Source organism: Taudactylus pleione, unplaced genomic scaffold (assembly GCF_031769625.1).
Source record: "Taudactylus pleione unplaced genomic scaffold, aTauple2 ptg000006l, whole genome shotgun sequence".
In the NCBI taxonomy this organism is placed as follows: domain Eukaryota; kingdom Metazoa; phylum Chordata; class Amphibia; order Anura; family Myobatrachidae; genus Taudactylus; species Taudactylus pleione.
In genome coordinates this window covers 14048654-14192832 of record NW_028284409.1, presented here as the reverse complement: position 1 = coordinate 14192832, position 144179 = coordinate 14048654, and the positions used below count along the sequence as shown (strand labels likewise).

At 44.8% G+C, this 144179-nt stretch overlaps 1 protein-coding gene across 1 annotated transcript; it reads left to right on the top strand.

Moving 5' to 3' along the window:
• The first annotated feature begins 79557 nt into the window (after positions 1 to 79557).
• SMIM28 (small integral membrane protein 28) lies at positions 79558 to 122256 on the top strand. Its single transcript, XM_088451734.1, has 2 exons — positions 79558 to 80085; positions 121096 to 122256. The coding sequence occupies exons 1-2, from the start codon at positions 79975 to 79977 to the stop codon at positions 121483 to 121485; spliced, it is 501 nt and encodes a 166-aa protein (XP_088307860.1). The 5' UTR covers positions 79558 to 79974; the 3' UTR covers positions 121486 to 122256.
• Positions 122257 to 144179: the final 21923 nt, after the last annotated feature.

Here is a 144179-nt window from a genome sequence, read left to right as displayed (position 1 = left end):
CAAAACAGATATAAATTCCCACACAGTGGGATATCTTTTCATGTGTTTAAGCTGCCATGGTTATTTATGTCATTTATGACCATGTTACTTAACATGCATAGTTTTAGTTGTTTCTTTACACACATTACAGAGTGCTCGTTTTTCTATGTTATAATTAGAGCTTGTTATCTTATGTTTTGGTCTATACTGGTCTATGTGAATGGCCAAATATTCTCTGTAAAGTGCTGCAAAATATGTGCGCGCGCCATATAAATAACTGGTAATAAATATAAATAATAAATATTTTGTCAAATGAAAACAAGTTTTTCCACCCACAGTCACAACTGTCATCATTAGTATCTGTACTTATACCTGCCCCATGCTGGGTGCAAAAGATGCATCAGAAACAAGCGTCCTTTTGTCCTACACTAAGAATAGCATGGGACTCTTTCTACATGCTCATGACACTCCCACAAAATGAGTCTCTTGTGTGTGTCCACAAGGTAACCGCCAAGGGTGATGCTCAGAAACACCTATTTCACAGACAGAGGGCCTGATTCAGAGCCGCTCGCAAAAAGCGAGCGCTTGCTCTGAATCAGGGCAGCTGCTTTTTTACAAAAAAAAAACCAGCCTCCTGGCTGCTCGCTAAGCTGTGGGTGACCACCCACAGCTTTAGCGGGCGGCCAGGTGATGGTCACGATGGTCGTGACCATCGGGCTTGCGATGAGACTCTAATAGAGCCGGAAGTTCACTACTGACATCACTGGGCTGCCCACAAATGGCAGGTGTTCCTTCAGGAACGCCTCCGATTGTCCAGTCACACCCCCACCCGCTTACAAAACGGGGCAAGCTGTCGATCAACATCGACAGCTGCCCCGTTTGTAGCGACCCCTGGAGCGAGTGAATTTCTCACTCGCTATGGGGTTAGCGCATGCGCATTGCGCACGCCACGTGTGCGCAATGCACAACCATCGACCGGCTTGCGAGCGGGTCTGAATCAGGCCCAGAGAGAGCTGGCTTTTGGTCCGATTCAGCAAGGAACACAGTTGCTAATACACATGCAATTGGCCGATTGTTTCGCACTGTGCATGTGTATGCATCGCAGTGTGTGTGCGTGAACCAGCCACTGCGATCGTAATTGCGATCTCAGTGGCGACGCAGACCCATCGCAGAGTGATTAACAGGACGTACAATTTGTAAGTGATGATGGAGGGGTGGTCAAGCGAACGCAGGCGTGCCAGTGTGTTTCAGCGGCGTTGCATGTACATGCATAAATTATCCACTGCGATACCATACGACACCTGAGGCCTCATAGTGTGTGCTGAAGTCAGCAATTCCTGATGTCACCGATTATTTTGCTATGTTGCTAAAGTATACTGATGTGAGTAAGGGGGAGTGGGCATCTTTATGTTAGGCTGCGATCTCAATGCGAATGCAATTATTTGCTTATCACCGCTGATATTAGCAACTGTGTTGCGTGCATATTAGCAGAATAGCGATCCTTTGTACGAAGCATCCGTCAAGGTGCATTTCTATGGTAAGGCGCATCTGCAGTTTGCTAAAAGTCATTACCTGCGACTGCTTATATCCTCATTATCCAATAAATCAAATAATTATAGTGCCAACTAATGTTCATTAAGGAATTTTAATACTTTGCTATTTCTTTTTAAAGAATATAGAACAATAAAAATAAAACTTAGTTTTACGACCCATTGATAAAGCAACAAGCAACAGTGATCTGACTGTTATAAGGCCCAGAGAGCCCGGCACATACCAGATAAGTGTATGTCAGGTCTCCTGATTAGGAAAAGCAGATGTATACTGTATGTTTGCTTCTTTATCCTGCATTTTCATCTCTGACTTAAGAAGGATCATCTCTTCCACAGACATTTGTTCAGTTTACTTAAACAAGATTTTGACAATCATTAAGATTCAGCCCTGGAGAGAAAGATCTTTGTATCCTGCATACATTTCACTATGAGATAAGGGAAAAGGCAGTATTCCTAGAGGGGTGTTCAAATGCCTGGTTTTAGAGGAAATCAGAAAACCCCAAACCTTGGCACAGATATATGCTTCACCCACTGCGCGTGAGCCGTGTGATTGGCCTCTGCAATCGGGAACAATGTGATGAATGCTGTCCGAGTATGAAACAAGCAACAGCGCACATCATTCTACAGTATGTGGCAGAAAGGTTTGCAGGTTATTGAGTCAGAGATGCACACACCTGCTGTCCTAGCCGTGTGCATTGATTTTGGCGGTGGGATCAGGACTTTTAAAGGGCAGGGCAAAGGGTAACGCAAAGTGTCTTATAGCCTTTCTGTAATATTTAAAACAACTTAGTAGTAATCTACAGAAATATTTGAAGCGCTGCAAATAATATTTTGTTTGTCAACCTCTATTCATGGGGATCATAGTTGACAATGTAATATTCTAGGTTGGACCTTTCAACATTACAGAACATTGAAAGTGATTCCTTCATAGCGGCACACTAGTTGTCGTAGCAGACGGGGGATGGTGTCCTTGGCAATGGTCACTATTCGTAGCCTTTTTCAGGACACAAGGACAAAGCTGACTGCTTACAGTAAATGGATTAACAAAGCATCCTTTATAATGGTAATGAGAGGCTCTTGCTTGCTTTGGGGGAAGGGACCTGATGCACTGTGTATGACTCTCGACCCACTGGGCATGCGCCAGAAATCCCATTGCAACCCTCCTACTGGGTATGCGCCCGCCAGAGATGCCATTTCTAACCCGTTGGAGATGGCTGACAGCCACAACAGCGCCGACCATACTCACATTGACGCAAGTTTGTGGTTTCAATTCACAGTCAGTTTGTAATATAGAGAGCTCTCTCTCAAACAGAGCCCACTAATGGTTCCTGCTCAGGAGAAATCACTATAGTGTCCAAGGCTGGAACAGGATCTATAGTGTCGCAAGTTTGCGGTGTAACGCTATTTTGCACTTTAAATGCACAGTCAGTTTGTAATACAGAGACCTCTCTCATACTGTACAGAGCCCATTCAGTTTCTGAAGTTATGAAATCACTATTGTGTCCAAGTCTGGGACAGCATAGAGAGTGGTGCAAAATTCATGTTTTAAATGCACAGTCAGTTTGTAATTTAGAGGCTTCCCTCTCAGACAGAGCCCACTACTGTAGCAGTTTCTGAAGTCATGAAATGACTATTGTGCACAAGTCTTGGACAGCGCAGAGTGGCACAAGGGTGAAAATTCAACAGCATACCCAACAGTACTGTGCATGCGCAGTGATGATCTTCCATACGCCATGGCATAGTGCTACATGGCGTATGGCTTGGAGCCACAGATCCCATTGTAACCCATCCACTGGGCATGCGCAAGAAATCCCATTGCAACCCCTCGGAGCTGACAGCCACCACAGCGCAGACACTGACGAAAGTTTTGCACTTTTTAAACACGCAATCAGTTTGTAATGTCTTACTTTTAAGCAGCCTTTTAAACAACACTACAGTATTACAGTACAACACTACTACAGTGGTTTCACTATAGTGTCCAGAGCTGACAGTGCCAAAAAAATATATTCTTTTCCAGGAATCGAACCCGGGACCATCATTCTTGTAAAGTGATCACCTAACCACTAGCCCACACGCCAGCTACACTATATTAAGAACCGCACAGAGTGGCCTCATCCTTGTGCACTCCTCCTGCTGCTGTTTTTAATTATAAAAAAAATTGACATAATTCATCCCATCTCAGCGAAAGCTATGCGTGCATCTCATTAATCTACAGTATCGGTTATACCGTGATAACAACTCGGGCAACTTCACTACTGTTCAGTTATGTACAATACTGTATGTGTACTGATTTGCATCCCGTTATAAGAGCTTATTGTATGTACAGTATGTCACATTTAAAATATTGGTTGTGCGAACATGCAAATGCTGTGAATGTGATATCCATCCAATTTAAGTTTAACAGTATGGCATTCAGTACAAATGACAACAGTGGAGCACTCGCCACCCAGTGGTTAAGTGCTGTATTACATGCCATCCTTAGTTGAAGAATACCACGGTACGCCACAAGTCCATGGCGCGACTCACAGGCCTGCACGCCACGAGCAACAAACTAGCTGGGCAGATCTGTACATCTGTGTAAAACTATAGCTAGCTAAGCACACCACTAAAATAGCTATTAAAAAAAACTGTAATAGGTTTCCGGCCTCTGTTGCCTTGTTAGTGTAGATATGTAGGCAGTACCCAGCGCTGGGGCTAAGTGCCGGCTCCCAGCACCGGAAGGGTGGTGGAGAGATGGAGAGCAGGTGGTGCAGGGGCAGTATGTCTGATCAGCAGTACATGTTTGTAGCTGCTCAATCACCTTCAGTAATATCCAGGGTTTTACTGGCCCACAGGGGTACAGGGGAAATCCCCGGTGGGCCCTACTGCCTGTGGGCCCACATTCCCTCCTCTAGGTTTCAGGTTCCAGACCTCAAATTATAGATTGTTACTCTATTAGATGGTCAGTTACCTGCTGGATCAGGACCACTGACCCTTCTATAGAAACTACACCAAGATTTGCCTAATGGTTAGCTAAGCATCTGTGATGGATAACCACACCTCCTCTGGTGGAAGATCACTCCCCTTAAGCATGGGCCCCTACCACTGCATTGCCCCTGGTGGGCCCTTCATTTCCCAGTCCGACACTGGTAATATCACTCAGATTCAAGAAAGGGAGGGGTTAGTCTATACGAGAAACAGCAAAAGGTATTCCCCAGCACTCGGAATGATATCAGCAATAAGATTTTAAAAACTACATGGGGCGGTACATCATACCGGCTACTAATTTCTTACTTGGATTTTTTCGGGACCAAAAATAGACAATTTTCTAGAAAAAGCTCAGAAATGCGCAAATTAATGCGAGCATCAACACCAGAAAAATATACACGTACCCTAATAGCCTCAAATATTGATAGTAGGTTGCTATAATTCACAAAAGCAAATAATGCTGCACAGAGAGTGGCAATAACAACATCACAACAATCTTCAACAAGCAGTCTAACTACACTGTCTATATCCGCCCCTACATCTCCAGCTAGGTGGAGTGTGCAGGCCCGCGGAGGAACTGAGGGGAGAGATGGGTAAGAGATCAGATGGAAAGACACAACCAAAATAAAATGAAAAGCATAATATTATTATTAGTAAATTACATTTTAAAAGTCAACTTGCTTATCTATCTATCTATCTATCTATCTATCTATCTATCTATCTATCTATCTATCTATCTATCTATCTGTAGAAAATGAAATACATTTGTGTTGACAAATGGAAAGTTCTTCTATTAAAAAGGTAAATGACAATGTTTTTTTTTGTTGTTTTTTTTTTAAATAACATCAATAAGTAAGGGCAGAAGTGTGGTTCTATTATGGACTTGATAGTATTTATGAATAGAAAAGCGATTGGGCCATCCCTGGTTTGTTACTGCTGGGGTGGAAGTGAAACACCGCTGACTACAAGTCGCTGGAGATGGAAGTTGTGGGGACTGCTGCCTCTGGCTCCGGGATTCATCTAAGTTGGCTGCCAATAACTTTGATGATGTAAGTGGGACATTATCACTTCCGACTGTTATTCCGGAATTCGGCGACATTCAAATTTGGACTTTTATTTATATTTGCTTGTATTTGTGTATCGTTTTATATATGTCTTAGGGTTCTTTTAACCCAGAAGTCAGATCTGAAATCGTTTCTGGTTCCTGGGATTCATGCCAATTGGATCCATTAGCTAATGAATATAAAAATGGGCAGTAGCTCCACTTACCTCCACCTCCTGAAGAAGTACAACAGGGACTGTATATTGGAGACACCTTTTCCGCTGGATACCTGTGTGGGCGTTCTAACATGTAGTAATACCTAGCTGGCCAGTGGTTTTCCGGCTGTTGATCTATCCTTAAGGATTTCAGATAAGGGGCAGGATGCATCAGAAATGCGGTCACCCTCGAATATGTAGCTTTCAGGGGTTTGACTGATTTTTCATATGCACCAAGCCCCAGAATGCAATACATTCCGAGGCTTGGATGCAGCGGGCAACGCCATCTTTTCGCTGCTTCCCCCCTGGGAGGGATCCAATGGGATCCCTCTGAGCACCATTCGCAGCATGCGTCCTTCTACGTACGCGCAGAAGGGCTGCAAGAGGGACTTCTGGGTTATAGACCAAGAAGTCAGTCACTTGCAAAGGAAAGCTCTAACTGCGAGAGCCGTCCTTTACATTATTCTCCATGCATATTGGCGTAATTAATGCCGACATGGACGCGAAGAGTGGCGGAATGCATCGCATGCATCCAGCCCCAGCTCTTCTTTTTTTGCATTAATATACGGGCAATTTTTTTGTGCATTTTATAAAATGAATATTTTCTTTATGGTGTTACACTATTGGCTATGGGCCTGATTCATATTAGCACACAAATGCCATTGCAGCTGCGCTTTCTCATGGAAAACAATTGCGAAAATATGCTAATGACTCACTTGCCGTCCAGGGTTAAAAGACGCCTACTGAAAGCATCTCACATCCGCTGCCCATGTACAAAACCAGAAAGATCAGACATAGATCAGGCGGCCATAAGCCTTCTGAGTAAGTCTAATCTGCCGCAGACACAGCGGGTCTTCAGACACGGAGAGGGCTCTCCTTCTGCGATCAAAGACGCAATGGCTAATTTATGCGTGCCTAGAAAACTGTGTTACCGCCCCCAGACACTGTCTACCTGTCACTCGCTTTGTGAGTGATTCTGCTTTATGTGAGTGATCGCAAAACAATTACTGTGCATGCGGAGTGCGGCTTTCACACATGCGCAATGGCTAACAATCGCTCAAACTGCGTAAATATCGACATTGCGTGCAGCTCTGAATCAGGCCTATATGTGAAGTGTATATAACCCATATTGAGGTTCATTCTACAAGTCCATGAGCCACACTTCCTCCCTTACTTTCAATCCGGATAGGGAGGAGGGGTAACGGACTTCTGCCCACATCAATTAGCGTCAATGTAAGTTCTCTAGGAGGTTGTGTGTACCAGAGCAATAAATTGAAAATATAGAGCATCTGCCCTTGTAGCTTTGCATGTTCGCACATAGCACAAGTACATAGTATTTGTCACATCCTGTTCATATGACATAGCCATTCTGCTCATGTGCCATGTTTTTTTTCAGAGGGAAGTGGTCTGAACATTGGCACACAGGTTCAGTCATGTATTAAAATGCCACAATATATAGACAATTTCCATGTTAAAACAAGTTATTTGACACAATAAAATACTGTGGTCTATTACAAAACACATATATACATCATTGCAGAATAGATGCCTAGATAAATAACATGTTGATGCTTCCCAACACTGAAATATGCATATCCTGTAAATGAAATAGTGGAAAATGCTGGATCGATTGAAATATTGCAATATGCACAGTTTCTCTAGAGCAGGACTTAATTATTAAACATGCCTGAGGGCTTACATTACACTGGGGCTATGGCATCTGATTTCCATTTAAGCTCTCTATACAAGGAATACACTGTACTGCCTCCTAAATAAATTGTTGGCGGATTTACAACTTGCCAATCTAAGCACTGGAACTGGTGAGGGGACAAGGCTATCAAGGGAAACCTGAGCAATCTTATTGAGAGCAAACAGACCATGTTACAGCTGAGACAGCTGCAATATTGTATTTGAAGTGACATCAGATTATTTTCTTGGCATGGGATGATATTTTGTAAAGTCAGATTCAGTGTATAAAGGTCAAAATCTATCCTTGTGTCTACTTTGGCGTGTATATTGTTAATGTGCTCATCATTTTGTCAGAAGTGGGCAACACAAGTTCCAGATTTTTTGGTTGGCCTTAAATCTTTTGAGCGGCACCACAATACTGTTCATGCAACGGCAGAGAGGCGTCAAATTTTGAGATCAGATAACCAGCAGGGAATAGTCTCATAGGGTAAAATCAGTGAGATAACTAACAGATACATCTTCAAAGGCGGTAAGAATATATCACCACCCTTTCATGCACATTTTAGGTCATTGAACCCTTTTTTACTACAAATTGACATTATCACTTTGAAGCTGGATACATACTTTGTGTCTGTTTCAGCTGTATCTACACAATAATTGTGGATTGCCACATATTCAAGTTTGGCTTACCTATATTCATAGGACCTTCATTGTGCTATTCTTATGTACTGACAGTTTATTATCCATCTATATATAAGTGTTTTAATGTTCGTTTGATTGGTGATTTCTTTGATGAGAAGAACACCTTATATTTATAGTTATTTATTTTATGTATTATTGTGCAATAAATACTCAGTTACTGAATTCTACATGGCCCTACACTCTTTTCCTTTCTATTTATGTACTAGGGGCCTGATTCAGAGCCGCTCGTAAGCAGCCGCTCGTTCGTTCCGACCGATGTTCGCCCAACTGCGCATGCGTACGGATTTTAATACGCATGCGCGAACCAGTCAGTGCAGCCGAAAATCGTTTGTTCACTATATAGCGAATGCCTGCTATTTTGCGTGACAGAAGGAGGCGTATGTGGGTGGTAACAGGGGAAGGTGCTTGAAAACGGGGGTGTGGAATTAGATCGCAGGCATGCATAAAGGTCAAAACGGGCGTTTTAAGGGAGTGCATAATTAATACAGCAGCGTCATTGACCACGTCACTTGTTTTTTTTCTACCCCGAACAGATCGCAAAATAGCGGTTGAAAAAACCAGCCACAAGAATAGCGAGCAGTTCATACGCTGTTCGATGTGCTCGATTAATCTAATAAATAGCGGACATGACGTAGGATGCGAGCGGCCAGGGGGCGTATTTTTCAAATTTACAACCGCAAGTTTTGCTCGCTCGTTCAGACTTAGAGGTGTGAACAGACCGCAATTAGCGAACGGTTCATTTGAATAGCCACCCCTTGTTTTAGAACGAATGACCGCAAATAGCGAGCGGCTCTGAATCAGGCCCTATGTTTCTATGCATGTTTTTAAGTACATGAAGAAGAAGTGGCTGTGGATACCTGCTTAAAACCTCTATGCAATCCTGTCTATACCTTCTAAAATCCTGCCTATACCTTCTAAAATTGTCGCTATTTAGCGTAATGAGTCGCACAGTAAAAAAATGCTTTCAGACTTTGAACGTGGTTCCAAAGCACAAAAAGTTATTATTCAATATAAAAACATATGGTTACATGGTTACACGCTGTGATCTATTGACAATTAGCGCAAATAAATCATACAGACCCAAGATAGAGTTGTTATATACGCACGCGCTCTGGGCCCAGATACCGGCATTAGCATTAGAAACCTCCGTCAACAGCACAGTAAGAAGACTCAAGACTGGGGTCAGAGAGCGCACATATATACTCTTACAGGGATAGGCAATACAATAAACAAGTTTGACATGATTCCATTGGTTCTTCTTAAAGGTGCTTCTGTTACAGGATAGTTCATAGGTCAATTCGAATGGACACAAACAGCTTCTAACAACCCTTTGTGTCCTTTTTCCCACTGCATGCTAATCTAAGCTGCTAACATTACAGAGTACATATTAGTGTTTATAACTCTCTATAGTCCATAGTTTGCAGATGCATGTTGCGATCTTCTCCCTGATGATACCGGAAATCTGTGGAGACACAGTGGATCAGTACAACACCAAACATGGTCAGCTTACCATGTACTAAACCTTAGATATCAAATAACCTTTATTACACAACATTAATAATTACTGCATAAACCTTGGATATTACACTTTAATGCTAGGGAACCTTTTAAGTAAGTGTGCAGTGTGTAGGTATTGGGGAATTGGGAAAAGACGCTAGTTAGCGCTGTGCGACTATGCAATTTGTGGAGTACACCATGGTACATGTTTTGCAGGGTTAATCATTTTATATGTTTTAGTGGCTGTCTGTATTTGCGTGGTGAGGACTTTTAACTTCTTTCTATTGCGTGGGAATCGCACGATGCTAAATAATAGCATCGCCGTATGTACTTATAATGGCGTGATTCTCTAAAATGGCGCTGGGCGACTAGTCGCAAAATGGCGTCTCATTGCCATTCGCAAAATGGCGTCGCCCCGATCTAATTTTACACTGAACCTGTCTCAGCCAATTATCCAGCTTCGACAGTCAACCCTTTGATAGCAAACAACATGCTATCATACTCTGATTTTAAAATTAATTTAGGCTTACATTATGACATATTATTTAATGTTATATTATGGGATGGCACAAGGTAGTTCTTAATCCATCAATAATGTGTCTCTAGGAGGGGGACATAAAATTACCCCTATACGCACACCGCGGATCTTGGGAGATCATGGGAAAAATGTGGGGTTGCACCAATCCTAGTAAGGAAGTCTTGAGGGGGAATAGGGACTTACATTATTGAAGATGGTTTAAAATAACATTTTAATAATACATTTTATGCATGTCTAAATCTTATACATTATACGATGGTACCTTCTAGTTCAGGGTTGTAATGCAGTTCTACATTTACCTCAGTATTCACATTGTTACTACTGACCACCATCATAATTCATTCTTCCGGTTTACCTTATCTTTACATTTTCCACATTTCAACATAGTAGGAACACACCTGACAAATAAGCCAATTACTATGATGACAACCAGTATGAGGATCAGCAGTTTACCTATGCTCACAATCATTTCCTGGACCCACTCTCCTAGACCTGAAAACCATTTCACTGTGTTCAACTATGAAACCCATTCCTCTACCTTCTCCTCAACTTCAGCCATTGAAGCATTATGGTTCTTTCGAATTTCCCATTTTAGCTGCAGAATTTCATCCATCTTCTGGTCTATCACCTCCTTGGGATCGCTGGTATCGTTTGTAATATAAGTGCAACATTTTACACCAAATTTGGTGGCCAAAGTCACGCAATACCTTCCAGTGACAGCTGTTAAATAATTTAACACTAGTCTGTGTTGCACCAATTCTTTCTTGTATGCTTGCAATTCCCTACCTGTGTACTTGAATGTGTCATCATACATCTCGGTGATATTATCTATTAATTTAGTGAGATCTTGGCTATATCTAAAATTTAGTGTACCCCAAGCGATCCTGGTGGGATCCAATGCTACTAAAACTTGAAAGCCAGTTGTCTCACTAATTAACTGTGTGGCTTTATGCACATCACCAGGTATCATATTTCTTTTGTCTCTGTGTTCATACTGTGTGTGAAAATATGGTGATGGTGTGTCTTTAGGAATACCAAGCATTTCACCATGTGTGAGGGTCATAACTTCAGGAACTACTCTTCCCAAGTAACACAAACCTTCGGAGCTTGGAGAGAGCCACTTATACGCTTTCCTTCCACATATAAAATATACATCTTCTCGGAGAACATAAGGAATAGTAAACATCATTATCGTCGTACAAATGTCCCTGGCAAGTAATCCTACTTCAGGTTCTCCCATTTGACTCATACAAGTTTTGGGTTGTAATATCTTGGCACAATACCCTTCTGGTACCCTACCAATCATTTCTTTGGTGGGACTCAGTGTATATTTATACCGGAAGTGTCTTCCACTCGACCTAATTGTGAGTAACAGTTCATAATTCATAGACTCACGATCAGCTCTTAGGGCCTGATTCAGAGCCGCTCGTAAGCGGCCGCTCGTTCGCTCCGAGCGATGTTTGCCCAACTGCGCATGCGTACAGATCGTAATACGCATGCGCGAACCAGTCAGTGCGGCCGAAAATCGTTTGTTCGCTAAATAGCGAATGCCTGCTATTTTGAGTGACAGAATGAGGCGTATGTGGGTGGTAACAGGGGAAGGTGCTTGAAAACGGGGAGTGGAGATCCGAACGCAGGCGTGCTTAAAGGTCAAAACGGGCGTTTTATGGGTGTGCATAATTAATACGGCAGCGTCACTGACCACGTCACTGGGTTATTTTATAGCCAGAACTGCTCGCAAGATTGTGGTAGCAAAAACCAACCACAAGAATAGCGAGCAGTTCATACGCTGGTCGATGTACTCGATTAATCTAATAAATAGTGGACATGACGTAGGATGCGAGCGGCCAGGGGGCGTATATTTTTAAAAAACGACCGCAAGTTTTGTTTGCTCGTTCAGACATAGAGACGTGAACAGACCGCAAAGAGCGAACAGTTCATTTGAATAGCCACCCCTATTTTCTGGACAAACGAACGCAAATAGCGTCCGGCTCTGAATCAGGCCCCTAGTGAGAAGGTCTTCGTCTGATTATTCCCAGTCACCTCCCAACTTCCTGGTTCATTGGAGTTGGTGATGTTTAAACATAAAAGTGATTTATCTACTTGATACTGGTGGAGTTTAAAATGGGGTGGTTTGGTCTTAAGAAATTTTCCATCTAGTGCATGTCCTCTGGGTGATTCTATAATTTAAGAGACATTTAATGGGAATGGCACTAATCCTACATTATGCTGTCCTTGGGGTACGTGAGAATACACCCAACAATCGGTTTGGTTTAAAATTTTGCCCACCATGGTGTGATAGTCCGCTAAAGGATGCAATTCTCATCAATTACGGACCCACAGAACTCACACATACAATAATCCTCAGATGATAGACCTTCACACTGTCTCCGAGTATCCAAAATAGCAGATCTCTTAACAATTACTGTACTAAGATTGGTCAAACACTCCCCTGATTGGCATAGCACTCCTCCTCTCGACTACACTCCATCAATACTGCCATTAGCTCCCTTCTCCTCTATCGGTCCCCCCGTCATAGAAACCAGAGATCCCCGAACAAACCAGGATGATGGAAACTCTGGATGAGAATACAAAAATTAACCAAGCAGACCAGTCCATTGCCGTAGCAAGGACCTGCAAATTTCTTTAGTTCAGATATCTCACTGCAACCTTTTAACCCTCCTGGAACAAGCTCGCGATCGACAGGTCCAAGTTATCAGCCTCGTCTCCGCCTTGTTTCTCCACCGGTTGGTTGACCTTCTTGCAGTGAGTAGAATGGACCCAGGTATCTCTCTCGGCCACCTTCAAAGATGTGGTACTCATCAGCAACACCTGATACGGACCTTCCCAATGATCAGTCAAACAACCTGAACACAAGAAATTTCTGATCATAACCATATTCTCCAGGTTCAATATCATGACAGTTTGTTTCAGGCATATCATGGGACAACAAAATCAGTTTCTGCTGTTGCTGTTTTAACTGTTAACTCATTGTTATAAGATACCTTACAGTTACCTTGTTGTTACCTTTCAAATCTTCCTGCGGACTTATAATCAAATGAGGTTGTCTACCAAACAGTATTTCAAAGGGGGACAGATTTAGAGGGGGTCTAGGAGTGGTCCTTATGCTTTGCAGGACCAACGGTAATGCTTCTGTCCATCCTAGTTCAATCTGTGCCATGATCTTACTTAATTTATTTTTAATAGTACCGTTCATCCTCTCCACCTTGGCACTGGATTGCGGTCTAGTAGGGGGTATGAAGTTGACTATTGATACCCATCAGTTTACACATATTTTGAAAAACATCACCTGTGAAATGAGTACCCCTATCACTCTCGATGATTTTAGGGATACCGTATCTGTACACAAACTCCTGAACAATTTTCTTGGCAGTAAACGCAACAGTATTAGTGGCAGCTGGGTATGCCTCAACCCAATTGGAAAACACATCAGTGCACACTAATACATACTTGAGATTTCTGCAGGGTGGTAATTGGATGAAATCAATTTGTATTACCAGGAAAGGTCCATCAGTCGGAGGAATGTGGGATGGTTCGGTAGGGATCGTTTTCCCAATGTTTTTCCTCAAGCAGGTCAGACAGGACATTGCTCTCTTTTCCGCTTGAGAAGTAAAACCCAGTGCACACCAGTATGCTCTCACCAATTTGCACATACCTTGCTTTCCCAGATGAGTCAGACCGTGCGCTGCCTCAGCCAGGCTTGGGTAGTATGCCTTGGGAGCCACTGGCTTACCTTGTCCATCTCTCCAGAGTCCAGAGGACTCTTGCCCACATCCCTTGGACCCCCAGACTGACTTTTCCTGGATAGAACACAAATTTTGCATCTCAAATAATTTCAGCATATCAATTGTTTGAAAAGTCATGATTTGTTCCGTTGGTACATTCATTTTTAACCCTGCTGCCCATTTTGCAGCTTCGTCTGCCCTGTTGTTGCCCAGTGACACCGGATCATCCTCACATGTATGGGATTTACATTTAATTGCTGCCACTGCCTTTGGCAATTGGATTGCTGTTAGTAGTCATTTTATATGTTTGGAATGTGCAGTTGGTGTGCCTGCTGCTGTCATAAATTTTCTCAGATGCCATAAGACACCGAAATCGTGTACTACCCCGTAGGCGTATCTAGAGTCAGTGTAGATATTAGCAGATTTACCTTCTGCTAATTCACACGCTCTCTTTAGTGCCACCAGTTCTGCCACTCCTATCAGAGGCGGATTTAGACCTCATGGGGCCCTAAGTAAGACACCGATTTGGGGCCCCCCTTCCTTAAACAATCCTGAACACTACTTACATTCCTGAGTTATTCCCCTTGCATTATTTGTAATTTTGCCTCCTTATATTCAACTTTTTAAAATATTAAACATTAGGGGTGCCGTGAAAAAAAATGCTGATGCTCTAGGGTGCTGTGATTCAAAAAAATATGGGAACTGCCCGGTAGGTAAAATCTGAATGCTTTCTGCATGGACAGAGGGCCCAATTCATAGATGGATGGAATGACAGAGCCGCACACAAGCAGCTGTGCAATTCTGTCCATCTCGTATGCAAATGCAGCAAATGGTGTCTGTGGGAAACAGACACCTCCTTGCTGCATCTGTGATCCCAGCGTTGCGACCGTGGTTGCAGCCTGGCATCACCATCGCAACCATCATGACCATTGGACTCGCAGATGTAAAACTGTGCATGTGCAGTCCTTTAACAATTGGAGATGTGCGCTAACCATCTCCCCATAGAAACCTATGGGGGATGGGGCTGCCAGCTGGAATGGAGGTATAGCAGCAGGTATTGGAGATATCTGCTGTGGTCCCTCTGTGATACATCTGGAGGAAACTTAATATTTGCAGTTAAAGGGGTTATGTCATCTTTTCAGTATTTAATAAACAGCAGTAAACTTAGTATACTTCTGTTTGTTACCCGATTCACTGCCAGGTGAAAGTGTAATGCCCATGCCCAGACTGACCACATGGCATGTGCAATACATGACAGTCCATCGCTGGCAGCTTTAGGCTGCCAGCAACAGCGTGGAGGACATAGCTGGACCTTGCCGGAGGGTTAAATAATGTTAAATACCAATAGCATATTTGCTAGTATCACTGCGATACTAAACAAAATATGTCACTGATAATATGGATTGTTGTTATATTGAGCCCTTATTACCTGTCTAGGCTCCACACTAAAAGGTAAATCCCTTTTGTTAGTATAATGCTGCCCATCCACTAGGCAATTTTGATAGGCGATTGCAAGATAACGACGTTGTTATCGTGCAATAACTTTCAAATCGTCCACAAATCGGGCAGTAAATGTTAAAATCAACCAGCAATGCACGTGCCCGCTGGTCGTTTTTAACATCTATCATCACCCGAACATGGCGGTCAACCTGACGACTGCCATCAGGTTGCCATGTTCGGGGATGATTGATCTGCATAGACTGAATGTCTGAATGTTCAGTGTATGCACTTCACCCCTTAGGGGGACGACGGCACGATTATGATGTCGTAATCGTGCCGTCGTCCCCGCATCAAGTAGTGGATGGGCAGCTTAAGGGTGGCAGTCATCAATCAATAAAAGCAGGGGATGAGAAGAGGATGGAAAGTAGAAGGGGTGTGATGGAGAGGAGATGAGGGGGCAGATCTGAGGTCAGTAACTCTCATATATACACAGACAGCAGTTTAGCAGAACCTTATCACTACCTTTCACAGAGATAAATGCCTTTGTGTAGCTTTCCCTGCTGCAGAGATATAAGTCAGAGCAGCGATATAGCTACACACTCCTATACAGCTACACATACGTGTGGGGAAGCAGGTCATATGCTAATAGTACTCCTCTTGTACATGGCAGAACAATAAATCCACCCTCCTCTCTCTTACTATATAACAGTGCACAGTCAGAAGTACATCAGCATACTTACAGTTTTACACAGCAAAGCCATAATCCTGGTGAGCACAGGAAAAGGGGAGGTGTGCAGTCACACAGGGCAGTAAGGCAGCGTGGCCTTGCACTATAGCAAACTAATAGGGAGCATGCCATGCCCCTAATCTAGCTGGGTCTGAAGGCAGCTCTCCCCCCCAGGAATTTGTTAAACAGCAGGACTATAAATAATGATTACACCCCCCCCCCACGATAAGCTCTCTTCAGATCATAAAAACTGAAAGGCACTGACAGCTGCCACCTCACCTTTTATTAAGCAGTTGAGCAGCGCGCACTGTGTGACCTCACTGCTTTCTTCCATCCTGTGTTGCCGGCTCCTCTCCTCTCTCCCCCTCTTCATGCGTGTCACGTGTACACAGTGCAGCGGAGGAGGAGATGGACACGTCACTGACTAGGCAGTGTGCTGGTGCTACTGTATCTAGCTCCCGGCAGTGGCAGCAAGCAAAAGGCCCTCTGATTTATTATACATCCCTGTCGACCCTGGGACCCGCTGGGCCCTAAGCGCACACCTGTGTTATATAGCGGTAAATCTGCCTGATTCCTATCAGTCGCTATTTAGCGCTGCAAGTCGCTTAAGAAAGAATTGCTTTCCAGTCCAAACGTGTGGTTCCAAAGCACAAAAAGTTATTTATGTAAAAGGGATAACACGGTGTAAGATTTAACAATTAGAGTAAAAACCAATGAAAATAGTACAGCCTGATACATACGCGTGCGCACTGGTCCCAGTATACAGTCATCAATCCAGAAGTCTGCGGTCGCAAGAAGATGTGTGTAGACTGAGGTCAGGACACAGCCTATATACCTTACAGGTTTCAGAGTTAACAAAGGGACAAATTGACAGGTTCTCATTGGTTCTTGCTTCTGGTCAATCTGATCATTGGTCAGTTCATACGGTGTCATCAGGGGTATGGCTCAATCTTCCAACAGTCACATTGTGTAGCTTCCTGCTGAAGAACTGGTTAAAACTGGCTACAACACTGCATACTAGTAATAACATTTTATTCAATAATTCCCTATCATCCATAACTAGCGGACGCATAATGCGACTTCTTTGCCGATAGAAACGGATGTCTGCAAATAAACAGGGATTTAGTATGATACCAAACATGACATGTCCACTGTATTCTGAACCTTAGATCTCCTTTAAGTACATCTCACATCATTGGATTGCACTGATGCAAAACAGTGTCCTAGTAATACGTCATCCGACCATAGACGACTATATTGTCAGATAATAATTGGACAGCGATCATAACCAATTATTTGACTTTGACAGTCCACCCTTTGATAGCAAACATAAAACTATCACATTCTATTCTTAACCTACTTAGTCAAGCATAATAAATTATTGTTCAATGTTCTAAACGATATGACACAATTCAGTCATTGAGCCATCAATAGTGCGCCTCAGGAAAGGGTAAAACAACCCTTATACACACTCAGTGGATCTATAGGGGACCATTGGTAGGATGTGGGACCTCATTGAACCTATAAAGGAAGTTTGGGGGGAGGAATTGAGACTACATTATCTAGGATGTTTATCGGAACATTTACAATATATTTTATTATACATGACCAAGCCTATTCACATGTTATTAGCTGATGGTACATTCAATTTCAGGATTGTAATGCAGTTCCTCATCAACCTTAGTACCTATACCACCACCACTCACCACCATTAGGATTTCATTTACATGGTTTATCTTGGTGGTACACTTTCCACACTTCAATACAGTAGGAACACATCTGATACATAAACCAATTACTAAGATGACAACAAGTATAAGAATAAGGAGCTTACCTACGCTAGCAATCATTTCCTTGGCCCACTGCCCTAGACCGGAGAACCATTTTACAGGGTTTAGCCTTGAGAACCATTCCTCTACCTTTACCTCAGTCTCGTAGAAGGAGGTATTATGGTCCTTCCGAAATTCCCATTTCAGTTATAGGATTTCATCCATTCTCCAGTCAATCACCTCTTTGGGGTCATTAATATTATTGGTGATGTACGTACAACACTTGACACCAAATTGGGTGGCCAAAGTCACACAATATCCACCAGTAATAGCTGTTAGGTAGTTTAACACTAGCCTATGTTGTACCAATTCCTTTTTATAAGGGCAGCACAGACGGTGTAATGGTTAGCGTTACTGCCTCACAGCAATGAGGTCATGGGTTCAATTCCCACCATGTCCCTAACTGTGTGGAGTTTGTATATTCTCCCTGTGCTTGCGTGGGTTTCCTCCGGGTACTCCGGTTTCCTCCCACACTCCACTCCTTGCGTGGGTTTCCTCCGGGTACTCCGGTTTCCTCCCACACTCCATAAATATACTGGTAGGTTAATTGGCTCCCCTCAAAATTGACCATAAGTGTGTATGTGTGTGAGCATGTGTTAGGGAATATAGATTGTAAGCTCCACTGGGGCAGGGACAGATGTGAATGGCCAAATATTCTCTCTGTAAAGCGCTGCGGAATATGTGTGCGCTATATAAATAACTGGTAGTAATAATAATAAGCCTGTAGCTCCTTACCCGTATACCTGAAAGTGTTATCATACATCTCGGTGATGTTGTCTATTAATTTAGCCAGGTCTTGGATGTATCTAAAATTTGAAGTTCCCCGAGTGATCCTGGTGGGATCTAATGCTACCAAAATTTGGAAGCCAGTTGTTTCACTAATCAACTGTGTGGCTATATGTTCTTAACCAGGGATCATATTTCTTTTGTCAAGATGTTCATATTGAGTGTGTATGTATGGGGGTGCAGCGGTTTTATGGATACCAATCATTTCATCATGTGTAAGGGTCATTACCTCTGGGACCAATTTACCTATAAAACATAAACCCTTGGAACTTGGAGATAACCAAGAATATGTCCTTCTTCCACAAACATAGTATACATTATCTGGGAGGACATATGGTATATTATGATCCTGCCCAATATCACATAAAGTTTTAACAAAACTACCTATGCCTATTGTCCTCATCTGTTCAAGACACATTTCAGCCTGAATAACATTTTTACAATAACCCATAGGAACTTTTCCAATAAATACCACATTTGGTTTGTTCCTATGTCCTCGTCTCTGGTGTTCACCACTAATGGTGTGATGAGCCATTGTCTGATCCAATAAGTCTGCTTCCCAATTCTCCAGTCTTTCTATGTATGATATGTTTAGACACAGCACAGACCGATCTATGGAGTATTGGTGGAGCTTTAAAATAGGTTACCTGGTGATGTTATACTTCCCGTCTATGGACCTCCCGCCCGTAATTCAAGGACCTCAGAGAAATTTAATGGGAATGGTACTAATCCTACATTATGTTGTCCCTGAGGCACGTGAGTGCACACCCAACATTCAGTCTGGTTTAAAACCTTACCCACTAAGGAATGGTGTTCCTCTAAAGGATGCCCACCCAAATACAGATTACTCTAGGACTGGTATCGTTGGATGCATTTCTCATCAACTAGGGATTCACAGTACTCACAGATACAATATTCCTCAGACAATAGCCCCTCACACTTTCTCTGAGTTCCATGGCTAACAGATCTCTTAATAATCCCTGAACTGAGTTTGATAATGTGTTGCCCTGATCATTCTATCGCTCTCTCCTCTGACTTCACTCTATCAACATCACTATCGGCCTCCCTCTCTATCATCTGTCCTCCGTCACAGAAATAGGAAATCCTGAAACAAATGAAAACGAGAAGAACCCTGGAAAAAGAAAATGAAACAAATCACCACTCCATTGCTGGGATAGTAGTCTGCACACGTCTCTGGCTCATGTGTTTTCACTGCAGTCTCTAGTTCTCCTGGAACAGGTCCACATTGTCTGTCTTGACTTTGCCTTGTACCTCCTTCCGATGGTTGACTTTTTGGCAGTGAGTGGAATGGACCCAGGTATCTCTTTCTGCTACTTTCAAGGATGTGGTACTTGTCATCAACACCTGATAAGGACCTTCCCACATGTCTGTCAAACAACCTGAGCGTTAGAAATTTCAGATCATAACATATTCTCCAGGTTCAACATCATGACAGTTTGTTTCTGGCATAGCAGGTAACAACATTTTCAGTTTCTTTTGCTGTTGTTTCAGCTGTCTACTCATTTTTATAAGATATTGCACAGTAACCTCATTATTACTCTTCAAATCATCCTGTGGACATAATCAAATGAGGTTGCCTCCCAACCGGGTCACGACGTTGGAGGGAGAAGACCGCTTCGGAAGGTGAGTATTTACTGACTTATTAAGCTAACTGAATATTTCCAATTGCTTAATTATACCCCTTTTACACCAGAGCAAAAACCTGGGTTTTTGCTGGGTATACCCGGGTCGCAGCTCAGTGTAAAAGGGTCCCTGAAAAATAACCTGGGTCAAGTGACCCAGCAATCCAACTTAGGTAGCTACCAGGGTTGGACCCAGGATGGACCCAGGCAGTGTAAACGGTGCAACCCGGTTATTTGACCTGGGTCATGCCTAAAATGAGCTGATTGGTGGTTGTGGAGCATTCGCCTCCCACTCTTTATGACCTCACAGGTTTAGCAGGGCAGACCTGAGTTCAGTGTGAATGGGGCTGACCTGGTCTGGATCTGCTGCTGTGATACACACCACTGATTAGAGTCAGTAAGGATGTTTGTCTAATCAAACAACTTCTATTTAATCTGAAATATATATTTTTTACTGCTATTTCTGACATTATATATTCTAAATACTACCTCTGATATTTACCTGCTAATAATTTGTACATACATGTATACATGATTATAATTAATGCCTACAGGAAAAGCCAGCAGGTGCAGGATTTTTGCTATTCTCGCACCTATTTGAATAGTGGGCCTAATTCAGCAAGGAACGCAAGGATGCAGATGCACGCACCCGGTCGCTGCGAGAATATGCTAATGAATGCATATGCACGGCAATCGTAGTAGAATAAGCAGACGCCCAGCACTACATAATACCACCCACTTCCCTTTACGTGCGTCCTCTATACCTGGCAAGGGGTTCGGTATGATTTGCCAAATCACGACAGCGGCTGCCCGGCAGGGGTGAAAATCCTAAATTGTCCAAGGTCAGTATTTCCTAACCCTATTCTACCCTCTAACCCTAACCCTCCCTTTGGGGTGCCTAACGCTAACCTCCCTTCAAGTGCCTAACCCTAATCCCCCATCTAAGTACCTAAACCTAACCCCCCCTTCCCCGCCGCCTAAACCCCCGGGGGGTGCCTAACCCTAAGCTTCCCTGGGGGTGCCTAACCCTAACCCCCCCTTCCCCTAGCCTAACCCTAACCTCCCAGGGGGGTGCCTAACCCTAAGTCCCCCGCGGGAGCCCTAAACCTAACCCTCCCCCCCCACGGCTGCCCGCGCCCGGCTTAACTTCGATCGGTAAGCCGGGTGTCAGGTTCCCGGTGTAGGTAAAATAACAGGCGTCAGGATTTCGACACCTGTCATTTAACCCTTGACGGAATTAGACAGTCGGGAAGCCGGCGGTCGGGATTCCATCCATCGGCTTCCCGACTGCTTCCCCTGGCAAGACAGCAGAAACATTGGTAACATCCAGAACCATCGAACCCATGTGCACAATAGTGGTTGACCTGACCCTCCTGCAGACATAGCGAGACTTCCTGTATGCAGTTAGACCTCAGGCTGCGTCCACTGCTGAAAGGGCTTAATTATGCATGCCCTTAAAACGCCGTCCAAATGCACGGCATGCCTGCATTTGCCCAACCACTCCCCCGCCACCACCCATAAACGGCACTTCCTGTTAGTCACTTGTCCCTGGGGCTGCGGACTCCCTGCGTACACATACTCCATTGCACTGGCTGGTTTGCGCACTGTGATGCATACGCATGTGCAGAGCAAAACAATCTACTGATTGTGTGTGTCTGCATCCATGCATTTCTGGCTAAATCAGACCCAGTGTCTTATGAATGTCTCCACTTTGCCTCCCTCCATCCCTCCCTTCCATCATAGTTGCATTTGTTATCAATCTTGTGCCACCCTCATCTTCTGTAATTCAGGTGCTGATAGAGCCAAAAGCATTCCAGGGTTTGCGGCAGCGAGATCCTGCCGCAAGGGTCTCGTCACAAGCCCGATGGTCGCGATGGTCTTGACCATTGCGACCATCATTTTGGCCGCTCGCTATAGCTGTGGGTGGTCACCTACAGCTATGCGAGTGGCCAAGAGGCCGCTCCAAAAAGTAGGAGGGACTGCCCTGATTCAGAGCGAGCACTCTGTCAGAGCGTCCGGCTCTGAATCAGGGCCTGAGTTTGCAATTTTTTACCTGTATTGCCTTATTTACTTCTGTTAATCATCACAAACTGTTGCTACAGATGCGTACTTAAAGAGCTTTTCGCTGTATGGTGCTCTACGTGATGACTTTAGAAATGTACTACATGTTTACTTACCTGTAATACAGCTTTCACACATGAGCTTTTCTGTATCAGTCACTGGTATTCCTGTAACCATCCCATCTAGGAGTTTCTGGACACTGTCATATCCAATGTTATAACCTGTCATAATCTGCTGTGCCAGAGTTCCATAGACTGTAGTTCAGATGTTATCATTGCATGGCACTGTTGTGTGTCAGGGACATATAATTAATGGCAATAGTTACCTGTAGATATCACAGTCCCTCTTTTGTTCCATACAATGCACTTTCCTTTTGCAAACTGGACTCTGTAGCCACTTATGGCTATGAAGTTTGTCTCCATATCTTATATATAAAGCATATCTTGAATATCTGTGACTTTAGTTATAGTCCCTATTTTCAAGTGGGTAGTGACTGTCCCAACTTTTGTAGTTATTAGTACTTAATTCCTGATTCCTTTGATTGTTATAGGATCACACGTGGCTAATGTAGTGAAGCACTCTCTTTAACAACTGAAATGTCAATATACCAGCTTTTTTCTCCACTGCACTTCTTGCTTTGTGTAGCATTCATATTTTTCAGTTTATATTCCGTTGCTTTGAGTCTTGGTTTGTGAAATGATAACACTTGCATTTGATTTTTTGGGGCTTGTTACTTTTAATGTGTAATGCAGTATTTACTGCTTTTAACTCAAATGGCACACGTTGGAACTGTAGCAGTTTTGTCCTAACAAATTCTGCAGGTAGCTTGGCTGTGTTAGCTTCTAACGCTACTACCAGAAAAACAAATTCAAGCATTAAGTTCTATAGCATTGCCAATGCAATCTCCTCTTCATCAACTTGGACTTCTACAGATGTTAACTGCTGGGATATGGACATCATTTTGTCAATGTAGTCACTCATACTTATGAATTCATTCAACTTGGTATTATACTGTATAATACATGCCTCTTATCTTCTTATCAGACCCCCATCCTCATATCCTGCCTGCAGGGCTATCCACTTGTATTTAGCCACAGTTTTCCCATGTAATGTACATTAGAATAAATGTGCTGTTTAACACTTAAGAATATTGGGCCTGATTCAGACCCGGTGGCAAGCGCTGATCACTCGCAAGCGGGTCGATGGTGGCCCAGAGCGCATGCGCACGACGGAGCGAAAGCACGCCCCCTTTGGTGGGCGGACCGGGGGGGTGGCTGCCCAGACGGAGGCATTCCCATGAGAACGCCTACCATCTGGGGGCGGCCCCACTGACATCACAAGTGATATCAGTGGGAGAGCTATCGGCTCTGTTAGAGCCGAAAGCTCTCTAGGGCTTGCGGCCATGAGACCCTACCACAAGGGTCTCATCGCAAGCCCAATGATCGTGATGGTCTTGACCATCGCGACCATCATCCTGGCCGCTCGCATTATGTGTGTGTGGCAACCCACAGCAATGCGTGCGGCCAGGAGGCCGCTCCATAAAAAAAAAATGCCCTGATTCAGAGCAAGCACTCTGTCAGAGCGTCCGGCTCTGAATCAGGACCATTGTTCCCAAGGTCTATTCTATATCAGCTGGACTTGGACTGTCACCTGGGTCAACTGTAACTTTCCACAACTTTTCACGCTTCAGATGCATTTCCATTGCAAATTTCCATCTAGTATACTCTTCTGAACCTTTTAGCTTACTGAACCCCATCATGGATGCAGCTCCCAAGTACATGCTGTGCACTGAAAACTGTTTTGCAGTCTCACTGATTTACTTTTAGCAATACCCCTTGCTGATATGCTGTGCTGACACTCTGTGTTACACTTGCTTTCTAGCATGCATTGTGTTTGTGCACCTGGGCCCATAACCTGTTGATATGTGTGTGCTATTTTGCAGTTTTATGCAGTAAGTGTAATACATCCATGTCCTACTGTGGTGCACATACTCAGTGACAAGATGGTGCCATGCATGCGCAGAAGACCAAACAGTGGCCATCTTGGTAAAGGAGATTGCTTCAACTAATGAGCATTCATGGAGGCAGCACATTAGCGCACTCCATATTTCAACATGAATAGCATATCCGTTGGTGGCATACTGGATGGTGAATATCACATCCTTCTGTGACATACTGGATGGTGAGTACCACATCCTTCTGTGGCATATTGATGGTGACTGCAATCAGAGAAGACTGTCACTTACATACTTAATAAGTGAAGAAAAAGCATAGAGGATCTTGATCTAGCCCAAACTAATACCATACAATGGAATCCCCAAAGTGGAATTAGAGGCAACACCACAAGTGACAGTCCAATATAGGCACAATTATTTAGAGAGCCCAAACAACATATGCAGCATTTCCGGGTTGCTCACATTCTAAAGTCTCAGTTGGGAGGTAATTTATGCAAACATTGTCTTTCTAAGAAAGATACGATGTGCCCATATACAGATTTGCCTTCCACCTCACCCTAAAGCTCTTTCATGGCAGAATGGAAGAATGCCAGACCATGAAGAACAAGATACAGTCATTAACTTCTTTTTAATAAAAGACACTGTTATTAAACATACAGCCCTAGCATTGCTCTGCCTAACCTCAGTTTCCTTAATTAAAATGATTCTATTTACAGGGTGGATTTCTGAGGAACAGCTTATGCCCTCCAATAATGCATATATATTTGATAGATGTTAAGTGAACTAGGTGAATTAGCAACAGTTTTTTTTATTTATGGTTATAAGTGATCAATTATACTACATTCTTGAGAGTGGTTCCCATAATTTATTTACTACTGTATAATGGAGCTGATCTGTATGTAGTTGGTTGCTTGAAATGGGGGCTACAAGTTAAACATATTAAGCTGCGTTAGCCTTATTTACACTTAGCAGAGCATTAGAGTCATCAGAAGAAATTTTTAAAGAGGAGTAGGTATGTTCAAGTACTATCTCCTGCTGCTGTATTGAAGCCAGGCAACTACCTTACCAAGATGGCTGCCACAACCCCTTAATGAGCATATGTGACCCCCTGCTTCGCACCATCTTGTATATGTGTCTTAGAGAGAGAGAGAGAGAGTGTCTCTGTACATATTCTTACAGACAAGTAGTACCCCAGATATTGCAGTTACCACTGTCTCTGGTGACATAACAGCTTACTCTGTATTACATTATGTTATCGCTGTTACCACTGACAACTGCTGTTATCCTGAATAAACCTCCAAATCTGCTTAAGGGTAAACTGTCTGGACTAACCTCCTTTTCACATTCCGCTAATGCCTACTGTTTTACACCAATAGGACATATCAACAGGTTATGGGCCCAGGCACCACAGGCACCAAAGAATTTGCAGCCAAAGACTACAGTAAGTCTTCCATTTAGATCAACCAGTGCCAGATTAAGGTCAACATGGGCCTGGAGCTGAAATTTATGAAGGGCCTATTGTGTGATGCTGCAAAGGGTGTGACCAGCATGGCAGGGGTGTGGCCTCTGATATGGGGGTGTGACCAGTGATGTGGGGGGGTGACCTGTGCCGAGCGGTGTGGCTAGTACCATGCAGGGCATAGCTAACTGCCTACCTTCAGTCATCTCAAGGTTGATGCTAGATCCTATGTGGTGAAAGGACTTCTGTGACGTATAAACCACGTGACCACTGCAGGAGGGGAGGACCGCTCATGTGTTACCATCCAAGTGGGCACAGAGGGGGAATAAATATTTGTGGTGAGCATAGCAGGCCACCATGCCCAAAGCATGGCGAGAGTAGCGAGCCCATGAGGGGACACTTTTGGTCCCCCGATAGCATCCCCGCCCCTCCCCCTTTCATGCTGGGTCACGTGGGTGAGACGTCACAGGTCCATTAGAGCTCTCTAGTCTAGAACTAACCATCATCTCAATCTTTCTGGTGCCGGTACTAATGATAACATTTATGGCTCTGAACAGAAAAACAGTGGGCGGAGGGGCTTCCTGCTTGCAGGCGCACAGATTTTTGCATTAGCCGAATGAAAACTACCTTTAGCATAAAGTGCAGTGTAGGCATTGAGGGCCTGATTCAGAGACGGATGCTCTTTTTGGAGCGGCCCCCTGGTCGCTCGCATAGCTGTGGGTGACCATCCACAGCTATAGTGAGCGGCCAGGTTGATGGTCGCGATGGTCAAGACCATCTCGACCATCGAGGCTTGTGACGAGACCCTTGTGGTAGGGTCTTGTGGCCGCAAGCCCCAGAGAGCTTTCGGCTCTAATAGAGCCGGAAGCTCTCCCACCGACATCACTGGTGATGTCAGTGGGGCCGCCCACAAACGGCAGGCGTTCGCTTGGGAACACCTCCATTTGTGAAGCCACCCCCCGGCCACACCTACCAAACGGGGCGAGCTGTCACTCACCATCGACAGCTCGCCCCCTTTGGTGCGAGACCCGGAGCGACGGAGCACCCGTCGCTAGCCGGGTCTCGCGCATGCGCACGACAGAGCAGGCTCCGTCGTGCGCATGACCAGTGGGCCAACATCGACCCGTTGCGAGCGTTCAGCGCTCGCGACCGGGTCTGAATCAGGCCCTAAGCTTGGTAAAGATTAAGGGCCTCATTTATCAATGAGTTTTATCTTTCACAAATAGTGATGATAATGGTGCTCCAGCCAATCAGCTCCCAACTGTCATCTGTTTAAAAAATTATAGTTGGGAACTGATTGGCTGGAGCACCATTTATCATATGCAACGAGATGATAAAACTTGTTGATAAATGAGTCCCTAAATTTGTATGCACCCTGACAAAAAATTTTAATCATGCACCTGCCCCTTCCTATCTCATACAAATGTTGCGCTCTTTGCCATTGTTTCCGACATCCAAAAATCATACATTCTCTCTATATCTAATATATACACATATATATTTATTTATAATATATACACATACATATGTTAATTATATATATTATATATACATAGATATGCATATATAGATACAAATACTGTAATACATAAATATGTACACAATTATCAGTATATATATATATATATATATATATATATATATACAGTATATATATTTCTTAAACTCTGTTGCCACAACCTGCCCTGCATACCATACATATATATATGATCTGAAAAAAACAGCCAGGCAGCAGGACTGACACCTCACCTCAGTTAGGAGGATCAGACACCCTACCGCTGCCGGGCCACCTTCAAAGAGCCGCTGTGTCTGCTGATCCTGTGGATGTGCTGCTGGACATGGCCGGGATACTTCTGGGGCGCGGTGGTGGCGGGCGGCATCTTAGGACGTCACACTCAGTGACGTCACGCGGCGCGGGGGTGGTGCCGAGTCACTGTGCATTAGCGGTGCAGGGAAGGCTAATTAAGCCTTCTACTGCGCCGCCGTCTATGCTGCCGACTTGTGATCTCACAGCAGCAAGGCAGGGGGAGGAGGGTGGTTGCGGCTGGGGTTGAGGGGACGTGGCCTTAGACTGGCAGGCTAATGAAGGAGGAATTTTTTTCCTGTCTGTGTAACGGCCCACACGGCAGATGCTGCTGTGGGCCTATTCTGGGTGTGGGCCTGGAGCTGTAGCTCCATCAGCCCCATTAGTAATCTGGCCCTGAGATCAGCATACAGCATGCACTGTGCAGCACCAACAGCAGCCAGCATGAACTTCATGAAGCTGAGAGCCTTTGAGAATTATGCCACATGGATGTTCGCTATGGAGATGCAGCTCAACCATGAGAAACTGTCGAAGACTACAATTAACCAAAGTGGCAAGCCTAACCCAAATGAAGTATATAGAGCCATGGTGACCATAGGTTCTAGTGTGGAGCACCATGTTTACTCCATAGTTCATTTGGAAGTGTCAGCATATGACATGCGGATAGCCTTGCAGACAGCATATGAAGACAGGTCTCATGAGGAGGATAAATTTGAGGCATACACTGTACAGTATCAAATTCAGTGAATGTCGAGATATTTATGACTATATTGATAAGATGATGTCTATATCTCAACAGTTAACATATGTAGGAATCCAAGTTGATGTTGAGGAGGTCGCAATGGCAATGCTACAGAACCTAATGTCTGAATTTGATTTTCAAGTAGTAACTTTAGAATTTAATACAACTAAGCTATCAACATAGATTGTGTGGAAAAAACTGTTGCAGTTCCAAAAACACATACTAGTTGAAGAATGTGCTGAGAATACTGCATTGCACACAAGAAATACCAAGCCCAAGAAGCCCAATTACAGGTGTTATGTATGTCACAAAGTTGGACAAAAGGGCTCAGAGTTTAAACTTAAACATTTGAATGCCATGCAGCAAAAGAAGAGTGACAGGAAAAACGAGTCAGCCCTAAGTGTCACAGAAAGTTGCAGAGACTGTTGTTACATAGACTTGTGAGCAACAAAGCACTTCAGATGTAACCAGCAGGGGTTGACTTCACTGACACACGTGTGTTCTTATAAAGATCAGAGGCACTGGAGACAAGGCCCTTACAGCCACAAAAGTTGGATAATCACAGTTTGCCTAAAGATAAGAGGTGAGACCATAGTCACTGATGTTCAAGATTTGTTATTCGTACCAGATATGGGGACAAACCTCATTGCCATAAGTGTCCTTGATCAATAAGATTTCAAGGTCAAGTTTGCAGAGGGCAATTGTGTTGTGCAGTATAAAAGAGGGATTGTAATAGCAACAGCAACCCGATGCCAACAAATATACATCCTATACACAGAAGAGTGGTGTGCTATGATGGCCTCTAATTCAAACCAAACTATGGAACTCTGGCACAGATGGCTCGGCTACCTGTAGTGTGATAATGTCCAGATGCTCCTTGAGGAGATGGTGACAGGATGACTATGAGTGAAACAGACAAACCCGACATGCAAAACTTACATGGGTAAGCAAGCCCGTTACCTCTTTCCAAAATCAGCAACCAGAGCTAAAGCATAACTAGCGCTAGTGCATCCAGTTGTGTCTGGCCCGATGGAAGTCAAATCCATAAGTGGTTACAGATACTTTCTGACATTCATTGATGACTTCACAAGAATGAGACACGTGTACTTTACCAAAACAGAGTGAAGTAATAGATAATTTATGTCACTGATACACTAAATTTCTTATCTCTTTACATCATATCTATGTATCTCATAAATACTTATCTGTATATCCATGCATCTAATATCTACCTCTCCCATATTTATTTATTTTGGTGTCTAATATCTATCTCATACAGATCTATTTTTCAATCTCTCTATTGTCCTCATATCTAGCTATCAGATATGTCATGTACTATATAATCACTGCTTGACTACATTCATATAATCTGAAACTATAACTCATAGGTTCCTTTCCTCATGGGCATTATGTGGCCTATTCATAATCTCTAATGGGCCCATTAGAAATTCAGAAATGCTAGTTTCTGCATGTTTTAATTAACAGGCCCATTCATTAATAGGGGCTGCCTAATAATCAGCGAACTCTGAAAACAAAAAGTGTGCTTGTGGGAACCAACACTATCTTCAGACAGTGTTGGTTCCCGAAACTCTGCTCCTTCCAATGGGTAGAAGGTCCAGGGTTGCGAAGAGAAATTCGATCCCTCTGTCGCCTCCGCACGGTGAGCGTGCGGCAGTGCACATGTGCGACCTCAGGTCATACATGTGCAGAAGGCCGGCACAGCACCAGTAAGCTACACAGCAACTTCAGTAGCAGTGTTAAGCTAGGTACACACTAGACGACTTGCAAACGATGTAATGTCGTCAATGATTTCCCTGAACTCCCGGGCAAATGATCTAGTGCATACACACTGTGCAATCTTACCAACGACCAAACGAAATATTGTGCTTAGTTATCGACTTCCAATCGTTAGACCGTTTATGATATCTAATTTGCTTTCCAAAACACCTGACGACCATCTTAAAGATTTTTGCAAAATTTAAATAATGAGCTGTACTATCTACAGGGCACATAAAGCAGGCACCATTTTAGCTCTGTACAGTTCTGCTCTGGTGAGGCTTGGTGCATACCTGCTGAACACTGTACATTGCTTTACTGCTCTGCTTTGTTTTGCCTGGCTTAACAAGAGTGTCTATTCTACACTCTCTTGCAATGGACCCTTTGAATTATGGTATCATACTGTATGCTTCGCAGTGGCGTAACTTCATCCCAGGTGCCCGGAGGCAAGATAAATGTTGGTGCCCCCCCCCAAAAAAAAATAAATAAATTAACCATCCCCCCCAGCACCTATGCCAGCCCCAGCTGCCGTCACTCCCCTATGCAGTTCCCCCAGTAGTGGTCCCCCTGTGCAGTGCCCTCTGTTGAGGTCCCCCTATGCAGTGCCCGCCTATGTAGTGACCCCCAGTATTGGTCCCCCTATGCAGTACCTCCAGTAGTTGTGCCCCTGGTAGTAAGCCCCCTGTAGTGCCCCAAGTTGTAAGCCCCTGTAGTGACCCCAGTAGTAATCCCCAGTAGTGCCCCCTGTAGTAATGCCCCCTGTAGTGCCAGTAATGCCCCCCAATAGTGCCCCCTGTAGTAATGCCCCCTGTAGAAAGCCCCAGTAATGCCCCCTGTAGTAAGCCCCAGTAGTGCCCCCAGTAATGCCCCCTGTAGTAAGCCCCAGTAGTGCCCCCTGTAGTAAGCCCCAGTAGTGCCCCCTGTTGTAAGCCCCAGTAATGCCCCCTGTAGTAAGCCCCAGTAGTGCCCCCTGTAGTAAGCCCCAGTAATGCCTCCTGTAGTAAGCCCCAGTAATGCCCCCTGTAGTGAGCGTGCGCACACACACAAAAAAAACCAATACTTACCTTGAACCCCGCTCCAGTGCTGCTGCCGTCCATCCTCGGCGCCCGCTCCTCGGAACTATGGTAGTGACATCATGATGTCACTCCCATAGTGCATTGCGGGACCCGACAGCCAAAGCTCAGGAGTGAGCTCCGGCTGCCATGGCGCCGGGGGTGGAAGCAAAGGAGCCGGGCGCCCGCTGGTAACACATTCAGCGGGCGCCCGGCATATGAAGGATGCAGCAGGGGGTGCAAATGACTCCATTGTCTCCGGTAGTTCCACCACTGATTTAACCAGTCCCTCTGCCCAATGCCAGTCTCTCCTACCACTGTGGCTCTCGGTAGCTGAGATTCTAGGCTGTAGCGATGTTATCAGGAGGAGCCGGGCGCCCGCTGGTAACACATTCAGCGGGCGCCCGGCATATAAAGGGTGCAGCAGGGTGTGCGAATGCACCCCCTGCACCTCCCGTAGTTACGCCAATGGAGGTGGAGCACCAATCAGCGGCGCTCCTTCTCCATGCAGTGCCCGGAACGGCCGGGGGACAATGGAGCCAGGTGCCCCCTTCACGGCTGGCGCCCGGCGGCAAATGACTCCATTGTCTCCGGGAGTTCCACCACTGATGCTTCGGCTGTGGTGTTAGCTCATAAGGAGAGGGCCCAGAACAAGAGAAGCCAGAGGTCATGCTGGACAAAGGAGTGGGTGCTGCAGATGGAGTCTTTCTCTCACATGCCACTTCTTATGGAGATTCGGGAGAACAATCCGGATCACCTTCCAGGACTTGCTGCGTCTGGTGACTTCCTACATTCGGAGGCAGAATATCAAGTTGCTAAGAGCCATTTCTGCTGAGGAGAGGCTGATTGCTACCCTGAGGTACCTGGCTACAAGAAGATCCCTTGCTGACCTGAAGTTTGGCTCCCTTATCTCCCCTCAAGCTTTGGGCCTCATCATCCAAGAGACCTGCAAAGCCATCATTACTGTCCTGAAGCAGCAGTACTTTAAGGTAAGAAAAGACAATACACTTTTATTTCTTGTGCAATAAATGCTTTTTTTTTTTATTTATTTTTATTAGAAACGTACAGAATATGCACCCTAAAACACGGCTGCATTTTTCCTTGTTTTAAAATGTCACGCAACATATATATATAAAAATGTATAAACATTTGCACATTTTATTGAAAGCTATGTGCATAAATATTCATAGAATAAAACTGTAAATTTTATAACAATAAATAGAACACAAAATATGGCCCTAGTAAAATATGGGCCTAATTTGCGTATCTAACAACACATAGAATGTCCATATATTATTATGTAAACAACATTATAACAAACTTATCAACAAGTTTTATCATTCGCAATAACTTTGATGCTCTATGCTATATGGTGCTTGTGGCGCTGATTTGAATACGTCAATAAATAAATGCCGTAAGTGCAAATTGCGGCCGCATCAATCTACCCTTACGACATGTGTTTATTGACCTAGTAAAGACAGCGGCAGCAGCACCATTGTCACAAGCTGTGGCAGCGACTTGTCTCCCACTGGCTCTGAGCTTCCACTCACTGGCAATGCACTGGATTCTGCTCCGTTTGTTGCTAGGCACTCTTTACACCACAGAGAGTAACATATGGTCCCAGATTCTGCTGATTGGCTCCCTCACCTATTTGTATCATCTGGACTTTTGCCGCCTCACCGGTACTAGCGTTACTCATGTTTCCGGTTGTGCCAGTCTCCTGTTGATCAGTTGAGTTCCAGAGTCTAGTTCTGCTGTGTTTACGTGCTGCCATTTGTTCCATCCAGGTGGCTTGGTCCGCATACCATCTGCTGAGTGCTGCTTGTGTCATACAGGCGGCATGGCGTGCATTTTCATCCTGGGATGCCTGCCAGCGACCGGCGGCTTGTGTCAACCCGGCGACATTAGCTACATCCCAGCGTCCAGGGTATGATATCCCGGCGACTTTGGTTGCACCTCAGCATCCAAAGTGCGCAATCCGGTGCACCATTGCCAGTGTCAACCTAGCGACATTGGCTATATCTCAGCGTCCAAAGTGCGCAATCCAGCGCTCTATTGCCAGTGTCAACCCAGCGACATTGGTCACACCTCAGCATCCTAAGTGCGCAACTGAGTGCACCACCACCGGTGTCAACCCAGCAACACTGGTCGCACCACCACATCGTGGGGCGCATTACACCAGAGACTTATCAGCCCTCCAGCCTGCTCCCACAGCCCAAAGGCTGCATCACACCCTTGGCCCTCAGGCCACAGCTAGTCAAGGCATTCCAGCCCTCAAGGCTGTACCTCACCCTTGGTCCTCAGGCCACAACTAGTCAAGGCATACCAGCCCTCAAGGCTGCTCCCACAACCCAAAGGCTGCATCACACCCTTGGCCCTTGGGCCACAACTAGCCACGAGATACCAGCCCTCAAGGCTGTTGCAGGACTAATTCCTTATTTTCATGCCAGAGCCATAACAATCATATATCATTGAGTAGCTATTGGGGTTTTGGGAGAGCGGGGACCCCTTTTTTGCGGGGGTCCCCACCTCTCTTGAGATCACCGGCTTCGGGTGTGAATGCTTTGGCCATGGAGACCCGGTAATAGTGTCTCCTGGCTGAGGCATTACACCCCGGTCGGTTTGGGTCCGGTGCTGGTTTTAAATACAGGTGCACCCCTACGCATTCCCCGCCCTCCCCTATATTTAAAACCAGCACTAGCTTTGCAGCCAGGTGCTGGTTCCTAAATTACGGTGGAACCCTACTCGTTTTGTTCCATGTAATTTTTGGAACCAGGACTGGCTGACCAGCTGAGGTTGGTTATGGCTTCTGGGGGGGGCTACATAGTTTTTTTATAAATAGAAACACTATACATTAAGTTCACATGCAGAAACATACACAAATCACAATGATTTGTGTATGTTTCTACCAAACTCGTATCTCCGGAGTGTTTAAAACTTCAATTTTTAAATGAGTTTGCTGTCATCTCACCCGAGATTGTAATCTCGATTCTTGGTAAATTTGCAAACAGCCTCTTTTTCATGAAAAGTACTTGCAAGTTTGCCCGATGGTGATAAGATTCGAGTTTGCGATCTCACCTGAGTTTTACAAGTTAATTAAAGAACTCTCTCCCAAACTCACCAGAGTTTGCCTTTAATAAATTTCGAGATGAAAAACATGCCTAAACTCACCCGAGATTGCAATCTTGATCAAACGAATCTTAGTAAATTTACCCCTAGGATGTCAAATTGGTCGGGTGGGCTCTTGTCTGCCTTTTGCAGAAATTGATCTGCAGGGGTGGTAATTTGTGGCTGGCTTTTGCTGGCTCATCGTTACTGTTTTTTGAGGGGTGGTGGTCCTGTTTGGGTAGAGCTTCACCCTCACTCACCATAATGCCGCTGAGGTCTTGAGTGACATCAATGTCCAGGGGATAAAGTTCGATTTGTGATTAATTTTTATGAATCTATAAAATCGACTGAAATCTATTTGAAATTGAACAGCAAAATCCCTTAGCAAATCCCTCATTTACTAATAATCGATTTTACATTCCATTTTCAAATCGAATTCGATTTTGGTTGATTTTAGGAAGGGATTTTGTGTTCACTTTATGAAATCCCTTCCATAATTGAACCTCAAATCCCCATTAAAATAAAATGCAAAATGGAACTCAACTTCCTCATTACTTCCTATTAGGCTAAATGTATCACATGCACACAGGGCCGGTTCTCCCGTTACGCATGGTACGCAGCTGCGTAAGGCGCCACATAGTGAAGGGCACCTCAGCTGCGTACCATGCGGGCCGCGGTGCAGACTGTGTCTCTGTGACACAGCTGCACCGCGTGTGTAGCGCTGACCGGATGGAGTTCGGTCAGCGCTACACAGCACAAACACACAGCCGCCGGTGCCGGCAACTGTGTGTTTGCTGTACGGGCTGATGAGAGTCAAACAGACTCTCATCGGCTGCAGCTGCTCCCACTGCCAGAGCCGGACATCTTCCGGCTCCCGCAGTGGGTAATGGGAGTAATGTCATGACGTGATGTCACTCCCATAATGCAAAGCGGCAGACGTAGGAGCTGGTATCGGCAGCTGGATCAGGAGCAGGAGCGGGTTTCAGGTAAGTGGTTTTTTTTTTTTTTTTCACTACGTCTGTACTGCGGGGGAAGGTGGAATACTACTGGGGGCACTACAAGGGGGGATTACTAGAGGGGGAATACTACTGGGGACACTACAGGGGGCAATACTACTGGGGGGCACTACAAGGGGGGATTACTAGGGGTGAATACTACTGGGGACACTACAGGGGGTAATACTACTGGGGGGCACTACAAGGGGGGATTACTAGGGGGGAAATACTACTGGGGACACTACAGGGGGTAATACTACTGGGGGGAACTACAAGGGGGGATTACTAGGGGGGGAATACTACAGGGGGTAATACTACTGGGGGCACTACAAGGGGGATTACTAGGGGGGAAATACCACAGGGGGTAATACTACTGGGGGGCACTACAAGGGGGATTACTAGGGGGGGAATGCTACTGGGGACACTACAGGGGGTAATACTACTGGGGGGCACTACAAGGGGGGATTACTAGGGGGGGAATACTACAGGGGGTAATACTACTGGGGGGCACTACAAGGGGGATTACTAGGGGGGGAATGCTACTGGGGACACTACAGGGGGTAATACTACTGGGGGGCACTACAAGGGGGGATTATTAGGGGGGGAATACTACAGGGGGTAATACTACTGGGGGGCACTACAAGGGGGATTACTAGGGGGGAATGCTACTGGGGACACTACAGGGGGTAATACTACTGGGGGGCACTACAAGGGGGGATTACTAGGGGGAGTACTACTGGGGACACTACAGGGGGTAATACTACTGGGGACACTACAGGGGGTAATACTACTGGGGGCACTACAGGGGGTAATACTACTAGGGACACTACAGGGGGTAATACTACTGGGGGTAATACTACCGGGAGCACTACAGGGGGTAATACTACTGGGGGCACTACAGGGGGTAATACTACTGGGGACACTACAGGGGGTAATACTACTGGGGGCACTACAGGGGGGGAATACTACTGGGGGCACTACAGGGGGGAATACTACTGGGGGCACTACAAGGGGGGATTACTACTGGGGGCACTACAAGGGGGGGATTACTACTGGGAGCACTACAAGGGGGTACTACTAATGGGGGCACTACAAGGGGGACTACTACTGGAAGCACTACAAGGGGAGATTACTACTGGGGGCACTACAGGGGGTAATACTACTGGGGGCACTACAGGGGGGAATACTACTGGGGCACTACAAGGGGGGGAGGAATACTACTGGGGGCACTACAAGGGGGGATTACTACTAGGGGCACTACAAGGGGGGGACCACTACTGGGGGCACTATATGAAGGGCACTGCATAGTGGGTATCACTACTGGGGGCACTGCATGGGGGGAGTACTACTGGGGTACTATATAAGGGGAATACTACTGGGGGCACAAGTGGCACTGCACAGGGGGGACCACTACCAGGGGCACTGTAAAAGGGGCACTGCATAGGGGGTACCACTACTGGGGGCACTGCATAGGGGGACTACTACTGGGGGCACTCTATAAAGGGAATACTACTGGGGGCACAAGGGGCACTGTACGGGGGGACCACTACCGGTGGCACTGTAAAAGGGGCACTGCATAGGGGGGCGCCAAAAAATATACTTGCTTACCAAAAAATTTGGCTAGGGCCGGCCCTGCATGCACACTACTTAACAGGGGAACAAATTGGAAACACTTGTGCACACTCTAGAAAACTGATTGGGAAAATGAAGAGAGTTGTCAGGTGTGTGCATAGTGCAGAGAGTGCTGTATCCAAATGTTTCTGCTTTTGTGAGTTTGGCAGCTGATAGGAGTAGGGGGAAGGCAGCAGAGGAGTGTGAAGGAGAGTGCTCCTGCACTTGCTGGGTCTAATCAGAAGGACACTGAGGGCCAACAATCTGACTCTGGTGCAGAGCCACAGCCAGGGAAAACTAAATCTGGCTATAATGTCAGAATGCCTTGGTGAATGTCATATTCAGAGCCGTAACTAGACTTTTTGGTGCCCTGTGCCAGAGAAAGCATTGACGCCCCCTTCCATTTTTTAAATAGGGCCATAAGATAGTGCACCTGAAAAAGGGCCATGGCCTCATGGGGAAGGGCCAGGGAAGAGATAGGGGATTACAGAAGAGGTAGCTACAAGTGAGAATGATAATAAACAGGAAAATTGACAGGCCCAAACAGCGCCCCCTGCCCTGCGGTGCCCTGTGCCATGGCACTGGTCGCACTACCCTAGTTGAGGATGATACAGCAAACCTCAAGTAGGTGCAAAACTATAATGTGACAGGAGGCTATAGATGCAGTGAATAGCACTGGGGCTTTTAAGCACACTAAAACCCAGTCCATCATGCGTTTTTGGGACATAAGAAAAGTTGTTAAAGAAAAGATGGCCCGGGAAAGGAGAACATCATGAGAAACTGGAGGTGGATCACCTGTGCGTGTCCACTTCAACGAATATGAGGATTACGTGAAAGCATTCATTCCTCGGGAAGTGGTGTCTGGAGCGAATGTGCATGACATAGATGCACCACCATGTCCTCCAGAGTCTTTGCTTAAACCAATATTAACATATGTACCATTTTTTTTTTTTTAAATTCAAAACATGTTGATTTTAACTTGCTCACTGCAAGTACACAGGCCCGTATTCAATTAGAGGCGAAGAGCCGTGATCGGCAAAAATGTATTGCCCATGCGCATTTTTCTCCTGTTTCTGAGGTGTCACCCTATTCTTTTCCTGGATGTTTTCGCCTTTGCGAAAACTACATAGGCAAAAGCAGGAGAAAAAATTTCTCCACCCAAAGGCAGGAGAAAAGATGTGCAAAATCCCTATTTTTGTGTAAAAATGTTGGGACATGGTTGATAACTCTATGGAAACCCCCTTATGACTAATTAGGCCGAATAATAAAAAAAAAATCTAAATACCCTCTAAATAAGGCATGTTATTTTTGGGGTGAAAATGTAAAAATGGTTTTCAAATGTTTTTTAAGTATTGGGTCATGTATTTTGTGGTGCTATATGGATGGGACAGGTGTTTTTAGGATTGCAAGAGGCTGCAGCAGCTGTTTTTTTTATAAAGATTTTAAAAATGCACTTTATTAACTCTAAAATATAATAGTACCCATTTAAATGTACCTACAATGTAACTCCAGCTTTTTTAAATCACAAAAGATATTGCTTAATTTCAAATTTACACACTAATGCAAAAGTGAATATAACAGCAGTTTCACTCAATGTAGGAACCCTAAAAAATTTAATTACAGCTATTAATAGACTTTTAAATTGATTACCAGGGTCACTTAGCCTTTTTTTGGGGTACAGACTAATTCGCCCCCCAAAAAATCAGTCCTTTCACTAGTTTCAATATTCGCAAGTTCGCATATTTTTGCCTGTTTTTTTATTTGAATAGGGCGAAAAGTGGGTGTGCGCAAAGTGATAGTACTCGAAAACAACGCATCAGCGAATGGTTTTCGACGGCCGTGACTGTTCGCCTAAAATTTGTTTGCCATTTGTTTATCTGTAATAAATGTCAACTTTGTTTACAGCACAGCTAAGAAGAAGGCCTTTTGCAGCACAATCCAGACCACTTGATTATGAATGTCCTGGTAATTATTTTTCAGCAATTAAGAAATAGCCTTCGGAGGGACAAAAATGTAAAATACACAATTAAATTAATTTGTAAATAATGTGTACTATACCACAGAGTAAAAACTAACCTAGTTAGGGAGTAGATAGTTACAATCCTTAGATGAAAAATGTGAAGACATTCAGTTGAGTTTTAATATTTTTATCCAAAAATCAAGTTGTTTTTTTTTAAAAGATAAAAAATTTATTGTCTTTTGCAATCAATCTACCAGAAGATGGTAGAGAATTTGAAAGAGAGGGCGAGGTACAATATTAATAAATAAAAAAAGATAATGGCATCTTGAAACATAGACATAATGAGTATAAAATAGTACACAACAGAGTATCAAAACATATAGGACACCACGATCCAAACATTTCTAAAAAAATGCAGTGCAAATAAAAATAAAACAGGTACCATGTACCATGTGGGCCAGTAGATAAGGGATATAATTTAAGGAAATGAGGAAAGAGGTGGTTGTTAGTATGGTAAACAAAGGTGTAAGCGAATAGAAATTAAATTTGTTAAAAATATAAGCACATTTTTAGTTATTAATATGATAAAAAAAAATCTGCTAATTTATCATCCACAACATAAAATAGGACTATCATCTGCATTGGCCTAGCTCACCACTATTGAGGTCCCAACAACACATGTGACAAGTGATGTGGAGCTGACACCAACACAATTTGCACATTTCCAGCTCCTGAACTGGATTCTGGTAAGGGACATCAAACCATATTTGTGAAAACAAAACAGTTATTATTTTTGCATTTATATTAACATCTCACAAACAGTAGTCATTGTTAATATACTAAGTTAAATGTTTTTTTTTTTTTTTAAATGAGGTTACTAAATTTTGTAATAAAAATGTAAAGTTAATATACCTGAATTTTTTGTATATAGATTTTGATATCTTACTATTGGAGGAGTGTCCCATGCCACATCCAGTGCCACATGATGATGAGGAAGAGACCTTCACCTTGCATTTGGAACACATATCACCAACACCTGAAGAATTCCCACAGAAACAGCCACAGACATCACCACCACTTGCAAGAAATAGGGATGAGGATATACTCCAAGCCATCCAATCCTTTGAGGAAACTCCTGTGGAGTTTTTACATCAACAAAGGTAACCAAAACACAAAAAAGAATAGACAAGTTAGGAGACTAACTTCAGTCTTAGCTTAAATTAATAGCAAGATATTGTGGCTGAGTACAGCTATATAAATCCAAAACCAAAACAACAATTGTAATTAGGCATTGCAAACAAATGCTATTAATCAGCTAACTGATGCAATCACAATAGGCATACAAATCTTTGCATGGTTACCTATACAAAAACAAACAGGGTCAACTTCGGCTAGCAGTATACCAACTGTAAGCACAACACCACCCACACCACCAAGACGTGGCCTCCAGACATGTGGTAGGCTAAGCAGCAGACCTGCAGATCAGCCACCCCCTGCACCATATTCTAAGAGGAAAAAATAATTGAAGTTGTTATTTATGTTTAGAGATTCGTGAAATGTTGTTTTCTTGCACTGCATTTGTATATTTCAACACTTATTATAAAAAAAATGGTTTAGTTTACTTTGTAGGCCATGTGGGCTTAAAATTTTTCAAATTAAAAAAAAATATCTTTATCCACAACTATTTTTCACATTTTCAAAAGAACAACAAAAAATATGTGCATGTTTGAAGGTGTACAGTTTGAAATACAGAACATGCTATTTTGATTCACTAACCATACATAACTAATGTTTGTGGTTTTATTTTAAATAACCATACAATTTTATAGAGGTTATTTTTGGCATATACAAAATTAGACAATTACAAATACTTAATTATTTACACTGATTTATACATGAACACCTAACTGAATAATATACATTTGTGGTATCAGGGCCGAAACTAGGATATCTGTCACCCGGGGCAAGGCAGTAATTTTGCGCCCCCTCCCTTCCCGTACCTGGATTTTGTCCTTGCTCCTCCATAAGGTAGTTCAGTAGTCAGACATCCCTGGTATAGTGAATTACATTATTCCACACACCATAATACCCATTACACGTTATGCCACACACTATAATTCCTATTACCAAAGTGCCACTTACATATTTGCCCCTGACACCATTTTATGCCCCACAGTATGGCTTCTAATTACTTTTAAAATACCTGCTCTTTGCCAGGGGTTGCATGCTCGTTGCCAGGGGTCTCATGCTTGTTGCCAGGGGTCTCATGCTCATTACCAGGGGCCTCATGCTATGTTTCATGCTCGTTGTCAGGGTTTTCATGCTCATTGTCAGGGGTTTCATGCTCTTTGCCAGGGTTTTCATGTTTGTTGTCAGGTGTTCCATGCTCATTGCCAGGGGTTTCATGCTCATTGTCAGGGGTTTCACGCTCGTTGCTAGGGGTTTTACGCTTGTTACCAGGGGTTTCTTGAGAGAAGATGGTAGGGAATGATGCTGGACACTGACTGATGACGTCAGAGTCTTCTCTGTGAAGGGGATTTAGACATTACCCTCCAGGCAGCACCATCATTCACGGCACTTCTGGGAATGCTATGTGCTATGCTCTGGCCTAACAGACACTAGAGGTCCAGTAGGACCTCTAGCATCTGTCTCCTCCTAGGCGGCGGCCATTTTTGGAGGGTCGTTTTTAGCAGATTCCATGCAGCCCCCAAGCCTCTGTGCCCCCAAGCCACCGGCACCCAATGCACGTGCACCTCTAGCCACCCCCTATTTGTGGCCCTGGTGGTATTGATTTTTACCAAAACAAATACAGCTGAAATAGTTGGCAATAAGTGTAGACCTAATTTGCTTTCCACTTTCTGTACTCACATAGTCAGTAGTTGGTAACAAAACCTCTGCCTGCTCTCTGTCTATTGCATAATCTTGGGGGAGTGGTTGATTTAATAGAAGATTATGCAATAGACAGCAGCAGAGCACAATATCGGACACTTTTGGTGGATGATATAATAATATGCCTCTTGATTTATCAATACACCTGAACCTTGTTTTTAATAGCGTTCTATCACGGATTGGTTGGCTATACTGTATGTGCCTCGTTATATTTATGCTCAGCAGGAGTTTCCAGATTTGACAATGGATTCGGAAACCAGGAATAACATCCATAGCCTAAATCACCTGTTGGGGAGAAAAAAATAAACAAAATTAGAACAATATAGTAATATGTAGTATTAGCTGATTAATTAACACATACAGGTAACTACCCAACAACCATCCCTTTGGCATTTGGTCCGCATCAAATTTTGCACAGAGGGATGAATTGCTAAGGATGTAGGCATCATGGCACGAACCAGGATAGCTAGCCACAACACTCATGATTCTTAGTTTTGCATCACAGACCATCTGCACATTCATGGAATATGTATGATGTCTGTTTGTATACACCTGTGCAGTATACATGGGTGGTCTTAGCCCAATGTGCATGCAATCTATAGCTTCTAGAACATTAGGCATGCCTGAGATACTATAGAAAGCGTCCTTAAATTTGTGCCAGTGTGACTCCTGGCTGGGAAAGCAGATGTAGGTATTGCAGAACGGGATCAATGCCTACATGACTTGGGCCAGGTGCCTGCTAAAGGTAGGCTGGGAAATACCTAACACTCTACCTGAAACTGACTGAAAGGAGCCAGTAGAAAAAAAAACGCAAAGCACACAGCAGCTTGTGCAGGCCTGATACGGCATGTGACTGTGCAGTGTCTGGCTCTAGTTGAGTCTTGATGAGGTCATACAGCATCATGATGTTGGAATTTGATAAGCGGAACATCTGTATGATCTCACCAGCAGACAAAGCATTGAGATTTATCCGACATTGAAAGAATCTAGGCCTGCGTAAGTTGCGGGTTACCTCTTGAAGCTGCTGATGTTGCTCTGATTGATGCTCATGGGTTCTCTCAGTCAGGTGGTGATTTTCATACCGCAGGTAGGTGCACAGCATAGCATAGCCTTGTGCAGCCATTATTCCTACAGCCAGACTGGTCCACATGATTTGGGGAACTTTTAAAGGCATTACAATCAATTTACAGCCAATAGAATTGTGTTTAGAAGCTCAAATCCACTGTCTCTCATTCTTCTATTCATTTAAAGTTCGATTTTGAGTTTGATTTTCTTTCAATTTGCAAATTGAATTTTAGTAAACGAAGGGATCCTATATTCATCTATGGGAAAACATTGATGCTTTGCAGAAATTCGATTTGAAATGAAATTCAGTTTTCTGTTTGATCTGACATTAGATTGGCCTTTAGTAAATCTCCAATATCAAAATCGAATGAAAATCGAACCTAAATTGAATGGCAAATCAAACAGAATTGCAGATCAAACCTTTGTAAATATACCCCCTGGTCAGGGGATGAAGTCTGTAAAATATGCAAGTTTTACATAAAAGTCATTGGTATTAACCAATTTTTTTTTATTCTAGTTCCCTACAACCATGAAAGAATGGAGCATTGCTGATGAATTTGAACGAAGGTGGAACATCGCTAACTGCGGGGGAGTGATAGATGGCAAGCATATTCGAATAACCCTACTTGCCAAGACTGGATCCTATTATTACAACTACAAAAGATTCTTCAGCATTGTTCTGATGGCTGTGGTGAATGCAAACTACGAATTTCAAATTGTGGATGTTGGCAAGAATAGCCATGCTTCGGATAGTGGGTCTTTCAAACAGACGGCTTTCTACAAGAAGCTCATCGCCAAATGCCATAACTCGCCGTCTGTGGAGGAAATGAAGCATGGCCTTAATTATGTATTTGTGGCTGATGAGGCCTTTGCGCTCTATGAAAACATTATGAAGCCATATGCGCAAAGGGGACTGGTAAAGGAGAAGTGCCGTTACAATTACAGGCTATCCAGGGCACGCCGGATTGTGGAGAACGTGTTTGGCATCATCAGGAATGGTTTCTGCATCTTCCACACAGCCGTCAGCCTGTGTGTGGACAAGATAGACAGGGTATTCTAGGCATGCGGTGTCCTGCATCATTTTCTAAGGCGGAAAACCATCCAGCAAAGGACAACAGGCACAGCTATGCCAAATGACCCGGAACAGCCAGAGGACTTGGATCAGTGGTTGTCTGTGCAAGCAACAGGGGTTTGTGAAATGGGCACCACACCACAAATAGGTAGGAATGAATTCCTGACCTATTTTAATGGAGTGAGGGCAGTGCCATGGCAGGAAGACTGTCTAAAATAAACTAGAGATGACAAATATAAACTTTATTATGGATTGTTATACATTTGGCATGGTGTGTTTGCACTGTGTGTCCACTTACCAAACGTTTCTCCAAAATCTTCGGCTTCTTCTCCCAGCTCACGATCGAAAGAACTCCGAGATGGGTACTGAGGGTCCGGGTCAAGGGTAAGGTGTAACAAGTCATAATACCAGAGACATGGATGGTATATGTCACCTGCCCCCGCTCCCGATGATTTGGATGCTTGACTCTTTTAGGAACACCATCCGTAGATTCTGCATATTTTACGGACCCAGTAAATGGAGGCTGCATTGAGGTGACTCTTGCTGTAATCCACTAATTATTGGAAGGCAGCATTCTTTTTTTGTTTGTTGAAGTACTCTCTCGCCTTGCCTCTCCACAGACACTCCTTCTCCCTGTAAAGGTCAATAAACCCTGTCCAGAATTCGCGGTCTTTGTCCATAACCATATCTACCAGAATTTTTTCTTTAAATATTGGTGTATACAGGAACTCATTGCAAAAAATTTTTTTTAAATCAATTAAACTCAGACTACAAATAACTGTCTGGCTGCCCCCAGTAAGGGGGTGGCCAGATTTTTGGACACTTGTTGTGGGCATGTAAACATAGTAAAAAAAATATATATATACTTTTTGCAAAAGTTTGTATATATTTTGACTGGTTTTAATGCTGTTTGTATATGTTTTAACTGTTTTTAATGTTGTTGGAGTTGTTTAATTTTTTTTTAATTTTTTTTTATTTAAATAAAGTTTTTTTTTTATAAAGTTTTAATATGAATATATTTTAAAGTGCTTTCTAATGTTTAAAAACAAAACAAGATTCTTTCACACAAAGGTCATTGTTTTTTTTTTTTTAAAAGTTCACAGTAAAAAAAAAAAGCATTATAAATAAAAGAGCAATGACCTGTGTGTGAATGAAACTTATTAGTAACATTACACCAGGTTCAATGGGGTGCAATATATACGTATACACATGTCTAGGTAACATTGTTGGTTCGCAGTTTTTAACCCAAAGTAGATTAGGGGTGCATGCGTGGACATAACATACCTGAGACGAGGTCTCTTTGATTGTGAATAGTCACACAAAGTTATAGGCCGGAAAGCTAGAAACTAACTGCAAAATTTAAAAAAAGAATAGGTGAATTACAAAAAAGGACATTATGGGGTGACCAAGGTATTCAGCAGGGTCATAGGTGATAAGATCGGTGGTCAGAGACATACAGTGCACCCGGAAAGTATTCACAGCGCTTCACTGTTTCCACATTTTGTTATGTTACAGCCTTATTCCAAAATGGAATAAATAATTTTTTGTCCTCAAAATTCTACACACAATAGCCCATAATGACAACGTGTAAAGTTTTTTTGAGATTTTTGCAAATTTAATTAAAAAAAAAACTAAGAAATCACATGTACATAAGTATTCACAGCCTTTGCCATGAGGCTCAAAATTGAGCTTAGGTGCATCCTGTTTCCACTGATCATCCTTGAGATGTTCCTACAGCTTAATTGGAGTCCACCTGTGGTAAATTCAGTTGATTGGACATGATTTTGAAAGGCATACACCTTTATATATACGGCCCCACACTTGACAGTGCATTTTAGAGCACAAACCAAACATGAAGTCCAAGGAATTGTCTGTAGACCTCCAAGACAGGATTGTCTCGAGGAACAAATCTGGTGAAAGGTATAGAAAAATATCTGCTGCTTTGAAGGTCCCAATGAGCACAGTGGCCTCCATCATCCGGAAATGGAAGAAGTTCAGAACCAGGACTCTTCCTAGAGTTGGACGGCCATCTAAACTGAGCGATCAGGGGAGAAGGGCCCTAGTCAGGGAGGTGACCAAGAACCCGCTGGTCACTCTGTCAGAGCTACAGCATTCCTCTGTGGAGAGAGGAGAACCTTCCAGAAGGACAACCATCTCTGTATCAATCCACCAATTAGGCCTGTATGGTAGAGTGGCCAGACAGAAGCCACTCCTTAGTAAATAGCACATGGCAGCCCGCCTGGAGTTTGCCAAAATGCACCTGAAGGATTCTCAGACCATGAGAAACAAAATTCTCTGGTTTGATGAGAAAAAGATTGAACTCTTTGGCATGAATGGCAGGTGTTCTGTTTGGCGGAAACAAGGCACCGCTCATCACCAGGCCAATACCATCCCTACAGTGAAGCATGGTGGTGGCAGCATCATGCTGTGGGGATGTTTTTCAGCAGCAGAAACTGGGAGACTAGTCAGGATAGAGGGAAAGATGAATGCAGCAATGTACAGAGACACCCTGGATGAAAACCTGCTCCAGAGCACTCTTGACCTCAGACTGGGGCGACGGTTCATCTTTCAGAAGGACAATGACCCTAAGCACACAGCCAAGATATCAAAGGAGTGGCTTCAGGACAACTCTGTGAATGTTCTTGAGTGGCCCAGCCAGAGCCCAGACTTGAATCCGATTGAACATCTCTGGAGAGATCTGAAAATGGCTGTGCACCGACTCTTCCCATCCAACCTGATGGAGCTTGAGAGGTGCTGCAAAGAGGAATGGGCGAAACTGCCCAAAGATAGGTGTGTCAAGCTTGCAGCATCATATTCAAGAAGACTTGAGGCCAGAGGAGTAGCGTGTAGCCAGGGTGCTCGGAGCATGTGCGTGCTACGGCGCCCCCCCTCAAGTGTTTCAGGGAGGAGGCGGGTCCATATGGTATTAATGTAAAGTAAAAATAAAGATATGGGGCAGCCCCCTGTAGTGGTGCCCATATGCAGTGCCCCCTGTGCCCCAGGAGAGGACCCCCTTATGCAGGCCTCCAGTAGTGATCCCCCTATGCAGTGCCCCTTATACAGTGCTCCAGTAGTGTTCCCTCCTGTGCAGTGCCCCTTGTGCCCCCAGTAGTAAGCCCCTTATATAGTGCCCCCAGTAGTGGTACCCTCTATGCAGTGCCCCCAGCAGTGGTACCCCCTATGCAGTGTCCCTTATATAGTGCCCCCCCAGCAGTCCCCCCCGATGCAGTGGCCCCAATAGTGGTACCCCTTATGCATTACCCATTAAATAGTGGCCCCAGTTGTAGTCCCCCCCTATGAAGTACCCCCAGTATTGCCCTTTATATAGAGCCCCCAGTAGTGGTCTCCCGATGCAGTGCCCCCAGTGGTAGTCCCCTCCCCCTATGTAGTGCCCCTAGTAGTAGTCCCCTCCCCCCTATGCAGTGCCCCTAGTAGTAGTTCCCTCCCCTTGTAGTGCCCCAGTAGTCAGCCAGGTCAGAATGACATATTCGTTGTTTATTAGTGCCTACACACGATCTGCGGCGAATCGTTAACGAGATTGACAGATCTTCCTGCATGTACAAAATATCTGAAGATGCATTAAACAACACTGCGGGAGCGCTCATAGTGCATACACATTTGACAATTTGAACGATTTGCTGTTCTGATGCATCGGAATTGGCCAAATTGTTAAAAATATCTCCTACTGTGTAAGGTTCTTTAGGGAATCGCGTGGTCAGCTGCTTTTCAGAGCAGCTGTCCTCACACCACAACAATAATGAGTTGCTCCAGTAATTAAGTATACACCGCCGTAACTCGCTGCGAGTTAAATATTTTTATCGGGAGCCACTCGTCCACCGATGAAGAATAGGCCCCTCTATCACCATTCATTCTCTATTTTGAAACTGAATTTTTGTGTCCCTCATGCATCATTTCATATTTTGATATATTAGATGCCTCACTTTTGTTCATTCCACTATTTTCTCCATATGTCTATTGTTTTACTCCTGAAGGGTATCAACACTATTATGTACCACTTCCTGAGAGAACCTATTTGCTTTATCTTTCTCTTATTGTACTAACATATTTGGCAGCAAGGTCTTTTGCATTTAATAATGCATATTTTAGTTACTGTTCCTGCACTCCACTTATCAATTGCCAACCTGTCAGAGATTCACATAAATGATGTCCCTCTTCTTTGACTAAAGGCAGCCTTTATAAAATCTGAAAACTTTGTTTAGGTGCAGTTCTGCTTTAGTGCTTTCTGTGCGTTAAAACCGATGGTCACTTGATCCCAAGTTTACTTCCTTGAGTTCCGTTCCCTGACTGATGCCTGATGCCTCACAGAATGTATCCAGAATGTTTCCTGCCTGATTCACCCATTGGCAGATTCTAGTCAACATCAGGCTTTAATTATCTTCTCACTTTCAACTGACATGTCCTCCAACTAAATATTAAAATAAAAGCATTTAAAATGTATTTTGTTAGAAGATAAATTGCTAACACTTTGCAAACAGATCAGTAATTTTTAGGTAAAATGTGATGATTTTTGGTTGAATGACAGATACAGTGCAGCATATATTTGTAAAACAATAATATGACTTTTTCTCTTACCAGGCAAATATGTTTTGCTACAATCTAGGACAATTACAAATGGAATATAAGCACTATTTTATGGATATATTAATGATTAAAGGGGGTCTACTTATCAAGACAAAAAAGCGTAAGTGTAAAGCTCCAATACTGCCAGAGTTGCACTGACGTCTGTGCCCCCAGACCTTGGGCCTGATTCAGAGATGGAGCGTGTGTGGTTTTGCCTTTAAAATAATTGCTGCTTTAAAAATACGGGAAGATGTGTGGAGTTGGCGAAGCGGCAGCAAGTCATACCCTATTACATAAGCCCCCATATCCGCATTCCCTGCTTTTATTGAGCATAACATATCTGCATTCCCTGCTGTTATTGTGCATAACATATCCGCATTCCCTGCTATTATTGCGCATAACATAACCGCATTCCCTGCTGTTATTGTGCATAACATATCCGCACACTGCTATTATTGTGCATAACATATCTGCATTCCCTGGTATTATTGCGCATAACATAAACGCATTCCCTGCTGTTATTGTGCATAACATATCCGCATTCCCTGCTATTATTGCGCATAACATAACATATCCGCATTCCCTGCTTTAATTGAGCATAACATATTCGCATTCCCTGCTATTATTGTGCATAACATAACCGCATTCCCTGCTGTTATTGTGCATAACATATCCGTATTCCCTGCTATTATTGCGCATAACATAACCGCATTCCCTGCTGTTATTGTGCATAACATATCCGCACACTGCTATTATTGCGCATAATATAACCGCATTCCCTGCTGTTATTGTGCATAACATATCCGCATTCCCTGCTATTATTGGGCATAACATAACCGCATTCCCTGCTGTTGTTGTGCATAACGTATCCGCATTCCCTGCTGTTATTGAGCATAACATATCCGCATTCCCTGCTATTATTGCGCATAACATATCCGCATTCCCTGCTACTATTGCGCATAACGTACCCGCATTCCCTGCTGTTATTGTGCATAACATATCTGCATTCCCTGCTATTATTGCGCATAGCATAACCGCATTCCCTGCTGTTATTGTGCATAACATATCCGCACACTGCTATTATTGCGCATAACATATCTGCATTCCCTGGTATTATTGCGCATAACATAAACGCATTCCCTGCTGTTATTGTGCATAACATATCCGCATTCCCTGCTATTATTGCGCATAACATAACATATCCGCATTCCCTGCTTTAATTGAGCATAACATATTCGCATTCCCTGCTATTATTGTGCATAACATAACCGCATTCCCTGCTGTTATTGTGCATAACATATCCGTATTCCCTGCTATTATTGCGCATAACATAACCGCATTCCCTGCTGTTATTGTGCATAACATATCCGCACACTGCTATTATTGCGCATAATATAACCGCATTCCCTGCTGTTATTGTGCATAACATATCCGCATTCCCTGCTATTATTGGGCATAACATAACCGCATTCCCTGCTGTTGTTGTGCATAACGTATCCGCATTCCCTGCTGTTATTGAGCATAACATATCCGCATTCCCTGCTATTATTGCGCATAACATATCCGCATTCCCTGCTACTATTGCGCATAACGTACCCGCATTCCCTGCTGTTATTGTGCATAACATATCTGCATTCCCTGCTATTATTGCGCATAGCATAACCGCATTCCCTGCTGTTATTGTGCATAACATATCCGCACACTGCTATTATTGCGCATAACATATCTGCATTCCCTGATATTATTGGGCATAACATAACCGCATTCCCTGCTGTTGTTGTGCATAACGTATCCGCATTCCCTGCTGTTATTGAGCATAACATATCCGCATTCCCTGCTATTATTGCGCATAACATATCCGCATTCCCTGCTACTATTGCGCATAACGTACCCGCATTCCCTGCTGTTATTGTGCATAACATATCTGCATTCCCTGCTATTATTGCGCATAGCATAACCGCATTCCCTGCTGTTATTGTGCATAACATATCCGCACACTGCTATCATTGCGCAAAACATATCCGCATTCCCTGCTATTATTGCGCATAACATAACATATCCGCATTCCCTGCTATTATTGCGCATAACATAACATCCGCATTCCCTGCTGTTATTGTGCATAACATATCCACATTCCCTGCTTTAATTGAGCATAACATATCCGCATTCCCTGCTATTATTGTGCATAACATAACTGCATTCCCTGCTACTATTGTGCATAACATAACCGCATTCCCTGCTATTATTGCGCATAACATATCCGCATTCCCTGCTATTATTGTGCATAACATAACCGCATTCCCTGCTACTATTGTGCATAACATAACCGCATTCCCTGCTATTATTGCGCATAACATATCCGCATTCCCTGCTATTATTGTGCATAACATAACTGCATTCCCTGCTACTATTGTGCATAACATATCCGCATTCCCTGCTATTATTGCGCATAACATAACATATCCGCATTCCCTGCTGTTATTGCGCATAACATATCCGCATTCCCTGCTATTATTGCGCATAACATATCCGCATTCCCTGCTACTATTGTGCATAACATAACCGCATTCCCTGCTGTTATTGTGCATAACATATCCGCATTCCCTGCTATTATTGCGCATAACATATCCACATTCCCTGCTATTATTGCGCATAACATAAACGCATACCCTGCTGTTATTGTGCTAACATATCTGCATTCCCTGCTATTATTGCGCATAACATAAACGCATACCCTGCTGTTATTGTGCATAACATATCCGCATTCCCTGCTATTATTGTGCATTACATATCCACATTCCCTGCTGTTATTGTGCATTACATATCCACATTTCCCTGCTTTAATTGAGCATAACATATCCGCATTCCCTGCTGTTATTGTGCATAACATATCCACATTCCCTGCTGATATTGTGCGTAACGTATCTGTACACTGCTGTTATTGTGCATAATATATCCACACCCTGCTGTTATTGTTGTCGAAGCCGGATAATTGGCTGAGACAGAATCTGTTCAAATTGAAATCTGCACGACGCCATTTTGCGAATGGCAACAAGACGCCCAACGTCATTTTAGCGAATCTCACACAATATCAGTACATACGGCGATGTTATTATTTAGCGCCGTACGATTCCCACGCAATAGAACAATGTTAAAAGCCCTCATTATATAAATAAATACCTAACTAAAACATATATGAACAATCCTGCAAAACACGTACCACAGTGTACTCCACAAACACGTAGACGCACAACCCTAACTAGCGTATTTTGTTACTCATTGCACACTTACATAGAAAGGTTCCCTAGCATTAAGGTTAATGTTCAAGGTTTTATTCATTATTAATTATGTAATAAAGCAACTGTATTTAAGATCTCAGGTTTAGTACATGATAAGCAGACCATGTTTGGTGCTATTCTAAACAAATGTTTATTTGCAGATCTCCGGTTCCATCAGCAGGGAGATCGCAACATGTGTCTACAAGTTATGGATCATAGAGAGGTAGGCATTGAAATGTATTCTGTGATGTAATGTTTATTAGCCAGTTTAGACTTGTTCTTCGGCGGGAAAACGGACACAAAGAGCTATTGGAGGCTGGACTATTACAATACGAACTGACCTATGAACTATATCGAAACAGAAGAACCAGGAAGAAGAACCAATGGGATTATGCCAACTTGTTCTATTGTATTGCCTATCTCTGTAAGGGTACATAAACAAGCGCTCTGAATCTGATAGTTAGTCGTCTTTCTTTGCTGTTGACGGAGGTTTCATAGTTGATGCCAGGAATCTGGATCCAGAGTGCATGCGTATGTATTCGACTGTACCTTGTGATTGCATAATTTGTTTGCACTAATTGTATTTAGATGACAGCATGTAACTATCTGCTTTTTGGTGAATAATATCTTTTTGTGCTTTGGAACCACAATCCAAGTCTGGAAAGCAATTATTTATTGTGTGACTTATAACGCTAAATAGCGACATTTAGGATGTATAGATCATTAGGTTTTCATAGTTGGGGGCTCGCAGAGTGAGATCATGCTGCCATTTTACACGGTAACACATGATTATCGATCTCTCAGCAAAGGGTGGAGGTGCCATACGCAGGAAAGAACGCATTGTGCCTTTGAAAACCTGCTACCACTTGATGCTGAGAGACCGCTATCTGTTATTGTGTGAGTTCAAGGCGCGCTGATTAGAATCCAGGGACAAGGAAGGAAAAAGTTTATTTTCCTTCATTAATAAAGGTTCGGGTTAAAAAAAAAAGGGGGAAGTCGCACAATAGTGTACGCATATTTCCTGTATTGCTGCCACGTGTTCAACGGTCATTGTATGTATAGCGTGATTGATTGTTAAGACCTCTGAATTATACTGCTATATTAAGGGAAATTGGTTTTATTTTCTGTACAGAAAAGGAGTGTATAATTGAAACGTGTGATTGCAGAGTAGAGGCTACTATCTGTTAAGTGAGTGGAGGTTACTGTCTGTTAAACCTCAGTATAAACTCGGTAGGTGCTCGATGGGGCAGCACAAACTACTGGGCCAGTGTACAAAGCAGGTACATTGTGGTTTAGGTTATCGAGAAACAAGGGTTTTTCTCAGTCCGAATACCCATTAATCGCAAAGTCCATTTATCAGTTAGGTTCCTTGGGCAGCGCGATCGGACCGCATTATGATTTAAATTGTGATTGTGAAGTGGGTGTCGTGGGAGTGAAACTGCTGGCAAGGTTAGGGGTTATTGGAACTTCTAGATGCTACCAGTGGGAGTATACTTAAAGTAGGAAGCTAGTGGTGAAGCTTGGGTTAAAATCAGCACAAGTAAAATAATTCACTAGGCGGTTACTTTACTCCTCGTGTATACACACGGATCATAACGTAGAGGTGAAGTGAGGTATAGCGGGAAGAAGCGAGCGGCTGAAGCTTGGTTTAATACGGCCGCAAGTAGAATAATTTACAATAGGTTGTTAGTCTGCTCCTCGTTGTGCAAGCCGACTGTAACGCCAGGCGGGTTAGCTGGGTATAATGGGAGGGAGTGAGTGAACGTTGCTCTCTGAAAATCGTTCACCAATCGAAATTCTGTAGAAATTGCTAAACGTTTTCCCAGATGGGTGCGAAGTCATCTCTAGTAATGGTCGATGATGCGCTGCAGATGGAAGGGCCGTTAGGGTCAGCCAGGTTCAGGCTTGGACTGGGCCGCCGGGGATTCGGGGAATTCCCCGGTGGGCCCCAGTGTAATATAGCCACGCCCTCTATAGCAGGAGGGCGGGGCTTTCTGCATGTCACCGGCGCCATCGTTTAGCTGCTTGCTGGGTAGTCATACAGCTGACTAACCCGGCGGCAGCTGCAAGTTGCTGGTGGTGGTGACGGGCGGCCGGCTCCTTTATCAGTAGCATCTCTCTTATTAGTAACACCACTGCTTCCAATTCCGGAATCAGTGGTGACGTCATGGGGGCGGGGCTTAGCGCATGTCACCGGCGCCGTTGTTTAGCTGCTTGCTGGGCAGTCAGGCTATGACTGACTTGGTGGCAGCTGCAGGCTGTGGGTGGTGGGTACGAGACGGCAGCTACTTTTAGCGGTAACACCACTGATTCCATTTCCGGAATCAGTGGTGATGTCACGGGGGCGGGGCTTAGCGCATATCACCGTTGACAGCTGCAGACGGCGGATGGCTCTGATCGTGCACCACTTGGAATCAGTGGTGATGTCATGGGAAGGGGGAGGGGAAACGGCTTAGCAAGGCTGCTGCAGGCAGGAGACAGTTCCCTTCTTGTTTGGTAGAAGCTCCACACTTTAAAACATTTTTGTAGAATTTATTATTCAGGTCCAACTTAAAAACTATTCATATTCAAACATACCACACTACCTAGTCAGTACACTCAGATTCATCTTAAACATTCCCACTAGGAACAAAACACATACTCCACCCCCAAGTCATATCGCCTAGCCTGCCATATGCGAACTTAACACATATCTCCACTGTGCATATGTAGTTAAAACATTCTTGCATCAATTCTGTCACACAGAACAGGTGACCAGCACTAACTACAATACGTCTGGAAGCTGGCACTCTCTCTGAAGCAATCATCATAAATATACACTAGACATTGTTCAGGCTTATGATTTGAAAACTATTACCAGTGGCTCACTATCAAAATCAAATTAGCACCATCGCTAAAATACCTCTTATACGGGATATGTTCAATATCCCAGCACATGGGATTCCAGCTGTCAGAATGCAGGCGCTGGAATCCTGACACCAGTCAGAATCCTGGTGTCGGCAACCCGACCGATGGAATCCCGAAAGTAAGTAGCGGGATAAGGGGTAGGGTTAGGCTTACGCACTAGGGGGGCGGGAGGTGTTAGGTTTAGGGTACAGGTGGGAGGGTTAGGTCTAGGGTGCGGAGAGGGTAGGTTAGGTTTAGGCACTGGGGGTTGGGTTAGGTTTAGGGTGTGGGGAGGCTAGGTTTAGGCACAGGGGGGGAGGATAAGGATATCTAGTGACAGGTGTTGGTATTCTTACCCTGTCAGGATGCCAGCTTCGGAATTTTGAATGCCGGCATCCCATACCCAACCCCCCTCATAGAAATGTTATGTACTCGACACAGCTCAAATTAACATTAACAAATAAAACGCCCAGCATAACCTAGAGCACAGGTTCTCAAACTCGGTCCTCAGGACCCCAAACAGTGCACGTTTTAGCAGGTCTCTTCACAGAATCACAGGTGAAATAATTAGCTCCACCTGTGCATCTTTTAAAATGTGTCAGTGAGTAATGAGTACACCTGTGCACCTGCTGGGTTACCTGCAAAACATGACCTGTGTGGGACGTAGAAAAGCCTCACTACAAGACAAATATATACCATCTGACGCTTTGTATTTATGCAACTGCAAAGATTTCCCTTTAGGCTTACTGTACATTACACACTACATATTGCAACCTGTTTGTTATCCCACTGTACTCCCTTCACATGATCGTCCACCATTTTCAGGCAGTGGCAGTGTTATGAAGATGTATTAGCATACCCTCCAACATGACCTGTTCCACAAGGTACAAAATGCTCTGCTCCTGGACTTCCCACCTAATTTATAATTGCAGCCACCTGTGTTGAAACACCTGTCTCTTTAATTGACTAGCTCAACACCGGTGTCTGCAATCATTAATTAGGTGGGAAGTTCAGGAGCAGAGCATTTTCTACCTAATGGAACGGGTCATGTTGGAGGGTAGGCCTTAGTGATCACACTGTCAATGCTTGCTGACACTGCAAGGACAAATAACCAAATAAGATGGCTGACATAATCAATCCAGGAAGTATAAATAAAAGACTTGGGACAGCATTTCTCAACCCTTGACAAATACCAAACCAGGCAGAAACGCGTTAGAACAGGACATATAATACTAGATATTAGGACCAATCACCCTCCCGACCCACACACTCCAGTTACAAAATGTCCACTGCTTACCAGGACAGGACGCGGCTACTAAGGAGAGCAGCACATAGATCCCTTGGTTGGAGAGTGCTGATGACAGCCTCATCCCTGTGTACAGAAAGACTCTGCCCGCCCACATCAGGATGTGGTAAGTACAATAGAAGAGAGCACCACACCACAGATGTGTCAATATTTACAGCTATCAGCTTATTGGCAACCTCAAAGACTTTGGACACTTGTACTGCGCCCCATATCTGGCATAGTGAAGAATAGCGAGCCACCCTCCCCTCCCTCCTTCCCACTTCTTCATTATAGCACATTAGTCCTGCGTCCATCACTCCCATTCACAAACTCCTATCCTCCCATTGTTATGTTTATTGTTACATGTTTGTCCAGCTGATGTGTATATGAATATACAAATCCAATACCCTCCTATCATATCTAAGGGATGTCCATCCCCTTATCTGATACATATTAGCCTTTAATACAACTTTAGTGTGACAAATGTTTATTCAATAAAATCATGAAGTTTTACATCTGCATCCATTGTGTTAATGACATATTTAAAGGTTTAGCGCTTGGGTATACCATACTGTACAGTACTAATTTTATAGGGAAGTTGGTTACCTCCTAACGTACAGCAGCTTCTGCCACAGGAGTGACTAGATTTTTACGCTTAAGCACAGAGGGCTTAATTCAGAGGTGGCCGTACGGTCTACGACCGCATGGCCGCCTCGATGTTTGTCCAGTGCGCATGCGCACGAGGGAGCCGGCTTCCTCGTGCGCATGCGTGAGACCCGCTACGACCGACAGCGCCGGTCGTAGCAGGTCTCTTTCCAAAGAGGGTGAGCTGTCGATGTTGATTGACAGCTCGCCCCGTTTGGAAGGCGGGCCGGGGGGGTGGCAGTCCAAACGGAGGCGTTCCCATGGGAACGCCTACCGTTTGGGGGAGGCCCCAATGACATCACTAGTGATGTCAGTGGAGAGCTTCCGGCTCTGACAGAGCCAGAAGCTCTCCGGGGTTTACGACAAGTGAGACCCTACCCGATGACCATCGCGACCATCACCCTAGCGGTCGTTAGAGCTGTGGGTGTAAACCCACAGCCTAACGACCGAAACAGAGGCGGGCGGTCAGGATGCAAGCGGCCGCCCAGTTTCTGAGCGACCGCTTGCATCCTCCGACCGCCTCTGAATGAGGCCCAGAATATCAATACCACCAGAAGCTGCACACTGTTGACTAATCCGTCTGGCTTGGGTTGCGGGTGGTGTACACAGGGCCTGATTCACTACGGATCGCAATTCTGCTTATATGCACACAACGCAGTTGCTAATATCAGCGGTGATATTTAAATGTTTGCATTCGCATTGCAATCACAGCCTGATGTAAGGACGCCCACTTCCTCTTACTCACATCTGCATACTTGGCCAATATAGAGAAACATTCGGTAACATCAGACAGTTAATGAAGCCCAGACCTTACTCAGGAATTGCTTACTTCAGAGCATGCTATGAGTCCTCAGACGGCCTGGCTAATTTACGCACGCACCTGTAACTCCGTTGAAACACACTGGCAAGCTTGTTCTCGCCTGACCACACCCCCGTCACCACCCACAAATGGCACTTCTTGTCACTCACTCTGCCATGGGTCTGCATATCCTCTGATCGCTGTCACGATCGCAGTGGCTAGTTCGCGCACTGTGATGCATACGCATTTGCAGTACGCAACAATTGACCGATTGCATGCGTATAAGCAACTGCGTTCCTTGCTGAATCAGGCCCACAGTACAGTTTGACAGAGTCTCAGTGTACTATACTATGTAAGCAGCAAGGAGGTGGATCCATGGAGCCTTAAGCCAACAATGTTAGTGTTGTTGTAATAAAGAGAGGGTGGACTCAGGAGGAAATGTTTAATTTTAAATTTATTCAGCTGATTATAGATAAAACTGTCAGTGGCAGTGTTATGAAGATGCATTACAGATCACACTGTCTATGCTTGCTAACACAAACTATTGAATTAAATTGCTGTTTTGATAATCCTTTGTATTATATTTGGGGACATACACTGTCAGTGTGTCTCCCCAAAATATAATGCAACATAGGATTAAATACAGTAGTAAATGTGAAACTGGCCTTATGTGAAATGTACAATTTTTTTCTTTACATACTATACTATGGCGCTAGTATAATGGCTGGCCACTCCTCTCTGGTCAGATGGCCACACCCTCTTTCAGCTATTGGCCACGCCCCTTAGTGGGCCTCTATGGTTCCATTCCCCTGGTGGGCCCTTCATGCCCCAGTCCGACACTGGCCAGGTATGTTATGTTTAAAAAGTATGGTGCGTATGCTACAGCGTATTACGACATATGGGTCAAAATGACCAAGAAATGTAGAACACATTTTCCTAAGATTGGTAGCTTTGATTCGGAGGTTCTGAACAATCTCAGAGACAGTATATGTTTAGTGAAATCTCTGAAGAAAAGGGTAAAGTTTAATGATTGCTTGAAGTTGTGGCAGAATGCGGGGGATATGTGGCTTGGCGGTGTGCACGCGATGCAAACTAGTGTCTCGTGCACGACGCAAGGTAGCGTTGCGAAAGGTAATGTCAGTAGTTCACATGCACCACCACCACCCTATGCAGATGGGGGTGAAGGTACAGTCGATGTAAAAACACATAAAAATGTAACAAGTAATTTGTACTCTCTTCTAAGTAACTATAAGCAACATGTTGATGATGTAGATGATGAACCTGTGATGTCTGCTCTCTCCCATGTTGCACAAATGTTAAATGTACCACCACAGCAAGCACAGGTAGCTGCCCCACTAGTACCAGAAATGGAGGTAGCCCCACCTGTACAGGAAGTATTAACCCCCACTTTAACAGTAGCGGAGATTACTAATACAATACGTAGTAGCAGTAGGATGAATCGTCAACTAGGTAATCAGGTCAAAGGTAGCATTATGGCAGGCATCCATCCCATCCGGACAATAACTGTTCCCAATGGGAATCCGGACGCGCATGGTGTAGTAGCCACAAGGGATGTAGCAATGCATTGTCCATGGACAAGAGCAGAACTACGTTCCATAATAACAGATTTTCCTGACCCTAGGAAAGAACTAGCAAAGTGCCAGAGATTTCTAAAGGATTTAGGTAATGCTCATGAGCCAACCAATATAGATTGGCGAGTGGTATTACGGGCATGTCTTCCACACAATACTGACGTGAAAAAGTTTATCACGGCCTGTGTATTGGATGGAGATAGTCCCACAACTGATGCAGGTAATCAGGACAATATAACCCACATTGTTACCCAATTGGCTTTATTTTTCCCATTAATTGTTAACTGGAGTAAAATCTTCACGAACAGAAGGAGAGTGAGTCTGCAGTAGATTATTTTACCAGAGCGCTGCAGACTATTACCCAATACACAGGTATAGAGGACATAAAAGACAACATCCATCACAGGGAAATGATAATCACAGCGCTTATGGATGGTCTTAAGGACACTCTAAAAGCCAGGGTTCAGACCTCACTTCCTGGGTGGAGGGGAGTTACAGTGGACACACTCAGGGAATCTACAATTGAACATGATAAAAACATCTTGAGGAAGAGAGAAATGCAGAGCGAGAAACTAATGGCTGTTAGTATCCAAGCCCTGGAAGGAATGCAAATAACACCGCAGCATTCTTACCACACTCAGCTACAATACACTTATCCCATAAATCCTCCTAACCCTTATCCCTATACACAATCACAATCTTTTCTCATTCCCCAACCCACACAACAACAACCTTTCACAACATGTCAACTACGAAGGTGTTATAGGTGTAACCAGGAGGGCCATATAACTAAGTTCTGTAAGGCTAAGAAATGGGAAACACCAAACCAGGTAACACCGAAATACCTACAGAAGGGGCACCCACAACATAAAGGACAATTCCCGCCATCCCCTGCTCACTTTGTAGCAGTGAATGCTTTGCTGGAAGAAGATAGTCAGATCTAGGGGTCAGGTCACACCTATGGTCTACAGTCAGTCAGGTTAATTGGGGTTAGAGAAGAACCTGTAATGTTAATTGATATAGCTGGTACTAAACATTCTTTTCTTGTAGACACAGGGGCGACCAGATCAGTGATAAAATCTCCATCTAATTTACAGGTGGCCAGCGAAACAGTACCAGCAATGGGTGTGTTGAATTTGTCAATAAACCTTTTAATACATTCCTGCCTATAAACCTCTAAGATTCACCTGCCTAGAACCTCTAAGACAAAACCTGCCTATACCTTCTGAAACCACAAGATGTCGCTAATTAGCGCTGTGTTTGATTATACCATTAATGAAATACTGAGACAGTTGAATAGCGGTCTAACGCGCTAAAGATTATTATTCAGGTAAAAGTACAGATGTTACAACGCTATGATCTAATAATGAGCGCAAATAAATTGTACAAACATTAGGTCATAAGGTACAGTTAAAATACATGAAACGGTTATTAAAGATCAAAATATAATGAGCAATATGAGACAGAGAGAAAGAGAGAGAAAAAGAGACACATCAAAATACAATGAGAGAGATATCAATGTCTGCTGGGAGCACATGTTCAAGATGGCTGGTGATGGTGTGTGTGTGTTTGTGTGTGAGGGGAGGGTTAGGAATGCTTCCTGCCCTATTGTCCAAACCGCATGGTCTACAAACAAACTCCATTATGAAGCTACCTCATTGAAATCTCCCATAATGCCATAGTTAATTAAATATGCAAGCTGGATATCATATGCCAACACATCAGGCAAACACTGCACCATTTAATATTCCAACATGTACAACACAAGCTGATTCCAATATACAACAATACCATCCTACAACAGACCTCATCCAGTACCCACTAGACCGTGGAGAGGGGGAAGGGCTGAAGCACATGCTCTTCCTTTGTTTGCAAGCCTCATGATCCCTAGGCAAACTCCAATTTGAAAACTCACATTAAGTTGTAACTCTGTAAATCATCCATCCATCAATGATCACAATTATAATAAAGACAATATACTTATCTGACCCATACAACACCATAACTGGGTAGAATTATAATTTCCTTTGTTCACCCCACATGGAAGTAGCCATCTCTAATAAACTGCAGACAATATACCTATCTGACCCACACGGCAATTGCTTATGACCATTCAAAGCTGTTATTAATTCAACTTCCATAATATATAACTGATACCACCCTATGATTACATTCATGAGTACACAACACATACCAAGCCTATCTCTCGCAAGCAGAGATATTGTTCAAGCACATGGCAAGGCCCTAACACAGAGCACATGGGAAGGCCCTAACACAGAACACATGGGAAGGCCCTAACACAGAACACATGGGATCTCAATCAACCAGCATCAATCATTTACAAATATTACAAAAACTCCATAATCAATCCCTTTCCTGCATGCTGATAACAGACTATTGTACCCTACAGTGTAGATGAAAAGTACAGATTAGATAACATATCATCCACTGTATGCTAACACAGACTCATGAATATCCTTAGAAAACTACAAACCACACACCATGCTAAGCTAATAACAGATTAACACCAAACATAGCTACAGACACCCAAATAGGCTAAGTATTGCACATTTTATACTTAGCTATAACCCAGAGGAACTGAGACCCATTTTTCCGTTGTCTTGTGAGGGAGCGAACCTCTCTCTTCTTTCCAAAATCTGCAAGTGTGTCTGCTGGCTGTGTGTTCTCAGGATGTGCATGCTATGTTCCCGCCCCCTTTTACCTGTGAGGTCATCAGAAAGGGAGTATCCTTTTGGTTACCTGAACTACTGTTCCCAGTTAGCTATCTCTGTTGATTAGACTGGAATAACCAGTCCTTTGGACAAAAATGTAAACAAGCCTACACCATGTTATTGTCTTTTGGTAAAGGTTAGAAATCTGTTACAGGGCATTTATTGGACAATTCCAAATGGATACAAAAGGTCTCCAACCTCCTTTTGTATCCCCCACATGCAAAACTTAAGCTGCTATGGCAAACAACATTTCAAATAGTTATTCTCTCTAACATTCATATTTCATAGCCGCATGTTCTGATCTTCATATTGATGTCACCGGAACGCTGTGGAAACAGAGTAGATCAGTACTTTTCCAAACACAGTCCAATTGTCATTTACTAAGCCATAGTTACAGAAAACATTCATTTCTTTATATACTGACATTGCGTTTAAAACAAGTAATAATTATCCTTTTTGCGTTACGGGACCATTGCTTTTAAATGTATGTATGCGGGGAAAACAGCACTGAATTGCGTTGTGCGTCTGAGGGTCGGTGGGGCACTCAGAGAGCAGCACTAAGCTGGAAGGGAATTTATGTGTGTGTGTGGCCATGCCAGTATGATTTTGGGAAGGATCACTAAAAAACTGACTGTGTTCTGTTTAACATTGTGTGTATGAGTTGCAGGGAATTTTGCAACTTTTCAAATATAAGTCTGTGTGTGATATTATACACATAAGTCCATGCATGATGGGCCACATGTACACACACATATATATATATATATATATATACACACACATATACACACACACAAGCACACATGTATTTTTCTGATGTTTTTAAACTGCAATTGCAAAATGTGTTTATACAGTGAATTTAATCCTCATACAGGAAGGAGGCTTCCAGCTGTGCTGTCGGAGCCTCCCTGTTTATTCTGCCTGTTTTGGGTTGAAGATGGGCTTTGTATAGGGTTCCAAATGCTAATAAGTTAGTGTTTGTGTTAAACACTGTCTGCCTGTGTTGGAGGAAGGCTGACTATGTACCTTTTTTTTGCAAAATAGTGCTGTGAGATTTTATTTCTAAGATGGAGTCTTGACGCCCTTTACAAGATAGCATTGCGCAGATTCCAATTGCAAACAGATTCTGTCTTCGCCAATTATCCGGTTTTGACAGGTGTACCGGGTAAAGTGCAACTTTATCCTTTAACTAAATCTGCAGAGGTTACTATTTGTCCATTGCATACCAGGCACGCCTTTCTCCTGGCAGCAGCGGCCCCTACTAACTTACTGGGAAGGGATTTGTTATGTAAAATGGGATGTGTCATTTATTGTACCCCTGATGGTATAATTCTAGATATCCCAGAGAGAGTTGCGCACATGGTAAGGGATATACTGGACACTTCCCAATGGTTAATGTTTCACTCTACTGTTTCAGATAAAAATCCATCTCAAGTAGAACAAATGTTATTTCAGATACCGGGGTCCCTCTGAACCAAAGATGGACAGGACACTGGATTGATGGCAAACGTAGCTCCCGTAATGGTAAATCTAAAAAGCGGTAGGCAAGCTCCAAAAATTCCTCAGTACCCGTTAAAACAGGAGGTAGAGATAGGGGTTTATCCCATAATTGAGCTTTTATTACAACAGAGAATTTTAGTCCATACAGCGAGTGTAACCAACAGTCCCATCTTTCCTGTGAAGAAGAGTGGTGGGAGAGGTTAGAGGCTGGTACAAGACCTTAGAGGGGTTAATAAGGTAGTAGCGAGCCAATTCCCCGTAGTCCCGAATCCAGCTGTCATTCTCATGCAGATCCCATCAAATGCAATCCATTTTACTGTCATTTACCTCTTTTCTGCTTTCTTCTCTGTACCTCTTCATCCTGACTGTAAGTACCTATTTGCATTTATATACAGGGGGGTACAATACACATGGACACGATTGCCCCAGGGCTTCATAGACAGCCCCAGTATCTTCTCCCAGACCTTACACGACTGTTTACAATCTTTTCAACTTGCCAATGGATTTGTTCTAATACAATATGTGGATGATTTATTGTTGTGTTCTGATTTGTTTATGTTATGTTTAAATGATACTAAACTTTTATTGCTTCATCTCTCGCAAACAGGGCACAAGGCTGCTAAGGACAAATTACAGCCATGCCAGTCCAGGGTTAAATACTTGGGACATTGCCTAACCCAGGGGTTATGACATCTGACCACTGACAGAATCCAGGTCATACAGACCATGACACTGCCGCAGAACCAACAGCAAATCCGTATCTTCTTGGGAATGTGTGGATACTGCAGAATGTGGATCCTGGGTTTTTCTATTTTGGCCTTGCCATTACAGGACTTAAGGTCTCATTCAGACCCGGTCGCAAGTGCTGATGCGCTCGCAACTAGGTCGATGATTAGCCCTGTGCACGCGCAGCAGCCGCACTGTGCGTGCGCAAGCCCTGGAGCGAGAGAGAAATTCTCTCACTCCAGAGCTCTCTACAAAAGGGGCGGCTGTCGATGTTGATCGACAGCTCACCCCGTTTTGTAGGCGGGCCTGGGGAGTGGTTTCCAAAATGGAGGCATTCCTTAAGGAACGCCTACCATTTTGTGGGCAGCCACACTGACATTATCAGTGATGTCAGTGGGGAGTTTCCTGCTTGATCAGAGCAGGAAGCTCCCTGGGGCTTGCGGTTGCCGAGACCCAACCATCGCGACCATCAACCTGGTCGGTCACTAAGCTGTGGGTGGTAACCCACAGCTTAGCTAGCGACCAGGAGGCCACACTAAAAAAATGGAAGCGGCCACCCTCATTCAGAGAGAGCAATCGCTTCTTGCGACCAGCTCTGAATGAGGGCTTTAGTCTCTTCCTCAAAGCCCGATCGTGTCGTACACACCAAGGAAACAGAGCAGGCTTTCCTTAACCTTAAGGATAGTCTGACAAGAGCACCTGCATTGGGAATACCTGATTATGAAAAACCTTTTGATTTGTACTGTACAGAAGCTAATGGTTGCGCAGCAGGTGTCCTCACACAAAAACATGGTGATGCCAGTAGGCCCGTAGCATACTATAGTGCACAATTGGACACTGTGGTAAGATCACTCCCAACGTGTTTAAGAAGTGTAGCAGCAACTGCTCTATTGGTCAGTAAGAGTGAGGATATAGTATTAGGCCATGATATGATTATTTATACACCACATGCTGTATCTGCTTTGCTAAATTCTGCTCAAACCAGACATGTCTCCTCAGCTAGGTTCACAAAATGGGAACTAGCCCTAATACCACCTGCAAACATCACCATTAAGTGGTGCAGTACGTTAAACCCAGCAACATATTTACCATATGTACCACAGGATGCACAAAGGGTGGAGAGAGGTGAGTCGCTGGTGGAAGGTGAGTTCTGCAGGTATATTGATGCACATGATTGTATGGAATATCTGAATCAGACCTTTACTGCAAGACCTGACATACGGGATACACCTTTACAAAATGTAGATGTGACATTTTACACGGATGGGAGTTGTCATAGACAGATTGACACTGGAGAGTTATGTACAGGTTATGCTGTGGTAATTGACGAAGACATCATAGAAGCTGAAGCTCTTGGTCCACCTCACTGGGCCCAAGTGGCGGAGCTGGTGGCACTAAGGAGAGCATGTGAATTAGCAAAAGGCAAATCTGCTAATATCTACACTGACTCTAGTACGCCTTTGGGGTAGTACATGATTTTGGTGCTCTATGGCGTCTGAGAAATTTAATGACAGTAGCAGGCACACTAGTCGCACATTCCAGACATATAAGAGAACTACTGAAAGCGATCCAATTCCCTAAGGCAGTGGCCGTAATTAAGTGTAAAGCCCATACATGTGAGGGTGATCCAGTGTCACTGGGCAATAACAGGGCAGACGAAGCTGCCAAATGGGCAGCAGGTTTAAAAGTGAACATGCCAATTAACCAAATGATGTTTCAAATGATTGATATGCAGAAATTAATTGAGATGCAAAATTTGAGGTCCAATGGGATGTGGGCAAGAGTCCTCTGGACTCTGGAAAGATGGAGAAGGTAAGCCAGTGGCTCCCAAGGCGTACTAAAAAAGCCTGGCTTAGGCAGCGCACGGTAAGACTCCCTTGGGAAAGTAAGGTATGTGCAAGTTGGTGAGAGCATACTGGTTTGTACTGGGTTTTTCTTCCCAAGTGGCAAAGAGAGCAATGTCCTGTTTGACCTGCTTGAGGAAAAACATTGGGAAAACAATCCCTACTGAGCCATCCCACATTCCTCCGACCGATGGACCTTTTCAGGTAATACAAATTGATTTCATCCAATTACCACCCTTCAGGAATCTCAAGTATGTATTACTGTGCACTGATGTGTTTTCTAATTGGGTTGAGGCATACCCAGCTGCCACTAATACTGCTGCATTTACTGCTAAGAAAATAGTTCAGGAGTTTGTGTGCAGATACGGTATCCCTAGAATTATTGAAAGTGATAGGGGTACTCATTTCACAGGTGATGTCTTCCAAAACATGTGTAAGTTGATGGGTATTAATAGTAGACTTCACAACCCCTACCGACCGCAAGCCAGCACCAAGGTGGAGAAGATGAACAGTACTATTAAAAATAAATTAAGTAAGATCATGGCATAAACTGGACTGGGGTGGCCAGAAGCACTACCACTTGTCCTTCATAGTATTAGGACAACTCCTAGATCCCCTCTCAATCTGTCCCCCTTTGAAATACTGTTTGGTAGACAACCTCATTTGATTATAAATCCGCAGGAAGATTTGAAAAGTAACAACGAGGTTACTGTAAGGTATTTATAACAATGAGTAAGCAGTTAAAGCAGCAACAGCAGAAACTGAAATTGCTGTCACATGATATGCCTGAAACAAACTGTCATGATGTTGAACCTGGAGAATTTATGATCAGGAATTTCTTGCGTTCATGTTGTTTGACAGATCGGTGGAAAGGTCCGTGTCAGGTGTTGCTGACAAGTACAACTTCCTTGAAAGTGGCAGAGAGAGATACCTGGGTCCATTCCACTCACTGTAAGAAGGTCAACCAAATGGTGGAGAGACAAGGCGGACTCGAGGCAGATAACGTAGACCTGTCAATTGTGAGTCTGCTCCGAGAAGGTTAAAGGTTACAGTTAGATAGATACCTGAGCTAAAGAAATTTGTAGATCATTGTTTTCAGCAATGGAGTGGTCTGCTGTGGGTATCTTTGTGTTTTCTCCCAGAGTTCTCATTATCCTGGGTTGTTTCAGGATCTCTGGTTTCTGTAACGGAGGACAGAGGACAGAGAGGGGAACTGATGGTGATACCAATGGAGTGGAGTTGGGAGAAGGAGCAAATACAGTCACAAGGGTGGTATCTGACCAAAGCCAGTACAGTAATTTTTAAGAGATCTGCTATGTTGGAAACTCGGAGACAGTGTGAAGGTCTATCGTCTGAGGATGATTGTATTTGTGAGTTTTGTGGGTCCTTAGTTGATGAGAAGTGCATCCAACAGTGCCAACCTGAGTATAACCAGTATTGGGTTGGGTATCCTTTAGAGGATTATCATACTATGGTGGGCAAAGTTTTAAACCAGACTGACTGTTGGATGTGTTCTCATGTGCCTCAGGGACAGCATAATGTAGGGTTAGTGCCGTTGCCATTAAATGTCTCTGAGGTCTTAGAACTGCAACAAGGGAAGATGCTGGATGGAAAATTTCTTAACACTAAACCACCTCATTTTAAACTCCACCAGTACCAAGTAGATAAATCACTTTTATGTTTGAACATCACCATCTTCAATAAACCAGAAAGTTGGGAGGTGATGGGGAATAACCAGATGATGACCTTCTCACTAAGAGCTGATTATGAGCCTATAAATGTTTAACTATTACGCACAATTAGGTTAAATGGGAGACACTTGCGGTATCGGTATACACTAAGTGACATCAAAGAAATGGTTGGCAGGGTACCAGAAGGGTACTGTGCCAAGGTTATACAACCAGAAACGTGTATTAGCCAGATGGGAGAACCTGAGATAGGATCATTTGTTAGGGAAATGTGTTGGATGATCATGAGGCATTCTATTCCTTATATTCTCCCCGATGATGTATACTTTATATGTGGAAGGAAAGCGTACAAGTGGTTCTCTCTGAGTTCCGAAGGTGTGTGTTATCTAGGAAGAGTACTCTCAGAGGTTATGACCCTTACACATGGTGAAATGCTTGGTATTCATAAAAACACACCATCACCATAACTTCACACACAGTATGTACATAGAGACAAAAGAAATATGATACCTGGTGATGTACATAAAGCCACACAGTTAATTAGTGAAACCACTGGATCCACCAGGATCGCTCGGGGTACACTAAATTTCAGATAAATCCAAGATCTTGCTAAATTAAAAGATAATATCACCGAGATGTATGATGACATGTTTAGGTACACAGGTAAGGAGTTACAGGCCTACAAGAAAGAACTGGTACAACACAGATTAGTGTTAAATTATTTAACAGCTGTCACTGGAGGGTACTGTGTGACCTTAGCCACCCAATTTGGTGTAAAGTGTTGCACGTACGTCACAAATAACACTAGTGACCCCAAGGAGGTAATGGACCGGAAAATGGACGAAATTCTGCAGCTAAAATGGGAAATTATGTCATGTACGTCAGGATATCACTCAATTACAAGATGTCCAAGAAGATCAAGACAACAGAGTATGGAGAAACAACATTAGAATTTGGGGAATCCCTGAAGAGGTTGAGTCCACCCATCTTGAACTCTATCTCAAAAACTCTTTACACAGCTCTCCCCGGGGAACCCTGAAGATCATCTTCTTCTTGACCAGGCTCACCGTGCATTACGTCCTTGCTCACAAGCCCAATTTCAACCTAGGGATGTAATTCTCAGGATGCACTATTTCACTGCCAAAGAAGCCATCATGAAAGAAGTCTGTAAGCTTCCTACAATAACCTATGACAATTCTTCCTTGCAAGTTTTCTAAGACCTCTCTTCGATTACCCTGGCTAAACGCAGAGACTTCAAACCTGTCACCACTATGCTTCATCAAAAAGATATCAAATACCGCTGGGGCTTTCCATTTAGTTTAATGGTCTGGCACCAAAGCAAACTGCTCACAGCTAAATCATTTCCTGAAGCTCAATCCCTGCTCTCTACTCTGGGCATCACTTCCGATGGAACCGTAGATATGGTCTTACCTCTGCTACCACAGAGGTCCTCCACAGTGGACCCACGTCAACCCCCACACTCTGTATGGATAACCGTCCCCGCTTCATCCTCGCCACCAACTACACCCTTTGGGACTTGATTCTCTTCATCAGGTTTATTTACTGTTTCTCTAACCTTTTGTATTGGACCTATAGTGGTCTTACTCCCTCTACGGAGGGACTATTTTTGTTTTGTTTTTCTCTTTTCTCTTTCCTTTTTTAAGGTGGAAAGAGAGACAAGAAATATAAGGATCATTTTGTCACAATTTAATCTGATAGATTAGTTTGATTCTTAGTTTATATTATTGTTCAAACAGCCCCCCTGAAGTGTCTTTTGACTCTTTCCCGGCCTTTTTCTTTTTTTTGTATATATATATATATATATATTTCCTGATCTTTTTCTAGTTGGTTTTTTTTTCCTTATTTCTATGGTACTATATGAATAACCAATTATATATATCAAAATGTTTTTATTTCCTCTGTTGTATTACTATTCTGGTGATTATGTTACTGTATATTTTTATTCATTTTTTGTTATTTTATTTAATCATTACTTTATATGTCTCTTTTTGAATTTTATGTACCTTCTTTTTTTATTTATTTTTTATTATTTATCTTCCCCCTTCACACATTTGTTCCGCATGTATCACATTTTATTTTCAGCACTCAATATGTTCTCTCTCAGGCCTTTCAAGGGGGGCCCTTCTATATCCCACACACTCATGTTGCGCTTCTCTGTTGCTTGGCCACACCCCCTAGGGCTTATAGCCCTCTCGCTGACCTATGTGCTTTATTGTCACACAGTATCCCCTCCCATTGTCAGCAATATTGGTCCCGGCCTACCTTGCCGAGAGACCACTTACCTTGCCCTCCCCCCTTAGTTTTTTCCTTGTCCCCATCCCTCTCTCCCACTGACCATGCAATACTCTCTTATGCACTCCATTCCCGTTCTCTCCCATTTTGCTAACGCCCTCTCATTACACTTTTTACTTTTTTTTTTTCTCTCTTTTCTTCTTTCTCTTTTTATTTTCCTCCCTATATTTTTATTAGCTTTTACTTTTTGGTTTGTTACCCATGGGTCTCCACATTTTATCATTTAATGTGAAGGGGCTTAATAGCCCCCAGAAATGGGGAAAGCTTTTTGCTTCTCTTAAACTACATCAAGGTGACTTGGTTTTCCTGCAGGAAACTCATTTTCTGCACAGCTCCCACCCAGAACTCCGTTCCAGGACCTACCCCGACACATACCACGCTTGTGATCATGCTTCTAAAAAACGTGGGGTCGCGATCCTATTTGCGCGTCACCTCACCTTTGAACTCTCTGATTCATTTGCAGATAGGGAAGGCCGCTTTCTTATCCTGGTGGGTAAGCTCAACAATAGACTGTGTACCCTAGTAAATGTTTATGCCCCTAACCAAGGTCAACATATGTTTTTCCCCAAATTAGACTCTGTTATCTCTAGGTTTCGTCAGGGTTAACTTATTGTTGCTGGCGATTTCAACACGGTTCTGGACAATGCCTTAGACCGTTCTGCTCCTACAACTGCTTCTTCTCCTCCGGACTGTCGACATTCGCGATCCCTCCATGGTCTCATGAGATCTCAGCTTCTTTACGATTCCTGGAGAAACAAGGAACCATCCACCCATGAGTATACGTTCTATTCCCACCCACACAATTCATATTCCCATATTGATATGATCCTGCTCAGCCACGATTTTACCTTACATCTTCATTCAGCCCAGGTTCACCCTTTTATTTGGTCTGACCACGCTCCCATTTCTATTGATATTTCCGGTTTACTACCCCGTCCTCGTCCCACGACCAGGCGTTTTAATGACTCTATACTCCATAACCCAGATATAGTCTCTTATATTAAATCTCATATTAAAGATTATTTTGCCCTCAATGATCACCCGGATATTTCTAGAACTACTCTTTGGACGGCACATAAAGCAGTGCTATGAGGACACCTGATCAACATAGCTTCCAGGGGAAAAAAAGAATCCCTTATTCGAATCAATGAATTCTCTTTTCAACTACACACCCTAGAATCTATGCACAAATCCGCCCCCACTCCTGCAAATTTAACTGCCCTCCAGGAGACCAGGTCCAAACTTGATCTCCTTCTCTCTGAACAGGTGGCCAAACGCCTTCGATGGCTTCGCCAGACCTTTTATGAGAAGGGAGATAAAGCAGAAAAAATTCTTGCGGCTCGTCTTCGTACGGCTAGAACCCACAAAAATATAATTTCTATACGTAACTCCCACGGTCAGTTGATTCACGACCCAGTAAATATTCAAACTGCTTTCCAATCCTACTACTCAAATCTCTACAACCTCGCGGCCCCCTCAGGTACAACACCAACCATCTCTACTTCCCAGTTAATCTCTGACTTTCTTGCTATATCCCAATTACCATGCTTGTCCACTAGTGCTCTTGAGCATCTTAATGCTAAGATATCATCTGATGAGATTGGACAAGCTATACGTTCCCAAAAATCCGGCAAATCCCCCAGCCCAGACGGCTTCACGGCAGCATATTATAAGAACTTCTTGGATCTGCTTGCCCCCCACCTGCACACCCTCTTTAATGATGCTCTCCGAGGTACCGATTTCCCTACTGAAATGCTAGAAGCCAGAATAATTGTGATCCCCAAGGAGGGCAAAGACCCGCTTAATTGCGCCAGCTATAGACCCCTCTCCCTCCTTAATCTAGACCTAAAGATATACGTTATGATTCTGGCAAATCGATTGAGCACCCTCCTTCCCTCCCTGATCCATTACGACCAGGTCGGGTTTGTCCCTGGTCGTCAAGCTAGGGATAACACTAGACGTGCCATTGACCTTATCCATATAACGAACTCCAGTAGACCCCCTACTATTATGCTTTCTCTCGATGTCGAAAAGGCATTTGATAGGATCTCCTGGGGTTTCATGAGGGCCGCTCTTGAGGCATTTGGCTTCACGGGCGATTTTCTCACGGGAGTATTAGCTTTGTATTCTGCTCCCTCTGCTATGGTTCTTATCAATGGTACCCCCTCTAATTCATTTTCCATTACCAATGGTACCCAGCAGGGCTGCCCCCTATCCCCCCGTATTTTTGCCATTGTGATAGAACCGCTTGCCTCTCAGATCAGATCCCATCCGGATATATGGGGGGTGCAGGTGGGGCGCACTCATTCCAAGATTTCTCTCTTTGTGGACAATATCCTGCTTTCCCTAACCCAGCCGCTGATCTCCCTTCCTAACCTTTTCACTGTTCTGCGATCCTATAGTGCTATTTCTAATTATAAACTTAATTATTCAAAATCATGCTACATCACGTACCCCCTCCAATCACTGAGGCTCTTCAGACCGCCTTCAAGTTTAAATGGCAATCCAAACGGATCCGATATTTGGGGATTTACCTCACTTCCCGTTATGATCTTCTCTATCATGAGAACTTCCCACCTCTTTTTTCCAAAATGCAAGCTGACCTAAACTCTTGGGATCGTCTCATTATTTCTTGGATGGGCAGGATCATATCGATTAAAATGAATATCATACCCAAATGGCTTTATCTGTTCCAAACACTTCCTGTTGCTGTACCAGCCACCCTTCTCCGAGATATTCAGAGGGCTTTGGTCCACTTTATCTGGAACCACAGGCCCCCCGTATTTCGGCCAATGTCTTGAAGAGACCGGTTGATGCTGGTGGCAGAGGCCTCCAAGATATAAAACTTTATTACCTAGCCTCCCATTTCTCGCAAATTGTCACCTCTTTTTCACCTCCGGGGTCCATTTCCTGGCTAGACCTAGAAGCTGCCCACGTTGACCTCCCTGACTTAACCTCCATATGGTGCCTGTCCCCTGAACAATGCCCTGTCACCTTTAAGCAACTCCCTGCCCTTAAATTTAATATTTCCCTTTGGGATCGACATTCTCTCAAACTGAATCTCACCTCGCCAATTTCCCCCCTAACTCCCATTTGGTTCAGTCCCTTATTTCCCCCTGGCTCCTCCACCTAAAAAGCACACTCATGGTCTAAAGTGGGGCTTAGGTTCCCTGTAGATTTCTCCACTCAGGGCCAATGGTTGTCCCTATCAGAACTTCAACTACAATGCCCATCCCAAATACTGAACCCCTTTGAATTTTTTCAAATTAGTCATTTTTGCGCTCTTTACCTTCTACATCAGTACTTAGGGAACTTACGCCTTTGAACACCTTTGTAAATATCGTCCCCTAACCAAAGGCTTGATTTCGCAACTTTATTCTATCTTCCTCGATGTAACCCTCCCCCCTACAAGATCTTATGAGACTGAATTGGAGAGAGATCTAGGCCCTCCTCCGGAGGAAGAAACATGGGAAGAAGTCCGACTCGGTATCGCTAAATGCTCCATTTCCACTAAAATTAAAGAAACCTCATATAAAATCTACTATCGATGGTACTATACTCCTATGCGACTCCATAAGATGTTTCCCTCCTCGTCACCTGAATGTTGGTGAGGTTGTGGCCATAGAGGCACTATGCTACATATCTGGTGGACATGTCCAAATATTAGCCCCTTCTGGGATTTAGTTCATGGCCTTTTGAACTCTCTCTTGGAATCCCCAGTAACAAAGGACCCTTGGGTATTTTTGTTATGTTGCTCACCCCCAAATCTTCATACATTTTCAAAGAAATTACTTATGCATATCCTATTGGCGGCCAAGTCCCTGATAGCCTTTAATTGGAAGAATACTTCCCCACTGTCTCTTCCTGCGCTTAAACAACAGATTTGGCATATAGCTGCTCTGGAGGAGATAACCTATTACCTCCACGATAGAGGACACATATTTACCCAAGTATGGGCTCCCTGGCTTTCTGCTGAACATAGACCTTGGCTTCCATCTGTTTCTGAGGGATGAGCACTTGCGGAGACCCATGGGTGGTAGCTGCGGACTCCTTTGCCTCACTCTTTTTTTTTTCTTTCCATCTTTCCATCGCTATTACATATTTACCTTTTATTTCTCTCAGTTTAACCTGATATTTTTTATTCCATTTATTCATGTGGTCATTTTCCCCTTCCCTTTCCCTCCCCAACTCCTTAATTTCCCTCCACTTATCCCCCCCATGACTTCTATGTTGCGATCAATGTTTCTTATCCAAGTGCTTATTTATATTAATAATTTGGTTATCAATTTATATCCGATGTCACTATTCACAGATTGTATTATATCTTGTTTTTTTTTTCTTTTTCTCTAATTGATTTTATTTTTGATTGTGCAGAGATATTTGATATTTGTATTGTTTTTTGTTCTGCTGTCAATGACATGGTTTTGATGTTTATTTTTCTGTTATGACTGACCATTCAAAATAAAGAATTTGAAAAGAACCACCTTGCGCCATCCCATAATATAACATTAAATAATATGTCATAGTGTAAGCCTAAATTATTTTTAAAATCAGAGTGTAATAGCGTATTGTTTGTTATCAAAGGGTGGACTGTCGAAGCCGTATAATTGGCTGAGACAGAATCTGCTAAAATTAAAATCTGCACGACGCCATTTTGCGAATGGCAACAAGATGCCATTTTGCGAATGGCCACCCAACGCTATTTTAGCGAATCTCACACAATATCAGTACGTACGGCAATGTTATTATTTAGCATCATGCGATTCCCATGCAATAGAACAATGTTAAAAGTCCTCATTATATAAATACATACATTTACTAAAACATATAATATGAACACTCCTGCAAAACACATACCATGGTGTACTCCACAAACACGTAGACTCACAATGCTAACTAGTGTCTTTTCTTAATATCCTTCCACTTACACATTGCACACTTACATAGAAAGGTTCCCTAGCATTAAGGTTAATATTCAAGGTTTTATTCATTATTAATTATGTAATAAAGCAACTGTATTTAAGATCTCAGGTTTAGTACATGATAAGCAGACCGTGTTTGGTGCTATTCTAAACCACTGTTTAGTTGCAGATCTCTGGTTCCATCGGCAGGGAGATCGCAACATGTGTCTACAAGTTATGGATCATACAGAGTTAGGCATTGAAATGTATTCTGTGATCTAATGTTTATTAGCCAGTTTAGACTTGTTCTTCGGCGGGAAAACGGACACAAAGAGCTGTTGGAGGCTGGACTATTACAATACGAACTGACCTATGAACTATATCATAACAGAAGAACCAGAAAGAAGAACCAATGGGTTTATTGCCTATCTCTGTAAGGGTACATAAACAAGCGCTCTGAATCTGAAAGTTAGTCATCTTTCTTTGCTGTTGACGGAGGTTTCATAGTTGATGCCGGGAATCTGGATCCAGAGCGCATGCGTATGTATTCGACTGTACCTTGTGATTGCATAATTTGTTTGCGCTAATTCTATTTAGATCACAGCATGTAACTATCTGCTTTTTGGTGAATAATATATTTTTGTGCTTTGGAACCACAATCCAAGTCTGGAAAGCAATTATTTATTGTGCGACTTATAACGCTAAATAGCGACATTTAGGGTGTATAGATCATTAGGTTTTCATATTGTGCAAAACATATCAGCATTCCCTGCTGTGTTCTCCTTCACTTGTTTCTGTTGGTTAATAAACCATCCTGGTTAAGTTACCTTCTTGTCAGGGTCTTTAGAGAGGAGGGGGCCGCTGTGCATCCCCCATCATGGGCCCTCTCCTCTCACCTAGGCGGCCGGCCATCGCAAAATCAGTAGACTCTGGGCACTAGAGTGTGCCCAGAAGCTACTGCGTATGCGCAGATCGCCAGGGAAATGGTGCGGCCGCCATTTTCCCAGCTATTTCCTCACAGCGCATGCGCAAGACGCCAGCATTTTTCTGACGGATCTCTTGCCCCTAGCATGGGACTGGTGTAAGTGCTGATACTGATCATGACAGCTACAGCGACTGAAATAAAGTCAATGGGCGGCACAGGTTTACACATGCAGATACACGAACCCCTGAAATAACCCTACGGATTCTCACATTAGCATAAGGTAGTAAATCAGGCTTTGTCGGCTGCCTGCAAATACAACCACTTTGCGTGCAAATGAGAATCAGCCCCTATATGGGTATATCAAATACTAACTTTAATCCTGCATATCCATGCTGTTACTGTGCATAACAAATCTTTATTCTCTGTTGTGCTCACCCTGCACTTGTTCCTGTTAACTAATAAGCCAACTTCCTGGTTAAGTTACTTTCTTGTGGACTGGCTCCATTGCACATCCACTGTCACTTATCAATACAAATAATAACTATATGTTTTGCAGTGTTTAGGACTTTTGCCTATTTATCAAACTCCCTCTGTTTGTCCAGGTTATTGCCGGCTATCACAACTGATGGCTTTCAGAGGGGCATTCTGCATTTCTAATGAACAGCTGTGACACAAGTACTTGGCTGTCCTCCAAAGCTAATGCTATCTCAGGACGACGAAAGCCAGGTGTGCCCATTGGAAAAAAAACATTAAGATACGTGGAATCTGGACATGGAAGCCAGTTCTAATGAGCGGGGGAACCAATAAGCTGGCTCATACATGCCCTACCTGACACCTAACTATCCTGACTACTGTTACCAGAGCCGGCCAGTGTCTCCGAGAGTTGAGCATCAATCAGCTCACTGGTGACGTTTTCTTATTTATTATTTATTTATTACCAGTTATTTATATAGCATACACATATTCCGCAGCGCTTTGCAGAGCATATATGGCCACTCACATCAGTCCCTGCCCCAGTGGAGCTTACAATCTATGGCCCTGATTCAGAGCCGGACGCTCTGACAGAGCGCTCGCTCTGAATCAGGGCTGATCTTTTTTTTTTTTTTTTGAACGGCCTCCTGGCCGCTCGCATAGCTGTGGGTGACCAGCCACAGCTATAGCGAGAGACCAGGAAGATGGTCGCGATGGTCAAGAACATCGCGACCATCGGGCTTGCGACGAGACCCTTGTGGTAGGGTCTCATTGCCGCAAGCCCCAGAGAGATTTCGGCTCTAACAGAGCCGGAATCTCTCCACTGACATCACTTGTGATGTCAGTGGGCCCGTCCCTAAACGGTAGGCATTCACATGAGAACACCTCCGTTTGGGCAGCAACCCCCCTGGCCCTGGCCCGCCCACCAAAGGAGGCGTGCTGTCACTCAACATCGACAGCACGCCCCCTTTGGTGCGAGACCCGGATCTCGCGCATGCGCACGACGGAGCTGGCTCCGTCGTGCGCATGCGCTCTGGGCCACCATCAACAGCGCTTGCGACCGGGTCTGAATCAGGCCCTATATTCCCTACCACATGTACACGCACACACATACAAACTAGGGTTAATTTTTGTTAGGAGCCAATTAACCTATTAGTATATTTTTGGAGTGTGGGAGGAAACCAGAGTACCCGGAGGAAACCCAATTAAGCACAGGGAGACAGTGGCGGAACTCCCGGAAACGGAGTCATTTGCCGCCGGGTGCCAGTCCTGAAGGGGGCACCTGGCTCCATTGTCATCCGGGCCGGCCACTGCTGAGGAGGAGCTGCATGGAGAAGGAGCGCCGCTGATCGGCGCTCCACCTCCAGTGGCGTAACTACGGAGGATGCAAGGGGTGCGGTCGCATCCCCTGCACCTTCCATTTGTCGGGCGCCTGCTGAGTGTGTTAACAGCGGGTGCCCGCTCCTTCTTTCCCCCTTGCGCCAGCGGCAGCCGGAGCTCACTACTGAGCTCCGGGTCCCGCAGTGCACTATGGGAGTGACGTCATGACATCACTCCCATAGTTCCGTTTTTTTATTATACTAGGGGTACTACAGGGGGCTTAATACTGGGAGCATTACTGGGTGTGCGCGCGCAGGGGGCACAATACTAGGGGTACTACAGGTGGCTTTATACTGGGGGCATTACTGGGGGCATTACAGGGGGCACAATACTGGGGGCACTACAGGGGGCTTAATACTGGGGGCACAATACTGGGGGCACTACAGGGGGCTTAATACTGGGGGTAGTACAGGGGGCTTCCTACTGGGGGCACTACAGGGGGCTTAATACTGGGGTCTTTACAGGGGGCTTCCTACTGGGGGCACTACAGGGAGCTTAATACTGTGGACATTACAGGGGGCTTACTAATAAGTGCACAGAGGGCTTAATACTGGGGGCACTACAGCGGGCTTACTACAGGGGGCAATACAGGGGACTTACTACTGGGGGCACTACAGGGGGCTTACTACTGGGGGCACTACAGGGGGCTTACTACTGGGGGCACTACAGGGGCCTTACTACTGGGGGCATCATATGGAGGCACTACAGCGGCTTTACTACTGGGGGCACTACAGGGGTCTTACTATTGGGTGCACTACAGGGGCCTTACTATTGGGAGCACTACTGGGGACTTACTACTGGGGGCACTGCATATGGGGACCACTACTTGAGGTACTGCATAGGGGAAACACTACTGGAGGCACTGCATAGGGGGACCATTACTGGGGGGTAGTACATAGGCAGGCACTGCATAGGGAGACTTCTACTGAGGGCACTGCATAGGGGGACCGCTACTGGGGGCATTGTATAAAAGGGACTGCATAGGGGGGCGGCGGAAGCTGGGGGGGGTAAATCTTAATTTGTGGGGGAACCAAAATTTATCTTGTCTCCGGGCACCTGGGATGAAGTTGCGCCACTGCAGGGAGAGTATACAGACTCAGCACAGTTAGGGCCATGGTGGGAATCAAACCCACGACCTCAGTGCTGTGAGGCAGTAATGCTAACCATTACACGTCTGTGCTGCCCCTTGATACATTTTTTTTCTTGATAAATTATTGAAAACATGTTTTTATATCAATAGGAAATCTTCTTTTTAGAGGGGTCATGATCAATAGATGAGACCCCAATATATTTATCTAGTCAAGTCCTGATTGTTGGAAAATCCCCAAATACTGGTGTTACCATGGCAAGATTGTACACCTTTGACATAATTTTATTCCTGAATCTTACTGTAGGTAGATGAGAGAGTACTAACAGAGGCTGTAGGGGCCTAAAGAACATAGGACCTAATGAGTTTCCTGCATGCCTGCCTGGAAACTCAGAGGAGGGGAGAGGTCAGACCAGCAACTGTGAAGGAGGCTGAACGCTGTCTTGATGTCTCAGGAGTGACTAAATAGTGAGGAGGGAAGGTGAGAGCCCTTGTGCTCCTGATCAATGGACATCAAGTGAACATTTCTGTGTCAGTCTCTTTTGTTATTGTGTTATCTTATGTTACATACATCTGTACTGGAAGTAGAGCAAACTCATGATCATGTTTGGCAATGCTTTCCAAACAGTAAGGGGAATAGCATTTATTAGCATGTATGCTGCACTCTGTGTATTTCTTCTTCTGTACACAAATAAATGAGGGGGAAATGTAGGTCTGGCATTGTGTACAATAGACAAAAGAATATGGCAGCAGAAAGTAATGAGTTAAAGCCTTGTCTTTAGGGGATACTGTTTTCACTACTAGTGCATGACTCTGGTTTTTGAAGTAATCATATCTTCCAAACAGCAAGAACCTCTTATAGACTAAAAGCTTTCCACAGATTTATCATTAACATCTAAATGCTAATGGTTCTAAATAATTCAGAATGTCACTTAGCCCATGTCCTTGCTGCCTCTGACCTTTATTGCTTTTCCCTGCGTAACATTACACTGTTTACATCTGTGCTTCACACACTAGAACTTCACAGAAAGAGAGAATTTTATAGTTTTCTATCACATAGGGGTGAATTTAAAGGTTCTTTTTACTCCAGAATCTAAATTTAGAAGGTTATTTGTTCAGAATCAGACCATGTGCTGGTAAAGTCTCCTTTAATAATCCTAATGCAGCGAACTATCCAATCACAATCCTGCCCTTCCCTGATACCTGATGCCAGCTTTCTGGTAATGTAGGCCACCGTAACAAATCCAGAGAGATTGAGTTGGGCTGATAGTGAAGCCTAGCTGTGTTATTTTTCCACTGTTGTTAATAACACTGAAAGAACTTATACCAATGATCATTAGCTCCCAGGCCTCCAGCTGTGTCAGGGCAGACAAAGAGAGGGATTGTGGGAAAGTCAGAACCTTGTGGATTGGAATTTAGGTATCAGCAGCAGTACTGGAAAGAATGCGGTGGCTCTTGGACAGCAGCTGGAGTAAATTTGGACATGCAGGAAGGAGCACCTATGAGTGGATGACTAGTGAACCTGGACTACCGCTTGTGGAAACAAAGTTGCAGGTAGGTACTCAACCGCACCCTGTGGCTAGTGTGTAACGCAATACCTAGATAACCTATCTCCATATCTTATAGGCAGTTATCTAGGATCAGATTCCATGAAATTTGCTTAGTATTCTCATAGATACATAATGATTGTGCATTTTATATGTATTTGCAATAATTATTGAGCTGTATACAATCTCTTCTTATTGCAATAAATGTAAAACTCTTTATTACATAGCATATGTTACATTAATATTTGATTTTTATACTGTGATATCGTTTTTTATTGTATTATTTCATGTTTTCAGTAAAGCATGATTTATTGCACAACTTTAATCTATAATAAAGGTAGCAATGAATGGGGTTTCAAATGTGCAGCATATTATTGTGAATGTGTGTGCTGCAACAGATACAGTACATGAGAAAACAGTGACGTAGTGTAACTTTATCACAGGACCTGTATGTAAAATGTTCAAAATAATTATCAATATTAATATATTCAAAACTATAATTATATATTCAAAACTATTCCGTTTGCTACATTTGTCAAAAAGTATTTTATGTTTTCATTTACTTTAAGATACAGTATGCAAGGATATATCTTTATTTTTCACTTATATAGGCTATGCTAATCCCCAAATACTTTATACAATTTCATTGTGATATTAGTAATAAATGTAATTAACATTTAAAACAGGAAAATAGCAGAATCAGCCAGTCGTTCGTATCTCTATTTATTTCCAAAACATTGATAATTTATACAATGGCCAATAACTGTGAATGCTACATTTTGAACTTTACAATGAATTCTTATAAATATTCCTAAGTAGAAAGCTCTGTGTTTGCGTCTTAAGGTGGCAGACACACACAGGAATCTAAGCACAGCAAGCCGATATATTGTATGAGAATGGAATATTAATATTTTACATGGTTGGACAGAATCATAGTATTGAAGAAAAAATCATAGCATTTTAACGGCTGATAAATTGCTTTTAAAAAGACATTTAACCTTTCTACACTTCACAGTTTTGTAGAACTAGAGAGACCGAGATGAATGACATGCTTTTGGATATGGTTTCAATTAATTAGAAGACAGAGCTGGCTTGATGTTTTGAGTAAACAATACAATCTATTGAATGATTAAGTAAGTTATAGAAAAATGCCCAAAAGTCTGTTTACTAACATGGGTGCTATCATTCATGTCTGTGGAAATGTCCCTAAAGCAGACAAACTGCATTGTACAATCCATTTTAATTAGCATATTGCAAATAGTTCCAGTTTATATTCCAATTCTTGCTGCATTTTAAATGAATATTTATTTCAAGAAAAGGATTTGAGATACAAAAACATGAAAGCAGAACTATGTACGTTCCATATGTAATGCCTGAGTTTGTACAGTACTTGAACTGTACTGTTGCTTGAAAATATTGCATCAAATTTGTTTCCAATGATAGGTAGTATGTTTAAGTAATATATCAAACAATAAATACACAATACTATCTGTTGTGAAACAAAAATAAATGTAGTACATATATAGCACTTAATAGTAACATAAAACAAATAACACATGCACTTGTATACTAAAAATCATAATGAAAAGGCTTAGTATTGTCTTTCCTGAGGTCATAAGCCCTACACGTTACCCAGTGTAATAAATAATAGTCTGTCCATGTCCTAAATTCCTACTGCTTTAATAATAAGAAATGTCATGTTTGTGTTTTAGTACAACACAATGGCCTATAAGATTTATTATCAGCATGTCATGAATAAACTATAGTCCTTTTTCTGCCTTTTAAGAAGTACAGTAATGAATTGACTTGCACAGCACTCTGGAATGTTTTAAGTATTTTATAAATATGGGTTAGAATGTGTAGAAAACCAGTTTACAATAACATTATCTGGTTAATGTTACTGTAGATGGTAAATGTGTATGAAATAGGCAAAATTATACAGGCTGTTAAAAGACAAGTTATAACGTATGACTTGATTGTGCTGCTTATTTATTTTCATCTGTCAGATGTTCTCTGTGTACCTATAATGACAATCAGTATGTTAGGTCGTGTCTATAAAAATGAAAATTTAAAAACTAATCAATTTGGAAGTCTGCAAGGTACAATGCTCAGACGAATGTAGGCAAAGGCGTGATTCAGTGGTGCAAGGAGATGCGGGCACGTCTTTATGCCAATGCTGCAACTGAATCTGAGCATATTGAGACAGCCAATGACAGCGGGGCTATTTCATGTCATTGCGTATTTAGATGCACCATCAGTGCAATTTTGTCCTCTGACCATGGTGTACGGTGTCACTCCAACTGTGCCTTTAGACACAGTCACTGTCAGTGACACGACTGCACCTGTCTAGCCACCCCCAAGTAACCTACCAGGAACGCTCACTGAAAACCCCAGCTCTTGCTTTCAAAATCGTTCTGCATCTCCCAGTATGCACCTCTGATTTAGGCCCAATGTGTCAGAAAATAGCTCCAATTGGACTATACAGTAGAAGCAGTATAACATCTGTCAATACTGCAATTTAAAACATGATGGCACTATATTATGAATGAATAAAGCACCTTTAAACTGAAACTGATTCTAACCCTTAGGTGTCACCTATTTATTAAAAACTGTCATACTAATGCCTATTTATCAACTTGAGAAAAGCATGAACTATTAACTTTGGCAAAACTGGTGCGGCGATCACTGTAGGTGATCACTGCTGACAATAGCATATAAACTGTATACACTATTAGATATATGCTACATTAAAACTCCTTTTAAATAATCCTAGTGCCGCCGATTCAGTTTACACACACACACACATATATATATATATATAATGCTATTTTTCAGTAGGAACAAGCAGCAACTCGGTTTCAGTACCTTCATTAACTATGACGTAATGTTCTGTGCCAAAATGTATATTCCATTAGATAACTTTTATTTTAGTCTCTTTTGAGTGCCTTCTCTTCAAAATACTGTATATATGTATATAATGTATATATAATATATTTATATACATATATATATATATATATATATATATAATTGCTTTCCTATAGCTCCACCCCCAGTAGCTCCACCCCACTGTTCCTGAACATATTTTTCCTGAAATATATATACTGTATATATATTTCAGGAAAAATAGGTTCAGGAACAGTGGGGTGGAGCTACTGGGGGTGGAGCTATAGGAAAGCAATTATATATATATATATATATATGTATATAAATATATTATATATACATTAGTTATATATAGTGTTTAGAAGAGAAGGCAATCAAAAGAGACTAAAATAAAAGTTATCTAATGGGATATACATTTTGGCAAAGAACATTACGTCATAGTTAACGAAGGTCCAGAGTTCCTGCTTGTTCCTACTGAAAAATAGCATTATATATATATATATATATATATATATATATATATATATTTACAGTCAGGTCCATAAATATTGGGACATTGACAGAATTTTCATATTTTGTCCTATATTCACCACCACAATGGCTTTGAAATTAAACAAACAAGATGTGATTTAACTGCACACTTTCAGATTTAATTTGAGGGTAATTACATCCAAATCAGGTGAATGGTGTAGGAATTACAACGGTTTCTATATGTGCCTCCCACTTTTTAAGGGGCCAAAAGTAATGGGACAAACTAAACAATCCTAAATCTAACTTTCACTTTTTAATACTTTGTTGCAAATCCTTTGCAGGCAATTACAGCCTGAAGTCTGGACGCATAGACATCATCCCTGGTGATGCTCTGCTAGGCCTCTACTGCAAATGTCTTCAGTTCCTGCTTGTTCTTCGGGCATTTTCCCTTCAGTTTCGTCTTCATCAAGTGAAATGCATGCTCAATCGGATTCAGGTCAGGGGATTGACTTGGCCATTGGATAACATTCCACTTTTTAGCCTTAAAAAACTCTTTGGTTGCTTTTGCAGTATGCTTCGGGTCATTGTCCATCTGCACTGTGAAGCGCTGTCCAATGAGTTCTGAAGCATTTGACTGAATATGAGCATATAATAAAGCCCGAAACACTTCAGAATTCATTCTGCTGCTTTTGTCAGCAGTCACATCATCAATAAATACAATGGAACCAGTTCCATTGGCAGCCATACATGTCCACGCCATGACACTACCACCACCATGCTTCACTGATGAGGTGGTATGTTTTGGATCATGAGCAGTTCCTTTCCTTCTCTTCTCTTCCCATCACTCTGGTACAAGTTGATCTTTGTCTCATCTGTCAATAGGATGTTGTTCCAGAACTGTAATGGCTTTTTTAGATGTTGTTTGGCAAACTCTAATCTGGTCTTCCTGTTTTTGTGGCTCACCAATGGTTTGCATCTTGTGGTGAACCCTCTATATTCACTCTTGTGAAGTCTTCTCTTGATTGTTGACTTTGACACATATACATCTACCTCCTGGAGAGTGTTCTTGATTTGGCCAACTGTTGTGAAGGGGTTTTTCTTCACCAGGGAAATAATTCTTTTGTCATCCACCACAGTTGTTTTCCGTGGTCTTCCGGGTCTTTTGGTGTTGCTGAGCTCTCCGGTGCGTTCTTTCTTTTTAAGAATGTTCCAAACAGTTGATTTGGCCACACCTAATGTTTTTGCAATCTCTCTGATGGGTTTGTTTTCATTTTTCAACCTAATGATGGATTGCTTCACTGATAGTGACAGCTCTTTGGATCTCATATTGAGAGTTGACAGCAACTGATTCCAAATGCAAATGTCACACCTAGAATCAACTCCAGACCTTTTACCTGCTTAATTGATAATGAAATAACGAGGGAATAGCCCACACCTGTCCATGAAATAGCTTTTGAGTTGATAGTCCCATTACTTTTGGCCCTTTAAAAAGTGGGAGGCACATATTGAAACCATTGTAATTCCTACACCGTTCACCCGATTTGGATGTAATTACCCTCAAATTAAATCTGAAAGTCTGCAGTTAAAGCACATCTTGTTTGTTTCATTTCAAAACCATTGTGGTGGTGAATAGAGGCCAAAATCTGAAAATTCTGTCAATGTCCCAATATTTATGGACCTGACTGTATATATATATATGTGTGTGTGTAAACTGAATCGGTGGCACTAGGAGTCTTTAAATGGAGTTATAACATTCACCTGATTTGGATGTAATTACCCTCAAATTAAATCTGAAAGTCTGCAGTTAAAGCACATCTTGTTGGTTTCATTTCAAAGCCATTGTCGTGGTGAATAGAGGCCAAAATATGAAAATTCTGTCAATGTCCCAATATTTATGCACCTGACTGTATATATATATATATATATATATATATATATATATGGAAAAAAACAAATGCTCTGACTGACTCACCCCAAACCCCTTGACCTACAAACATGAAATTCGGGGAGTATGGGCCTGATTCAGAGTTGGGAATAGAGAGAGAGATAGCACTTAACTGTGAACCTGGGCAAACCATGTTGCAATGTAAGGGGTGTAAATACATACATTTTTTTGCATGTAGTGTAAATACTGGCTGCTTTTGTATGTAGCTCACAAATACTGCACAGCTTTATTATTACACTGCACTTTAGATGTCAGTTTGGACACCTCACTCCTAAATCTAAATCTCTCTGCACATTTTAAATCTGCCCCACCTGCAGTGCAGCATGTTTTCACCAAGATGATCAGTTGAGAGAGATATCTCACTATGGGGTCTATGTACTAAGCAGCATAGGCGAAACTAGACATTTGGTAATGGGTGGTCCCAGTTCCAACCCATTACCAAAACTTATGCTACCTTGGAAGTTTGGAACTGTGAGCCTAATTCAGACCCGCTCGCGACCATCTTCCTGGCTGCTCGCTATAGCTGTAGATGGTCACCCACAGCTATACGAGCGGCCAGGAGGCTGCTCTACAAATGAAGAAGGACGGCCCTGATTCAGAGCGAGCGCTCTGTCAGAGCGACGGCTCTGAATTAGGGCCTGTGTCTGGGGGTGTGTCTGACTGCGATGGAGCATGTCCTCATGAGGGGAAATTACAAAGAGGCTGAAGGCACAGCAGTGGAGATAGGGACACTGAGAGGGAGTTACAGGGAGGGTGAGGATTGGCACACAGAGAAAGTTACGAGGAGGTTGAGGGTAGGGACACTGGGGGAGTTACAGGGAGTGTGAGGGCAGGGACACTGAGGGGGAACTACAGGGAGAGTGAGGGTAGAGAGAGAGCTAGATCCCCTTCCGTAGAGTGACTCTGACGTCATCAGTTACTGACCAACATCATTCCCTACCATCCTCGAGAGCATAGAGGGGGAACATATTCTTATGGCGAGCACTTCTGCCCTCACTCACGTAACTTCCAGGTATGGCTACTGAAGGGGAAATATACCTTACCGTGAGAATATAGGGACACTGAGGGGGAGTTACAGGGAGGCTGAGGATAGGGACACTGGTGAAGTTACAGGGAGGGTGAGGATAGGGACACTGTGGTGAAATTACAGGGAGGTTGAGGATAGGGACACTGTGGGGGAGTTACAGGGAGGGTGAGGATAGGGACACTGTGGGGGAGTTACAGGGAGGGTGAGGATAGGGACTGTGGGGGAGTTACAGGGAGGGTGAGGATAGGGACACTGTGGGGGAGTTACAGGGAGGGTGAGGATGGGGACACTGGGGGGGAGTTACAGGGAGGGTGAGGATAGGGACACTGAGGGGGAGTTACAGGGAGGGTGAGGATAGGGACACTGAGGGGGAGTTACAGGGAGGGTGAGGATAGGGACACTGTGGGGGAGTTACAGGGAGGGTGATGATGGGAACACTGAGGGGGAGTTACAGGGAGGGTGAGGATAGGGACACTGAGGGGGAGTTACAGGGAGGGTGAGGATAGGGACACTGAGGGGGAGTTACAGGGAGGGCAGGGACACTGTGGGGGAGTTACAGGGAGGGTGAGGATAGGGACACTGAGGGGGAGTTACAGGGAGGGTGAGGATGGGGACACTGAGGGGGAGTTACAGGGAGGGTGAGGATGGGGACACAAGGGGAGTTACAGGGAGGGTGAGGATAGGGACACTGAGGGGGAGTTACAGGGAGGGTGAGGATAGGGACACTGAGGGGGAGTTACAGGGAGGGTGAGGATAGGGACACTGAGGGGGAGTTACAGGGAGGGTGAGGATAGGGACACTGTGGGGGAGTTACAGGGAGGGTGATGATGGGGACACTGAGGGGGAGTTACAGGGAGGGTGAGGATAGGGACACTGAGGGGGAGTTACAGGGAGGGTGAGGATAGGGACACTGAGGGGGAGTTACAGGGAGGGCAGGGACACTGTGGGGGAGTTACAGGGAGGGTGAGGATGGGGACACTGAGGGGGAGTTACAGGGAGGGTGAGGATGGGGACACTGAGGGGGAGTTACAGGGAGGGTGAGGATGGGGACACTGTGGGGGAGTTACAGGGAGGGTGAGGATAGGGACACTGAGGGGGAGTTACAGGGAGGGTGAGGATAGGGACACTGAGGGGGAGTTACAGGGAGAGTGAGGATAGGGACACTGAGGGGGTGTTACAGGGAGGGTGAGGATAGGGACACTGAGGGGGAGTTACAGGAAGGGTGAAGGCGGAGACACTGAGTACCCCCAATTCAAATTACGTCACACAGCAGTGCCCCTTCGTCACATTACACCACACAGTAGTGTCATGTCACTTATTCACATTCTGTCACACAGTAGTAATGCTTATACACATTATACCACGCAGTAGTAGTGCCCCTTAAGTAATTGCACTAAACTTTTATTTAGAATTGCTCAATCGTGCGAACATTAGTTAAGGTGACCAATAAATGAATTTAAATGCCCCCAGATAGCCAGCCCCACTTGCTATATGGACTGATAACCAGCCCAGACACTGCTCCAGTTGCTGGCTTAGCAAAATGCCCTGTAATAAACAACACAGTGGCTGGACACAGATGGAAGCTCTGGCCAAATACTGGACCGCTAGCACAGTGAACTGAAGTATTCCCATTAACAAACACATTATAAAGGCAGCCCATTCTCATCACTGTTTTCCACCAGCAACTCTTACTGCCGGCAGCTACACCATTCCTTTTATACTGGAGGAGTGATCTGCTCTGCCCTCCAGTCTGACGCCACTCAGCACTGTGATGTGGCCAGTAACTTGCACTACTTGCAAAAACATTTTGATATATCTTTAGGCACTAAGGGGGGAGATTAGGTTTACGCATCGGGGAGGGAGGGTTACAGTTAGGAGTAGGGAGAGGGGAAGGCAGGGCTGGTGCTCCCATTAGGCAGCTGCCTAGAGTGCCTGCCCCTGGAGGGCGTCCCAGAGTCCCGCTGTCCAGGCTTTGCTAACCCTACTGCCAGCAGCGCTAGTGCATGCACCAGGGCTCTGTCAGGGCGCATCTGAGGGAGACAAGTGAGGGGACGCTGCTCCGAACTTTATTGAGAGATTTTATTTGGCACCAGCATCTCCTGCATCCCCACTGACAGCACCCGGATTCCTCAGTCTCCACTCTAGCTCATGCAGTACATAGAAACCCCCCACTGACGGAAGATTTTCCACTGACATCAGCAGAAGGGGCGGGACCTATACGACAAGCCCCACCCCCATATCACCAGCTTATAGCTGCATCACATTGCGAGGGGGCCTAATGATGAAGGTGGCCCATTAGCAAGCTGCAACATCTGCTGCACAGTAAAGTATGTTTGTGTACTGCGTAAATATTGGAAGTGTGTATGTATGTGTCACTGTGTGTATACAGTGCATGATTTAGCGTGTATGTATGTGTTATTGTGTGTATATGTTACTGTGTGTATAAAGTGTATGAGTTAGTGTACTGTGTGTATCTATGTGTTAGTGTGTGGATATATATATATAATATATATATACACAGGGAGACCCCTGTACCCACCCGTTTCAAGACCCATGTATATACAATGTATATCCTGATGAAAAGACCGTGTGGGTCTTGAAGCATAAATTTATGGAATAAAATTTGTTAGCTATTTTTTTGGAAGTCCGCTGAGTGCCGCCTGATCCCTGGAGTACAGGGGTCTCCCTGTGTATACTTTATTGATGGATGGCACCCCGGCATTAAATACGATATTGCGAGTGCCCCTCTACATGTATTGATATATATATATATATATATATATATATATACAGTGCATAGCAATACATCAACACCAAAAAACTTAAAATCTAACATATAAATAACATAGACAATTAAATTTTTTAATTCCTTTAAGCCTGATTACCAATTCATAGAAAACTGTCCAAAAAGGACAATACTAGCAAAAAATAGAATCGCTTTTAAAGTGCCAATCCCCAACACTATGGTTCACATCTGAACAGTGAGATCACGTAATAAACCGTATACAAGATCTCACAAAAAAATTGAAAGTTGGTTCATTTCATTCAGCCCCTTCGGGGAAACGGTGTCCAGATGGTGTATCCACCATGCTTCCTTTTTTAGCAATACAAGACCACGATCACCTCCCCTAATAAGTGGTGGTATCCAGTCTATGATCATGCAGCGAAGTGTAGATATCTGGTTAGGGGAGGTGATCATGGTCTTGTATTGCTATGCACTTTGAGACTCTTTTAGACATTTGCCCGCTCTATAGGCTAATGGTTTTGGTGGTCAGATCACTATAAGATCTCTGTGTGAGATTTCTTCCTCTTATGATGCGGCTGTGGAATGCAAGCCAGCACTGAGTTGCTAGGCATTGCGTTCCAGCAATTCTAAGTCACCGGATGTGACGCGTGATCCGGTACTCCCGGCGGCTGAGCTCTATGAGAGGAGCGGGATACAGCGGGCGCTTGGACCTTTGGTGTATTTGGATGTCACGAGGTAATACCGCTGAGACTTGTTCTGATTACAGCTATTGCGGTTGAGTGTGTTTAGTAACGGGGGTGACTTTTGATCGTTATTTGATGACGAGAATGTCACTTCCTGTTGCATTGTATGTGTTAGGTATAAAAGAGCGGGCAGGTGCCTGTTATGGGTTGCATCTACATTATGGCTGATCTTGTGGTGGCAGATTGTGGGTTTTGAGAAAAGCCCTTGTATGGGCTGAAACGTCGACCTGGGACAACTGTCTTATTGTTATTGCACGTATGGAAGAATAAACATTGAATACTTTTAACCATTTAAAAATCAAGCCTGGTGAGTGCACTCTGATTTATATATATTAGAGATGAGCGGTTCGGATTCTGTGGAATCCGAACCGCTCCGAACATAGGGGATCCGAGTCCACCCGAACGCTGTTCGGGTGTTCACCGCCTGACTCGGATCCCCGTTCGGGGCCGAACGGTGGCCGCCTGATGTCGGATTCTCACGCAGAAGGACGCCAGAGGGACTTCTGGGTGTTAAAGCCGAAAGTCCCTCTGTCCGGAGCCATCGCAAAGGACAGCTCTTATCGGGAGAGCTGTCCTTTGCGATATTCTTGATACATACTGCGTAATGAACCACAGTATGTACCTAAGACAGGCGGGATGTACCGCATCGATAATGTGATGCTTAGTGCATCCCACACTTTGTCTGTGTCCCTCTTTCACAAGTGCCATATGCATGGGACACACGTAACCTGCTTATATGTTTAACCTCTTTTGGGGGGGATCAGGGGAGGTAGGGTGAAGTTTTGCCTAGTGCGCCTAGAAACCTTGCACCGACCCTGGGGAAAGGGTTAGGATACCTACCGACAGGCATAGGTATCCTAACCCTGTCAGGCTGCCAGCGTCTGGATTCCAGCACCGGTATCTCGTACCCAACACATATATCCACATAACTATATATACAGGGCCGGTTCTAGACCTTGTTGAGCTAAGGGCAAAAGATTCCTTTGCTGGCGCCCCCCTTCCCCCCCCCCCCAAAAAAAAGGTCACAGAAAAAAAAAGGAGGGTGTACTTCTGCACGCACCTACGCTGTGCGCGATCTGGAAAAGGTTGTGTGGCTTCGTGACACGCCCTTATTCATCTCTCAAAGGGGCATATCCAGCAGAAAGTGAATGTGCTGCTGCAGTGTTCCGCTGTTCCATCCTCTCCCGCAGCCACACCCAGAGTGCCATGCCCAACGACGTCATGACCGACACCACTGGCATTCTGGGAGACTGGAAGGATTTGGTAACAGCAGCACAATTTGTGAATATGGCGCTGCCAGAGTTTGTACGTTATGCCACAGAGTCCATTCACGTAGTGCTCCTTATGCATATTATGTCACACTGTAGCAGTGCCCCATATAACACACTATGCCAGGCAGTAATGCCCTTTACACATTATGCCAGGCAGTAATTATCTTTACACATTATGCGCCACACTGTAATGCCCTTTACACATTATACACCACACTGTTATGCCATTTACACATTATGCGCCACACTAATGCCCTTTACACATTATGCGCCACACTAATGCCCTTTACACATTATGCGCCACACTAATGCCCTTTACACATTATGCGCCATACTGTTATGCCTGTTACACATTATATCACACTGTAATGTTACACATAATACCACACTGTAATGTTACACATAATACCACACTAATGCCCTTTACACATTATGCGCCACACTGTTATGCCATTTACACATTATGCACCACACTGTTATGCCATTTACACATTTAGCGCCACACAAATGCCCTTTACACATTATGCGCCACACTAATGCCCTTTACACATTATGCGCCATACTGTTATGCCTGTTACACATAATATCACACTGTAATGTTACACATAATACCACACTGTAATGTTACACATAATACCACACTGTAATGTTACACATAATACCACACTAATGCCCTTTACATATTCCACATCTTGTAATGCCCCTCCGCCCTTAGTGTCTCACCTAACCCCCTCCAGTGAATCTTCTTCTCTCCCCCCCCCTCTTCCCCCCCTCCGGTGAATCTTCTCCTCTCTCCCCCTTTCCAGTGACTCACCTGCAGCTGTACTTCCAGGTTCAGGCTGCTCCTCCATGTCCCGGGTCTTCTTCCCTCTTCAGCTCCCAGAATGCCTTGCGTGAGACACGGGAGGCAATGGGTGGGAGCGTGAGTGGCCATCATGATGCCAGCGCCGTTGCGGTGGTCTCAGATGGCTGGCAAGTGTGGGCGGCGCCGTGCGCCATCTATTTAGACGACACGCTGGCGGGGAAACTGCTCCGCTCCTCACTGTACATGATCATGCGCGGCCCGACGTCATGACGTCACCTCCGCTCTCTGATCCGATTGGTACCATAGCAGGGGAGGCGGAGCTGGGGAGCAAGAAGCAGATCATCCCAGTCAGGCGCGGGCCCGGGCAATGTAGTAGAAGTAACGTGTTCCTGACCGGGCGGAATTGATTACATTAAAAAACATGGCGGATTAGCGGTGGAAGCTAATGGGTAGTCCGGTGCACCCCTGGACCTCCCCTTAGTTTCGCCTATGCTAAGCAGTGATAAGAGACAGAGTGAAAAGTGATAAGTCTGTGATAAGGTGCCAGCCAATCAGCTCCCAACTGTCATTTTTCAAACACAGCCTGTGAGATGGCAGTTGGTTGCTTATTGGCTGCGACTTATCAATTTTCACTCTGGGCCTGATTCAGAGCCGCTCGTAAGCGGCCGCTCGTTCGCTCTGAGCGATGTTCGCATAACTGCGTATGCGTATGGGTCGTAATGCGCATGCGCAAACCAGTCATTGCGGTCGGAAATCGTTTGCTCGCAAAACAGCAAGGGGTTGCTAATTTGATTGACAGAATGTACCGTTTGTGGGTGGTAACAGGGGAAGGTGCTTGAAAACGGGGGAGTGGAGATCCAAACGCAGGCGTGCCAAACGGTCAAAAGGGTGTTTAATGGGAGTGCATAATTAGTAAAGGAGCGTCATCGACCACGTCACTTGGTTGTCTTTTAGCCTTTTTGCTTGCAGTGATAGCATTAAGAAAAACCTACCACAAGCACTGCGAGCAGTTCAGATGCCTTTCGATGTACCCGATTAATCTAATAAATACCGGAGATGACGTGTGTTGCGAACGGCGGCTTCTTTACAAAATAGCGAGCGCATTTTTTGTTCGCTCGCTCAGACATAGAGGCGTCAACAAACCGTAAAGAGCGAGCGCTCAATTTAAATAGCCAGCCCCTTTTTTGGAACGACCGTCCGCAAATAGCGTCCGGCTCTGAATCAGGCCCTCTGTCTCTTATCACTGCTTAGTACATAGACCTCTAAACTCTGAATCAGGCCCTATATTCCTTCCATGACGTAAGCACCCGTTAAGAGGGATTTTTCAAAATTCCACCCCTTAAGGGGGTGAAAGGTGGTAAAATGTTCCCTCTCAACCAGGGGCGTCTGAACAATTTTATGTTGGGGGGCAATAAAATCATTCCAACGCCCCCCCCCCTCCTCTGCTCCCCTCTCTTCCCTCCATCCAACTTACTGTTGCTGGGCCACCCCGGCCCCTAATGGGTGGACGATGCAACGCGACCAGCAGCTACAGCTGAGCTGTGTCCGCCTCGTGATGCAGTCCCGCGCACCCTCTGGTGTCATGGCCGTCCAGGAGTCCCAGCAGCCCACAATGAGACTCCGCCTATCGCTGACACTCCTCTCTGATTGAATGGAGGCTGCTGCTGCTCCTGCCCTGAGTGTGGGAGCTCAGGGCTGTGGGCGTTGGATGCTGCAGACAGTGCTGAGTGCACAGGACCAGGAGGAACAGCTGTCAGAGCCCCAGTCCTCTGCTGCCAGCAGCACACAGCCATCCTTCAGAAAGTTCAAGAGAAATCTTTCACCAATATCGTTCATACAGCACATGGTCCCGTGTGTATGCACCTTAAGGTCTACCCGGGGATACACAGTGTTACCCAGTTTGAAGACTGGACCCTGAAGAACACCTGCAGCCTTCATTTTTTTACATTGTCCTCTAACCTGGATAACTATGCAAATTAGGAGGAAATGATAGTGCTGGCAAGCTTATTCTCATACCGTTTGGAATGGGATATATCAGGAGCAGACTGACTTACAGAATAGAAATCAGTATAGCTTCTAAAATCAATTGAGTTTCAGAAATCACTGCAGAACAGATTCAGCTGTGGACGGATTTGCTTTTGCAGCTGCTAACATGTTAGCAGCTGCGATAGCTGTAATATGGTAATGCAGCAGGAGGTATCACGCCGCCTATATGTATTACTGATCTGAGCTGCATCCAAGGATGCAGCTTCTGCTCATCTGTGATCCCCACGGCCGGGTGGGTGACCATAGGGTCACGCAAGCCAGCCACCGCAGATGAGTAAAAGAGGCCAGGAATCTCCATTAGCCAACGGAGATCCTGGCTTCTCCACTCCCCCCCCAATGGCGGCTATACGCCTCCGTTTTGGGAAATGCCCAGAAACCTTCACCAAGAAACGGAAGCACACTGTCAATCACATAAATACTGGGGTTTTGGTTCATGGATTGATCAATGCATTGAAGCCTGCAGCCCACATCATGGGACCCATTTCTTTACATGTCTTGCACTATCAGTCATACTTGTGAAAACCTGGTAACTGCTATTATGGTGTTACTATCACTACTGTTATTTACAGCTTTCTTTATTTGGTTCAATTTTAATGAACATTTTTGTGATCACAGCTCTCTCATGCACCCCTGTGTAAGCTCATTTATTTTAACTTGCATCAGCTGCTTTCTTGGTAGTATGATAGCAGCTATGTTTGGTGACTGTCTTGCCTTTCAAAGCCATAAGTTAGTTGGCAGGTGGGCGTTAAATCAGTTAAAATGTCTTCAGTTTAAACTCTGTGATAGCAGTTGCCAGGTTTTGAAAAGTATGACAGATAGTGTAGGACCTGCAGAGAAATGGGGTCCCATGATGCGGGCTGCAGGCTTAAATGCATTGATTAATCCATGACTCAAACCCATTATTTATGTATTATGGTGATTGATTTTATGATGGTGAGTGCTACGTTTTGTGTTTCTATTTATTAAAGCAATGTGGTCAAAAGCCACTTTGCACCCCATGCCAGGGAGTGGTGATTGCACCCCATATATAGGAGTGGCGAGTGCAGTAGGTTTATGACTACAGGGCTATCACTCAGAGAGCTGTGGCCTGATGGCGCAGCACGCAGCCAAATCTGACGGTGACCGCCTGCTCTCGTTCGCTGCCATATTTACTAACTGTACAGTGCTAATGGTATTTTCTCCCACTTTTCCAGAAAGCCAGTGCCGGGCGTGATGGCGTAATGCCATGTGAAGTCATCAGGCATGGCATTCAGGGAGCAGCTGTGCGAGAAAGGACAGAGGAGCAGCAACAGCACATTTCTCGGCGTTGGGCGTGGCGTGTGGTAGAACAGGTGTCTGTTCAGCCTCAAACACCTGTGTGCTTCATCTTGCAGCCTACATGCCTGAGCCCCTGCCCCTCCTCAGGAGAAATCTAGAAGATGCACAGTCGCAGGTCCCGACCAGCAGCAGCATGGGGTAAAACACCCGCGTAGCATGCTCTGCCTGTCTGACTGAGCCCATCTCATCTGAGGACTGGAGAACTTAAAACCTGGGGGTATATTTACTAAAGTATAGGTTTTTAGTAGTGACGATGTTGCCCATAGCAACAAATCAGATTCCACTTAACATTTATCAAGCACCCTCTAGAAGGTGATAGTTAGAAACCAATTTGTTGCTATTAGTGTGAGTACACCAGTCAGACTGTCTAACAGTGACAGTATAATGTTTAGTTAAATGTTTTCGTGATAAAGTATATATAGCAGTGATTCATAGACTGCCAGTGGCTGCTCAGAAACGCCCTGACCCACCCCTATAAAAAACACAAGGTATTAATTTGACATTTGAAAACTGTATATATATATATATATATATATATAATCACAATGTTTCTCCTATGTGAGGTATAGCAACCTTGTGAGGTATATATATATATATATATATATATATATACAATCACAATGCTTCTCCTATGTGAGGTATAGCAACCCCCAGGGAAAAAACAAAACACAGGAGGCACTCCCTTAGAAAATAGAAAAAATATATATATACTTATATCATATTGAAAAAACAGTACAGCAACATGTCAACGTTTCAAGGTCCGCAGACCTTTTCGTCAGGACTGTACAACTGGTATGCATTATTTAGGAAGGCACCCCGTCTCTCGCAGTCTCTTCTGAGTGCCGAACTTTTGCAGTATATATATATATATATATATATATATATATATATATATATATATTAATATATATATATATACAGTCAGGTCCATAAATATTGGGACATTGACAGAATTTTCATATTTTGGCCTCTATTCACCACCACAATGGCTTTGAAATGAAACAAACAAGATGTGATTTAACTGCAGACTTTCAGATTTCATTTGAGGGTAATTACATCCAAATCAGGTGAACGGTGTAGGAATTACAACAGTTTCTATATGTGCCTCCCACTTTTTAAAGGGCCAAAAGTAATGGGACAAACTAAACAATCCTAAATCTAACTTTCACTTTTTAATACTTTGTTGCAAATCCTTTGCAGACAATTACAGCCTGAAGTCTGAAACGCATAGACATCACCAGACACTGGATTTCATCCCTGGTGATGCTCTGCTAGGCCTCTACTGCAAATGTCTTCAGTTCCTGCTTGTTCTTGGGGCATTTTCCCTTCAGTTTTGTCTTCATCAAGTGAAATGCATGCTCAATCGGATTCAGGTCAGGGGATTGACTTGGCCATTGCATAACATTCCACTTTTTAGCCTTACAAAACTCTTTGGTTGCTTTTGCATTATGCTTCGGGTCATTGTCCATCTGCACTGTGAAGCGCTGTCCAATGAGTTCTGAAGCATTTGACTGAATATGAGCATATAATATTGCCCGAAACACTTCAGAATTCATTCTGCTGCTTTTGTCAGCAGTCACATCATCAATAAATACAAGGGAACCAGTTCCATTGGCAGACATACATGCCCACGCCATGACACAACCACCACCATGCTTCACTGATGAGGTGGTATGTTTTGGATCATGAGCAGTTCCTTTCCTTCTCTTCCCATCACTCTGGTACAAGTTGATCTTTGTCTCATCTGTCAATAGGATGTTGTTCCAGAACTGTAATGGCTTTTTTAGATGTTGTTTGGCAAACTCTAATCTGGTCTTCCTGTTTTTGTGGCTCACCAATGGTTTGCATCTTGTGGTGAACCATCTATATTCACTCTTGTGAAGTCTTCTCTTGATTGTTGACTTTGAAAAATATAGATCTACCTCCTGGAGAGTGTTCTTGATTTGGCCAACTGTTGTGAAGGGGTTTTTCTTCACAGTTGTTTTCCGTGGTCTTCCGGGTCTTTTGGTGTTGCTGAGCTCTCCGGTGCGTTCTTTCTTTTTAAGAATGTTCCAAACAGTTGATTTGGCCACACCTAATGTTTTTGCTATCTCTCTGATGGGTTTGTTTTGATTTTTCAGCCTAATGATGGCTTGGTTCACTGATAGTGACAGCTCTTTGGATCTCATATTGAGAGTTGACAGCAACTGATTCCAAATGCAAATGTCACACCTAGAATCAACTCCAGACCTTTTACCTGCTTAATTGATAATGAAATAACGAGGGAATAGCCCACACCTGTCCATAAAATAGCTTTTGAGTTGATAGTCCCATTACTTTTGGCCGCTTAAAAAGTGGGAGGCACATATAAAAACCATTGTAATTCCTACACCGTTCACCTGATTTGGATGTAATTACCCTCAAATTAAATCTGAAAGTCTGCAGTTAAAGCACATCTTGTTTGTTTCATTTCAAAACCATTGTGGTGGTGAATAGAGGCCAAAATCTGAAAATTCTGTCAATGTCCCAATATTTATGGACCTGACTGCATATATATATATATATATATATATATATATATATATATGATGTAGTCAAAATACAGACGGGAAGCTGTCTGACGAATTCCCGACGTCTAAATCCCATTTTGGGACTATAGATAGGCATCTAAATCCTGACACCTACCTTTAGCCCGATGACGGAATCCCGACAGACGGCTTCCCGAATGAAGGTAAGCCGGCTACTGTTAGCCCTTAGTCGCGGGGAGGGGAGGGTTAGGTTTAGGCACCCCAGGGGGACTTAGGGTTATGCATCCCCCAGGGAGGGTTAGATTTAGGCCAGGGCCGGATTAAGGGGGGCAACAAGTGCGGTCGTCCCTGGACCACCACACATGGAGGAGTCCACACACAGGGTCGGTGTGACCCTGCCGAGAACAGGTGTTCAGTGGCACCTGTTCCCAGATTGAGGCTCACTGTTGCGGTTCTGTGTTACTGTATGCAGCAGCACAGTCAGTGCTGCTGCATACAGCACAGAGCGGCTCCCAAGGCCTCTCATCAGCGTCACGTGACACATTATGTCCGTGACGCTGATGAGGGGACTAAGGAGCAGATCTGCCAAGAGTTCACGCCGGAACTCAGGTGAGTATGCAGCGGCAGAGCAATAGGCTCCATGTGGTTTGGGGATGGGGGGGCGGTAGGGTCTGGTGGGTGGTTAGGGGGAAGGGGGGGAAGTAGGCTCTGTGTGACTAAGGGGTGTGTGTGGCTATGTAGGCTCCGTGTGGCTAGGTGGAAGGGTTGGGGGTTGGTTTGTAGGCTCCGTGTGGCTTGAAGAGGGCCCAACACAATTTGGTTGCTCCCACAAGTTGTAATCCATACTTGCTCGTTGTCAGGGAGACTCCCTGAAATAGCAGTAATCTCCCTATCTCCCTGAAGAGTCTAGCAATCTCCCTGATCGCACCTTACCCCCATTATGAAGCTTTTATATTAAAAAAACATAGATATATACATTCAAATGGGATCATTACTATCATTTCCCTGCATTGGTTATAAGGCACAATGATCCCTATGGCTACATGCATTTTCTGAAAAGTACATTTGTATTTTCATCAACAAATAGATCTTACTAACTGCTTTGGGGCTTGTTTACATTTGGATGTAAGTCAATTTTATGTCACGTCTCTCTGATGTAGCAGTACAAGTACACTGTTAAGTGCATTCATAGGGGGTTGTCATTAATTAGGGTGCACACTTGGCTACATCTCCACTTAAATATCATTCACTAGGCTGTTTAGCCTTGGCTGTAGTTATCAGACTCCTAAGTGCAGAATCACAAGTGCAAAATAGATTTTAGGGAAAATGTCAGCGTTAGACCGGCATTAAACCGAAGGAAAACAAAAGGAGAACATTTCATCAAACACAACTAAACTGCTAGCAATACTGCATACGGACACCTATGGAGCATCAAGTGTGAGTTCACTACCTCTTCACAACAAATATCTGCTGCCTGCATAACCAGGACATGCAACACTGAACTCCTTGTCTACTCCTTGCAAAGACATTATCTCACTTGCTACTATTTGTGCTGCATCTTTTTTCACTAAAAACTAAATTCTTATTTGTACCAATGCATAGTAACCTCTAAATCTTGCGTACTGTATACGGTCTGATTTACCATTGCTTTTTGCCTAGCCTCACAACTTTGAACTTCTTTTTTTTATTACTCATTTTCAAAACCCATTAAATCACATATATTCCCCTTAATAAAAAACCCTGAACTTTTGTCATCAAGCATATACATTCACCAACTGTGTTCTTTCACCAGCATTTTGGAAAAACCTTCAACATTGTCGTTCTCATACATACACTATTCTTACCTCATCCACACCGTGACCATGTTTTCTTCAAATTCTCACTTTATTCAGTGCCTACCTAATCCTTTATTCTGCACCCTGTTCCCACCTCTATCCTTCCCCCCCTAATCTCCACTTCTTCCTCCCCTTCTCTCCCCTCCTCTGTCTATATGCCTCCCCTCTGCTTCCCTCCTTCTATTCTCCTGTTACTCCTTTCTTTCTTTTCTCCCCCACAATGGTCCTACTACCCACCCTCCTCTCCCTATCACTTAATCACACCTTCATCTACATCACACTAATCTCCCTCCCTTTCCTATAAATGCATCCCACCTCTCTTGCCTATTGATCACTTCCTTTCACTCTTGCCTCCAAGATCTCGCCCATCCTGCTCCCTTCCTCTGGAACTCTCTACCTCTCCCTATCAGACTCTCCACCTCTCTACAAATCCTCAAATGGGCTCTCAAGACTCACTACTTCAAAGCATTCCAGCTGTCATCCTAACTTGCAGCTCACATGCTTCTTCCTGACTGTCTACCCTATCTGTGTCACCCCTGTCTCCCCCCCCCCCCCCCTATAGAATGTAAGCTCTCATGAGCAGGGCCCTCTTCACTTATGTGCTTTTCCTTCCCTCACTCATACGATCATCTACTCAAAACTCTCCACAGGGGCACTTAACACTTGGTAGCTGACGCCCTGCTGCTTTTTTGAGTGTTATGATCTCTGCAGCAATGTTTATAAGCTATGTTCTTATTCTGTATCGTCTTGTACTGTAAGTCGCTGTTTTACGAGTTTGCTCATTTGTGACGCCATATAAATAAAGGATAATAATAATAGGTGTTGCTTTCACAATCTCCCTGAAATGCTTTAAGTAGGCAAGTATGCCTTAATCCGGCCCTGGGTTAGGCTGTGGAGAGGGGGGGTTAAGGTTAGGCACCACATGGGAGAGGTTAGAGTTAGGCACTCCCCCAGGAGGGTTAGGTTTTTGGGGAGGGGAGGGGGGGGGTTAGGTTTAGGCATCCATGGGGGAACTTAGGACTAAGCACCACCCCGGGAGTTTTAGGGTTAGTCACCACCAAGGGAGGGTTAGGGTTAAGGGGGAGGAAGGGTAGGGTTAGCTGACTTACCTGCCCTGTCAGGATTCTTCTTGTTTGGGCTTCCGGCACTGGTATTTCATACCCATATAAACTACTAGACTAGATATATCTATTCTATATAGGAGAGATAGATAAATAGATAGATAGATAGATATGATTTTTAGACCAGCTGTGTCAGTGGTGTTTATTACTGTTGAGGGTCTCTGAGTACCCTCCATCTCATCCAGCCTTTCTAGAAATATATAGAGAAAGATAGAGATATAGATAGATATATAGATATATCTATATTTAAATATATATATATTTATTTATATGGGTTGGGTACAGCATGCCTGCGCTCAGGATGTTGGCGGTTAGAATCCCGATGCCGGCATCTCGACAAGGTTAGGATTAGGATACCGACACTTGTCGGCAGAGCCGTAACTAGACTTTTTCGTGCCCTGTGCCAGAAAGAGCATTGACGCCCCACTCCCCATTTTTCAAACAGGGACATAAGACACGCACCCGAAAAAGGGTCATGGCCTCATGGGGAAGGGCCAGGGAAGAGATAGAGGAGGCCAGGAGATGCTGGGGATAAAAGAAAAGAAAGCTACAAGTGAGAATGATAGTAAACGGAAAATTGACAGGCCTGAACAGCGCCCCCTGCCCTGCGGTGTCCTGTGCCATAGCACAGGTCGCACAACCCTAGTTACGGCCCTGCTTGTCAGTCAGTATCCTAACCCTCCCCCTCTCCCTAGCCCTCCCTTCCTGAAGCCTAAACCTAACCTCTTCCCTAGTGCTTACACCTAACCTTCCCCTCTGTAGAATTTGTCAATAAACCTTTTAATACATTCCTGCCTATAAACCTCTAAGATTTACCTGCTTAGAACCTCTAAGACAAAACCTGCCTATAAACCTCTAAGATAAAACCTGCTTATACCTTCTAAAACCACAAGATGTCGCTAATTAGCGCTGTGTTTGATTATACCATTAATTAAATACTGAGACAGTTGAATAGCGGTCTAACGCGCTAAAGATTATTATTCAGGTAAAAGTACAGATGTTACAACGCTATGATCTAATAATGAGCGCAAATAAATTGTACAAACATTAGGTCATAAGGTACAGTTAAAATACATGAAACGGTTATTAAAGATCAAAATACAATGAGCAATATGAGACAGAGAGACAGAGAGAGAGAGAGAAAGAGAGAGAAAAAGAGACACATCAAAATACAATGAGAGAGATAGCAATGTCTGCTGGGAGCACATGTTCAAGATGGCTGGTGATGGTGTGTGTGTGTGTGTTTGTGTTTGTGTGTGAGGGGGGGGTTTAGGAATGCTTCCTGCCCTATTGTCCAAACCGCATGGTCTACAAACAAACTCCATAATGAAGCTACCTCATTGAAATCTCCCATAATGCCATAGTTAATTAAATATGCAAGCAGGATATCCTATGCCAACACATCAGGCAAACACTGCACCATTTAATATTCCAACATGTACAACACAAGCTGATTCCAATATACAACAATACCATCCTACAACAGACCTCATCCAGTACCCACTAGACCGTGGGGAGGGGGAAGGGCCGAAGCACATGCTCTTCCTTTGTTTATAAGCCTCATGATCCCTAGGCAAACTCCAATTTGAAAACTCACATTAAGTTGTAACTCTGTAAATCATCCATCCATCAATGATCACAATTATAATAAAGACAATATACCTATCTGACCCATACAACACCATAACTGGGTAGAATTATAATTTCCTTTGTTCACCCCACATGGAAGTAGCCATCTCTAATAAACTGCAGACAATATACCTATCTGACCCACACGGCAATTACTTATGACCATTCAAAGCTGTTATTAATTCAACTTCCATAATATATAACTGATACCACCATATGATTACATTCATGAGTACACAACACATACCAAGCCTATCTCTCCCAAGCAGAGATATTGTTCAAGCACATGGGAAGGCCCTAACACAGAGCACATGGGAAGGCCCTAACACAGAACACATGGGAAGGCCCTAACACAGAGCACATGGGAAGGCCCTAACACAGAGCACATGGGAAGGCCCTAACACAGAGCACATGGGAAGGCCCTAACACAGAGCACATGGGAAGGCCCTAACACAGAACACATGGGAAGGCCCTAACACAGAACACATGGGATCTCAATCAACCAGCATCAATCATTTACAAATATTACAAAAACTCCATAATCAATCCCTTTCCTGCATGCTGATAACAGACTATTGTACCCTACAGTGTAGATGAAAAGTACAGATTAGATAACATATCATCCACTGTATGCTAACACAGACTCATGAATATCCTTAGAAAACTACAAACCACACACCATGCTAAGCTAATAACAGATTAACACCAAACATAGCTACAGACACCCAAATAGGCTAAATATTGCACATTTTATACTTAGCTATAACCCAGAGGAACTGAGACCCATTTTTCCGTTGTCTTGTGAGGGAGCGAACCTCTCTCTTCCAAAGATCTGCAAGTGTGTCTGCTGGCTGTGTGTTCTCAGGATGTGCATGCTATGTTCCCGCCCCCTTTTACCTGTGAGGTCATCAGAAAGGGAGTATCCTTTTGGTTACCTGAACTACTGCTAATTAAATCCTAGTCCCAGTTAGCTATCTCTATTGATTAGACTGGAATAACCAGTCCTTTGGACAAAAATGTAAACAAGCCTACACCATGTCATTGTCTTTGGTAAGGGTTATTAATCTGTTACAGGGCATTTATTGGACAATTCCAAATGGATACAAAAGGTCTCCAACCTCCCTTTGCATCCCCCACATGCAAAACTTAAGCTGCTATGGCAAACAACATTTCAAATAGTTATTCTTTCTAACATTCATATTTCATAGACGCATGTTCTGATCTTCATATTGATGTCACCGGAACGCTGTGGAAACAGAGTAGATCAGAACTTTTCCAAACACAGTCCAATTGTCATTTACTAAGCCATAGTTACAGAAAACATTCATTTCTTTATATACTGACATTGCGTTTAAACCAAGTAATAATTATCCTTTTTGCGTTACGGGACCATTGCTTTTAAATGTATGTATGCGGGGAAAACAGCACTGAATTGCGTTGTGCGTCTGAGGGTCGGTGGGGCACTCAGCGAGCAGCACTAAGCTGGAAGGGCATCTATGTGTGTGTGTGTGGCCAGGCCAGTATGATTTTGGGAAGCATCACTAAAAAACTGACTGTGTTCTGTTTAACATTGTGTGTATGAGTTCCAGGGAATTTTGCTACTTTTCAAATATAAGTCTGTGTGTAATATTATACACATAAGTCCATGCATGATGGCCCACATGTACACACACATATGTATATATATATATATATATATATATATACACACACATATACACACACACAAGCACACATGTATTTTTCTGATATTTTTAAACTGCAATTGCAAAATGTGTTTATACAGTGAATTTAATCCTCATACAGGAAGGAGGCTTCCAGCTGTGCTATCGGAGCCTCCCTGTTTATTCTGCCTGTTTTGGGTTGAAGATGGGCTTTGTATAGGGTTCCAAATGCTAATAAGTTAGTGTTTGTGTTAAACACTGTCTGCCTGTGTTTGAGGAAGGCTGACTATGTACCTTTGTTTTACAGTATAGTGCTGTGAGATTTTATTTCTAAGATGGAGTCTTGACGCCCTTTACAAGATAGCATTGCACAGATTCCAATTGCAAACAGATTCTGTCTTCGCCAATTATCCAGTTTTGACACCTCCCCGCTACCTAAACCTCCCCCTCCCTTCCCCTAACCCCACTACTTAGCGTCGGGATTGCGACGGTCGGGATGCCGGCACCGGTATTCTGACAGGTGTCGCGATTCCGGCACCAGCCTTCTAAGAGCCGCAATCCCGACTGTCGAGATTGTGCCCGGAACCCATTTGTATCTATAGATATATATATATATATATATATCTGGTGTATAACATGTTTTGAACCTTTACTGTATAGGTGGTTAAATACAATAGTAAAAAGTAATAATAAAAAAGTGAAGCCACACTTCATTTATATAGTGGTGGATAGGGTTGCGCCTGGCAGGGCTGCCATCAGGGGGGGACTGCCGGGTCTGGAGTCCTGGGCCCGGGCAGGGAGGGGGCCCGCCCGCTCAGGGACGGACCTACCAGTAATATAGCTGGTGCCCCTTGAGAATAAGGGGCCAGTTGGTATCCAGCGCTTAGAGCAGGGATGGGGAACCTCAGGCCCAAGGGCCGTATAAGGCCCCTGGAATCATTTGGTCTGGCCCTCTGAGCTTTTTTCTGCTAGCCTCATCTGGCTAGCAGGGTGCCTAGAATGCCACACTGCAGCCAGAATCTATGCAGCAGAGCCATCTGGGATACTTTAGACAGTCACACCTCTGCCCTTACAGCTCCCCGGAGCATCCTCAGGATGCCCCAGGCATTGCTGTAATCACCGGTGATTATGGCCCCGCCCCATGGGACATCACGCAGAGGTGGAATGGCCTGCACCGGGCCCGCGAATAATGTTATATATCTCAAAATGGCCCTCTGCAGAGAAAAGGTTCCCCACCCCTGGCTTAGAGGATTAATATCACTGCGGAATCGATCCGCACTGCAGCGCTGGGCACTGGGCAGCCATCACACTGACAGTGACTGTGTACTAGCTGCCTTGCTTCCTGTTCGCTAGCCGCTGGTCCCTCCCCCAGACCAGCCACCTGACAAAGAGAAGAGAGCACAGAGCAGCCAGCCGGGTCAGCCCACACATGCTGAGCAGCTGCAGCTCACTCCTGTCTACAGCAGCGTGGACTCCTCCCCAGGCAGCAGTGAGGACCCCAAAGCAGCGCACTTTTACAGAGGTAGATATGGAGAGGGGCAGGGGGCACCACTGACAGACATAAGGGGAGGGGTGTTACTGGCATATATGTGGTGGGTGGTACTGACAGAAGGGGGTGTTACTGACATGTGTGAGTGTTGGGGGGTGGCACTGACAGAAGGGGGATGTTACTGACATGGTAGTGTTGGGGGGTGGCACTGACGGACAGAAGGGAGGTGTTACTGACGTTTGAGTGTGGGGGGTGGCACTGACAGACAGAAGTGAATGTGGAAGGATTGCTAAGAAAGAGAGGGGGGATGTATGGGGTGTCACTGAGGCAGGGAGGAATGTGAGGGGATCGCTGAGAGAGAGGTAAATGGGGGGGCACTGAGGGAGTGAAATGTGGGGGATTACATCTGCCTGGTACAATAATGTTGTTTTTTTTTTGAGAAGGTAAATGTCTGTAGTCTGAAGGAGTTGGTGAGGGAGACACTGCAGGGCTAGAGTTGCAGAAACAGAAGGGGGGGTGGGGTAGCGGCCCTGCCTATTTTGTCAGTCCTGGGCCCCATGATTTCTCGTGGCAGCCCTGGTGCCCGGGGCATATTAAGAAAGGAGGGGGCCGTGTGCATTCCCCATCTGGGGCCCCCTCCTCTCTCCCCGGCAACCGGCAGTGAACTGAACGCAGCAGTAGACTCTGAGCACTAGTCTGTGCATGCGCAGGTCATAAGGAAAATGGTGCGTCCTCCATTTTCCTGGCAATTTCCCCACTGAGTATGCACAAAAAGCTGGGAAAATAGCTGCAGCTGCCTTTTTTCAGGCATTTTGTGCAGGGCTGCGACACCCGACGCGGGACTTCGTAAAGGTAAGTATTAGATAATATGAGTGCAGGGTGTGTGCGGTGTGGGCCCCCCCTGGACCCAGGGGCACATGTGCACCCATTATAGATACGCCCCCTGGGTTGTGCTTCTGTTTGTCCACACATTTTGTGGTTGGCAGCCACTGTCACTGGTTGTGCCTCTCACTTTGATCATAAATAATTTGATTTGGTCCTGGACTATCATTGTGTAATGAAGGAGCACACAGCCATATACTTTGTTTTTTCCCTAGGGGGAAAGCGGGGGTGTGGCGCGGTAGGGAGGGGTAGAGGGGGGGTGCCAAAGGAAACTTTCACCCTGAGCTCCACAAAGTCTAGAACCGGCCCTGCCAATGGTGGACAGTATTGCTGAGACTGTCTGTGCATCAAGTTATTGATAAATTAATTAGAAATTTTCTTTCCCATTCATTCATCATTAAATTGTCAGTAATATTTTCTATTACTGCTTTCATAGTAACATTTAGCCCATAGTGTTTGTACAGCAAATGGGGTAGATGTACTAAGCCTTGGAGAGAGATAAAGTAGATGGAGATAAGGCGGCTGATTCAGACCCGGACGGTATCTGCAGTACGTTCGCAATTGCCGATGGTTGCTAATCTGCACATGCGCAAACTACACTGAGTGATCACAGATCCCTCGCTCGCCAAGCAAAACCAGCCCAGCAGAGTGAGTGACAGGAGAGGCCGTTTGTGGGTGGTGACAGGGGCAGTCCAGTAAAAACGTGGGGTTGGAGATGCGAACGCAGGCGTGCCCGAGTGGTTCAACGCCGTTTTAGAGGCATGCATAAGTAACAGGCAGCATCATAGTACACGTCACCAGCCATTTTTTTCCTCGCAATGCTTGTGGTAAAAAAAGCTACCACAAGTTCACATCCGATAGTGGTCGATGTACCAATGTTTTCATAAATTTCCAGGAGATGACGTGGGGCAGTGGGCGTCTCTGCATACGCTCACACCATGACCACAATAGAAATAGTAATATAATAGAATGTTACTAGTGCTGCATGTTCTTCTCAGTATCACAAATTAAATGATTAGCACCCAACTGTGAATCTTTTAATGTGTCAGCCAGTAATAAATATACCTGTGCACCAACTAGGAGATGTGGAAAACATGCACAGTTAGGGGTGCACTGCTATAGACCATCAATAGGGTTAATTATTAATACTGTATAATAATAGACTACCCAGTACATAAGTAGACCAATAGGTACATATATGTCCAGGGCAGTGCTAGGCTCTTCTGCTGTTACCACAGACTCTCAGACATGCACCAATGCTCTGCAAAAAAAATATTCTGCTCAGACAGGATGGACCTATTGCCGTATCTAATGGCATACTGTCAGGGCCAGATTTCCCGCTAGGCATCCTAGGCGCTCGCCTAGGGCCCATCGGGACCCAAGGGGCCTGTGGACGGGCCCCCACCCGGCCATTTACAACTTCACAGCGCTCCCAGAGGAGCACTGCACGAGTACCGTGGTCCCGCCTCCAAATCCAAGAGAGTCCCGCGCGGCTGAGAAAGACTGTTGTATGCGGCCCGGCTGTCAGCCTGCGCGCGGCACACTGTGACTGCAGAGCAGACTCAAGTAAATAACTCACCAGCGGGGACCCGCCGCCCTGTCCCACTCCCTCCCATTCCCAGGCAGCTGATCCTTCATCCAGGCCAGCTAGCCCCGCCGCTACCCACCCCAGCAGCATTTAGAAGCAGTATCCCATCAGCAGCAAACAGTAGCAGTGCTGCAGGTAGGAGAGAGAGAGCTCAATATGTATACTGTTTAAGTGTATATATAAACACACACATATATCCCATTACTTTTGGCCCCTTAAAAAGTGGGAGGCACATATAGAACCCGTTGTAATTCCTACACCGTTCACCTGATTTGGATGTAATTACCCTCAAATTAAATCTGAAAGTCTGCAGGTAAAGCACATCTTGTTAGTTTCATTTCAAAGCCATTGTGGTGGTGAATAGAGGGCAAAATATGAAAATTCTGTCAATGTCCCAATATTTATGCACCTGACTGTATATACATACATACATACACACACACAGGAAATGGATCATTCCCATAATTTAGATAAATTCACACACATATGGGACCTTGGCCCTCATTCAGAGCCACTCGCTATTTGCGGTCATTCGTTCTAAAACAAGGGGTGGCTATTCAAATGAACCGTTCGCTCTTTGCGGTCTGTTCACTCCTCTAGGTCTGAACGAGCGAACAAAACTTGCGGTCGTTTTTTTAAAAAATACGCCCCGTGGCCGCTCGCATCCTACGTCATGTCCGCTATTTATTAGATTAATCGAGTACATCGACCAGGGTATGAACTGCTCGCTATTCTTGGGGTTGGTTTTTGTTACCACAATTTTGCGAGCAGTTCTGGCTATAAAATAACCCAGTGACGTGGTCAATGACGCTGCTGTTTTAATTATGCACACCCATAAAACGCCCGTTTTGACCTTTAAGCACGCCTGCGTTCGGATCTCCACTCCCCGTTTTCGAAGCACCTTCCCCTGTTACCACCCACATACGCCTACTCCTGTCACTCAAATTATCAGGCATTCGCTATTTTGCGAGCACATGAATCTCGACCGCACTGACTGGTTCGCTCATGCGTATAACGATCCGTACGCATGCGCAGTTGGGCAAACATCGCTCGGAACGAACGAGCGGCCGCTTACGAGCGGCTCTGAATCAGGGCCCTTATTCAGAGTCAATGCGCTCGTAAACGATTCGATGGTAAGGCCTGCGCAGCGGCCGCACTGAGCGTGCGCAAGCCCCGGAGCGATAGATAAACTCTGTCGCTCCGGAGCTCGCTACCATATGGGTGGCTGTCGATGGCCGGGGGGGGTGGTTTCCAAAACGGAGGCGTTCCTTAAGGAACGCCTACCGTTTTGTGGGTGGCCGCACTGACATCATCAGTGATGTCAGTGGGGAGCTTCCTGCTCCATCAGAGCAGGAAGCTCCCTGGGGCTTACGTAAGCCCCGATGGTCGCGATGGTGATCACCATCGCGACCATCAACCTGGTCGGTCGTTAAGCTGTGGGTGGTAACCCATAGTTTATCGATTGACAAGGAGGCGGCTGTTCAGGATGCAAGCAGCCGCCCTGATTCTGTGCGACCGCTTGCATCAAACGACTGCCTCTGAATGAGGTCCACAGTGCTACGGATTGTTTGAGGGAGGGGGCCCCAAACTTAGATCTTGCCTAGGGCCCCATGAGGTCTAAATCCGGCTCTGCAGACTGTGATCGCCGGTCTTGTATATGCTGGAATTATGCAACACAATATACTTTGTATGATGCATGTTAAAACTGGATAAGTGCTAATTATCCCCTCTTCATGGGCTAGTCCACTCGCTCTAAAATCAAGCATTTGGAAACCCCCCTCTAGAAATCCTGCGTTTGCCGCTGCCAAGGGGAGTCTGCATACACAAAGTGAACGCTCGTACAGATACGATGGGCGTGCTTATGCAAGTGATCGCTCCCCGCCGCGTCACTTTCAAATATTTGCATACGCATCGTGCGAAACAGTAGAAAACAAGACCTATTGACCGTCATCAATACATGGTAAGTGATAGACAGATATTGTTAAAGGTATCTATTCTCCACACTAATGTGGAACCCCCAGCTGTTGTCCCTTTTCCACTTAAATACTGTATATTACCCCTTATTGCAAGGTCTTGTAACTCAGTTTCCTCCATGTCAGAATCCTTGCACGTGCTGTGAAGCAGCGATGGCACTGCTAGCACATTCCTGGTTACGGCCTTCGTCTGAATGAGGAACCTATGCTGTAGCTTCTAATGTCAGCATATCCACTTGGGTTCGGGTGTGTTGTATTTGTGTTGCTTTGCAGCTGTGTTTTCTTATGAGTTACATGCATTGAGATCAGTTGAGTGAACAATGGGCCTGATTCAGACCCACTCGCGAGCGGCTGTCCGCTCGCAAGTGGGTCGATGGTCTGCACTGAGCATGCGCACGACGGAGGGAGCTCCGTCGTGCGCATGCGCCAGACACGACGAGCGAAGGACTTTCCTTCGCTCGTTGTGTCCGATCAAAGGGGGCGTGCTGTCAATGTTGATTGACAGCACGCCCCCTTTGGTGGGCGTGCCGGGGGCGTGCCTCCCTGACGGGGGCGTTCCCACGGGAACGCCTCCCGTCAGAAGCCGGCCCACTGACATCACTAGTGATGTCAGTGGGAGTGATTTTGGCTCTGATAGAGCCAAAATCACTCCGGAGCTTGCGGTTGAAAACCTCAACCGCAGGCTCCGGCTCGCAATTTCGATGGTCGCGATGGTCACGACCATCGCGGCCATCAAAATGCACGCACGTATAGCCTGTGGGTGGTGACCCACAGCTATACGAGCGTCCAGGAGGACGCTCCATGAAAATGGAGCCCGGCCCTCATTCAGAGCGTGCGCTCTGCTCAGAGCGTACGGCTCTGAATGAGGGCCAATGTGTCAAACACATTTGCATGTTGTTTAACTGCTATTTGAACTTGCATTTTTAAGCACATTTCAAATGACAGCGGGTGCACAACCTTAAAGGCAGATCACGTTTATATCAAGCAAGATAAATATAACTTTAGATTTTAGATTAAATATAAATTTAGATGCCAGTTGCCCCACAAAACTTGCTGCAGAGACAGCTACTTCATTATTGGTGGAATGGAGGAAAGTGGGAAGCAACGAACCAACTGTTCTATTCACTAAGCCTTGGAGAGATATAAAATGGAGAAAGATAAGTCCCAGCCAATCAGCTCCTAACTGTCAGTTTACAGGTTGTGTTTGAAAAATGACAGTTACAAGCTGATTGGCTGGGACCTGCCTTTCTCCATTTTATCTCTCTCCAAGGCTTAGTGAATAGACCCCTGAGAGAAAGATCAGTTTCCTCAAAACCAAAATAGGGCTAAGCATCGAAGATCGATCTTCATGCCCTATGCATTGCGATTTTGGGATCCTGGGGGCATGATGTATCAATGGAATCAATGTACCATGATGCTGGCAGCAATGACCTCTTACCTGTTACATGGTGTCTTCATGGTTACTGTCCTCAACTCTTAAACTGTGCATGTGCACAAATAGTATCGATCCTGAAGAAGATAGATATTATTTACCTGATTATTCTTTGTATTAACGCACCCGTATGTGAAAAAAATTCATACAATCAACTTTTTATTGGAAAACTGAATAGGAAAGATTGTTATTTTCTTTCAGATTAAAGACTCAATAGGTCAGTGGTTCCCTGCTGTAATTGTGCGTGCGGGCCGATGTGCTTCAATGTTACCGATGTATACACAGGACTGCAGGTATTACAGATATGAGAAGGCAGCAGTGGGCGTTTCTATGCTGGCTGAGCTGTGACAGGCAATAGCATATTTCTGCAGGTTAATTGCGTGCTGAATCAGGCCCTTTACTAATATTTATGTAGCACCAGCATATTCTGTTGCAATTCACAATTGGGAACACAACAATAAAATGAGGCAGGGTATTAACAGATAGGGCTCTATTTACTACAATCCGCATTGGTAATGCAGATTGTAGTGTGATATTACCAACTGAATTCGCATTGCGAATTCAGGCAATATCACAGGGATTTACTACAAATCCCATGCAGGGATAGAGCTTGCGAGAAAGCTCTGTCCCTGCGAATCCCCTCCACACACTAGTCACGGTATTTTCGCTAAAAATTCTGTGACCAGTGCCCCGCGCATGTGCCGACCGACTGTCGCTGCTACCCCCCTGGCGCTAAGCCCCACCCCCATCATTAAGCCCTTCCCCGCAATCACGGACCCCCCCCGCGACCCCCCTCCCCCTCAATTACACTTGCCTGCCTGATCCGGGCTCCGGTGATGTCTTCCATGTCCTCCGGTCAGTTGATATCCCATACTGCACTTGGACCCGATCACCCGAAGACAAGGCCGCAGTGCAGCATGGGAGACCAGCTGACTGGAGGGAGGACTCCAGGTACCCGGAGCCCCGACCACCGGTCCCTGGAGTCATGTAAGTACATAATTTTTTTGTATTTTTTTTTTACAGTGAATCAGCGTGTGGTCTGTTTAGTCCACACAGCTGATTACTGGGGCCGACGCCCGGCTCTGCTCTCCCCGTTAGAGCAGGGTAGGAGTCCGGTACCGGGGAAGACCCTGGATAACGCCACCTCCAGGTGGCGTTATTATCACAGGGCTTTCCCCGGTATTTTTTTACAATTTATTTTTAGTAACTCTGGTCGGATCACATTTCCCATTACAATTATGGGAAATGCGATCTGCTTACTAAAAATAAGTGATACTTAGGGGTTGGAGTAGAATTTTACGAATTCTACTCCAATTGCCCTTTAGTAACTGTAGGTGAAACTAAAATAATGTGAAAAGGGTGTGAAAACACCCTTTTTCACTTTATTTTAGTAAAAATAATGTTAATAAATAGAGCCCATAGGGCTCTATTTACTACAATCCGCATATTGAATGCGGATTGTAGTGTGATATTACCGAGTGAATTCGCATTGCGAATTCCGGCAATATCACAGGGATTTACTATAAATCCCTTGCAGGGACAGAGCTTGCGATAAAGCTCTGTCCCTGCGGATCCCATCCGCACTCTAGTCGCGCTATTTTCGGAAAAAATACCGCGACTAAGAGCCCGCGCATGCGCCGACCCACCGTCGCTACTACCCCCCCACCGACGCTAAGCCCCGCCCCCGGCGCTAAGCCCCGCCCCCCGCGATCGCGGACCCCGCGACCCCCCCCCCCGTGACCCCCCCCCCTTCATTACACTTACCTGCACCTCCTGGCCTCCGGTGATCTTCTCCGGGCTTCCCGATCAGGTGATCTCCCATACTGCACTGGGACCCGATCACCTGATGACCGGGCCCCAGTGCACTGTGGGAGACCAGCTGACCGGAGAGGAGCCATCACCGGAGGCCCGATCACCGGTCCCTGGATTCAGGTAAGGAAAAAAAAATTTTCTTTTTTTTTCTTTTTTTTTTACAGTAATCAGCTTGCGGTCTACTTAGACCACATAGCTGATTACTGGTACCGGCTCCCGCCTCTGCTCTCCCCGTTAGAGCAGAGTGGGAGCCCGGTAACCGGGGGAGACCCTGGATAACGCCACCTCCAGGTGGCGTTATTATCACAGGGCTTCCCCCGGTATTTTTTTACAATTTATTTTTAGTAACTTGCACACAGATCACATTTCCCATTACAATTATGGGAAATGCGATCTGCTTTACTAAAAATGAGTGATAATGGGGGTTGGAGTAGAATTTTACTAATTCTACTCCAATTGCCCTGTAATAACTACAGGTGAAACTAAAATAATGTGAAAAGGGTGTGAAAACACCCTTTTTCACTTTATTTTAGTAAAAATAATGTTAATAAATAGAGCCCATAGAGAGGTAAGACTATATTGCTTAAAAGCTTACAATCTATAGGATAACAGTAGTTTAATACATGAGTACAAGTGCCACATATTGCATGTTGGTCCAGCAATATAGGTTGGTCCATGCTGGTATATGGTCAGAGGTTTGTTTGACCATGAAAAGAGAACACATGTAAATTTTGTGTGAACTTTGATTACGGGTGTTCATTGGTTAGAATAGTTTTGGGAGGTAAGGAATTTTACAAGTTTGCTGCTGAGGTTCCATTTTCAGTCCCAGTAGCACACAGATATACAAGTGTCACATATGAAATTACTCAGCACAGTGTCCTGGTGCATCCTAGTCACATCACATTGCAAACTAGATGCATTTTTGGCGATAAAAGATGTCCAACGCTAGCAGAGAACCTGGTGGCTCATTCACGCCAGGCATTTTGCGCTGCATTGCGTTTTGAAGCTAGATGAGTAAGGACACATCTGGAAAGGGCAGAGGTGTTGAGTTGGGAGATATTTTGTGACAAGTGAAAAGATGTACAGTATGTTTGTGTAGTCTTGTCTGTGGCCCCCTATTATCCACTAAGCTTGATCTTCCAGGGCTTGTAGACCAATAGAGGAAAGACCTATAGTCAGAGCCAGTGCTACCGTTAGGCAGCTGCCTAACGTGCCAGCCACTGAGGGGTGCCGCTGAGTCCACAAAAAAAATGATTTCTCTTCCAGTCCCAGTTTGGATTACTGATGGCAAAGGCTGATGCAGGAACTCCCCCAGCCCCCAGCACTGCACTCTCACTTGTTAGTGCAGTAGAGTCAGCAGCAGTTGTGGCTGCCCCTTCCCTCTCCTCCAGTCCTTACCTCTGGGTGCCAGCCTGTCATTCACATAAGAAGCTCTGACCCCCCCCCCCCTGCCAGATAACACGAGGAGCTGCTACTGCTGAATGGAGCCTAGTCAAATATGTTATGCCTTTTTGGTGAGCAGAAAGGATTATTGGGTGGGTTAGTGAGTGTGTTAATGAGTACAGACAGGCTTAGTGCGTTCGTGGGGTGGTTTTATTGCTTACAGGGTTAGTGTGTGTGTGTTGGGGGGCTTAATGAGAGCTTGCAGTGTGAATGTGTGTCTGGTGTTTAATGAGTGCTGGCAGAGTGAGTGTGTGGGGGGGGGTTTAATGAGTGCTGACAGGGTTAGTGTGTTTTTGTTAATGAGTGCTGAAAGGGTTAGTGTGTGTGTGGGTTGGTTAATGGGTACTGACATATATTGGGGTAGAGATGTGTGGCTTAAATATGTATTGGGGCACGGATGTCTGGAATATTGTATTGGGGGCATAGCTGTGTGGCATATAAAAAATGTGTGGCACGTGTGTGGCATATGTATTGGAGGCACTGTGTGGCATAATTCATGGCTATGTGGCATACAATAAATTTGGACCACAGCTATGTGGCATATGTATTGAGGACACAAATGCGTGGCATATTATATATTGGGGCACAAATGTGTTGCATGTTTTATATATTAGAGGCATTGATGTGTAGCATAATTATGAAATGGGAATATAGCTGTGTTGCATATAATGCATTTGTGACACTGATGTGTGGCATAATATGCATTGGGGACACTATTATGAGGTACATTATGATTATAGGGCTATGCTGTGTAGCATATTAGTTGCAACATTTCTATATAGTTTATGAATTGGGGTCACTAATGTGTGGCATAGTATGAATTGGAGGGAGCAGAGGCAGTGGGTGAAATGTTGCCTAGGGTGCCCAGAAACATGGCACCGGCCCTGCCTGTAGTGTGGGGTTTCCCTATCACCATTTCACCAACCCTAGGCTGTTGGCACCAGGACTTTCTCCCCCCCCCCCCACACACACACCTCCTAAGTTTAACCCTTGTGTCAATAGCACCAATGCTATTCTCCACCCCACCCCCCTTGGTAGATTGGGGTGGGGTTAATAACCTGTGAATAATTGATCCGGTACATTTTATCCATGGTGTACTACAGGTTCCAGCATGTCTGGCTGTCTGTATAATGAAATCCATAGTGCAGCAGAAATAAATATATATATATATATATATATAATATATATATTATATAAAATAAAAAACCTGCATATGAAGCTATGTTTTATTGTATACATATTACTGTATATGTTGCAAAAGTATTAAATCCTTAAAGTAAACAGATTATATTTGTCTGTATCAAAGTTTGTTCCAGACACTATTTTTATTGTAGTCTTAAAGTAAATTGTCAAACTCAGAATTCATTATTTGTCTACAGATTTGTTAAACAAAATACCCTGAAAAACTTTTACATAGCCTACCGAGTGTTATCAGAGATAAGATGACTTTTACCACAAATTCTGTATTATTTGTTATCTTTTACCAGAATTTCCTTATACAGTAGATCTTCACTCATAACTCTCAAAAAAGTAAAGACACACAAGACCTCAGTGGAAGGGAATGCCTAAATGGGCAGAGAAGCAGGGGCCTGCCATCCCATATGGGGCCGGGTGATTTTGAGTTATGAGCTTAAGGGCCTGATTCAGAGACGGACGCTCTGAACGAGCCTCGCTCTGAATCAGGGCATTTTTATTGTTTGTTTGTTCGGCCTCCTGGCCACTCGCATAGCTGTGGGTGACCACCCACAGCTATTGCAAATGGCCAGGTTGATGTTCTCGAAGGTCAAGACCATCGCGATCATCGGGCTTGCGACGGGACCCTTGTGGTAAGCCCCAGAGAGCTTCTGGCTCTAATAGAGCTTGAAGCTCTCCCACTGACATCACTGGTGATGTCAGTGGGGCCGCCCCCAAATGGCAGGCGTTCCTTCAGGAACGCCTCCGTTTGGCCAGTCACCACCCCTGCTCGCCTACCAAAAGGGGCGAGCTGTCGATCACCATCGACAGCTCGCCCCCTTTGTTGCGACACCTGGAGCGACGGTGCACCCGTCGCTAGCCGGGTCTCGCGCATGCGCACGACGGAGCCGGCTCCATCGTGTGCATGCCCAGTGGCAAAAATCGACCCGGTTGCGAGCGCTCAGCGCTTGCGACCGGGTCTGAATCAGGCCCTATGCTCCCATCTGGGATATTTTTCATTATTTTGTTTTTTTGGAATAGAAAGGTTTTTTTACTTTAAGCTGTGACAGATCTTTCAATGTTTGTGCAAGAACTGTTCTGGGCCTTAAAAAAACACATATTAACATAATTTCACTAACGTGTTTGCTCCTAAATAGAGATATTTAAAATCTGGCATGTTTGCAGCTACAATGTAAAGCTATTGAGGTCACCTTTATTCACCTATTTAAGGAAATTAATCTGCAGAGTGTAATAATAGACCACATTAGATTGATCCATTATCTGTACTTTCTAAGGACAACATTGTGGGCTTTGTACAAGGTTGTCAAAAGTTCTCAAATCTGACACTGATCCCTCTTCCTCTTCTAATGCATGAGCTAATGAATGTGCTTCATTTTTCTATACAAATATGCATACACTATGCACTGGTATACAGTCAGGTGCATAAATATTGGGACATTGACAGAATTTTCATATTTTGGCCTCTATTCACCACCACAATGGCTTTGAAATGAAACAAACAAGATGTGCTTGAACTGCAGACTTTCAGATTTAATTTGAGGGTAATTACATCCAAATCAGGTGAACGGTGTAGGAATTACAACGGTTTCTATATGTGCCTCCCACTTTTTAAGGGGCCAAAAGTAATGGGACAAACTAAACAATCCTAAATCTAACTTTCACTTTTTAATAGTTTGTTGCAAATCCTTTGCAGGCAATTACAGCCTCAAGTCTGTAACGCATAGACATCACCAGACGCTGGACGCTGGGTTTCATCCCTGGTGATGCTCTACCAGGCCTCTACTGCAAATGTCTTCAGTTCCTGCTTGTTCTTGGGGGATTTTCCCTTCAGTTTTGTCTTCATCAAGTGAAATGCATGCTCAATCAGATTCAGGTCAGGGGATTGACTTGGCCATTGCATAACATTCCACTTTTTAGCCTTAAAAAACTCTTTGGTTGCTTTTGCAGTATGCTTCGGGTCATTGTCCATCTGAAGCATTTGACTGAATATGAGCATATAATATTGCCTGAAACACTTCAGAATTCATTCTGCTGCTTTTGTCAGCAGTCACATCATCAATAAATACAAGGGAACCAGTTCCATTGGCAGCCATACATGTCCACGCCATGACACTACCACCACCATGCTTCACTGATGAGGTGGTATGTTTTGGAGCATGAGCAGTTCCTTTCCTTTTCCATACTCTTCTCTTCCAATCACTCTGGTACAAGTTGATCTTTGTCTCATCTGTCCATAGGATGTTGTTCCAGAACTGTAATGGCTTTTTTAGATGTTGTTTGGAAAACTAATCTGGTCTTCCTGTTTTTGTGGCTCACCAATGGTTTACATCTTGTGGTGAACCATCTATATTCACTCTTGTGAAGTCTTCTCTTGAATGTTGACTTTTACACACATATACCTACCTCCTGGAGAGTGTTCTTGATTTGGCCAACTGTTGTGAAGGGGTTTTTCTTCACCAGGGAAATAAGTCTTCTGTCATCGACCACAGTTGTTTTCCGTGGTCTTCCGGGTCTTTTGGTGTTGCTGAACTCTCCGGTGCATTCTTTCTTTTTAAGAATGTTCCAAACAGTTGATTTGGCCACACCTAATGTTTTTGCTATCTCTCTGATGGGTTTGTTTTGATTTGTCAGCCTAATGATGGCTTGTTTCACTGATAGTGACAGCTCTTTGGATCTCATATTGAGAGTCGACAGCAACTGATTCCAAATGCAAATGTCACACCTAGAATCAACTCCAGACCTTTTACCTGCTTAATTGATAATGAAATAACGAGGGAATAGCCCACACCTGTCCATGAAATAGCTTTTGAGTTGATAGTCCCATTAGTTTTGGCCCCTTAAAAAGTGGGAGGCACATATAGAAACCGTTGTAATTCCTACACTGTTCACTGGATTTGGATGTAATTACCCTCAAATTAAATCTGAAGGTCTGCAGTTAAAGCACATCTTGTTTGTTTCATTTCAAAGCCATTGTGATGCTGAATAGAGGCCAAAATATGAAAATTCTGTCAATGTCTCAATATTTATGCACCTGACTGTATTTACATGGGCTGGGTACGGGATGCCAGTGCTCAGGATACCGGTGCTCTGGATCCCGACTGGGTTACAATGCCAACAACTACCGGTACGTAGGCTAACCCTAACCTTACCCCTAAGCCTAACCCTTCCTCCATGCAGCCTAAATCTAACCCTCCCCCCCCCATGAAGCTTAACCCTAACCCCAGGGGCGTCTTTAGAGAGGAGGAGGCCCATGTGCATCTCCTGTCACGGGCCCCCTCCTCTTACCCCAGCAATTGGCAGCCGACTGAAGTGGCTGGCTGGCCACCGCAGAGTCAGTAGACTCTGGGCACTAGAGTGTGCCCAGAGTCTACTGCGCATGTGCAGATCACAGGGGAAATGGCGTGGCCGCCATTTTCCCGGCAATTTCCTCACAGCGCATGCGCAAAATGTCCATAAAAATGGCCGCGTTGGATATTTTCTGGCGTTTTGTGCAACGCTGAGAGACCCGACACGGTACCTCAGAGAGGTAAGTTTTAGATAATATGAATGCAGGGTGTGCGGTGCGGGCCCTCCCATGACCCATGGGCCCATGTACACCACACACCCTGCACCCATTATAGATACGCCCCTGTCTAACCCTTTCCATAGTGCCTAACACTAACCTCTAACCCTAACCCTTCCCATAACCCCAATACTTACCATCGGGATGTCAGCTGTCGGGATGCTGGTGCTGGGATTCTGACTGGTGTTTGAATTCCGGCGCCAGCTTTCTGAGTGCCGGCATCCCAACCGGGGATCATAACTACATCCCATATACAGACACTGCACTAACAGATAGATATATATATAATTATACTCCAAACATATATATATATACACACACCTAATATACAGTATATACATAAACATGTATACTCTACACTCTCACTGAAGTGCCTTAGGGGTGTATTATGACAACACAACATTTTGGAATATCAACACCAGAATGTCAACAGGTTCTGAATTTCGACAGCCAGAATATCAACATTGACATTAGATCGACAACTGATATGTCGACATTCACAAATGTTGACTTGATTACAATGTCGACATGTTCCTAATGTCGACATTTAACATGTAGACACAAGAACATCGACATATATGTTTTTTGCATATTTCATTCTAACTCTAAGCCTAACCATAACCCTAAAAATAGCAAAAAAAAATGTATTGTTGACATTCTAGTGTTGACATTATGAACATGTCAACATTTTAACCATGTTGCCATTTGCAAATGTCGACATTTTTATTGACGACTTTATGTCCATGTCTACATTCTGACTGTTGACTGTAATACACAACCCACACTAATAGAGAAGTGCACATACACACAGATTCCCCTAATGAAGAGATACAGACACACACTGCACTAACACAAACACTGCATTACACACACACTCCAAGTCAGCTTTCTGGATACACCCCCAGCTCACACTGGTTCCTCTCTCCACTACTCCTTATCTATCCAATACTCAAAGCAAGAGCTCTGCTTGGCAGGACTTGCACTTTCAGGAGCACTCACAGTAAAGCTGGCCATACACGGTGCGATATGCACCGTGCAACGCGATGGGGGATCCGACGTCCGATATATCGGGCGGTTCCCACACACGGTGCGATCAGCTGGCCGACCACCCAATATGCCGGCTCCCCCACCCGCATAGCATTGCATAGGATCACACATAGCATCCCCAGATTGACTGAACCTGCAGTAAGATCTGGGGATACGATGTACGACCCCACGGAAGTGCGCTCTGTTCGATATCATGCCCACGGTACGATAGAGCAGCCAAATCGTACCAATCCGTCGGATCGGCTGCTTTATCACACCGTGTATGGGGGCCATAAGCTGTGCTATAAACCATCCTGAACATGTGTTGTCACATTAAGCCCGACCTCAAAGTCTACACATTCAGTTTTCATGTTTTGTCACTACCCAAATTCTAATCCCCTTTCTCACCAACTGAACTATGCCAGATAACTATGTATATTGTAAAAATGTAATTAAACACCACAGCTATTTGTTTTGGCATGTATAGTATGCCAAATGTGCAACATAATTTCCTATTCTAGTCAATAGTAACTTTTCTCCTTAGTCTTAACTAATGTTGATATTAATGTGTAAAATAAATGTGTATTCTCTTCCCTTCTGCAGAGCAAGCATCCCAATCAAATCAATTCCACCAAAGAAGACTTACAGCCATTCTTGTGCATCATACTTCCAACAACAGCACTGCTGGTAATAGGGTTCTTTGCCCTGTTCCTCTATCGGAGATGCCGACATAAGATCCCACAAGGCCAAATCTTTGCTATAAGTCTCCAGGAGAATGTTCCAGATAGAGAAATGGACTTCTTCTCCAACATGCCCTGGAGTACAGAGCCTTTTCAGTATTGTACATTGATACCAGATGCCTCATTTCTAACCATATGCTTGCCCCCTCCTTATGAGGAGGCAATCCTGAAGACATCTAGTGACTCCTGTATTAGTATCTATCAGGACCCAGTGCCTCCATATGAAGAAAGACCTCGCAGGTCTAGCAAATAATGTTAAGACCCCGGAATGTACAGTAAACTTTATAAAAGGACTTCGGCTGGACCTAGAAGTCCTAGAATAAAACCAATATGTAGCAGCTTCCAATGTAAGGGCTTTTTACAACACAGATTGCACAAACAGACAAATATAATGTTTTATACTGTATAAAGAATATGAATAAGTAGACAAATTAGCAGATTGCAATATATATGCTGGCCTATTGCAATCATTCTGTCTCTGCACACTGTACATGAGGGCTCATTTACTATCACTGCATTTTTGTTGCAACCGACCAATAATTGGCATTTTACTATCTAGATCTAGAGCATGCTAGATAATGCAGGAATATATCTGCTTCCAGTGCATATGTTTAAACATGCAGTGTTAGTAAAGCAGTCCTTTTGTCTTTAATATTGGCTGGGCAATGCAGCAAATGTATACAGTACATGTAATTGTAATGATTGCACCAATTTTATACATGTTTTATTTATTCCTAAATAGCATTGATATCATACTATGTAGTGCGTAGAATATCACAGCATCCGTGAACCTCAAAACGTACAATCTGTTTTTTATGCCTGGACACAGGAAAGTGAAGAGAATTGCCTTGAAATGCACTATCCCAGTATCATTATTTTACTAATGCACAAGAGTTCTTGTTAAGTAGTTACTCAGTTCCTTGTAGAACTCTGACACCCTAATCTCAGTGTTTACTGCCAATGGAATTGTACAGTTTTACCCATAACTCAGCTTTAACCAAATAAAGAAGATATTGTTATCACATGGACCAAACATAGGGATTTTTTTTCTGCATTTACGTCATTTTTAATTGTACTTAGTGATGTTCATTAAATGTATTATGTTTACTTGTAATCATATCCACTAACAGACTTTATAATGGTGTAATGCAGTAATTTCAGGGTTTACAACCTTATGCTCATATATAGAATACATTGTTTTTGGAGAATATTCTTATATTTATATGAAGGGATACAGGGCCGGACGGCCCATTACGCCAGGTATGCAGTCACGCACGGCGCCAAGTTGTAAGGGCGGCAGAGTCCCGCCGCTGTCCCCCAAAGATGACGGAAATGAATTACGAGTCACACTGACTCCTTTTAGGCCCCTGCCTGAACACCGGCCCACAACTTGATTAATGACAGGCCAGGGACGGTTGGAGGGAGAGGAGTGGCCACTCTCTTCTCCTCCCCTCAGCTCCTCCCCCCAGAGTGACAAAGCTTACCTTTGCCCAGCTGGAAGGGGAGGAGGGGCCTCGCTCTCCACTCTCCTCGGCTCCTCCCCTCCAACCCCAGCTTATTCTCTCTCTCTGTCTGTGCTACTGCTTGGACGCCGGGGATCTGACATCATGATCCCGTGACCGTCCCCGGCGTTAAGTATTTCCAGGGTTAGGAAGAGCCATCTACGCGCTGCAGTTCTGGCCCCAGGTGAGTCAATTGAATTACTTTTGTATTTGTCATGCTGTCAACCTCTCCCTGTCGTCACCCTGTCCCTGTCACCCATTGGTCATTCTTTCCTTGTCACCCACAGCTTTCACTGTCTCCTGGCGTCACCCTCTCCCAGTTGTCACCCTCTCCCTGTCACCTAGTGCTGTCACCCACTGACTGTCTCCCTCTGCCTCTTGTCACCCTGTTCCTTTCACCCATTGGTCATTCTCTCCCTGTCACCCACTCTGTCACCTAGTGCTTCAACCCTCTCCCTGTCGTCACCCTCTCCCTGAATATGTATCTTATAGTGTAATTGTAGCTTGGCACACAGGGTGGTCATGCTGTATAGGGGCCCTATAACACTTCATACATTTTCATGTGGTGGCCTATGAGTGTGTTTTTTTCATGCAAATCCTATGTGTTTTAATACTTTTGTGTGTGTGTTTTTTTCTCATGTGGGGATCTATGTGTGTTTTTTTTCTGCAAAGCATATGTATTTTATGTTCACGTGGTGACAAGATGTGTTTGTTTTTTTTAATGCGGAGTATGTGTTTGGTTTTTTCATGCAAAGCCTATGTGGTTTTTTTTTTTTTTTTTCATGTTTGGCCTATGTATATATTTTTTATTTATCACTTGGGGCCCCACATAGTGGAGGTTAATGTGCGTGGATTTTTCCCCCCGTTGGGTCAGTATGTAGTCAGGAAGCAATCCCGGCATGGGACTAATGATAGTCGTCGAAAATACAGACGCCTATCATTATCCAGATGCCAAAATCCCGACGCCCGGCAAACTGAACGAAGGTAAGCCGTTGGTCAGGACCTTTTAGCCACGGGAGGGGGGGTTAGGTTTAGGGACTCCCTGTGGGATGGTTAGGCTAGGATAAGGTGGGTTAGGCACCCCCGGGGGGAGGTTAGGGTTAGACACCACCCCGGGAGGGTTAGGTTTAGGGTGCAGGAAGGGGGGTTAGGTTTAGGCATCCCTGGGGGGCGGTTGTGGTTAGGCGCTAGGGGTGGGTGGTTAGGGTTAGGCACCCCTAAGGGAGGGTTAGGTTTGGGGGGGTGGGAGGGTTAGTCGGGAATTGCAGCTTTCTGTCTTCCTGTGTCGGTATTACATCCGCTGGACTTACGTCTGGCGGTATGTCATACCGATTCTGTTGGGTCCACTGTATATTATTACTAAGGATTAAATTTGGCCGGAGAGGGTGATAAGGTCCCCTAGCAGAATTGTGGAAGTAAAGTTTTGTAGGTAATTTACCCCCACTCAAGACTTGCCGACACATGGACAGCAGTTATCTGTCCAGGTGATGTCAGCCAAATAGGAGTGACCACTTCCCACTGTCGATTAGGGGCAATGTTAAATATGTGCATAAGGCATGCACAGCACATGCACTTGGCTTGATTGATTAAGAGACCCAGGGTGGATTTACCCCAAGTGGTATTGTGTGTAAGAACAGGATAAAAGAAGGGCTTGTGTGCTCTGATTGTGTGTGTATCCTCTGAACATCAAAGATTGTACTTTTGTGACATATGTATGCTGTGATTTGCCCTAAGCACCTCCCACAAGGGACTTGGAGGGGTATTCAATATGGGAGCGAAAAGTCCGTGCTGGACTTTTCGCTCCACATCGGAGCTTTTCCTGGGATAAAGTATCGGGCGCGCGCATGCTTTATCCCAGTATTCAATTAAAAATCAGCGAAAACGGGACCTGGCGAATTGGGAGGAACAAAAAGAAACCGTGAATTTTCGGGAATTGTAGGACCCCCCTAAAGCTGTCCAGACATGGGAGATCACTATAGGTACCCCCGTTTTTGGCTTCAGAAGAAAGTCAGGGTTTTAAATAGCCACGGCAGGTGTTTTTTTTCCCGACATTGAAGAAGTGATGCAGAAGAGCACTTAGGTTTTTTTTTTCCGTTTTTTTAAGTGGTCCCATCAAATTTGGGGTACATGAAAATGGGGGGAAGCATTTTTTTAAGTCCCTAGAATGACTTTTCAAAATTCTGCAAAAATGCACCTGCCGCTAGAACCTGCATTCTAGAAAACACCTGCCGCATACATGGGCTATTCCGCTAATTAAATAATTTTTTCAAACACTTTTTTTTTAAACCCCAAAATGAAAGTTAATTTTTTGGGGTGTCCTGATTTTTATTTTTAATTTTTTTTTACACAGTTTCTTTTTAAATTACATTAGCAGGGGTGCGGGCTAATTTTTTTAAGCCTGCACCCCTAAATCCCAATTCTGCCCTTTTTTTCACCATGTAAAACATGGTGAAAACTTATCCACGATTTTTTCAAAGACTTTTCGAACTTGCAAAAAGTCTTTGAAATTGAATACGGGGATAATTGAAACATAAGAACATGACGTCATCAGCGATAATTTATTGCCGATTCAGACTTTTTGCAGCCTAATTGAATACCCCACTTAGCCTTCTTTAAGACTTATGAGCAATAAACATCTTGCCTTTAGACGACTTCTTCTGCTGTACCCTGTATCAGAATAGCACAAAAGTTTGTACCGTTCTCTGGCAGCTCTGGATTGAGACCAGTGTCTCCAAGCTAAAACCCTCTGCCAGCTACCCTGTGCACACTGGTCCAATTTTAGAGACCAATGGAAATTAGCTGACACTAACCAGGAAGTGTTGCAGCGGTGTGTCCACACATACCAGGAAGTAGGTGGTTTGAGCTGCCAGTGTAGGAATCTGGGTGAAGTGATTCCAGTGCATTATCTGCCCATTATGTACTGGGAAGAGTCAGTAACTGGTGGCTACTGGCAATTAGAAGGATTTTCTAGGAGTGGCAAGGCAAGCCACAGGGACAAGTAACCATATACTCTATTTCAGGGGTAGCCAACCCTGGTCCTTGAGAGCTACCAACAGTTCACGTTTTCCAGATCACTTAGCAGGTGCACCGGTGTATTCATTACTCACTAATACATTTGAAAAGATCCACAGGTGAAGCTAATTATTTCACTTGAGATTCTGTGAGGAGACCTGGAAAATATGCACTGTTGGTAGCTCACGAGGACCAGGGTTGGCTACCCCTGTTCTATTCTGATCAGTGATTAAAATATCTGTGATCACCTGGTGGAGAGAGTTCATCCAGACACAATGAGAAACCTGACTTTTACAAACACAAAGTTTGATTAATCCTAAAAAAACATAATATATTGAATAAGCCAGTTGATAAAGGCGGGCCATTGTTATCCTGAATGAAGATAATTTTATTCAAGAAGCTGAGTTGTGACAAGTCCATATAACATCAGTGTTTAATGTTATAAAAAAGGAAAAAATATATATATTCTCAATCACTCCTCCACTGCATTTTTCTATTACTATTCAAAAAGAAACTCATGGGTCAGCAATCTGACTAACTTTGTTCATCTGCATGTAAAAAAACCCAACATTTAATTCCCTTACCTTCTTACCTAGGAGGTAACTCACATTTACTTACTATCACCTTGGTCCACAAGGCAAACCAACAGTCCTGGTTTTGGTGATATCTATGCTAAAGCACAGATGGTTTAATCAAAATGACTGAGGTACTAATTAAGTTGCTTGTGCTCAAGTATGGCTAATCTTAAAACCTGGACTGTTAGTGTGCCTTGAGGACCGTGGTTGGGAACCCCTGCTCTAGATGTTTCTTCAATGTAGTTCAATATGAGCCAAGGTCTAAGCTTAAAGGTAATTGAATATTTCATAAATTCTGGTCATTTGATGCCATTTTAATAAGTTTATGCTGGATTATATCAAATTTATTTTAACATACTATGATATGAGATCAGGTCAGGTGAAAACACAAATTAGGGAGAAAAGAGAGAAACACAAGAGGGATAAAGAAGGTGGGGACTTTCCTGGAGTCACAAACCACTACCTCTTGTGACTTTTTAATATATTTGAAGAAAAAAATATTTCTTTAGAAAAAAAGCTCCAATCTATCTTTAAGGATGAATATCTCTACAAAAACTGTCCATTCGTTGGGAACTTTGCATTAGATAGATATCTTTAATTTTGTTGAATATATCAGCAAGAATAACTAAAATTTTAAATTAATTTTCAATTTTAGTAAAACACAAATTGATTGTTTAAATGGAATCGGATTGAGATCCCGACTGCAGAAGCCCGACAGGAGGAGATCCCGACTGGGGCTGGTAAGTATCCTAACCTTCCCCTCTCCCTCCCCTAACCCTCCCTTGGTGGTGCATAACCCTAAAACTCCCGGGGTGGTGCCTAACCCTAAGTGCCCCCGGGAGTGCCTAAACCTAACCCCCCTTCTCGCACCCTAAATCTAACCCTCCTGGGGGGGTGCCTAACCCTAACCTCTCCCTAGTGGCATCTAAACCTAACCCCCCTTCCCTTAGTCTAACCCTAACATTCCCTGGGGGGTGCTTAACCCTAAGTCCCCCCGGGAGTGCCTAAATCTAACCATCCCCCCCACACAGCTAACTGCTAAGATGCCCCGGACTTACCTTGTTTAGGATGGCGACCTTCTGCATTCCGGCGTCGGGATTAAGATAGGCGTTGGTATTTTGACCCCTATCTTAAGTCCTGTGTCGGGCTTTAGCCATCGGGATTTAGACCGGCGGCATCTACTAACTACATCCCGATTAAATGTATACTTTCTACTTCAGGGTCCATAGGGTATCCACAGGATACCTGGGGGGTATAGGTGATGACGTCAGGCACGGACACCACAGAGTTAAATTTTCAGCCTCCCAGGATGCACCTGGCTCCCTCTCCTATTCCCCACCCCCAAGCCAAGGCAATTCAGTTTCGTGGGTGTCCGGCCAGAGGTCGGATCACATTCACAGAGGGGGCTGTACAAAATGAGCCTTACAGCATGGACAGTCAGTACTGACGTCCATGCTGTCGCTCCTACACCCCGCCAGTACCAGAATGCCGGTACCAATCCGGGGATGCTGGTAGGTAGCTGGGGTCACAGCTAGCGGTGACCCCGGCTACCTGGACTGTGACCGGAAGTACGGGGGACAAGGTAAGCGGCGGGGTCCTGCGGTGGGCACCCGCAGGTAACACAGTCCTTTTTGGTCCCCAGGCAGACAGGGCTCCCTGGCGACCGGCTGCGCGTGGGGCCAGGTACTGATCCTGCGCCTTCCACTAGACCACCAGGGACAGCGGACCGCAGCATGTGCGGTACAGCGTGGTGTCCCAGGGGTTAATAGCAGGCCAGCGGTCTGAGCATGCTGTGTCAGCACTTCTCCCCCTGGCCCGCTCCTCGCTGGCCATTTTCTCTCTGCATGTGCTGGGGATGGCAAACGCTGCTGGACGCTGATACAGATGGCATCAGGGTCCGGGTCCCCCGCATACCTCTCCTTCAATTAAGGTCAGTGTATGCAGCCCTGTTTCCTACCAGGCTCTGGTCTGTGTAGTTGATCGCAGTGCTTGTAATGCAGGATGTTATCTTTGCATTGTATGTGACTTAAATGCTAGCGCTGTTTGCCTGTACTTTCATTTCTGACTGTCAGCCATTTTCCTATCCCTGTTCTTCTTCTGCTACAGCCCTTGCAGTGCGGTGTTGCAGGGTGTTTATTACCTCACAGTAAACGTGGTTTTTCTGTGTGGGAAGTCACATATGCTCCGTTCACACTCCTCATGTCGGAAAGTGAACGAGGATATCCTCTTCCAGCTATAATGTACTGATATAATGTGCAGTTAGCGGAGGGTTATGTAGACGCTGAGGGTTTATGGAGGGCATGTTGTATTATATAACACGCCCCATTTCCGTCACTGTGCCTGCACAAAAAGGGACCGCCCTGAGCTGGCTAAGATGCTTACAGCCCTTGTGGGCAATGCTCCCTATGTTTCTCCATAGGGGTTATCGCAGCCAGTGGTGGTCTAATCACATGCTGGGGTCCCTGGGCAGTTGATGGTACCCCAGTGTATCCTGTTTTTTGCCCCCCCAGGTCTCGCAGGAGCCTGTGTGGATGAATTTATTGTCCAAATGGTATAGCACCTGATGGAGGTTTTACAGGGGGAATCACCATTTCGGCCTTCTAAACGGCCTTTTGGGTCTCAGATGGGTAAGGATAATAAGGACATGATGTCTGATGACGGTGACATTATTGACTTTTTCAGACACGAGCCCCTTAGTGCAGAGGAGGCATAGTCTGGGTCTAAAGTCTGTATACCTGGCCTTATACGGGCAGTTTGTGCGGCTTTGGTTATTACATATCCCCCGTGGCTAAATCCAAATATGCCTTCTTTAAGGATAAGGGTGTTGCCACTGTAATTCCTCTATCTGGTCAGGTGGATCATTTAGAGGAGGCGTGGAAAATCCGGGTGAGCGGTTCCAGCCTAAAAAACGGTTGACCTTTTACATACCCCTTTGCGGATAATTACTTTTCCGAATGGGAGTTACCTTTACGGGTAGATTCTCATGTTACACGCCTAGTGAGGAGTGCTACATTGCCCATGCCCTCCAGGTCCTCCTTGAAGGAGGTTACAGATTGCAAGGTGCAAATATATCTAAAATCTAATTATTCCCTTGCTGGAGGGGCATCCAGGCCGGCTATGGCAGTGTGCTGGGGGCCCAGAGCCATGGAGCGCTGGGTAGGTAACTGGATCTCTGCTCACTGACTCTCCAGCAGAGCAGGTGGATAGTGGCAAATTCTCAGAGACTTAGCCACGTTCATAATGAGACAGTCTTACATATAGCCTGCTCCTATCCAGAATCTCCTCGGCAGCAGTAGCGGCTCGGCAGTAGTAGCGGCTCGCCGCTCCCTGTGGTTGCGCTCTTGGAAAGCGGACGCAGATTCCATTTGGAATGCTTTGCCTTTTACGGGACAGGTCCTGTTTGGCCCTCATCTGGACACAATTGTGGCCCCGCAGGCAGCAGCTACGTCTGCATGTCTGCCATCAGCTACAGTCCCATCGGGGTCTGGGGCTTCGTCTTTTCGGCCCTGTGAGGCCAGGGTAAGTCTAAAATACAGCTTTCCAAGACAGTCAGTAGCCAGGAAATCAGCTCAGCCATAAGAACAGGCTTGGAGTACAAGACGTCCTACTCCCAAGTTGGACTATAAGCCTTCAGCCTCATGAGACGGGCCTCCTCTCGGGGGACCCCAGAGTTGGAGGCCGGCTTCTCCAGTTCACCCAGTGCTGGTGTCTGACCACCACGGACACTGGGGTAAGAGAAGTATTTTCTTGAAGGTATGTCCTCTCCTCCCGGTAAAGGCCTCCCAGACGGTTTTTCATTACAGGTCTTCTGTCAATTCATGACAAGGCCCTGTAATTTTTGAGGGTGTTACACTCTATGCTCCAGGCAGGGTTTATTGTACCTATTCCATTGCCCCAAAGGGGAATGGGGTATTACTCCATCCTCTTTCTGGTACAGAAACCCAATGGGTCTTACCAGGACATCCTCAACCTCGAATCCTTCAACAAATTCTTAAGGGTTCCTCGGTTCAGGAGGGGGACCCTGCATTCCATCATTCAATGGAGCAAGGGAATTTTGTGGTGTCGTTGGATATATTCAGGGTGACTACCTGAATATCCCTATTTTCTTAGCACACCAGTGTTTTCCTCAGGTTTGCAGTGGTCAATAAGCATTTCCAGTTTCTGGCATTGCCCCTTGGTCTGGCCTCCGCGCCTCATGGTTTACCAGGGTCATGGCAGTTATGGCAGCCCATCTGCGGATGCAGGGGGTCCGCTTGTTACCCTATCTGGGTGACCTCCTGTTGTTACCAGGGTCTCCAGAGATACTTCAGTGCCATCTGCAACGGACAATATCTGTGTTGCTACATTACGGCTGACTGATAAACTGGAAATGGTCCTCTTTGATTCCTCACAGAGGATGCTCCATATCCCAACATCTGAGGATCTTTGTGATTGAGGAAAAGATCTCTGCATTACAGGCAAAGGTACACAGTTGCCTGCAGAGTCGCCGAGTGTCTATTCACTCGGCAATGTGGTTCCTGGGTTCCAGGGTGTCACTGTTCGACATGGTGGAGAGTACCCAGTTTCACTCTGAACCTCTAGAAAAAATTGATCCTCTCCGGATGGGATGGGTTGCCCCATAGGATAAAGTCAATAGTGCTTTCCCCGGAGGTTTGTCTCTCTCTGGCCTGGTGGCTGCGGAAAGCTCACCTAAACAAGGGGCACCCCCTTTGGGATTGCGGACAGGGTCCTTCTAATGACGGACGCCAGTATCCGTGGCTGGGAAGCAGTGACGGGTCCACACTTGTTCCAGGGCAGGTGGACACCAGCAGATTATGCGCTTCCCATAAACATCTGAGAACTCTGAGCAGTATTCAAGGTTCTCCAGCATGCAGGACAGGTCCTCCATGGAAATACCGTGCAGGTACAGTCTGACAACACCATCATGATGGCTTATGTAAACCACCTAGGAGGTTCCCGAAGTCAGGCGACACTAACAGTGTTGTCCTGAATTCTGGCTTGAGTGGAAGGCTATATCCCTGCCATCATCGGCAGTGTTCATTCAGGAATCTTCAGATGGAAAGCAGGCTTTCTTAGCCATCAAGACGTGCATTCAGGGAAATTTCCGCTTCATCAGGAGGTGTTCAATCTTCTGGTGAACAAGTGGAGCCTTTCAGAGATGAGACTGTTTTGGTAGATGTATGTAGGTCCAGTGGACCTTCCAAGTTGTGTACCTCATCCCTCCATTATCCCTTCTTCCTCCAGTAATAGCAAGAAGAAGACACGCTCCTGCTGATAGCTCCTGCATGGGCCAAACGGCACTATTACTCAGATCTTCGGAGCCTCTCAGTTAACACTCCGAAGCTGTTGCCTCTATGCCCGGACCTATTGTCTCAGGATCCTGGCTGATACCCAGACCTGGGTTGTCTGTCCTTGATGGTGTGGCGGTGGAGACTGCCCTCTTAAGGTCTAGGGGTTTTCCAGCTCTATAGTTAACAGGGGCTCTGTCCATGCTAAGAGCTCGGAAGCTTTTATCTGCAAGAATTTACCATCAGGTATGGCATACTTTCTTTCAGTTGTGTCACCCTAGAGGCTATGCTCCTCGGGTATTCCGGATATCCAGAGTCTTGGCTTTAATAAAAAAGGTGGGCTTAGATAACGGTCTTTGCCTTGCTTACCTGAGGGTGCAGGTTTCTGCCCTGTTAGTATGGTTTCATCGTAGGATTGCTACTCTTCCTGAGGTCCGCACCTTTGTGCAAGGTGTACGTTATATTCAGCATCCCTTTGTTCCACCGGTGGCTCCTTGGGATTTGGCTGTGGTCCTTAGGGCTCTCCGAGGACCGCCATTTGATCCTCTGGGCTCAGTGGATTTCAAATGACTTACGGCTAGGACTGTATTCCTTCTGGCCATTGATTTGGCCAGTAGGATCGCAGAATGGGGGGCTCTGTCATGTAGACCTCCCTTTTTCTCATCTTTCCTAGGAACAGGGCAGTGCTTCGCACTTGCCCTGGTTTTTTACCTACAGTGATGTCTAGTTTCCACATCAATGAGGAAATTATAGCACCGGCCTTTACTTCCCCAGTCCTGTCTGCTTGTGAGGCCTCCTTGGATGTGGTACGTACAGGCTCTACGAATTTAAATTGACCGTACCAGTCCATTTAGGAAATCAGACTCTCGGTTTTGTCCTTTCCAAAAGGGTTGGCCTGCCACCACGCTAACTTTGGCAGGATGGATTCACAGGTCTTCCTGTTCCATCCTCTATTAAAGCTCTTCCACTAGTTCTGTGGGTCCTTTGTGGGCAGCTCGACGTGGCGCCTCAGCGGTTCAGCGGTGATTGGCAGCCACGTGGTCATCTGTCCATATTTTTGTAAGGTATTATGCTTTTGATACCTTTGCCTCTCAGGATGCTTCCTTCGGGCGGCGGATTCTCCTTACAGCACAGGAGCATCCCCACCCTTAAAGGATACTGCTTTGGGACATCCCCCAAGGTATCCTGTGGATACCCTATGGACCCTGAAGTAGAAAATATGAGATATGGTAAGAACTTACCCTTGTTATCTCTATTTCTATGAAGTCCATAGGGTTCCACAAGACTCCCGCCCTGTCGCACCTGTACTGCAGATGGGCTTTGATATGGTCACCGGTTTCTCCGTCTCCTTCTGGTGAGAATGTGATTCTTGTGTGTTCCAGGCTTTCTTCTCTCTCTTTGTTCTCCTCCTCCGGTCTATGGCTTGTTACGAAACTGAATTGCCTTGGCTTGGGGTTGGGGTATAGGAGAGGGACCCTGGTGCATCCTGGGATGCTGAAAATGTAACTCTGTGGTGTCCGTGCCTGACGTCATCACCTATACCCCCAAGGTATCCTGTGGAACCCTATGGTCTTCGTAGAAATAGAGATAACAAGGGTAAGTTCTTACCATATCTCATATTTTTACCATAATGGTTCTTACTGTATCAAATCAAAAAATCTTTTCATAGCAGTTGACTCCAATAGTTACATTGATGTTTCAAGAAGTGATATGGAACATCATTTATGTCAATTATGATGTATTCATATAATTTGATCAGGACCACTATGAATTTCTTTCTCAGTCATCTATATTAAAGATAAGATTTAGGGATAAAGTATACTAAAAATCTCTAACAGGGCTGTAACTAGAGCAGTTTAGCTGGTGCCTCTGCACAGAGCCCAACTTGCCCTGTGGGTGGAAACAGACGCCCGCCGCAATCGCTATCCGCCGATATTTATTCGCAATCTCAATCCACTGAAGCGGCAGCATCCAGGTTTACACATTGCACAAGGGCCCAGTGTGCCAGTGTCAGACTCACACTCACAGTCTGTGACACAGTGAGTGTCAGCCAGCCTATGCCTGGTCATAGAATATTATTGACCAGGTGAGTGCTCAGTGCTGTTCTGCTTATACAATAGAGAGCCTACAGGTACTGGAGGGGAGGAATTGGGATACATGACAATATTATATTAATAATAAAATTATCTTTACTCTGCCAAGGATAAGGTACTAATGAAGAAAGTGAACAATAAACAATAATGTAGTTTTGTTTTCCATCATATTTAAATGAAGACACAGGATAATCCTGTGAGTGTTGCTCCTCTAAACAACACAAGCAGTCCTACTAGGTATGAGTTTGGTCCTGCAAGCCGTTCTGACGATGAACTCGCATCACAAATTGCATTTGCACTCCAATTCTAAACTCACATTGCATTTTCTAAGGAAATTCACACTTTTTTGTGCACACGCCCCTGAGCAGAAAAAAAAGTCGGAAAAATCTTTATTTCAAGATAAAAATGTTAGGACATAGGGCCTGATTCAGAGCCACTCGTAAGTGGCAGCTCGTTCGCTCCGAGCGATGTTTGCCCAACTGCGCATGCGTACGGATCGTTATACGCATGCGCGAACCAGTCAGCGCGGCCGAAATTCATGTGCTCGCAAAATAGCGAATGCCTGCTAATTTGAGTGACAGGATGAGGCGTATGTGGGTGGTAACAGGGGAAGGTGCTTGAAAACGGGGAGTGGAAATCCGAACGCAGGCGTGCTTAAAGGTCAAAACGGGCGTTTTATGGGTGTGCATAATTAATACAGCAGCGTCATTGACCATGTCACTTGGTTTTTTTTAACTCAGAACTGCTCGCAAAATTGTGGTAGCAAAAACCAACCACAAGAATAGCGAGCAGCTCACACCCTGGTCGATGTACTCGATTAATCTAATAAATAGCGGACATGACGTAGGATGCGAGCGGACAGGGGGCGTAGTTTCCCAAAAAACGACTGCAAGTTTTGTTCGCTCGTTCAGACCTAGAGGCGTGAACAGACCGCAAACAGCGAACGGGTCATTTGATTAGCCACCCCTATTTTCTGGACGCGCGAGCGCAAATAGCGACCGGCTCTGAATCAGGCCCATAGTGCAGAACCTCTGGTATACCCGTCCTAATGAATAATCAGGCACTTGGAGATGTTTATATAGTCTGTTTTCAGGTGAATTTCTGTAAAAAAACTCAATGGGCTCAATCCTATTAGGTGCAAGTTGGGTCCTGCGAGCAATTCTCACATCGAACTCACACTGCAAATTTCAGTTGCAATCCAATTCCAAACTTGCATTGCCTTTTCAGAGGAAATTTGTGTTTGTTTGTGTGTAGGTGAAAAGGTAAGGAAAATCTTTTTTTTTAAGTTAATAATGTTGGGACACAGTGCAAAACCACTGGTACACCCCTTCCCATGAATAATTTGTACTTGAAGAGGTTTAAAAAGCATAATTTGGCCAACAAAAAACATATCGGATTTCAGATTTATCAAAAACCTCAATAATGAGGTAAATGATGTAGGGCAGGTATGTGGAGGTGAAGTGATGTAGGACATGTATATGGAGGTGTGAATGATGTACGGCATGTATGTGGAGGTGTAAATGATGTAAGACAGGTATGTGGAGGTGTAAATAATGTAGGACAGGTATGTGGAGGTGTAAATGATGTGGGACAGGTATGCCGAGGTGTAAATGATGTGGGACACGTATGAGGAGGTGTAAATTATGTTGAGGTATCAATGATGTGAGACAGGTATGTGGAGGTGTAAATGATGTGGGACAGGTACTGGAGGTGTAAGTTATGTGTAACAGGTATGTGGAGGTGTAAATGATGTGGGACAGGTATGTGGAGGTGTAAATGATGTGGGACAGGTATGTGGAGGTGTAAATTATGTGGGAAAAGTATGTGGAGGTGTAAATGATGTAGGAAAGGTATGTAAAGGTGTAAATGATGTTGGACAGGTATGTGGAGGTCCAAATGATGTGGGACAGGTATGTGGAGGTGTAAATGATGTGGGACAGGTAGGTGGAGGTGCAAATGATGTGGAACAGGTATGTGGAAATGTAAATGATGTGGGACAGGTATTGTGGCAGTATCACCAGAGATGGCACTGGTGAGCAGCAGATTCTGTGTGGGGCAGGAGAGATCTGCCCACACAGAGAAGAAAAGGATTCTGGGAAGTTGTGTAAGGGCTGCCTTGTGGATAGAGCTCAGGTGTGGGCTGATGTGAAGGCAGAACAGTCAGGCTGCTGAGGGAAACAGTCCATGTGGGATTGTGGCAGCAGAGAGCCCAGTGAAGCTGAGTGAGCCATTGGGGGCCAGGAGGCCCGTGTCTGGGCCTTGCAGGAGGCAAAGGGGGACCACAAACTCTCAGACTGAGTGACATTGAGGCAGCGGGGCTGCAGGCTGAGGAAGCCAGGGCTGACTGTATACCTGGAGGATACAGGGAAAGCACAGAGACTGTGAGAGACTTTGTTAGCAGATTAGCTGCACCCACGGTAGAGAGGGTTGAAGAAGTGAGTTAGACACCCTAAACAGGGGCTAGGTTGTTTATTATTTTCTATTCTTTAGAGTTTTACCTATTTTCCCCTTGTGGAAGTAAAGCAGCATCTCATTTGTTTTACTTGAAAGCTGTGTGTGGACCCTCATTCTGCACCTAATCACTGCACCACTGACACTAGTCTACCAAGCTAATTACCCCAAGTTTCTACTTCAGGGTCCATAGGGGGTCCACAGGGTTGACCTTGGGGTTATAGCTGGAACAGGATCCATGGGCACCACACAGTTAAGCTTTTAGCTCCCAGGATGCACTTGGGTCCTCCTCTATACCCCGCCCCCGAGCCACAGGCACCTCAGTGTAAGCTGGTGCCCGGCCGGAGTCGGTCACCACGCAGGGGGGCTGCAGGAGCAGCCCCCAGAAGCTTTTTATTTTAAGTTAGATTTTATTTATTTTTAATCTCTTTTTACTACAGACGGCAGCGAAGGGCTGTCTGTACAGATGCCCACGCTGCCGCTCTGATCCCCGACTGGCGCCGCAATGCCAGTACTGATCTGGGGATCGCGGCGGGAGGGCAGAGTCCGTACTAGCCGGACTCTGTCTACCTCCCAGGACTGCTGCCGGAGTCGCCGGGGATTCAGGTAAGCCGCGCGTCGCTGGCTAGCGGCGGCGCGCGGAATGCCTTAAATGCAGTCCTTTAGCCTCCAGTCCTGGGGACAGACCGGAGGCTGCTGGCAGTGGCGGCGGGCCCCCCCCATAACCCGTGGGACCACTAGACCACCAGGGATAAAGGGGCAAGCGGGAAGCCAGCATCCCTGGGGTTATGGCCAGCCAGGGGAGGAAGCCTTCCCTGTTCAGCGGCTCCTCCCCTCAGCTCAGCGCGCCTTTCAGCACGCAGTCTGGCGTCGCTGAGCTGCATCTACTCAGCCACTCCTCCTCTGAGGTCTCCAGCGGCCATTTTCCAAGTGGCAGCGCAGATCTCAGGGAGCACGCGGACCGGTCCCCCTGTGTACCTCTCCCCTGATTAAGGACAGCGTACACAGCACTATAGCCCTCCCAGACACTGAATCTGGGCAGGTTGATTGTAGTGTAAAGGTGCAGTGAGTATATCTTCCTGCATGGTATGTGACTTTTGCTAGTGCTGCCTGTCTGTGCTTATTTTCCGCTTACTGTCAGCTTATACCTATCCCTTTACTTCTCCTACAAGCCCTACAGGTGTGTGGGGGAGGGGTGTTTCTACTGACCTCACTTATATAGATCACGTATTTGTGAGGTCCGTCACATACAGTTGTGTGCTACTCAGTGCCATATTGTGGGCTGTTGTTCAGCACACCGGTGAGTGCGTTTTACTTCTACCCTGGTGCCAGATATATAATATATTCTGTCATGTCAGACGAGGAGGTTGAGCGCTCAGTGGCTCCGGTGTTGGCCTCCTGCGGACGCTGTTCTGCAGGAGTAGATAGGGAGGATTTGTCACAGGATGGCCTGTGTAGTCTATGCCAGGTGGCTCCTGGCCCATCCAGACCTTCTCTGGTGCAGGAACCACCATGGGCGATGTTTTCTCAAGTGCTGGTGTCTATTGCGGACCGTCTGTCGGTCCCGACTGCTCTCCCTACTAGGGCGGTGCCCCAGCCGACCATCCCCCATTCCCCGGGTGTCCCGCAGTTATTGCGGAGTCCTCCTGGGTCTCAATCAGTAAGTCCCTATGCGGGGTTGCCTATGTATATACAGGCTTCCCCTGTGCCGCAGCAGCCTGTGGTACCTTTTCAGGCCCCTATGGCGACGCCTCCACCATGGGTGGATGTGCTCTCCAACTCCGTGCAAAATTTGGCTGCCGCTTCCTCGGCTTTTCAGTCAATGTTGCAGACTGACATGCCTTCTAGGATTTCTAAACGCCCACTCATGACACGGGCTGCTCAGGTATCGGACTCAGAGGGTTCCTCAGATGATGGGGAGGTCCCTGATGACACTGACTCGGACGCCTCGGTCCAGGAAATGGATACCAAGTCGTCCATTAATGTGCGAGCACTAGTTAGGGCGGTGCGAGCTATTCTTCTTATAGAGGATGAGGCACCGGTTCCTAAGTAGAAGTTTCCTAGTTTCAAAAAAACTAAGGTGGCTTCTGCGGTGTTTCCCCTGTCGGATCAGTTGACGGATCATATGGCGGTAGCTTGGCAGGCGCCCAGTAAGAGATTCCTTCCTCAGAAGCGGTTGGCTTCTAATTACCCCTTCCCTGAGGCACATTGTAAAAAATGGGAAACTCCACCGGCGGTGGATTCCCATGTCACCCGTTTAACTCGGGGCGCCACCTTACCATTACCGTCGATATCCTCGCTGAAGGATCCCACGGACAGGAAAGTTGAGACTTGCTTAAAGTCTATTTACTCCCTCTCCGGGGCGGTGGCCCGACCGTCCATGGCCATCTCCTGGGTGGCCAAGGCCATTGAGGGGTGGGCCAATGCATTGGAAGATACCTTGACAGACGACGCTCCGGATGTCCAGCGGGCGTTGTTGGGACAAATGAGGGACGCTGCTTCTTACATTGGTGAAGCTTCTTTAGATGCTAGTCTGCTGACCTCGCGGGTATCGGCTGCAGCGGTGTCTGGCCGCCGATCCTTGTGGTTGCGGTCCTGGAGAGCGGACTCTGATTCAAAGAAGGGTCTGGAGGCCTTACCTTTCAATGGTGAATTACTATTTGGTCCGGACTTGGACAAAATAGTGGACACCCTGGCTAAATCCAAGTCGGCCTTCCTCCCTTCGGCGGCACTGCCTGCTAAGGTTCGGAGTTCGGCTTTTCGTTCCTTTCGGGTTCAGGGTAAGGCGAAAGGTCAGTCCTTCCCGAGACAGTCTGCGAGTAAGACTGCCTCTAAACCCAAGAAGCAAGCCTGGAGTGCTCGGCGCCCTTCTTCCAAGCAGGAAGATAAACCTGCGGCCTGATGGGACGGGCCTCCCTCTGGGGGACCTCAGAGTGGGAGGCCGACTTCTTCTATTTGCCCAGTGCTGGCACAATACCACCACGGATGCCTGGGTTCGAGAAGTGGTCTCCCAGGGGTACGCCCTGTCTTTTCGGCACAGACCACCCCACCAGTTTTTCTGCACAAGTCCTTCTCAGGACAAGACCAAGGCGTTACAGGTTCAGGAGGCTATAGAGTCCTTGCTGAAAGCAGGGGTCATTGTTCCCGTTCCTCTATCACAACGAGGGACGGGGTATTATTCGTCTCTGTTTTTGGTGCAGAAACCCAATGGTTCTCATTGCCCTATCCTCAACTTGAAGTCTCTGAACAAATTCCTCAGAGTTCCCAAGTTCAGGATGGAAACGTTACGTTCCATCATTCTGGCGATGGAACCGGGGGATTACATGGTGTCCCTGGACATCCAGGACGCCTACCTCCATGTTCCGATAGCATCTTCACACCAGCGGTATCTGAGGTTCGCTATCCTTCAACACCACTATCAGTTCCGGGCGCTACCCTTTGGTCTCTCCATGGCACCGAGGGTGTTCACGAAGATTATGGCGGTCATGGCCGCACATCTTCGGAACCAGAATGTACGGCTGCTGCCATATCTGGACGACCTCCTGTTGCTGGCGAGCTCACCGGAGGTACTGCTTCAACATCTCCACCTGACGATCGCTTGCCTGCAAGCACACGGGTGGTTGATAAATTGGAAAAAGTCCTCCCTGATTCCATCTCAGCGGATGGTTCATTTGGGAGCCCTGCTGGATTCGCGTCAGCAAAGGATCTTCCTGACTCCGGAGAAGGTCGCTTCCCTACAGCTGCGGATACACAGTTGCCTGAGCCGTTGCCGCCTGTCGGTCCATTCGGCTATGAGAGTTCTGGGGTCCATGGTGTCGACATTCGACATGGTGGAATTTGCCCAGTTCCATTCCCGGCCCCTGCAGGGGCTGATTCTATCAGAATGGAACGGGTTACCTCACCGGATCCGCTCTCAGGTGCTGGTGTTGTCTCCGGACGTTCGGCAATCTTTGGCTTGGTGGCTTCAGACAGCTCATCTGGTCGAGGGGCGCCCATTTTGGATCCCGGACTGGGTCCTGCTCACGACGGATGCCAGTCTCCGGGGTTGGGGGGCAGTGACCGGCTCTTTGTCGCTTCAGGGTCGTTGGTCAGCGGAAGAAGCACTTCTCCCCATCAACATCCTGGAACTGCGGGCAGTATACAGGGCCCTGCAGTCGTCCGGCCCCGCTCTTCACGGAAGGGCGGTACAGGTGCAGTCCGACAACGCCACCACGGTGGCGTATATCAACCACCAAGGCAGAACTCGCAGTCAGGCAGCGATGTCGGAGGTGTCTCGTATCCTGACTTGGGCGGAGGGTCACATTCCGGCGATCTCGGCGGTCTTCATCCCCGGAGTCCTCAATTGGGAGGCGGACTTCCTCAGCCGTCACGACGTGCATCCCGGGGAATGGTCGCTTCACCCAGAGGTGTTTCAGCTACTCGTGGACAGGTGGGGACTGCCGGAGCTGGACTTGATGGCCTCCCGTCACAATCACAAGTTGCCCGTTTACGGGTCAAGGACAAGAGACGCAGGCGCAAGTCTGGTGGACGCGCTGTTGGTGAAATGGATGTTTCACCTGGCATATCTGTTTCCTCCGCTATCCCTGCTTCCTCGGGTTCTGCGGAAATTCAAGCAGGACGGCGGCATGCTCGTGCTGGTAGCTCCGGCGTGGCCCAGACGTCCTTGGTACTCCGATCTCAGGAGCCTCTCCATCGACGCTCCGTACCTTCTTCCTCAGCATCGGGACCTGTTGTCTCAGGGGCCCTGCCTTTACCCGGATCTGGGTCGGCTGTCTTTGACGGCGTGGCTCTTGAGACAGCCGTCTTGAGGTCTCGGGGCTTCTCCAGTTCGGTTATTGGTACCATGCTCCGGGCACGCAAGCCTGCTTCAGCACGGATTTATCACAGAGTGTGGCACACTTACTTTCAGTGGTGTGAGTCCAGACATTATGATCCTCAGGTGTTCCGAGTTTCTAGGATCTTGGAATTTCTTCAGTCAGGGTTGGATCTCGGCTTACGCCTTGCATCTCTGAAGGTTCATGTGTCCGCCTTGTCCGTGTGGTTTCAACGGCGGATTGCAATACTACCAGACGTTCACACCTTTTTCCAGGGTGTTCTCAGGATCCAGCCTCCCTTTGTGCCTCCTGTGGCTCCTTGGGACTTGGCGGTGGTGCTACGGGTCCTGCAGGGTCCTCCGTTTGAGCCTCTTGAGGCGGTGGAGCTCAAGTGGCTGACATTTAAGACGGTTTTTCTCCTGGCAATTGCTTCGGCCAGGAGGGTGTCTGAATTGGGGGCGCTTTCCTGTCGCCCTCCTTTCCTGATTTTTCACCAGGACAGAGCGGTGCTCCGCACTCGTCCTGAGTTTTTGCCCAAAGTGGTCTCGAAGTTCCACATTAATCAGGAACTTGTTGTGCCAGCTTTTCAGTCCCCTGGACTTTCAGCTGGTGAGACTTCCTTAGATGTGGTCCGGGCGCTTAGAATTTATGTAGACCGGACGGCTTCGGTTAGGAAGTTTGATTCCTTGTTTATCCTCTTTGGTTTTCACAAGAAGGGTTGGCCTGCCAACAAACAAACGTTAGCCCGTTGGCTTCGTTCCGTTATTTGTGAGGCTTATGCACAAGAGGGTTTACCTGTGCCAGCCTCTGTTAAGGCTCATTCCACTCGTTCTGTGGGTCCCTCTTGGGCTGCTAGACGTGGCGCTTCTGCTGTTCAGCTGTGTAAGGCGGCCACTTGGTCTTCTATTCAAACGTTTTTGAGGTTCTATGCGTTTGACACCTTCGCCTCTCAGGATGCTTCCTTTGGGTGCCGGGTGCTCCTTTCAGCACAGGAGCGTCCCCGCCCTTAGTTGAACTGCTTTGGGACATCCCCAAGATCAACCCTGTGGACCCCCTATGGACCCTGAAGTAGAAAACAAGAGATATGGTAAGAACTTACCTTTGTTATCTCTGTTTCTACGAAGTCCATAGGGTCCACAGGGCGCCCGCCCTGACGCACCTGGCTTCAAATGGGCTGTGTGGCTGGTCACCGGTTTTCCGTCTCCTATTGCTTTGAGTATGGTTTCTTGTGTGTTCCAGTCTTCCTTCTCTCTGTTCCATATTCTCCTCCGGCCTAGGCTGCTTACCAACTGAGGTGCCTGTGGCTCGGGGGCGGGGTATAGAGGAGGACCCAAGTGCATCCTGGGAGCTAAAAGCTTAACTGTGTGGTGCCCATGGATCCTGTTCTAGCTATAACCCCAAGGTCAACCCTGTGGACCCTATGGACTTCGTAGAAACAGAGATAACAAAGGTAAGTTCTTACCATATCTCTTGTTATCGCAGTATGTAGAGATGTAAATGATGCGGGACAAGTAGATGGAGGTGTAAATTATGTGGGACAGGTCTATGAAGGTGTAAATGATGCGGGACAGGTATGTGGATGTGTGGATGGGAGAGGTGTTTTAGAACTTGCAGATGAGAGGTAAAAGTGTTTATTTCAACTTTTTACAAACTTGTATCAAAAGACTGAAAAACTAATATACAGACATTTTTCTGTACCCCAAAATGCCAGAAAGACTTTACTTTGCTAAAAAACACTTCCTATATTTTTTTAACCATTAATGAAAAGTGCAACAATCAGTCATTTAACACCTTTTAATCAAATCCAGTACTTTCGTTATGGTCATGAACAGTATTATATATGGTCCTGCAATCTCAGTTTTCACTTTTTTTGGGGTCCAGATGGTTTCCCCACTTTTTTATATCCTTCTCTTGTAGAAAAGTCACTCAATCTTGCCACATGTCCCTTGAATTGGTATTTCTAATTGGGTCTTGCCAGGGTTGGACTGGTCCACAGTGGAACAGGGTAAATCCCCAGTGTGTCCCACTGCCTAAGGGCCCATCCCCTCCTCTAGTGGTCTGGTTCCAGAGTGTGCATATGTTACATTATACTGCCCATAATTATGGTGTATTCACTACAATGCATTGTAGTTATCAATATGGTATATTATCATGCATGCACTATCATTATTTACTATGTATGTTTATAAAGGGAGCCAGACCATGCACTCTCTAATGGCAGGCCAAGCCTCTGTGGTGGTTGGCCATACCCCCTCTGGAGGCTTGTCACACCCTGTAAGCATGGACCCATACCTCTGCATTCTCCCGGTGGGCCCTCCATTCCCTAGTCCGACACTGGATCTTGTATTTCTAAGGTGCGCGCATGCATGCAATTTATGTGGGTTTCATGAAGCAAACTTGCATAGGATTGGCCACTAAACATATTTCCTTATCAATAGCCAAAGCATGATGTTCAAACATTCATCAACTGCAGAAGTAATTATGTATCTTATTAACTACTGTATGTATACAAACTGTACTACACTGGTAGAACTACACAACCTTTAAAGGGACATCAGCATAAACTAAGAAGTAACATCAATACAGGTACTGGTTTCTAGGCCATAATCTTTCCTGACAATTTGCAATAGAACATAACAACAGGAATATCTACTTACTAAATATCATGACTATATACAATATTTTCATCACCTAGCCAAGAGACTCAGAATCTCTAGAGGAATCTATATAATCCACAGTTTAAAATTAAATTATATACCTTATCTTTGGCCTTATTCTTTTTTTTTTCAATTGTCATATCAACAATATTTGATTACATTGAGTTTATGTAAGTTCTGCATCCATTTATTACATATATTACATATATTTGTCTGTATTTATCTTTGCGTTAACCTTCAGTTATCCACTCTCTATAATAATAATAATAATAATAATAATAATAATAATAATAATAATAATATATTTGGAATCCTTTAAACAGGTTGGGTACGGGATGCCAGTGCTCAGGATCCCGGCGGACAGAATCCCGACACCGGCATCCCGACAGGATTAGGATACCGACAGATGTCGGTAAGTATCTTAACCCTTCCCCTAATCCTACCCCTAAACCTTACTCCCCCTCTAGTGCCTAAGCCCAACCTCAATACTTACCTTAGGGATGTTGGCATCGGGATTCTGAGTAGTGTCGGGATTCCAGCGCTGGCATTCTGAGT

Excerpts from the sequence above, each read along its gene's own strand:
- SMIM28 (XM_088451734.1), top strand. The coding sequence starts at position 79,975 with ATGCGGTGGCTCTTGGACAGCAGCTGGAGTAAATTTGGACATGCAGGA. Across the intron at positions 80,086-121,095 it reads TTGTGGAAACAAAGTTGCAG|AGCAAGCATCCCAATCAAAT; the intron begins GTAGGTACTCAA and ends TCCCTTCTGCAG.